This window comes from Micromys minutus (genome assembly GCF_963924665.1).
Source record: "Micromys minutus genome assembly, chromosome: X".
In the NCBI taxonomy this organism is placed as follows: domain Eukaryota; kingdom Metazoa; phylum Chordata; class Mammalia; order Rodentia; family Muridae; genus Micromys; species Micromys minutus.
The window spans coordinates 74,092,442-74,236,620 of NC_137970.1; the positions used below are offsets into that span (position 1 = coordinate 74,092,442).

General features: G+C 39.1%; 3 protein-coding genes and 2 pseudogenes across 5 annotated transcripts; 2 read left to right on the forward strand and 3 right to left on the reverse strand.

Moving 5' to 3' along the window:
• Window positions 1-14,930: 14,930 nt before the first annotated feature.
• Window positions 14,931-15,246, forward strand: LOC308416045 (cytochrome c, somatic-like; annotated as a pseudogene). Its single transcript has one exon. The product of its transcript is annotated as a cytochrome c, somatic-like (transcript).
• A 7,872-nt stretch (window positions 15,247-23,118) lies between these two features.
• On the reverse strand, window positions 23,119-43,163 carry LOC308415015 (nuclear RNA export factor 2-like; the record flags this gene model as incomplete). Its single annotated transcript, XM_080910142.1, has 23 exons — window positions 23,119-23,193; window positions 23,300-23,360; window positions 31,781-31,960; window positions 32,389-32,461; window positions 33,001-33,043; window positions 33,134-33,249; window positions 33,362-33,420; window positions 33,522-33,629; window positions 33,812-33,867; window positions 33,950-34,009; window positions 34,339-34,375; window positions 36,266-36,375; window positions 36,548-36,655; window positions 36,763-36,851; window positions 37,009-37,078; window positions 37,200-37,280; window positions 37,398-37,502; window positions 37,619-37,702; window positions 38,078-38,231; window positions 38,529-38,631; window positions 40,081-40,175; window positions 41,878-42,026; window positions 43,119-43,163. The coding sequence occupies 23 exons, from the start codon at window positions 43,161-43,163 to the stop codon at window positions 23,158-23,160; spliced, it is 2,022 nt and encodes a 673-aa protein (XP_080766268.1). The 3' UTR covers window positions 23,119-23,157.
• On the forward strand, window positions 43,162-54,946 carry LOC308415016 (non-histone chromosomal protein HMG-17-like; the record flags this gene model as incomplete). Its single annotated transcript, XM_080910143.1, has 2 exons — window positions 43,162-43,435; window positions 54,891-54,946. 2 exons carry the CDS (start codon window positions 43,162-43,164, stop codon window positions 54,944-54,946), a joined length of 330 nt encoding a protein of 109 aa, XP_080766269.1.
• Window positions 54,947-57,723: 2,777 nt separating this feature from the next.
• LOC308414534 (ras GTPase-activating protein-binding protein 2-like) lies at window positions 57,724-59,239 on the reverse strand (annotated as a pseudogene). The gene has a single exon. The product of its transcript is annotated as a ras GTPase-activating protein-binding protein 2-like (transcript).
• Window positions 59,240-66,125: 6,886 nt separating this feature from the next.
• Window positions 66,126-99,487, reverse strand: ZMAT1 (zinc finger matrin-type 1). Its single transcript, XM_080909709.1, has 7 exons — window positions 99,409-99,487; window positions 86,760-86,866; window positions 85,247-85,348; window positions 84,993-85,167; window positions 82,904-82,969; window positions 72,294-72,393; window positions 66,126-68,420 (listed from the first exon to the last, which is right to left on the reverse strand). The coding sequence occupies exons 1-7, from the start codon at window positions 99,470-99,472 to the stop codon at window positions 67,097-67,099; spliced, it is 1,938 nt and encodes a 645-aa protein (XP_080765835.1). The 5' UTR covers window positions 99,473-99,487; the 3' UTR covers window positions 66,126-67,096.
• Window positions 99,488-144,179: the final 44,692 nt, after the last annotated feature.

Here is a 144,179-nt window from a genome sequence, read left to right on the forward strand (position 1 = left end):
TTGTTTCAAAAATAATTTTCATGGAGAAAGAATTCACTAGAGAAAATCTGAGTTGTCTTTCTGTTAAATAGAAAGACATCCATTCTTGCCAATTCGGTTTATATTTTCCATTAATATTTCTGTGTATATACTGTTAAGTAAGAGATTCACACAAATTTTTAGGTTTTCCCAATTCTAAATCATTATATATGATAATGTACTTATGTGCATATTCTTTTATTTTTTTCTTTATTCTTGAGAATTTCATGCAGTCCACTCTATCTCTTTCCAGCTTTTAACTTCATGTCTTTTTATTTTTGAGAGCCCCTAAACTAAGTCTACTCAGTGCTGCCCAGATGTGCATGGATGTGGGAACACCCAGTAGACATCCTCTCTAGAGACTGGCTCTCCCTTGCCAACAATAGTCCACTGCTAGGGGGGCCTGGAGACACTCTGGCCTGTGTTTGCCAGAATTTTGGTTGGCTTGATTTTGTGTTGGTAACTACAGAGCATATGAAACTATGTGAGTATGTAATACATGTTTTAATTTATACACATGACAGTTTTTCTCGTTTTCAGCATATGGTTATGATGCAAGATTGTAGTTAAATAGTTTTGCTCTGAAGTTTCAATACATTTAAAAATATTCTGATTTATTTATATCTGCCTGTAAAACATTCTGGGAAAACATTTTTCACATACTTTACATTTCCTGATGGCAACTTTCTTTTTTTAATAAATAAAGTATATTTTTCAGTTTCCCTTATTGTTTCTAGTTAAGTCCATAATCCAATGTACTATAAAATTGGTACTGTTATGTAAATTTATCACTTTATGATCAATGTCCAAAAAGAAAACGTATGGCTTTGCTGATAACGTTCATGAGCGGAAGCTTTTGTCTGGCGTGTATTTTTTAGAATCAAGTAAGAAAAAGAAAGCATGTTTCTAAACGTGAAAAGAAGGAGAAAGAAGTTAACACAAAGAGAGGAATGCTTAAAATATTTTAAGAAAAAGACTTCACCTTTGAAACTTCCTGTCCCGCGTGCTGGTCTGTCTCCAAGATTTCACCACTTGAAATCTTTATGTATTTGTAGTATGTGCTGTGTATTCCTGTCCCCATGGAGGTGAGAGTTCCCTCCTTGCAGCACTGCAGGGACTCAAACTCAAGTCATTAGGCTTAGGTACCTCTACTTACTGAGCCCCATCAGTGATCCGGCTTCACCTTTCATTTTAGCATCATAAGAAATGATTTCTCATAATGACAATTATCTGTTTACTTGATAGGAGCTTGACCTTTAGTTAGCTAAGCTCCAGATACCAGACTGATCACAAATCACAAGACTTTTCCCACACAGTTTCCTGAAGCTGACTTCTGCTCTGGCATGTAATACATTCTCTGTGTAAACATAGGCTTTTCCTCAGGGTCAGCCCTGTCAGGCAGAATTTTATTGATTACATTCACTTAGACAGTTCCCATCACTCCTGGGCACCCCCTGCCCCTCATCCATGCTTTATATTTTCTATGATTAAGGTGACATAGTTTTCATTGTATCCATGTACAGTTTTCAGTGTTTCCCATGTACCATCAAATTTCTTTCTTTCTATGAACATTAAGATAAAGTATTATTGCTGTCATTGTGATTACGAGCTTTTAACTTTGAGATGAGGAATGGGAGGCAGCAAGACACTTCAGGTCACAGTGAAAGCATTGTATTTTATCATGTGTTGTTTTTAATATGTCTTCATTTTTAAATAACTTCATAATAATTATACACATTATGGGGCAAAGTGTGATATTTAAAGCATCAATTTTAAGACTAAAGCGATTCTTAGCATATTCATAACCTCAAACATTTACTTCTTTGTCATGGGAGCATTTCAAATCCTCTCTTTTAGTTATTGGGGAATATACACTGTATTATTAACTATAGTATCTTCAACTGTCCTCTACTATGGGATGCCAGAAATGATTCCTCCTATCTGCTGTCTTGCAACCATTGAGAAGTGATGTCCTCTAGCTCCTCTGCCTCTGCATTTAAGCATCTGATTACCACCACCCTACGCTGAACTTCCCCAGACCAGCTCCTTTGGAATCCTCAGACATGTAAGATACTGTTTGTCTTTCTGTGCTTTGATTATAATTTTTACACAGATAAACTCTGCTTTATTTAAAAAATAAATATTTGCCCTATAATTCTACCTCTGGTTATATACACAGAGTTGAAAACAGTTGTTTAAGCCAAAGGTTGTTCATGAATATTTATACAAAATTATTCATAAATTTTGCCAACAGGTGGAAACAACCAAATGTCAAGCAGTGGATAAACATACAAACAAAACGTGATTTACTTATGCAATAGAATGTAAATCAGCTATAAAATGATTAATGTATACTGTAACATGGATAAGTCCTGGAACTGTTACTGGGTGGTTCTATTGATATGAAATTTCCTAAATAATATCAAAACAGGTTTTGGAGAGATAGCTCAGACATTAATATCTCTTGCTGGTTTTCCAGAAGATATGGGTTCAATTCCCAGCACCCACATTGCCGTTCATAAACCATCTGTATTTATGCCTTTAGGAATATATACCAATTAAAAATAGAGTCCATGAATCTGAGAGAAAGTGAAGGGATGCACAGGAAGGCTTGGATAGAGGGAGGGGAGAAATGAAGTAATTATAGTTTAAAAACTGTAGTAGCTCCATGACCATGATACAGATAAACAGACGGCTTTCCTTTCAATAGTTCACGTTACTGTGAGATTAGTAAAAGCTAATAAACAAATAAGAAATAAAACACAGAGTATGAGAATGGTGTAATTGAAGGGGCAGAGCCCAGTGCCATTAGAAGCATGGAATTGGAGTCCAAAATAGTAGATTTTCATCAGAGTACTGTTCTCTTAAAAGCTGTGTGGGAAGGTGGTAATAGGAAGAAATTCGTTGACAGGTACAAAATTACTGTTAGATAAAAGGAATGAATTTTAGTATTCTATATCACAGCAGGGTGACTATAGTTAATAAAACAAGAAAAAAGGTTCTAACTGTTCTCACAACAAACAAAGGCGGTGATGTATGCTGATTATCCTGATCGATCACTGTACATTGTGGGCACATTTAGAAATGTCATACTATACCCAGTAAATGCGTACAATTATTATGTGCCCATTCAAAACAGGATGATGCTTAAAGGCCAAAATGAGCAAAAAGACCTTTTTTTTTTTCAAACTGCCATGTGTGAACAAGGACAGGCAAGAAATACAGTCAAGTGGAAACACCTATGATTTTGAGAGCAGCATTTAGCACTTAAGTTAATGTTTTTCTGTGGGCCACAAGTCAAAATTACAAACTGAGAAAGCATCAGGAGTTGCTTCTGTTACCTGCAATTTAAATCCATTAAATCCTTTCCCTGTGCTTTTAGGCACTTAGAGTTAGTTATGTTGAATATTTCTGATATAATTCTTATAAGGGCATAAACCAAACTGTTTTTGAAAACAGGCAAAAGGTTCCCAGACAGATCTCTTTCCCCCTCCCCCATCCCTCCCTCTCCATTTTCTTTCTCCCTCCCCCACCCCTTCCTCTCCCTTTTTCCTTCTCTCCCCGATCCCCCCCCCCCCCCGTATGTCTCTAATATGAGCCAGTTCAGTAGAAATATAGTTGATATCTTTCCCTGGATTTGAGGAAAATATCATGCACGTAATAACAAGTAATAAAAAGAGTCTATGAATTTAAAGGATAACAGGATGGGGTATAAAAGGGGTTTGGAGTAAGAAGAGGGAAAAACATTGTAATTAAATTGCAGTCTCCCAAGGAGTCATTTTATTGCTAGGTTTCTTTAGTAGAACAAATAGTATTTGGTTTCCCCAAGGTGCATAGCTGTTTTGGATTCTAGGCCACCCAAACAGTGTCAGGCATGGGTTACATCTCATAGATGGGCTTTAAATCCAATAAGATAGTGGTTGGTTACCCCCACAACTTTTGTGGCACAGCTGTACCAGTATATCTTGCATGTGGGTCACCATTTTGACTGCAGGGCTTATTTCTGGGTTAATAATTATCCTTCTCATCCGTTAGTGTGCTGAGTGTAATTCAGTACCATGAACATTAGTCTGTAGAGCTGAAACCTCTAGTTAGGCACCTGCTCAACTCCTCTGAATCCAATGGGGGTATATAAGTATTTTCTTCAGCAATAGAGGCTGTCTTGACTAGTTTTATGTCGTCTTGACATAACCTAGAGTCACTAGAGAGGAGGAAGCCTCAAGTGGGAAAATGTCTCCATAATATCTGGTTGTGGGTAAGCCTGTAGGGCATTTTCTTAATTAGTGATTGAAGTGGGAAAGCTCAGTCCATTGTGGGTGGGGCCATTCTATGGCAGGTCCTGGGTTCTATAAGAAAGAAGGCAGAGAAATCTATGTGAAGCAAGCCAGTAAGCAGCATCCTTGGCTTCTGAATCAACTCCTAACTCCAGGATCTTACCCTATTTGAGTTCCTGTCCTGATCTTCTCCAGTGATGAACAATGCCGAATAAACCCTTCCCTCCTCAACTTGTTTGTGGGTCTTGGTGTTTCCTCACAGCAATAGAAATCTTAATTGAGACACAACCTTACCATCAGCTTATGGAGAGCAATCTTGGCAATAGTTTGATGTTTGGAAGCTTTCTCTTAAGCTCCTTTGTTGAACAAATCAATTAGATGTCACCCACTCCTGGCACTAGATGCTTTATTTGGTGGTAAGAGATATCTAGCTGAGATTTTGTCTCCCCACTATATGGTGAGTTTGTTTAGATTTCTTACATATGTTTTAAGAAGGTTCTACTATAATGTCTGTTTGTATTTTTCTACAGCCCCTCAATTGTCCTTGGTTTTACTTGTTTCTTACCATCTTCCCTTCTCCTCACCATTTGATCCAACAATTCTAGTTCCCCCATCCCATCCATCCATAATTATCTATTCTATTTTTCCTTCTTTAGGGAGACCCTTTCCTACCCCTAGTCACTTAAACTACATCTAGCCTCTGTGATACGCAGATTGTAACTTGCTTACTAAGGCCTAACAGCTAACATCCATGTATAAGTGATTACATATCATGTGGTGATTTGAATTAAAAATATCCCTCATAGTCTCATGTACTTGAATGTTTATTCACCAGGGAGTGGCACCATTTGAAAAAACTATAAGGTATGGCCTTGTTGGAATATGTGTGGGAAAGTATGTCACTGTGAGTAGACTTTGGGGTTTCAAGAAGCCCAAGTCAATCCCAGTATCTCTCCTTTCCTGCTGCTTGCAGATCTGACTGTAGAACTCCAGCACCATGTCTGCCTGTGTGCCTGTGTGCCTGAGTGCCTGTGTGTCTGTGTGCCTAGGTGCCTGTGTGCCTGTGTGATTGTGTGCTACCACACATCCCATCATGCTGATAACGGACTAAACTCTGAAGCTGTAAGAAAGTCCCAATAAAGGCCCAGTGAAGGCTTCATCGTATACCAATCAGAATGGTCAAGATAAATTTACCAAAAAAAAAAAAAAAAAAAAAAAAAAAAAAAAAAAAAAGGTAGCTCATGTGGGTAAAGATGTGGTAAAGGAGAAACACTCATCAGCTGCCGATGGAAGTTCAAACTTGTACAGCCACTGTGGAAATCGGTGTGATGGTTCCTAAGGAACTTGGGAATACATCTACCTCAAGATCCAGCTGTCCCACTCTTGGGAATATGATCAAAGGTCTCTTTATCATACAACTTTACTTGCCCATCCATGTCTATTGCTGCTCTAGTCTATTCATAATAACCAGAAATCAGAAATAGTCTAGATGTCCACAAACTAATAAATAGATAAAGAAACTGTGGTACGTTTACACAAAGGAATATTCCTTAGCTGCTTAAAAAGTGATTAATGGAAAATGAATGAAGCTAGAACACATCGTTCCAAGTGGTGTAACCAATACCCCAAACTACAAATATGTCTAAGTCAGTGTTCTATTGCTGGGAAGAGACACAATTACCATGGTAACTCATTTTTTATTGGATATTCTCTTTATTTACACTTCAAATGTTACCCCCTTCCCCCATCCCATCCCTCCTCCTCCTCCCCTTGCCTTTCCATGAAGGTGCTCCCTCTCCCAACCACCCTTTCCCACCTCAGCACCTTGGCATTTCCCTACACTGGGAAAATGAGCCATTTATTACTGTTTTTTTTTTTTTTTTCTGTTTGCCTGTTGGCTTTTTAGACAGGATTTTACTATGGTCTAGACTTTATTATGTAGAGCAGGCAATTCTTGAATTTACAGAGATCCTCCTGCCTCTACCTCCCAAGAGCTAAGATTAAAGGCCTATGTGTCATTTCAGGCTTTGGCAAATCATATTCTCAGAAAGTGTGTGCTGCACATGGCAAACGATTTGATAATCGATACCGAGTTGTTGTGAAATGGATAGCAGTCTTGGTCTTTTTCCACACACTTAACAGTAGTTTTAATCGGAAAGATATTAATTGTATATATTTTGGGGTAGAAGGTGATATTTCAAGATATACTTATATATACACACAGTGTGGAATGATTAGATCAAACCGACGTGTATTATCTCATCTAGTCACATCTTTTATTTGGGGAATTTTTAAAAATACTTAATTTTTATAATTTCATTTATTATTTGTATGTGTGCAAGAGAGCATGCGTGTGCACACACATACACGGATGTGTGCTTCTATGTGCCGTAGCATGTAGATGTGCATACAATCACAAGCATCTAGGTCAGAAGACAATTTCTGGGAGTAGAGTCTCTCCCTCCACCATGTCGGTAAATCAAACAGACATCATCATGCTCAGTAGTAACTGCCTTTACTGACTGAGTCATCTTGCTAACCCTAAAAAATCCCTTTGACAAGAACTATTTCATCGTTTTCTTGACAACAGGAGAAGCAGTGGCAATAATAATAATGAAGATGTTTTCCCAAAACTCCCTTAACTGTCAAGAGAAAACATAATACTCGATAAGAAAAATGGAGACACGATGGTCAGCCGGCAAGAGTATTCTTAAGATGACAATTTTAACATGCTAAGTTATTTTGACATGCTAAGCTACTATCATCATCTTCTTGCATTGTACAGAGATCCTCAGTTTCTTGGTATTTGGTGGATTCTTCCTATTGGCAAAGAGTATAATCTATATTCCATAGATAAAAATACCAGGAGTCCCAAACATGGATTAGAAATAAGTGATCGTTTACCTGTGCAAATCTCAGCTTCAACTTAACATAGCGAAGAAAGAAATGTTAGGTGGATTATGAGATAGAAGTCCGGACTAGTCTTTGTTGAGCCTGGAATAAGTACTATCTTTACAGCCCTATTCATGTCAAAGACCAGGGCTGTGTCTACAAACTTTGGTTTTTAAATATACGGACAGCAAAAGAGATTTGTTTATCACTGGACTCTGAAAAAAAGAACCATCCATGTAAAGGCCCTTTTGTTAAAATGAAGCAGACAGCATGCAGAAAACATGAGTTCTCCTTGGTTTTCTTTTCTTCGAGCTCAATATTTAACTTTAATGCAATCACCAACTCAACTATTTTTGATAAAAAAAAACCAATATTTTTGCTTATGGATCATATATATTTAAACCATACAAATTGAGAACATTAGGCTGCCTGGTTTCCTGTTTGAGAAGTATTTGATAAAATTCCCAGTCCCAGTATAAATACTCTCTACTAAGTTCTCAAAATAAATAAGCCTGAAGACAAAGGAATCTTTGTTCCCCGTTGAGACAATCCATTTTCACAGACTGGGAAAAGAAGTGATTTGGCAGAAGGCTGAGTACAGGCTGTTATTTGGAAGTGAAGAGGTGTGTGTGCATGGAAATGCAATCGACTCTGTCGTTTGTAAAAGATGAGGTTATACTGAGAGAAAGTCCGAGAATTGGGATTTGATTACCCTTTAACACAATGGCGCATACGTTCTCTTGCTATGCACCCAGACATTCAAAATCCTGAAGGGTTCTATCTCTAACCTGTCTGATTTTTGCTCACAAGCTCCATCTTCATCTGAACTGTGGTCCTGATGTGAAGACGCAGTCTCGCAGACAGTATAATCCACTTTGGCCTCCGTCCAGTCATTTTACATCATGAGGTTCTGGGAATTTGTGTGATTGGGGGTGGGGAGACAAGAGGCAGGGGCTGCTTGTTTTTCCATTAGCAGCAGGGTTCTCTCTGCACTGGCGACTGCTTCGTACCCGGTCCTTTCTGAGCATAGCACTTTCATAGATTGTATATTGTATACTTTATGATCGTAAATGCACATATAACATTTATTATATGTACAAATACCAAATTAACACAGAAAGAGATTGTTGCTAAGCAGCAAACAATCCTGCCCAAACTATTTTAAAGGGGAATTATTAGATGAACTGCACTCTATGCTCAAAGCTTCCTAAACCTTCAAGGAATGTTCCTGTTGTGTCTTGTAATCCCAGAACACTGGGGGTGGAGGCCATCCTGGGCTTCTTGGGCCTCTGACTAAAAAAACTAAAGAAGCGGATGGCAGTAAATACCGTAACTACAAAAGAGCATTTGAAAATATACACGGAAGACATGCCATCCACAAACAGTTAACACAGTTTACAAGCTTTTGTGCTGATTTTTCTGCAGATGTTTCCTGTTGAGATTTGGAAGAAGAAAGACCATGTGCGCAGTTTCTTTTTATTATATGGTGCGTTATCTGGTCTGATTCTTTTCTCCTCGGTTTAGTGTTAGAGAAACGCCCACTTGTTTCATATACATGGGAAAAAATAGAATCAACATTTTCAAGTCACCATGTCTGTAGGCATCCGGAAATTTTGTGCTTCAGAGAGGAAAAGTAGAAGGGACCAACAGGCCTCCTGAACGAATATGGCCTGAAGGTGAGAGAATCAGTCTCGGGAATTATGATTTATTAACATATGAAACATCTTGTACACTTTAAAGTCTTTTCTGTCCATATAAAGAATTTCGAATGTTTTCAGGGTTCTTCATTTTATATATCCGTTTACAAGACCATGGTCTTCCGTCGCCCGGAAGGCAGCCTATTAAGACCATGGCCACCTGCTGGTCAAATCTAAAACAACACCCGTGATTGTCTGCTGTGGAAAGATTTGGGAAGAAGGGGTCTGGGCCTGACCCACCAGTTTTCTAGACGCCTGTAGAGTACAGCCAACCATTCCTTCAGGAAAGGTTGCTGCCTGGATCGCTAAGCTCCTGGAAGGAAATTACACCCCTCTTTGAGATGAATAGAATGGGCCAGTGTGAATGGCTCTAAAAGAGTAAAGTCAGCATTTGGGTGTGCATATAGTATTTGGTGGGCTAGCCTTTCTTCTTTTCCTTCCTTATTTTAGGCACTATAAATTCCAGGACAGTAGAGTCCTATAAAATTAGATAAAGGCTGGAGAGTTGGTTCCAGAGGTTCAGAGCTTTTTACCAGTTTTCCAGGTTCAAGTCTCAGCATTCATGTGGAGGCTCACAGCCAAGTAACTCCGGTTTCAGGGCATCTGTTGCCCTCTTCTGGCCAACATGGGTACTGTACCCACGTGTTGCACTTAACATACAGGCCACAAAAAACCAAACCAAACCAAAAACAAAACAAACAAACAAACAAACAAACAAACAACCCCCCCCCAAAAAATCTCAGTTCTCTAAATCACAAATCTAGTAACATTTTAAGACAATCTTTCAAACTAATGGTTTTAATTACGGCGTTTTCATGCCCACTTTGTTTATGTTTGTCCTTTTCTCATCCCCCCTACATTCACCTTGCTCTTCCCCTCCCCTGCAAACGTTTCTCCTCTGCTTTCCTGTTATACGGACTCCACGACCTATTTTCTTTTACTTCGCGCTTTAAGATCCCTTCTCCCTTCCACGATTCCATTTCTAATTTTATGACTGACAACTCCAATATATGTACATACATGTCCATTGAAATCTGGGATTTAAACAGGGGAGAGACAATGTGTGGTCTTTGTCTTTCTGACTCTTGCTTATTTTGCCTAACAAAATGTTTCCCAGTCCCATCTGATTTTTTCTGCAAAGGCCGTGCTGTCAGCTTCTTTTGTGGTGGAATCAAGTGGCAGTGTGTACGTGCGTTCACACCCTCTTCATCCCTTCACCTGTTTGAGAGATTCTAGGCTGCTTCTGCATCTTAGCTCTTGTGCCAGTGAAGCAAGAAACATGGACACCCAAGTGCCCCTGCGGTCAGACTTGGAACCCTTTGGCAATATATGTAGTAGTGGCAGAGATGTATCATATTGTAGTTCTACTTTTAGGCAAATGTCATAAATATCTGTGAGAGTGGCAGTAAATAAAGATGTCACATCAAAAGTGAAGCGCTGCAAAATGATTTCATCTTTAAAATATTTTTCTGTGAATATAAATGGGAATTCATATGCATAGTTTTGTAAAGGTGTGATCACATTAAATTTTACATGCAATGTATTGTTTTGGGAATAAAATTATTCACAATTTAATTCATGCCTATTGCTGGCCATCTAGTACCATGGGTATACTAGCATTCTTATCATTTTCTGAGACTTATTTTTTTCCCTTTCTCTTTATTTAACCATGAAGTGTTCTCTGAATTCTTAAACTTTATGAATATTTGATGTCACATTCCTCTACGTGGATATGAAGTATGTGGATAACGTCCCCTCTATTATATACATCTTTTAGGTTTTTGTCAATCATTTTTGTGGTGAAGAAATCAGTACAGTGGATGGTAAAAGTTTTGACAAATGGAAGAGGTAGAGATTGGTGCCTGATGGAAAGATGAAATAGATGAAAGCCAACACAGTGGGAAAAGAATGGATTTCAAAGTCTTTGGCTTGTTTTCACGGGTTTAACCTTGGGAGATGGGGTAGCTTTCTTACTTTCTGTAGTTTTAAACTTTCTCACTTCTAATTAAAGGATCCTTATTACTTGCCTTGTAAGTTCACTATCATGATTAGAGGAACTGCATTATAAAGTTCTCCAGATACCAGGCCGGCTTAGAGAAGTGACAATTTCCCTTTTTCCACATCATTTCCCCAGTGTCTGAAACCAGTGCTTGTACTTAGGTTGTCTACCATATCTGGAAGTGAGAATATCCATAAATATCCAGAAGGCCAGGATCAGACATGGCAGATAGCCTGGTGGCCTTTTGAACTACCTCTATAGCCCAGAACCCACTGGGATATTCCCCAGACCCTTATCACGAGCTTGTTAATCCACTGACTCTGTCTTTATAGAAAGTGTCACATGCAGTCAATCTAGAGAACTCATCTTTAGGGAAGATGTCATATGTACTTTACGAAGAGTTTTGATGTAGTCACATCTCAAACATTATTGTACATGTGGGAATGAGTTTATTATCACCAGGAACATTTTCACCAAATGGTGTTGTGCTTGAATATGCCTGAAATAAACTATTAGAGTTTAGACTCCTGAAGTTTGAACCAACACCACCTACTTAGTCGCGTTGAAATAAAGTTCCTTCTTGCCTCCTGAGGATTGTTTATTTTCCTGGCTGTGGTGGTCACAGAGACATCCGCAGAGCAGAAAGAACAGAATAAATAGAATGTGGATTTACTAAAGTTGCCTACATGATGTACTTTAGGTCCAATAAGGGTCCTCTCCAGACAGAAAGGTCAAGCATGGATCTACTAGTTGTTCGATCCATGAGTCTGAATGCCTCAGTGGTTCTGATCTGGTGCTGGAGTCCAGGAGAGCTGCTGGGCTGCATTCTATATTGGAATCCTGATGAAGTACGTCCTAACACAAGGGAAGGAATGCTTCAGCAACACGATAGATAAACTTGCCAGTGAGTGTGAGGACAAGCAAGCCAAAAGCTACTTCCTTCTATGTCATTTTTATGTGGACTGCTACCAGGAGGTATGGCCTAGATTTGAGCTAGATCTTTCCACTTCAAGTAATCAAATTAAAAAAGAAATCTCTCGCAGGCATGCCTGGCTCCTTAGGGTTTATTTGATTCCAGATGGAGTCAAGTCGACATCCAAGATTTGTCATCACACACAGAAATAAGAATTATCTTTTATGAGCTTAGGGTTGATTATAGCATGGGCGTGGAGCGCTTTCTTCACAGCGTTGTCTGGGAAATGGGAAACTTCGGCGGCACTGCCTCTGCTCCACTCTGCATTTCTTTGCTGCAAGGTAGGTGCAACGGAAAGTAATCACGAGAATGAGAACAGGTGAAGGTGAGCTGCAGCAACAGCGAAGTGAGGGCACGCAGACTTCCTGTTTGATTAGCCATCTGGTGCTCTACGCTCTTACGTGGGGAGCTTGGGAGGAGATAAAACCCACACACTATTTCCCACATTTTATATACTTTCTGGTCCTTCTTATTTTTGTCTTATAAGAGGGAAAGAGACACTGAAGAGGTAGAGACTATAGAGATAACATAGGGGAACCAATGTAATAACAGGTCTGGGATACATGGTACTGCAATTAGTATCCTGTCGACTACTAGCCATCTTATCACTGTCAGTGTAGAAGTCACTTCCTCAGGAATAGAAGTAATAATTCTATGTTTCTGTATTGGCATGTACCGTCATGTCAGGTTTGTGTCTTAATTCATGAGTACTAGGTTGGGGGATCAAGTGGGTAGAGTAGATGTTAGGTATCAGTTCATAACCGCATTGCCTTGAGCGGTTATCTCCACCAAGACTGTTCTCACAGCATAGCTCTCGAAGCGTCTTGGAAAAGGTAAGCACTGTGCTTTGCTTTTGCCGATAGTTCTCAAAGTATGGTTCCTAGACCAGCAGTGTCTAGGAACTTACAGAAAATGCTAATTCTTTGACTCCATTCCCCATGTTAAATCAGAAATTTTTGGGCTGGATTGTAGCAGTGTTAACAAACCTCTCAGATGATTTTGATAGCAGCTGAAATTGAAGACGTGGCTTCTTCAAAACTTAAAATTATGTAGCGAACTAAACAACTTAGTTTTCAGTTAGTGAAGTAATCGAGTAATTATCATTTCATACCTTTTAAAGAATCAGATTTGCCCTTTTAACAAAAAAAAAAAAAAAAAAAAAAAAAAAAAAAAGTAAGATTGGTTGGGTGTTAGTGCCCTCTGGTGACCATATTCAGAATTGCACCATGGCTGTCACTTCAGCAAGAGACATTAAAAAACAAGGAGTGTGAAGAGAACATCTATGTCCCTGGAATCCCACAGGAGACACTTTCAGCGTGTCATGCAGCAAATGAGGTGCTGATTCACATAGTATCTAAAGCATTAAATTACACAATACAATAGTTTATGTCTTCCTCTTAAACTTAAGAAATACATGTGATTATAAATATAATATTTTATGTAAGTCCTGTTTACATTTCAATATATTTAAGACAGCTTAATGTACAGAAATATATTGTGGCGCTAATTTTGTGACTGTGGTGAATGCAGCTGTGTTCTCCATCACTCTATGCCTCCTGAGACACGATCTCTCATTAAACCAGAAATTAGCCAGTCTGGCTAGGTGGTTGGGCCAGTGCTGTCTCAGAATTTACCTGTCTCTACTTTGAAGTACTGTGGTTCTGTCTGTCTCTGTGCCTCTCTCAATGCTGGTGTTACAGGCACACATAGACATACCTGGCTTTTTATGTGGGTGCTAAGGATCCAAACTTAAGTCTTTAAGGTTGAACAGCAAAACTCTTACCCACTGAGCTGTCTTCCCAGACCCCTTGTCATATCAGTTTTATAAGTAAACCATAATTAATTTGTCTTATCGTAGTTTTATTCTACTGGTCTTGGTTTTGCTAATTGAGAACATCAGCCCCTAAAACACTAGAAAAATTAATGTAGGCATTAACTTGTGTATTCTTTCTTACTATGTACTGCCTCAAAATAACCACTCAATAATGTGGAAATCTGCAACTATGTGTGGGCTTGTTAACATTTCAAAACAGAACATATGTATATCCGTATGCAAAGAAATACGTATTCTTTGAAATTCATGTTGAAATGATGTTCTATATCTTGCTTATATACTCAAATACCTCAATGCTTCTGATTACATTTCTTTAATGTTTGTTTGTGCAAGAAATTTTACATATGCCAATGACTGTTCCTTTTCCTTGTTTGAATTACCTGCTGGTATGGATGAGCATGACTCTTTTGTACAATTAGTATTGTTTTAGATATATTATATGTAAAAATAGTTCTTCAAGTACATCTGATCCAATGCAAGACCCTCCCTTTGAACCCTTAATATGAGCAAACACTTTATCCTGGAAAGGGTTGTTCTGGTACCCATGCTGGACTTATTATTATTGCTGAACTGTGACTGGCCCCAAATGCCTCTGGGAAGAGACACACACTGACACCCATTGCTAATTATCAGATTCTAGCTATGGCCGTAGGAACATTAGATTTGTTCACACTGTGACCTCTTTGCCTGACCACAGTCATTTTCATCATCAGTTTCACCATGATATAGCTGACAAGACTGTAGGCCCTTACATATAGTATTTGTATTTTGTGCACGTATGTGTGCGTAAACATGATTATTTAGATGTACATGGGAATGCAAACCAGAGGTTAACCTTGGGTGATACTCCTCAGGAGCCATCTACTTTGTTTTGTTTGAAACACAGTTTTTTAGGCTAGGGGCTTGCCAGTTAGGCTATACAAGGACATACAGCCATGCCCAGCTTATTTTATAAAACATATGTTGTGCATAGCAAACATTTTAACAACTGTGTTATTTCCCCAGTCCAAATAAAGTACTTTTTAATATGAATTATGTATCTGAAAAATTTTAAAAAGGACTATTAATTTCATTGTAGAGTGTTATTTTATTGAAAATCTTATTTCACAAATAACATTTGAAAATGAAATCAAGGAGGTTATTCTTTATCCAGATTCATACATTAAGATATTGTGGAGAGAGTGTCACATCTGGATAAGAGTCTGAGCGGCTGTGATATTGAACAGCCCAGATCGAATTTAAAATGGGTGATGTTGAAAAAGGCAAGAAGATTTTTGTTCAGAATGTGCCCAGTGCCACACTGTGGGAAAGGGAGGCAAGCATAAGACTGAACCACATCTCCACGGTCTGTTTGGGCGAAGACAGATCAGGCTGCTGGATTCTCTTACACAGATGCCAACAAGAAGAAAGGCATCACCTGGGGAGAGGGTACCCTCATGGAGTATTTGGAGAATCCCAAAAAGTACATCCCTGGGACAAAAATGATCTTCGCTGGAATTAAGAAGGAGGGAGAAAGGGCAGACCTAACAGCTTATCTTAAAAAGGCTACTAATGAGTAATTTCACTGCCTTATTTATTACAAAACAAATGTCTCATGACTTTTAATGTGTACCATAATTAAATTCATACACCAAATTCAGATCATGAATGGCTAACAATGTTTTTGTTGGACAGTCCTGATTTAGGTAAAACTGACTTGTGATGACATGGATCTGATCTCTTTTAAAGCAGCATTCCGGCTGTACACATGCTAACACTGCTCTCCCTTTCTCGAGATGAGATTGGACTTAATTAGTCATAATTCACTTTCCATAAATATGGGGTATAGCCCCAAACCTACTGGATGGTTTTATACTTAGATTTATATAACTGGGTATGTGGATGTGTTTAAACACTGGGAAGACTCTATCACTGTCTCAGAAACAAGAAGACTCACCTCTGTCTCAGTTTGTGCTCACTGGCCTCTCACAGGCCGTGCTAAACGCCAGGAAGCAACTATTGACACTGCTGTTTTGATTAGGATTCCCTACATCAGTGATGCTGCCTTTTACCACTGAAAGGCATTTACTGTGGTTTATGTATGATATCAAATAAAGAGTATTTAACACTTAAAAAGATATTAATTGCACTAACCTGCTCTCACATCATAACCAGAAGTTAACATTTTTTGGTGGGGAAGTGCCAGGTTTTTGTTTTATAAGTAAGGAACCTATATAACAATATTTATAAATCCATGAGCTATCTTGGGGGAATCTTAAGAAACTGGATTGGCTGGACAAGGCAGTGGAGGGCCAAAAGATCTACTTTCTACTCTATCCCTTTGCTCTGTTAATCCAGTAAGTGTTTCGCTTACTACATTAGCTGCACTATTTCCTGCTCTGAGTCTTGTATGAAACTAAGTAAATTTGGTGCCTGATGTCTGGTGAGTTAAATATGTGGAAGGGGAAATTCACTCTGATAGTATTCCTTTTGATGATAAATCAAATGGGATTCACCACAGTAAAAATAATCTAATCATAACGAGCTATTTATTTAGATCATTAGGGAACATAAGAATACAAATACGACCTCTCAAAATCTAGTGAGAATTTACCCTTTTCATGATACTGTTGTCCAGAGTTGAAGGCCTCTAGCCACTTGTCAATAATGGATTACTCACAGCAAATAAGTGGCTGCCAGGAAGCAAGTCATACAAGTACTTGAAAATATTTTAATGAGAAAACATGCTTTGAAAGCAGATTTAGCCGAGCCAGGCCTCTCAGTCCAAGCAAGCATCCATTTAGATTCATCAGTCCTTTGCTTTGTTTTCGCACTCTGTTTCATTCTAGAGCCCATGATCACTAAATGGCTAAAAACCCACTTCATTTGAAATGCTTGAAATAAAAATTACAAACCCAGCATACGCAGTGCATTCTGGTTCCATGAACAATGTCATGAAAAACACAAACAGGAGTGCTGGTTTTGACGTGGTTCATATACCATGCAAATGCTTGTCCAACGAGTGACACTGTAGACAAGGAAAAAGCACAAAGAGTGCGACTCGCTACTATCTTTCATCTCTTGCTGTAGGAAAAGGTTATTAGGAAACAAGTGAGATATGAACCTTCATTGCAATCTGTAGAATACGGCACTTACATGGACACTGCCTAACTGAGCTCTCCATGTTTCCACAGGGTTACAAGACACAGTGCCCTGAGTTCTCATCTTGGTGTACGTACGAAACTACTCCATGCCACTGAGCTAGGAAAGTTCCTGTGTTTTAGATTTATGCAGTCGTGGCCTCTGTTCTGTGCCCACCTGCAGTACTCTGGACATGATGCTGGGAAGGACAATACAACGGATATCGTATTTGAACCCAAAGCAGCTAGGCACAGAAGACCACCTCAGCAAAATTCATTCTGGATCACCTTACCAGTGTCAATATAGTTTCATCAGCTCTTTGAGAACCATGCCAGGGGCTTCCCCGTGCTTTTTATTTGCTATTAATACTTCATTTGCCATGTTCACTAGATATTGTATATAACAATGAAAGTGAAGATATATTTATTTAGATGTGAAGTTAAAATTCTTCTACAAACTGGTGATTGACCTCTGCATATGATCTTGTTTTTCATCTGTTCCATGTAGTATTAGAACTCATCCAGCATTTTATCACATATAATATGTATGTTTTCAAATATTTACTTGAAATTTACATTACTTTGTGATTCTTGGCCAATTTCTGTTAAGAGATCTAGAAATATTAACCCAATATCTGCAAAGCCAGTTGTGATTTTTTTCATATTTTATACTTTAAATTTTTGCTATATAGATAGTAAGATAAAATCTTGATAAACAGACAAGAAGTGAGGCTGATGACTGAGGAAAATTGAAAACAACACACCTAGGCTCCTTGACTCAGGACAAAAAGGATTGGTACTTTGTGATCACAGGTTTTTAGGTTCTAAGCTCCTCATCTGCAAAATTACTTAACTGTTTTTTCACTCTTTGGGTTCTGGAAATCGAACTCAGGGTTTTGTGTGTTCTAGACCAGCACTCTGCCACTGTTTAACTTCTCGTAACTCCTGTGTCCTAATCTAAATTATGTCAACAATGAACAGTATCCTGAACAGCTGTAAAGATGAAATTATATAAGCTGCCCACTCATGGTTACACTTGTTAAAGCTCCGTGTAGATGCCAATAAAGTATTTTTTTTTTTTTGTTTATTTGTTTGGTTTTGTTTTCTTGCAAGTTGCCTCCAGAGAGATAGCAAGATATCTGATTTTTTGTAAGTTTTGCTTATCAATTTGGGGATCACTTCAACTCTGCAGTACATATATCTACAGACCTTCTGGCTCAAAATGTCCTCCCTACAGTCAGTATTATGTTGAGAGTATCAATGTGGACATAATCCTAGGAGAGTTTAAAACACCAGTCCCTGTGTTTTGCAAACTGAACATCTAAAAAGGGAGGTTGAAGAGTGTTGCATCATTTTACAGAGAGTTTATGAGAACCTGTACTATTCTCTGTGCTGCAATTTCACCACTATGGCATTATACAAGTATCTGTGCATGTTTTTATGACTATACCCTTAGGTCTTCTTTCTGACTGATATGATATTCGGTTTATTTGAAACTCAGATGAGTTTAGCAACATTAATAGCAGTAATTTATGTGTTATGATATGAACTGAGGAATTTTGAAAAGAAAAAGAAGCAAGGTTAATTTTATTTTAAATGTTTTCCAGACCCCTTATATCCTTTCTAGTTTCTAAATAAGCATTTAAAACAGAACATAAGCGAAAACAAAATTGTGTCCATGTCCATACTGAACAACCACAGGACCTTGAGGGAGTCCCTTTTGCTGTAATGGAGACACAAAACATAAAAAGAGCACTTATTGCTTAGGTTTTAAGATGAGATTCTTGTGGATTTGGCCCAGACAGACACAGTCTAGTTGTGGGTTTCATGGTTTTAAATAATTTATTTCCCTTTTTGGAGTCTCATTAAATTCTGTAAAATAACTATGTATTGTATTTATGATAAAGAAAGCCCACAAAAACTCCATTTTTTTTTCTGAAGAGGAATTGGAATAATATCTGCTCTCTGAGCTTTTGGGAGAAATTGAAAGCATTCGGAGCATTGCCAGGCAACTTCTAGCAAGTGTTATACATTTTCATCAGTCGCCATGATTATTACACCCCGAAGCCATTCAAAAGGTGAGTCATATGGGTTAGGTTTGCACTGCCAGGCAATGTAATTATTTTGTCTGCACTGTTGCAATCACTTCCAAACAGACTGAATGGAATACAGATTGAAGGAAGAGCATAGAAAGCTGTTTAGCAGACTCCAGTAACATCATTTAATCTGAAATAGACGTGGCGTTTTCCTACCAGTGCATTCAAATGTTTACTTCAAAAAATGGGACAGATACAGCTATAAAGGTTTTGACAAAACCAGACATCAAAGTTTGCCTATACCAAATGCTTTAACATTAACTTATAAAGAGGACAAGGTAGCATGAAACTTCATAGACACCAATGTTTTACAAATGCCCACATAATATGCACATAATATATTAGCACAGATTTAAGCAACTAAAAAACAAGAGAGTTAAATGGCAAAATGTTCTTATTTATAACCCTCAGTTATGAGGAGTGAGGTTGCTGGCTGTTGATACTTCCATTTTTGCATTCAGCCGCATTTAATTATTTGGTATAAAATGAAGTTTCTAGTGCTTAGTGCATAGAATAATAAAGGCGACAAATACGTTGAATCCACGCCCTGACTTACCCTGTCTTCCCTTTACCTACAGAGGTGACTCAAAAGTAGAATGAAGTGTTCATATTTGCTTTATATTTACACTATGAATAAAAGCATCCACAAATATTCAATATCTATATACAGATATCTATTATACTTCAGGTGCCCTCATCTACCACTTAATGATTTGGTTTAATGTTGTACTCTCATATATATGTATATGTGCATGTGATGTATATATGTATATGTATACATAATGTATATGTAATGTATATGATGCATATATGATATAAACCTTGCATAGCTTAGGTTTGAAGCTTCTGACCTTGGATGTTGTCACTGAGGGAACATTGGCTTTTGACAGCCCAAGGTTTACAGAGGACAGTGGCACCAGAAGGGTCAGGACATGGAGGTAAAATCTGATCATTCTGGGGATGATCTAGTAAAGCCTTATATACAATCAAGTAGGACAAATGAGATCCACATTTGCAAAAGTGGCAGACGTGTCGTGTGGAGTGTATACATAAGCAGCTATCTCAGGAGTAAGAGTTATCAGGTAAAAGAACAAAATTTGAGGAGAACCTGTGGGGACTGGAGATTAGTACACAACAACTTGAGGTATTTTCAGGGAAACTCACACATTAGCTGGAGATTTCATCTAGAAAAGGACACCACAAATGCCACTTCCCCAGTCCCCATATTTGCTTCTGGGGCCCCTCCCATATAGATTCCTATGCCACAATGACACAGGGATTAGTCCACATTTCCCCTCATAGCGAAGCCATGTAGGACATGTACCTCTTTAAGGTGTCTATTACCTTGATGTCTTTGCATGTGGTGAGCAGGAAGGTACTGGGGTGACACAGGGGACACATTTTCTTGAAACTATACCCAAATAAATTTCATAGCCCGTAGCCCCACTAACTCTCACATTTTCCTCAACTGGTGTACATTCGAGCTCAGGAAAAGGAACAGTTATGGTTAGGGCTGTCATTTGCTGCTTTCAGATGATTCCACACACATGCAATCATTATATAAAGTATCATTATATAAACTAATACTGTCTGCTGGCTAGTTTGATGTCAATTTGAAACAAGCTAGAGGTATTTTGGAAGAGGGAACCTTAATAGGAGAAATGTGTCCACCAAACTGGTCCTTGAGAATACTTTCTCTGATGATGTAAGAGTACCCAGTTCACCATAGGTGGTGCCATCCCTGGGCGGGGGTGCTATAAGAAAGCAGGCTGCGCAAGCCCATCTGCAACATCCTTCCTTTATCTCAGCTTCAATTCCTACCTCAAGTTTCTTGCCATCACTTCCTTCAATGATGGGATAGGATGTGGAAGTGCAAGCCAAATAAACCCTCTACTTCCCAAGTTGCTTTTCATCACAGTGTTTTATCCCAGCAACAAACCTTAACTGAGACAAAATAGTCTAGAATTAAAGAAAAAGACCACTGAAGATCCGACAAAAATATACAATTTCTTTCCTCCTCTTCTGCAGGGAAATATTGTAGGAGCCAAAGGGGATACCACAAGAACACAAACCATGGGTCAACTAAGCAGGGTTCATAGGGGCTCAGAGTCAAGTGACAGCCACCCTCAGTGGCTCTGAGCTAGGTCTTCTGAATACACACCATGGTTGTATAGCTGGGTGTTTTGTTGTGGCTCCTAACAGTGGGAGTGAGGTTGTCTCTGACTCTTTTCTCTGTGCTTGAGATGCTTTTCTCTTACTAGGTTGCCTCATCCAGCCTCAACAGGTAGGTTTGTGCCCAGTTTTCTTGTGACTTGTTAGACCATATTCTGTAGATATTCCTGTGAGGCCTGCTCGTCTTTTTCTTTCTTTTTTTTTTTTTCTTTTTGAAGGGAAACAGAATAGAGGTGGATGTGAGGAAGAGGGGAGGTAGAGAGAGAGAGTGTGTGTGAAAAGAGCTGGAGGGAGGGGAAATTGCAGTTGAGAAGTGATGTATGAGAAGAATAAGAACACATGTATGGCATATGTAGTGGTTATATACAGACTTATTTCAATAACTGGCACAATGGAAATGCCATGGGCATTAAAGGTGCCGCTTGAACTATGAGTCAATTCATATGAAACGTATACACACATGAACACATGCATATGATAAAATATTTTATATGACATCAAGAAATATGTATGATTGTTGATGTGCTTAAAAATAATGCACAGGGCTGGAGATCTGGCCCAGCAGTTAAGAAGACTGGCTGATCTTCCAGAGGACTCGAGTTAAATTCCCAGCACCCACATAGTGGATCACAACCATGTATAACTCTAGTTCCACAGGAACTTATGCTCTTTTTTTTTGGCTTTGCTGAACACTTTATATATGTTATATGTAGGCATACGTGTAGCCAAAACATCCATACTCATAAAATTTTTTAAAAATTTAAAAAGTGTATATAAATATTTCTCTGAGAAAGAAGATGGGGAAGGCCAAATGGAACTGTGGTAGCTGGATAGGTTAATTATGATATAAACAGATGAACTGATAAGGTCATGCCATGAATTCCATGTTCACTGTTCAGAAGGGACATCTAGCATCTCAGACTCTGAATGAAGCTCAATGATGTGGACGCTCAATCTCATCTGCATTTCTTACAAGGAAACTAACGAATGTACATTAGGGCTCTGTTTCCTACATGGTATGACTGAGAACTGACTTACAGAAACTTGTGTCTGAGTTCTTAAATGTAAGAACAAAGTTAGCATTATTTTTTATGCAATGAAAACTATCCCCTCATGCTCCATTAAAATCCATGCTCCATCACATAACGCTCAAATGCACATAAAATCCTGTAAGTAGTAGGCAACTATACCAAGCACAATGAGGTATAAGTGTAACTTGTCAACTTGTAGGCCTGCACGGCACAATTTAAGGGCCTATAGCTGGAAAACTCTGTATCACTATTAATTGAATTTTAAAATGTGTCTCTATTTGTTGTCTAGTACAAGCATTACAGACATGGAGGAAACCCATGAGGCAGGAAACAAATTTTGTAGATGTCTCATTTTTAAAACTTGCTTAGAATTGGGAATTTCTAACTGCTTCTCTTTGTGTAACATCCCACAGAACTGTCCAAAAAGTAAGACTGTGTGCTCTGTTATTTGGTAGTGACAGCCAATGTCTGAAGGCCCTCCTTCAAAACCTTAGTGATGGCATCTTCCCTGTGAGCAATGCTTCCACCTACAGGCTGACTCTCCCAGTCTTCAGCAAGGTCCAATTTTCTATAACACTTTTTGTACAGTTCCTTCCAGAATGTGAGGCAGAAAGGCAGAAGGAAGCACGGGGAGAGCTATTCACTGCAAGCAGCATGTGATTTTGCATGGGATTTATTCACATTTCCACTGAAGCAATCCTTATTTATCTGTTTAGGGTCAGCCAGCGGTTAAAGTGGTAAAAGTTTAGAAACAAAGGTCCTGTTGGTTCTGGCACCTCTGACTCTTGGCTGAGGCAGGAGCAAAGCACTTCAGGACATAAATGAGCAAATTAAAGCAAATTATTTTTTATTATGAAATAACAAACAACTTAAGAGGGTAACAGGAAAAAAAACGCCCCTGCACAGAGGGGGGTTCTGTTACTTGGATTACATGTTAACTTTTACTTTTTTGTCAGTCAGGCCTCTATTCCCAGGAATGGGAAAGGTCATATAAACAGAAATAATGTGGACGAGGAGGAATACTATATCCACATGATGTCCTTAGTATTCTTTTATTTGAAGAATTCCTTTGGGATTTTGCCCTCATTCTGCAGGAAAAGAGTTAAAATGTTAGAAGAGCCCTGAATCTCATCTGTAATCTTGCTGAAAGTATAGAAACAACCAAATTTTACCCACTAGATTCTCAGACCTCACCTGCAGGGAAGTGAAGGCCTCACCAGCTTTGGTGTAGTTCCACTCGTTATCTTCAAGGCACCTGGGGTGAGAGAAATAACATGACCGGCTGAATAGATACAGAAAGAACCATTCACAAAACCCCACACTGCTTCCTGATAAACACCCTAAATAGAGTAGAAACCAAGGGGCCATATATGAGCATAGAAAAAGCTTTAAACATTAACCTTATAGACACCGTTATGCTAAACAGTGAAAATCGCAAGGCACTGAGATCAGTGGGATAAGACAAGGGTGTCTACTCTTTCCACCTCTTTTTAACACAGCTCTTGAAGTCTTACCTAGAGCTGTAAGAGAAAGAGGTAAGGGGATGCAATTAGGGAAGGAGAAGGGAAAAGTGTCTCCTTATTTGTAGATTGTATGATTCTATACCTAAGGGAACACATGAATGACTCAGCCATGAAAAATTCTTAGAATTAACAAATACTTTCAGTGAGGAGGCAAGATACCAAACCAGCATTTTTATAAAATTCTTAGCCTTCTAACATACCAATGACAAACAGATTGAGAAAGAAATTATGGGAATAATTCCATTAGCAACAGACTTGAAAATAACTTGGAATGTACCTAACCAAGGAAATGAAATACATGTAAAATGCAAACTTAAGAACATCATAGAAAAAATAATGAAAGAAACTAGAAAGTAGACAGACCTATACATAGGAATCAGAGAAAAAGAGTATTGTGAAATATGTATTCTACAAAATGATCTATCAATTCAATACAATACCAATAAAACTTGCAACTCAATTCTTCACAGAAACAAAAAAAAAGTAATCCAAAATTTATATGAAAATACAAAAGCCCCTATACAGCCAAAGTAATTTTGAGCAATGAGAATACTTCTGGAATCATTACCACACTTGACTTCAAGTTATAGTAAACAAAACCAAAAATAGTAATAAAAACAAGATAGACATGAAGATCAATAGAATAGAATAGGCCCAGATCTAACTCCATGCAAGTACAGGCACCTGATATTTGCCACAGGTAAGCAATACAGATGGAAAAAAGAAAGTTTTCTTCAACAAATGACTAAAATCCAGAAAGACTGGATATCGACTTATAGAAGAATGAAACCATATTCCTCTCCTCTCACTCTGTACAAAATCCCAACTCCAAATGGATGAAGGACCTCAACAGATAACCTGAAATCCTTAAACTTCCAGAGGAAAAAGCCTGAGTACACTCCAGAATACAGGCATGGGTAAGAACTTTCTGAATAGGACTCTAAGTAGTTAAACCAACAATTAACAAATGGAACTTTGTAAGATTAAAAATTTTTGTGGATGGTGGTTTAGTCCCTGAGATCTCTGGGTGGGCATCCATGGGAGGAGAAGCCCTTGGTCCTGCCAAGGCTGGAAGTTCCAGTGTAGAAAATGTCAGGGAGGGGAGGTGGGAGGGTGGGGGTGGGTGAGGAAGAACCCTCATAGAAGCAGAGGGAGGTGGGATAGGATAGGAGGTTTCTGGAGGGGAAACTTGGAAAGGGGATAACATTTAAAAGATAAAAATAATCCATTAAAAATTAAAAATTTCTGTAGAGAAAAGGCAACTGAACTGAGTGAAGAGGCAGCTTTAGAAAAAGGAGAAAGCATGTATCAAAAATATACTAAGACAAAACAGAAACAAAACCCCTGAACATCAGGAAAACAACCCAATCCCAGTAAATATTTGCTTTGTGACTGAATGGAAAGTTCTCAAAATAAGAAATAACTCAATCCTACATAGAACAGGGAGCAAAGTAATCACAGGAGGGACAAAGGAGTGAACAGGGAAGGAGAGAGGAGGGGGGAAGAAAGGGGGCAAAAACAGATAATGGAAGGGACAGAGAGAAGTACAGAGGGTCAGGAAGTTGAATAAAAATATGTAGTAGAGAGAAAGTGAAACTGGGGGGTAACCACTGGAAAGTCCTAGACTCCGTGGAAGAGAGGCTCCCAGGAGCCAATGGCGGATGACTCAAGCCACTAGAGACCGCCTGTAGTCTGTAGAGACCACCTCCAGTGGATGGGTATGACCCCCAGTTGAGGAATGGGGCCTCCCACGCATCTCAAAAATTTAAACCCAGAAATAATCCAAAGAAAAGACAGGAACAAAACTAGAACAGAAACAAAAGTAAAGCCCACCCAGAGACCGCCCCACCTTGGAATCCATCCCATCTGCAGACACCAACTGCCCACGCTATTGTTGATGCCAAGAAGTGCTTGCTGATAGGAGCCTGATGTGGCTGTTCCCTGAGAGGTTCTACCAGCACCTGACCAAAACAGATGCAGATACTTACAGCCAACCATCTGACTGAACCCAGGACCCTAATGGAAGAGCTAGGGGAAGGAGCTGAAGGGTATTACAAGCCCATAAGAAAAACAATATCAACTAAAGGGACTAACCAGAGCTCCCAGGGACTAAACCACCAACCAAAGAATACACATGGAGGGAGCCAGAACTCCAGATACATATGTAGCAGGATGGCCTTATCTTACATCAATGGGAGGGGAGAAAATCTTGATGTCCCATTGTAGGGGATGCTAGAGAGGTGAGATGGTAGTGGGTGAATGGGTAGAGGAACACCCTCATAAAGAAAGGGGAGGGGAGAGTGGAGTTCAGATGGGGGATTGGTGGAGGGGTAACTGGGAAGGGGGATATAATTTGAAATGTAAATGAATAAAATGATTAAGAAAAAAGAAAAAAAGAAATAGTAATGGCTAATGAACACTTTTAAAAGTGTACCAATACCATTAGCCATCCTAAAATGCAAATTACAATTAATTTGAGGTTTTATTTCACCCCACAAAAATTAATCATTATGAAAAAATGTCAAGTAACAACTGGTGAAGTTGTAGGGAAAAGGTACTTCTATTTGCTTTTTGTGGGATTGTAGATTGGTATAAGGACAATGGAATCAGTGTGGACATTTCTCACAAAATTAAAAATGTAAATTTCGTATGTTCCGGCTATATTGCCCCTAAGCATATTATCAAAGAACTTTATGCCCTACAACAGAGATGCCTGTACATCCATGTTTTTTGAAGCTCTATTCAAAATAGCTGGGAAATGGAATCAACCTGGATGTGTCCATCTGAAAATGAAAACGTGGTACATATACACAATGAAAATTAGATATATTAAACTGATGTGACCCAGGCCCAGAAAGCCAAACTCCATATTTTCTTTGCTACATTTGAATTTGGATTTCTGTATTTAATTTTGAATGCCTATAGAGACTGAGAAGACAAAGGGGAGTCATGTACAGACATAAAGTGGGAGAGATAGTATGGGGATTCAAAAGTAGAAGGAAACACTGGCTATGAAAAGGCCTAAATGGGGTTGGGATAGAAGTCTGGGAGAAATAGAGGTGGGAAATTAATTAAAACTAAGGCTGCAAAGGAAAACATATACAACTCAATTGCTTTCTAAACCACAAGTATAATTTTTAAAACATTGTTTTAAAATGTTTATGTTGATTATTTTATGTGTATGTGTGTTTTGCCTGCCTGCATGCATGTACATTGTGTGCATTTCTGGTACATGAGATGGACAGAAGAGGGCATATGATTCCCTAGATTATAGATACAGATGGTTGTGAAGTACCATGTCGGTGCTGGGAACCAAAACTATGTCCTCTGAATGAAGACTTCAAAATACAACAAGTTCTCTTAAGTGCTGAGCCAATCTCCAGCCCCTATTTTAAACTTGAAAGTTAAAACATACATTTAAAAAACACCAAACACACAAAGAAATACTAAAAGCAGTAAGGGAAAAAGGACAAGTAACATATAAAGGCAGGTCAATAAGAATTACACCAGACTTCTCAACAGAGACTATGAAAGCTAGAAGATCCTGGATAGATGTCATACAGATCCTAAGGGAACACAGATGCCGGCCCAGGTTAATATATCCACAAAACTCCAGAGCAACTAGACAACAAAAAGTGGTCAAAGGTATACAAATTGGAAAGGAAGAAAACAAAATATCACTATTGGCAGAGGATATGATAGTATACTTAAGTGACCCCCAAAATTCCACCAGAGAACTCCTACAGCTTATATACAACTTCAGCAATGTGGCTGGATATAAAATTAACTAAAACAAATCAGTAGCCTTCCTCTACTCAAAGGATAAACAGGCTGAGAAAGAAATTAGGGAAACAAAACCCTTAACAATAGTCACAAAGAATATAAAATAGTTTGAGGTGACCCTAACCAAGCAAGTAAAAGATCTGTATGACAAGAACTTCAAGTGTCTGAAGAAGGAAATTGAGGAAGATCTCAGAAGATGGAAAGATCTCCCATGCTCATGGATTGGAAGGATCCACATTGTAAATATGGCCATCTTGTCAAGGGCAATCTACAGATCCAATGCAATTCCCATCAAAATTCCAACCCAATTCTTCATAGAGTTAGAAAGAGCAATTTGAAAAGACCCAGGATACTGAAAACTATTCTCAACAATAAAAGAACTTCAGGGAAAATCACCATCCCTAACCTCAAGCTATATTACAGATCAATCATGATAAAAACCACATGGTACTAGTACAGAAATAGGCAGATAATGTACTTTACGCTTATTGTAACTATTGGGTTTTCAATGCGTACTGTCGGGCCCTTGAAAAAAATCAAGTACTGAGTAAAAAAAATATATTCACATGGTTTTATGTGAAAAATTATTTTAATGTCTGAAAAAACAGTACTGACAAAAAAGTATAATTTTAAGCAAAAAATTTTTAAAATCTGTACATTTATCTTTGTTTTGTAAAATAAAGTCATTTAAAAAAAAGAAATAGGCAGGTAGATCAATGGAATAGAATTGATGACTTAGAAATGAACCCACACACCCATGTTCACTTGATCTTTGACAAATGAGTTAAAACCATCCAGTAGAAAAAAAAAGGCAGCATTTTCAACAAATGGTTCTGGTTCAACTGGAGGTCAGCATGTAGAAGAATACAAATTGATTCATACTTATCTTCTTGTACAAAGCTCAAGCCCAAGTGGACCAAGGATCTCCACATAAAACCAGATACAACCAAACTAATGAAGAGAAAGTGGGAAAGAGCCTGGAACACATCTGTGCTGGAGAAAATTTCCTGATCAGAACACCAATGGCTTATGTTCTAAGATCAAGAATCGACAAATGGGACCTCATAAAATTGCTAAGCTTCTATGAGGCAAAGCACACTGTCGTTAGAACAAAATGGCAACCAACAGATAGGGAAAGGATCTTTACCAATCCTACATCTGATAGAGGATTAAGATCCAATATATACAAAGAACTCAAGAAATTATACTCCAGAGAATCAAATAACCAAAGAAATGCTCAACATCCCTAGTCATCAGGGAAATGCAAATCAAAACAACCATAAGATTCCAACTCACACCAGTCATAATGGTTAAGATAAAGAATTCAGGTAACAGCAGATGCTGGTGAGGATTTAGAGAAAGAAGAACACTTCTCCACTGTTGGTGGGGTTGCAAGCTAGTACAACCACTCCGGAAATCAGTCTGGAAGCTCCTCAGAAAATTGGATATAGTACTTTACCTGAGGACCCAGCTATACCACTCCTGGGCATATACCCAAAAGATGCTCCAACATATAACAAGGACATATACATGCTCCACCATGTTCATAGCAGCCTTATTTGTAATACTCAGAAGCTGGAAAGAACTCAGACATCTCTCAAAAGAGGAATGGATATGCGGTATATTTACATAATGGAGTATTACTCAGCTATTAAAAACAATGACTTTATGAAATTCTTAGGCAAATGGATAGAACTAGAAAATATCTTGCCAATTAGAAAAGAATATGGTATGCACTAACTGATAAGTGGATATTAGCCCCAAAGCCCAGAATACCCAAGATACAATCCACAGACCATATAAAGCTCAAGAAGTTGGAAGACCAAAGAGTGATGCTTCAGTCCTTCTTAAAAGGAGGAAATACAGAGACAAAGTATGGAGCAGAGACTGCAGGAAAAGCCATCCAGAGACTTAACCACCTGGGAATCCATCCTATATTCAGTCACCAAACCCAGACAATATTGTGGATGACAAGAAGTGCAAGAAGTGCATGCTGACAGTTGCCAGACATTGCTGTTTCCTGAGAGGATCTGACAGAGTCAGATGCTCTCAACCAACCATTGGACTGAGAATGGGGTCCCCAATGGAGGAGCAAGAAAAAGGACAGAAGGAGATAAAGGGGTTTGCAACCCCACAGGAAGAACAACAAGATCAGTCAACTAGACTCCCCTCCAGAGCTCCCAGGGACTAAACCACCAACCAAAAAGTACACATGGAGGGACCCATGGCTCCAGCTGCACATGTAGCAGAGGATGGTTTTATCAGGCATCAAGGAGAGGAAAAGCCCTTGGCCCTGTGAAGGCTCAATACTCCAGTGTATGGGAATACCAGGGTGGGGAAATGAGATGGAGTAGGTGGGTAGGGTACACTCTCACAGAGGCAGAGAGAAGGGCGATGGAATAGGAAGATTCCAGAGTGGAAACTGGGAAAGGTAATAATATTTGAAACGTAAGTAAAGAAATATCCAATTAAAAAATACCTAAAATGTCAAAAAATATAGATGGGAAAACCAAGACATTCCATGACAAAATAAAATTTACCCAATGTCTTTCCACAAATCCAGCCATACAAAGAATAATAGATGGAAAACTCCAACACCAGAGGGAAACTACACCCTAAGAAAAGCAAGAAAGTAATCCTCTTTCAACTAACCTAAGATAGCCACACAAACATAATTCTTCCTCTAACAACAAAAATAACAGGAAGCAACAATAATTGTTTCCTAATATCTCTCAACATAAATGAACTCAATTCTCCAATAAAAAGACATAGACTAACAGACTGGATACATAAATAGGACCCAATATTTTGCCACACACAGAAAATACAACTCAGTGACAAAGACATATACTTCCTCAGAGTAAAAGGCTGGAAAAAATTTCCAAGCAAATGGTCCCAAGAAAGAAGCTGGAGTAGCCATTCTATTATCAAATGAAATCGACTTTCAACCAAAAGTTATCAAAAAAGATAAGGAAGGGCACCTCATATTCATCAAAGGAAAAGTCCACCAAGATGAACTTTCAATTTTGAACACCTATGCTCCAAACGCAAGGGCATTTACATTTATAAAAGAAACCTTACTAATGCTCAAAGTACACATTGCACCTCACATAACAATAATGGGAGACTTCAACACCCCACTCTCATCAATGGACAGATCATGGAAGCAGAAACTGAACAGAGACACAGAGAAACTAACAGAAGGCATGAACCAAATGTATGTAACAGACAACTATAGAACATTTCAACCTAAAACAATAAAATATAACTCCTTCTCAGCACCTCATAGTACCTTCTTCAAAATTGACCAAATGTCACAAAATTGAGGCCACAAAACAGGCCGCAACAGATACAACAAGATTGAAATAATCCCATGCATCCTATTAGATCACCATGGACTAAAACTGGTCTTCAATAACAACATAAACAACAGAAATCTCACATACACATGGAAGCTGAACAATCATCTACACAATGATAACATGGTCAAGGAATAGAATGAAATTAAGGGTTTTGTTTTAGAATTTAACGAAAATGAAAGCACAACATACCCAAACTTATGGGATGCATGAAAGCAGTACTGAGAGGAAAACTCATAGCTCTGAGCACTTCCAAAAAGAAACTGGAGAGAGCATACACTAGCAACTTGACAGCACAGCTGAAACCTCTAGAACAAAAGGAAGCAGATACACCCAAGAGGAGTAGACAGCAGGAAATAATCAAACTCAGGGTTGAAAGTTATACTAGTTTCTTTGGCCATGATATCTTTATAGCAATATGAAAACACATGGCTTTCTATTTCCTGTCTTATATGATGCCTCTTTTCAAACACTTTGTTATAGAAAGGCAGACATGATGGTTTTCCACCTGATATTCCAAGTTCTTATCCTACTCGTTTGGTTCAGGAATACTGTTCAGCATGTTTATGTGAGTAGATGTTGGTAGAAAGACTTTGTTCATCTGTTATACTCCCCTGATACCCCTTACAGTTTCTTAGTACTCATTCCTCTTTATGCTTCTTTAAATGGAACTGTTTTCTTAATGTAGTTTTGTTATATTTAATATTAATACATAGAATTGCAAATTATTGCATTATTAATCTTATATCCTCAAACATTTGAATTTGTTTTTCACATCTAGTAGTTTCTTAACACACTCCTTATGTTTTTCTATACACAAGATATGCAACACAGATGTTGTGGTATTTCAAAATCCTTTTAAAATATCAGTATAGATTAGGGCATGCGTTCCTAAACTCACTTTGGGTAGGGGAAGTATAATATCACAATTATTTTTCAAATTGCCTGCAAAATACCATTATTTGCTTGATCTCTCACCCCACCCATGTCTGTGCAAACCCCATACTCACTTCTGAGACCAGTCAAGTTTCATTCCAGATTGCATAGAGAAAGAATTCACCATTTGCTGCTGCTCTTCAGAGAGTAAAGGTTTGAATGAGGTGTCAGGAGCAGACAATGAGGCAAAGGCCTTTTGTATCTCTTTGGGACTGGCATTTCTTACAATCAACTCATCGTTCATGATGCAAATTCTGAAGGAAAAATGGACACTAAGACAAGTAAACAAATGGATAAGCCTGCATTATCTTATACTAACTGCCTATCACTAGCCATATTGTTTCCAGTTTCCATCTGTACCTGGCTCCCAACATCCTTGTTTAGTGATCTCTACCAATCCCATATAAACTCCAACCTTTTAAAGACCAACTTGGCTAGAATTTTGAATTTTACCCTAATGCATTTACCCTGTACAACAAGGGAAGTCTCTGAATTAGAGACAAGCCCCATGTCTTGGCCAATGACACAACATATAAATATCCTATCAGGAAAGAACCTAGTATCCTGATCCCAAAGACCACACTCTCAAACACAAAGCTTAATTGTTGGATCTATCTGTTCACCTTCTAGAATTTTAAAAATACCCCGAGAACTGCATTATCAGAAGTAACACAACACAGACCTTGAATTGCCGCAAGGCATAGCAATGAAGATCCTCGTGAAGGCTCTGATGCAGCCTTGACATTTTCCTTCCACTTCAAGGACAAGAAACAATGATTTCTTAGAATAGCACCTTATTTACATACTCAAACAGCATTCTCAATTCATGGTCTTATGCTGAACCAGGCAGTTGTTGGCCTGGAGTCAGGAGGATAGGGAATGAATGGGGAGGGCAAAAAGAGTAATACTTCATTCCCATTTTATGTGTCCCTTACAACATTTTGAAGCCTGGGATAAACCATTTCCAGTGTTCAATTGGTCCTTTTCACATTTGTCATATAGATGAGTTTAATTAGTCGCATTTTATATATAGAAATATAAAACTGGCATAAAGCTACAAAGTATGGAGCTGGAATGAGAAGCAACAAGCCCCATGGCCTGGGTCCCTTACTGGTTAGCAATTCAGTAGAAAGGCATGAACAAAGTCAGATTAGCATGGTTTGCGGGCAGTAGAACATGGAGGAGGAGAGGAAGGAAAAGTACAGAATGAGAGAAACTGAACAACTGCTTAGACGTGCCCATCTAGTGGAGGAAGCACAAGGGGATCTAGAATGGGAATTCTATAGATACTCACCTTCCTTGAACAGTCCATTGACAGAAAAACAGAGCATCATTTCCTGAAAGGGAATATGGTATGAACTATAAGCTCAGTATCTTCCCTCCCTCCAGATTTCTGGGTATGACCCACAGAAGAACCAGACACTCACCGTGTGGAAACACAAGTCCACCAAGAAAGAGCAAAGATCATGCTGAGTTTTGGGTAACAAGATAAGAGAGTTCACGATGTCATATTTTGTGTGCTTCAGCAAGTGCATTCGCATGTCTATAGAGGAGTGAAGAAGCAAAGATCACAAGCATGATACAACCTGGCCACTGACCCCCAAAACTGTCCCCTTTACTCCCTTACCCTCCCCAGTCCTCTCCATCACACTTACATGAGTCTTGCTGCTTCTTTATATCTCTGTTATATTTGAAATACTCTTCCAGGCTGTTACTGGGAGAAAAGAGGAAGAGAACACCATGTTCTACCCAATATAGGCACTTTCTAAGGGGAGGTACACTGCTCCAGAAGAGAGATTCAACTGTGATACTCACAGGTCTGGGTCACTGGCATTGAACGGAACAGACAGGGAGAAGCAGGCCTGGTCATGGTAAGCATCAAGAAGACGAAGTCGATCTCCATTGTCATAAAGTAAGTAGTATCTATGAGGAGTAAGGAGCAGAAAAATTAGAAGATGTTAACTCTGTGGTTTGAACGGAGCAGAAAAATTAGAAGATGTTAACTCTGTGGTTTGAACGCTAAGAGACTTGAAATCAGCTATGGGTGAAATGCAATAAGGTAGTCCAGCTTCCCCCGCATTTCTTATGGTTCAGGGGGTACTTACTCTTTCAGAAATTGTAGAACTAGATTTTTTATGAGTTCAGATTCATTACCAGTTTCCTGAAACAGAAAGTCATTTCAGACTATGTATCTAACAAAGTGTCTTTTGGAACACCACACATCTTTCTTGTTCCTTTGTCACCTTGCATGGCTGGGGGGCCTCAATGTCCATTCCTGTTGGTACTATTAGCTCCTTGCCATCCTGAGGAAAGGAAGAGAAGGTGAGCAATGCATGGGTAAATAATGGCTGCCAAACGAGATCCAGAGGCCCAAAGAAAAAATGAAGGGTCAGAAACAGGGTTTTAATTGACCTGGATATTCCAGGGGTGATATAGTGAGGCTCTGTTTGATGGGCTTGTAGGATTTGTGTGTATGTGTGTGTGTGTGTGTGTGTGTGTGTGTGTGTCCACATCATCTAAAATGGATAATGTTCTAATGTTCTGATGCAAATATGTAATGTACATGAAAATTAGTTTTAGGGCAGCTGTGCAGGTTATTTGTGAGTGAAACGAAGACACTACTGAAACTTACCAGACGCAACAACTTGGGAAATAGGTTCCGTATAGCACTGTCAAAAAAAAAAAAAAAAAAAAAAAAAAAAAAAAAGAAAGAAAGCAAAAAGATGTGATTTGAAGTCTAAGTTTGGCTAGCTTAGCTTTTATTCCTTTGGGGGCTCTTGCTTGTTCTCCTCCCTCTTCCTCCCACCACGGTACATCCCACCCACACTGCACTGGGCACTTCTCCAGGGACAGAAGCCACATTGGGAGCCTATGGTCCATGGCTTTTTCCTCTCCTTGCCTGTATTCTTCTTCTCAGAGTACCCACAGAAGGATCTGTAGGGAGCAAGGCACTGGTCAGCAACCCAGCGCTCTGCCACCTTGTTAGGTATCCAGTGTCTTACAGGATCCTGGGGCAGGGACTGAGGGAAGGCAGGCTGAGGACTCAAAAAAATATAGGAAGGTGGAATGGTGGCAACAGAGATGGAATTAAAGTAAGAAGAGGGAGGTATGAGGGAGACTTAAGGCAAAATAGAAGAGGAAAACACACCAAGAGAATGGGAGATGATCTGTCTGGCCTGGTGGAGAGGTCAGGGGTTACAGTTAGTAGAGGAGTAAAGGGCTCCTCTGCAGCAATCATTTTTCCACCAGCTTCAAGCTGCTCCTGGGACCCAAAGCAAGGTCTTTCAGTAATGGACCCACTGAATACAGACTCATGTTTTTCCTATGCTGAGCTCAGTCTGGAATAGTGAGACTTCTTAGGGGTAGAAATTATTTGAAGGTCGAGCCCCCCAAGCTCAAAACAGGATGAAGAGCTTGTGGGCATTTCTTATAGGCACTTCATTCTCTCCTGAAGATCCAATGTGTACCTGTGCCTGCCAGAATCGGAGTCTTATCTTAGGAGTCAACTAGCTTGTTGTATGTAGGCTTTATGCTATGTAGGTGTGATGAAAAAGGTAGGTAGGTAGGTTACATGATAGGTAAGTAGGGAAGGAAGAAGAAAGAGAGAGAGGTGTAGGCCTCCGAGGGTCTGTCTTTCCATCTCTCCCACCTCTTCTGCTCTTTGCTCCCTGGTGAAAGCCCACTTCTGGATCCTTGCTACAGGGAGTTCACATTTCTATTCAAGGAAGGGTAGAGCTCCCAACAACAGACCAGAGGAAGTAATGGTCATGTCTGCATCATCCAGGGTCTCAGCCCTCAACTTAGAGCAGCAGGTCAGCCTTCAGGGAGGCCTGGGACAGAAGGCTCCTCTCAGGACAGGAGAAGAAAGATGGTACCATTAGTATGAGGCACCAAAGGATTCTGGAGGAATCCAGATGTTCTGACAAGTGAAAAACAGCCCAGACTGGGTAAAAGGGAGAGGGGCAGGGAAAGAAAGGATATTTGAGAGAATAGCTAAGCATATAAAGAAAAGGCAGGGCCCGTTTTCCTCCCAGAGGATCAGGGGTACCTACTCTTGCAAAAGTACTTGACAAGGGTAGCCCAAGCTGTCAGTGGCTAATGGTACCTGTGATGTTTAGTTTTGATTTTGGACTTAAGCTAAAGTAGAATCACCTGAGTGGGGAGTCTCAGTGAAAAACTGCCTAAACTAGGTTGGCCTATGGTGTGCCTTTGAAAGCATTTCTTAATTAGGTTGATGTGGGAAGACCCACCAAGAAGCTAGGTGGCACCATTTCATTTGCTAGGCTGGGGACTGGGTGAACAAAATTGTGAGCAGAACACTAGTATGCATTCATTCATTCATTGCTCTCTGCTCTCGACTGTGGATGTGATATGGCCAGATGCTTGAAGTTCCTACCACCCTAATGTCAACACAACGATGAACTGTAACCTGAACCTCTGGGCCAAATAAGCTGTTGCTCTCTTATGTAGCTTTTGACAGTTTATTTTATCCCAGCAGTGAGAAGCAAAACTAAGACACTGACAATGAAGGGGGAAAGGACTTAGCAGCTCTCGTGTACCTTATATACTCAGAATGATCTGAGAAGCCATTGCAGAAGGGGTTCCCTTCTAGCCACAGCTCTTCCAGCTTCAGTTCTTTCACCTTCTCCAACTCCAAGATTGACTTCAGCTGATAAAGACAAAAAAGAACTGGTAAAGCTATTGCAAGGAAAAAACCTTGGGGCCCAGTATCTGCAGCCTCCACTCTCCCTCAGTGTCTGTGCCTGCATCTTACCATCACCCTGCTGTGTACCACTACCCACGATCAGCCCAAACCACAGTGCTCCCCTCTCATTTCTCACTTTATTTCTGGAGAGGTTCAGAATCTTAACGCAAGGGGCCTTCTCAGTCATGTCAGACAGCCCATCCAGCTGGTACAATTTGTTGTTTTTCAAGTTCAAGGACAACAGCTGTCAGAGAGTAAGAGTTTAAGATATGGTTACTATTCCGGAGCCTTGGTGACATTTTCCCCTCCATCCCATCTACTTAAAGCAATGCACTGGATCTATGGCCTCACTTCAGGGATATCTCTTTCAATGGTCTGTAGTGTGGCAACCATGCAGCTTCTTCGATTCAGCATCATGTCAATATTCTTGTCCATCAAGTCTTCAGAAAGTGGAACAAAAATAAGTAGGAGGCTCTCAGAGGTCCATTTGGACCAACACTGGTACATACACCCTTCCCAAGTTATTATCCCTATGTTTTCCTCTTAAGAAGATCCATCTACCCTCACATGACCAAGAATTACTTTAGTCACTCATACCTTGGTCAAATCGGAACTTCTCAAGGTCCAGAGCTTTCTTGGAGGCGTCATATCGTTTCATCATAGATTTCTGCAGACAGAGGTGGACACAATGGCTCAAAGAGTTCACAGTGTCCTGAACATCAGGGAGTAAGAGGAAAAGGAGATGGGTCTGGGAAGTAGACCCACAACATGTCTTGAGTCTACATTACCTTTAGATGCTGCATTTGTTCTGATGTAAACTTGTTTTGCACAGAATAGGGTACAACAGAAGGACTGACAAAGATATATATCTGTGAGAAGGAAAAGAGGATAAGTACTATGATCTCAAATTCCAAAGGGGATGCTCGACCCTTGGCCAGTCACCACCCGTTCCAGGACTAGGTACAGAGAAAGCTGTTAGTACACACTTTTCTGCTTGCTTCATCACAAATCTTGCAGCTGACATCCTTTAGTGCAAAGGCAGTCTTAGAATTCTGAACAAAGAAGCGGACCTGGTTTCTGTCATAGTGGAACTACAAGCAATGGAAGGAGAAAACCAAACATGTTAGAAGCCAGTAGCTAGCACCTGCTGAGTCAGAGTTCCCTCCTCTCTTCCCTTGTATCTTGCTGGCTCCACCAGCCTTCTTACATCAACAGGAATGAAGGGCACACTACAGTGATTCTGGATTAAATTTATTAGCCATGTCTTCTCATACTTTCTTCCACTGGGAATCTACATTTACAAATAAAGAATAGGAGAGAAGAGAGATGTCATGAAATCAGGATGGAGAACAGACTTAACTATCGAGTAATCTTTCTTGAACACTTTACCTAGTGTTCTACTCAGCTTTAAAGAACTTCTAAAGGGACCACTGACATGGTTCTTTGTTTCTGTGCTGGACACAGATAGTCTAGACCAGGGGTTCTCAACCTGGGGATCGAACAACACATTCAAAGGGGTGGCATATCAGATATCCTGTCCTAGATTCATCCTTTCTCCATGCAATAGCGTTTCTTCAGGTAATTAATTTGTTGTGATCAATATTATCTTCCTTCTTTTAGGATCCATTAATAGTCTAGCTAATGCAAACCTTAATAGGATACTCACTGTGACCTTGTACCACTTCTCCTCGGTTTCATTTTCAGCATACCGATCCATTTTGTCCTCCTCAGAGTTTCTATCGTCCCACACAGTAAGAAAATATTGGTCCTCATACCTGTATCTTTCTCTCTTCCTTCTCAGTCCCCTGGCATATGGAGCACTGGGAAAGAGAGAGGAGCAAAGTGGCTATAAATGCTAAGAAATTATTTTATGAATTGTCTCCGAGGTATCACCATTACTACAATTAGAGTGACTTAACGAGTATCCAATCCCTATTACTCTTCAGTTTCCTAGTGAATGAGGACCACAGAGAGTGAAAGAGTTGCACAACCTCAGGGCTGCTACCTGCCAACTGAGCTACTTGGACACTTATTATGTTACTTCAGAGTACTCATGGACTCCCTTATTACCACATTTTTATTATTTCTCTTGAGATTTTGAAGGTGGAAGCACATACCCAGGGTGATTAGAATGATTGTTCCTCCTGTCAAATTTATGCCATATATAATTCACACCTCTCTTTCTTCCTTGAAAACCATGGTGATGATTCATTTTGTATTCTGAAATTAGGAACAGTACAAGTTTCAAGATACATCACTGTGTTTAGTATAATAGGGACAATTTATTTATTAACAACAATATGAGCATGTTTTCCCTTCGATGAAAAAGCTATACTACCTTCTACAATTCACCCACCTTCCTCCAATGCCAGGTTCTTCGTTAAGTAAAAATTCAGAAACCAGGGCTAATTTATCTTTTTTTTTTTTCTTTTAGGAGTCATTTTGATCTGTATAGGGCCCCTATAATCTCAATACCTGGAATGCTAGAGCAGCAGGATGCTGAGTTGAGACCATCAAAGAAAGAGTGCAATTTGGTCTACTCTTAGGGAAAACAGATATTTTGGTAGCAGAGGAACATGACAACTGAGAATTATCTTACAGTGATAATTCACAACACATTAAACAACCATTAAGGCACAAAACTACCAGAACAGATATTCAAGATAATCATGGGAGACACCATAGTGCCTGCTTTAATTTAACAACACAAAAAGATGCATTAAAGAATAAAAGAGTTATCTGCACCTGCTCTCCCCCAATCCCAAGAACCCCAATACAGAAAAAGAGAGGCCTCTTTTTTTTCTGATCAGATAAGGTCCAGGTCTTAGAAATGAAATGAAATATCAAGCTGTCTAACTTAGAATCTAATGTTGGTCAATGACCATAACATTTATCATGACTGTGGAGAATCTACCCCTAGCTGATGCATCTGAAAGCACAATTCATACATTTTAGGCTCAGAGAACACTGCAGAAGATGGAGCAAATAGATTGTGAAATCCAGGGACTCACTAAGTCTGCTTCACAATTATGATTTCTAGATATGACAGGGAGGCCACACCTATGATTAAAATAGACCTGAGGCGTGACATTATCAGCTGACAGGACAACAAGAATGGTGAAAATTTTATGGGACTATACTCCTAGATGAAGAGCTACAATAAATTAAAGACTATCCATAAAGGAAGAATTAGACTTCCCTAGGAATGAGCCCCCTAAGTGGCCATCCAGTACCAAATGTTCAGCTTCAATAAGCATATACATACATGCAAGAGTAAAGAGACTCAGCAAGCTGTTATATACTTATTTGCATATGCACAACATTAATTTTAGAAGACTATGGATATGAGAGGACATGGGCAGGGTGGGATAGTGAAGAGGGAGGGAGAAATTATGTAATTATATTTTAACTTAATAAAACAAATTTATACAATAAGACATTGCTAATAGTTACATACTTTGATCATATGATAAAAATTTTATTAAAAAATTAACTGTTTCCTGTTGAGTTTTTAATTAATGGACTTTTGGCTGAAAGAAAAAAGATCAAGTAAAATGAAAACTAATGCTTTTGAAGAACACTATACTGTATGAAACATACTAAATACAAATACATTTGAGAAAATATTCCTTTATCATATAACTTTTTATAATAGAAAAATCCTTTCACCTGAATGATAGTGATTCTCAGACCTCTTGTATGGTACATCATAGCGTTGTTTTTGTGTCTCAGTTTTAGTGTTCCTCAGAACAATCATGGAAGACCTGAGAAAAGAGCACATGAAACTGGTTTATTTAAGTTGCATGGGCCACCAACCACATGCAACATTTAACTATCTTGAAACCCCATATAATTAGCACCATGATCTACTTTACTCATTTACTACTATTCTAAGTTACATCAGTTATAATTTTATTTAGCATGGTTAAAAATTATACATAAAGATATGAGGATGTATTAAAGAGGGAATGAAATAAATGGTGGCTAGAAAATTGGGGGAAGAACAAAGAAAGTGCTTGGTTGGAGTATAAAATAGTTGGATTTCCCCAATTCAATGAGATTGCTCCACAGACATTCTGAAAAAACAGCTGACTTTTAAGTATATATTCAGAAATAAATGCTACATGTTTATACCATGGCTAAATTTACATTTCTAATGCTTTTCAAAGTCTTCCTTCCTCTCCTCTTTTAAATGACTTTTTTAAAAAGGCAGAAATTAAGATTGTTTGGAATGGTCCATAGGAACTGTCATTTAGTATGTTGAGCACTTGGGAGACATGAGGCAGGCCGATAGATCCTGGGACTTTGAGGCCAGCCTGGTTTACAGAGCTAGATCCAGGGTAGTCAGGCTACACAAAGAAACCTTGTGTCAATAAACCAAAATAAACCCAAACAAAGTTGAGCAAAATAAGCCAAATTCAGAAAGACAAATACAACACACGCATACGTATATGCATGCACACAAACGAAAGGAACGTAGAGAAACCGAGGGAAGAAAACTAAAAGTATGAGAAAAATAAAAGATAATGGTGGTGTCATTGTTTTCTCTCAAAAGTTACTAAAGAAGGGACCAGAAGAAGGGACTGAGGTGGGAACACGATCAGGAGTGAATCTGAACATTAATAATAAAACTGTCCTAAGAGGAAACCCTTAAGTTTTCAGGCTAATTTTTGAAAGTCAAAAGCTACACAGACAAGAAACCAAAGGGCAATAAAAATAAAAAAAAAAAAAAAAAAGATGAGGTTTCAACTAGGAAGGCATTGTCCTGATGTCGCAAGCCCCCGGAGAAGACTGTTAAAGTTTGAATTTCGGCTTGCCTTCCAGGCTATCTTGGCCATGGCTTTGTGACAAGACCTGCGCCCAGCCCCGCTCCGCTGTGCCTAGTCCGGTCCCAGGCTAACTATGACGCTTCACCTCCTTGGCCAGGGCTTTCTGGAGGCCACTCTCCTCTCCACGCGGGGGAAAAAAAAAAAAAAAAAAAAAAAAAAAAAAAAAAAAAAAGAAGATCTCTCCTGCGCATGCGTTAGTCCTCTACCCCTCCCCTCCACCAGAGTCCGTTCCCCCTCCCTCCCCTGCCCCACCGCGAGGCCCGGCTCGGGGCAGCCTCGCTTTGCTTTCCCTTCAAAGCATTCTCCTGGCCAACACTACCCTACCAAGATTAATCACCCCTCTCCGCGTGCGCCTCCCCCCGCCCCGCGACAGCTCAACTCCCCAATTGAGGCTTCCCTGTGGTCACTTTGCCTCCTCACTCTAGTGCCCACCCTGGTACCCCTCTCCCTGGGTCGCTTCTCCTCCCACTGTGGCTTTCCTGTGGCCGATTACCCGCCAAGGCTACCCCCACGCCCCTGCCCATGTCCCCGCCTCGGGCCATTTTGCCCCCTCCACCCGCCGCTTCACCTTCCCACTGTGGTTCTCACCAGACCCCTCTGCTACTTCGTTTCCCCACTGTGGCTCCCCACACCTTGCCTTCCCGAGGCGACCAGCTTCACCTTTCGAAGGTCTTTTGCCTTCCTGCTTAGAAGTTTGACCACTTCCGACATGGCTTTGTCACCATCGGAAGTGTACTTTGCTGCTTTGCCTCCCGATGGGTTTTTCCCACTAGTAACTTTCAAAACCTGGGGCAGTGGGTCTCAGGTGTTTGGCCAAACGTCACTGTCACTTTCCTCCCCTCTGCTTCTTCTCTGTGGTGGACACTCTCTCGCCACTCTCCGCCCATCCCCCTCCTCCCGCCATTTCCCGCCTCTTGCCTCTAGTGTCCTTCCTAGGCCTCATCCTCAGTCTCACCATCAGAACTAGACAGGCAATGCCCTCTCCGCTCTCTGCACAGAGGGTTTCCCTATCCTCAAACGTGGAAAAGTTCAGCCACATTCATTAATAAAATGTCCCTTCGCCTCCTTCAGCACCTCAGCAGGCCACACTCCAGCAAAGCTGTAGAACCATCTAGATCTTCTAACATGAAATCCCCCTACCCTACCACCAGAGAGCTAGAAAAGTTCGGAGAACTTTAGTCAGAACCGAGCCTGAAGGAATCACACCCCTAACGATAGTTCTTCCTCAGATCTGCCGAAGCCGCCGTCACTATAACTAATGGCTAGAACTTGGTACTTATTCTTCAGAGATGCGTGAAAGATTAGTAAAAGCTACGTTGGCACCCTACCTGTCTTCCCAATTCTCATCTGGAGAGGACATCACTCCAGCAACTGGACTGAACGGCTGCTCGCTCGCTCTGTCTAGTATCTAGGAAACTGAGGCGTGCCTCGTGCTGTGGGCGTGCTCTCTTCAAATGCCGTAGAAGACAGCGTCACGTGTCACGTCACGGAACAGATAACCGAGGCTCACGTGATCCCAACGTGCTACGTAAACTTGAAATACAGACTCAGCCATAGAGTAGATTTGGTTCAGACCACTTTTACATAGTTGTCACCCCTGTTACGGGTAAGAGCGCCCTGGCTGCAAGGCATGAATCATCACTATCCTTTACTTAGGATGAAACCTAGGTAGTGGGACGTTAATCTCCGCGCTCAGGATGCAGAGAGGGGTGGTTTTCTGTGAGTTTGAGGCAAACCTGGGTGACAAAGTAAAACCCTGTCTCAGTAATGATAATAATGACAATGATAATAATAATAATAATAATAACAACAACAACAACAACAGAGCAGTGTGAAGAAGCAGCGAGGACGACCCCGGGACGGACCGAGCCCGCGTGCCGCTGTATACTCGTGTTCAGCGCCGACGTCCGCTGCCGCCGCCATGCCCAAAAGACAGGCTGAAGGGGATGCTAAAGGAGACAAAGCCGAGGTGAAGGACGAGCCACAGAGAAGATCTGCAAGGTTGTCTGCTAAACCTGCTCCTCCAAAGCCTGAGCCCAAACCTAAAAAGGCCCCAGCAAAGAAGGAAGAGAAGGTACCCAAGGGGAAGAAGGGGAAAGCCGATGCTGGTAAGGATGCGAATAATCCTGCAGAAAATGGAGATGCCAAAACAGACCAGGCACAGAAAGCTGAAGGTGCTGGAGATGCCAAGTGCAGTGTGTGCATTTTTGATAACTGTGTACTTCTGGTGACTGTACAGTTTGAAATACTATTTTTTATCAAGTTTTATAAAAATGCAGAATTTTGTTTTACTTTTTTTTAACTATATTGTTAGCACACAGAATACTTCATTGTGGGAGGGGGGAGGATCATGTGTCACTAACATTTTAAAATATCACTGAAGCTGGATTGAGGACAGAAAACCTCTTTCCTTGATAATTTTGAGAGGCTCCTGATCCTGCATAGGTGGCTACCAAGGTACAAAATGCCTTGTGGCCTGGGAAAACTCTAAATTCATTTTTATAACCTTTCCCCTGTGTACCATGAACATAGACATAATTCCCTTAAAACCAGAGACCTATTGAAACCTGACCCCCAACATTTGTTTTCTAGTCTATTGGACAATGTGGACTTTGCAGTGACTTCATCAAGTGTTCTCAGAAGAGCAATGGTTTCTTTTATAAAAGATTGTGGATCTTCAGATTGATAATTCTGCCATGTTCATTTCCCGAAAGTCAGGGTCGGCTTGTGAAAAGTTGTTAAAACAACATCCTTAATGTGAAATGTCAGCCCTCACTCTAAGCTACTTTCCCCTTTTCAAAGCAGTGAATGAAGATTTCATTGGGTTTTACAGTGGCTTTCTGATTTTGGTAGTCTATACAAGAAGGGAATTTGGAAGTTCTTGTATATTGTTGAGTGTCTGCTCATGTCCTGCCTGAATACCATGATTGTTTATGAAAAGTATCTTTAATAAAGCTGGTTACAGTTAAAAAAAAAACAAAAAATAATAGCAACAACAAAAACAATAATAATAACAATAGTAAAAATTAATCTGACACCATGTTTGCAGGAATGTGTGTATGAAGAAAGCATCCACAGAACTTGAAACTGGGACTGTAGAGTGCTTGACATATGGAAGATGGATATTCTTTCTGTACCCACCACTAAGATAGATGGAGAGGGAGAGAGAGAGAGATTTTAAAATTGCTTCCCTGGCACCCACCTGCCTGTCTCTGTACCAATACCATGCAGTTTGTATCACAATCGATCTGTGATACAGCTTAAGGTCAGGATGGCAACTTTCCCCCGGTAGCTTTTTTATGGTTAAAAATGGTTTTGGCTATCCTGGGTTTTTTATTATTCCAAATGGATTTGCAAATTGCTCTTTATAACTCTATGAAGAATTAAGTGGAAATTTTGATGGGGATTGCATTGAATCTGTAGATTGCCTTAGGCAAGATGACCATTTGTACTATGTTGATCCTTCTAATCCATGAACATGGGAGTTCTTTCCTTCTTCTGAGGTCTTCTTCAATTTCCTTCTTCAGAGACTTAAAATTTTTGTCACACAGATCCTTCATTTACTTGGTTAAGGTCACCCCAAAATATTTTATAGTCTTTGTGACTATTTTGAAGGGTGTTGATTCTCTAATTTCCTTCTCAGCCTGTTTATCCTTTGAGTAGAGGAAGGCTACTGATTTGTTTGAGTTAATTTTATATCCAGCCACTTTGCTGAAGTTGTTTATCATCTGTAAAAGTTCTCTGGCGGATTTTTTGGGGTCACTTAAGTATACTATCATGTCATCTGCAAATAGTGATTTTTTTACTTCTTCCTTTCTGATTTGTATCCTTTTGATTTCCTTTTGCTGTCTAATTTCTCTGGCCAGGACTTCCAGTACTATGTTGAATAGGTAGGGGGAGACTGGGTAGCCTTGTCTAATCTCCGTTTTTAGTGGAATTGCTTCAAGTTTTTCTCCATTTAGTTTGATGTTGGCTACTGCTTTGCTGTATATTGCTTTTACTATGTTTAAGTATGAGGCTTTAATTCCTGACATTTCCAAGACTTTAATAGGAAGGGGTGTTGAATTTTGTCAAATGCTTTCTCAGCATTTAGAGAGATGATCATTTGCTTTTTTTTCTTTGAGGTTGTTTATATAGTGAATGACATTGATGGATTTTTGAATGTTGAACCATTCTTGTATTCCTGGGATAAAGCCTACTTGATCATGGTGAATGATTATTTTGATGTGTTCTGGTGGTCTCTCCCAGGTTAAACAGTGGGGAGGGAATGTAGACTGGCCCCTGTGCTCAGGAGTGAGAGCCTTTCTGAGGCTATTCCAGGTGCCAAGCAAACTGTGGGCAGGCCGCCAGTCCTGATGAAACTGGGTCGAATCTGGCCTCAGGCTGGAAGTGTATGCTCCCAGGCGGCACCTTCACCTGCCCCCTGTGAGTTCGCCCAGCCTTTCCCTGGATAAACAGTGGGAAGGGAATGTGGACTCACCCCTTTGCTCAGGAGTAAGAGCCCTCCTATGACTCTTCAGAGTGCCCAGCAACCTGCAGGTAGGCCACCAGTCCTGATTGGTATTCAGAACCCTACGGGGCAGTCTGTGAGTTCTGATGGCAATGGGCCAGTTCTAGCTCTGGATACAGATGGAGGCCCATGGGCTCCATAGGGAGAGGGCTCCATAGGGAGAGTGCTCCCATGTCTTCCCTAGCCACTCAGTTCTCTGTGAGCAGGCTGCAAGTCCCGATGACATTGTGCTTGATCTTCCTGTGGTTCTGGGCTGAGATAGAGGCTGGACGAGTCCGATCCCAGACTGCACCATGATTCCTATTCTCTGAGAGTTCCTAGAGGTCCTCTCCAGACAATCAGAGGAGAGAGAGAGCTTTGGCTCACCCGTGGGCTCAGTGGGGAGAGCACTCCTGTGTCTCCCCTGGGTGCTCAGTTCTCAGCAGGCAGGCTGTGAGTCCTGATGGCAGTGAGTCTGATCTTCCTGTGGCTCTGGGCCGAGATGGAGGCTGGACCAGTCCGATCCCAGACTGCCTGAAAATTTGATTTTACAGAGATCAACAGGGGGGGTATGGCTGTAAGTATTTGGTGGTATTTGTGGACATTTTCTCTGGATAGACAGGGACGTTCCCAACAAGGCTGAGACAGCTAAAGTAGTGGCCAAGAAATTACTAAAGGATATCTAACTTGGATATGGAGTTCCTCATATGATAGGGTCAGACAATGGACCAACATTGTGTCTAAGGTAAGTCAGGATGTAGCAAAATTCATTGGGGGAAGATTGGAAACTGCATTGTGCACACTGACTCCAAAGTTCAGGGCAAGTAGAAATAATAAATAAGTCATTAAAAGAGACCTTAACTACATTAGCCTTAGAGACTGGTGGAAACTGGATGATGCTTTATCCCTTTGCCCTATAAAAGGTAAAAAATTCTCCTTGCCAGATGAGACTAATCTCCTTTGAAATTAGAAATGGTATCCCAGCCTCCATTGTACCCAGCCTAGAGTTGACAGCCATTATAGAACTGAAAGATGATGATATGATATTTAGGGTCAGAACTACCCAATGGGTTCATAAATATGTTTGGCCTAAATTAAGTGCCCTCTATGAAGCAGGCTCAGTTCCAGAACCATACAAGTGAAGGAGACTGGGTCTATCTGAGGAGATTTCACCAAGGTGTGCTTAGAACCAACTGAAAAGGACATTAAATCATTTTGTTGACCAAGGCACCTGCCATCAAAGTGGATGAAATCACTGCCTTGGTGTACTACACTTATTATAGACCTGCTTCTCCATTGGAGAAGACTACCTGGCTCCAGCTGTACCAAAATGGAGGGTTCAAAAGAACAACAATGCCCACAAGTTAAACTTGACTCAGTCTCAGTCCTGAGTCTGTTTTCCCTGCTAATTTATATGTACTGTGTGTATTGCAGCTCCTTTTTCATGAAGACATTAATAGTTGAATATAATATTTCAACATATAGATGGTCACAGGAAGGTCCAGTTTTAACCTTTCAGACTATATTGGAACAAGGTATCTGTCTAGAGAAAGTCTCCTTGTCACATCAACACCTCTGCAATTGAACTGTTCCCATAGTTCATTCCAAATAGATTATTCCCTCAGAATAGACATGGTGGGCTTGTTTGACAAGACATAAATGGTGTGGTTCTCAATTCTTCTACCCCAGATGGGTTCTGTATTTTGGTTCAATTAGTGTCCCACATAACCTATTCAGAGAAAATAGTATTAAGAACCTTAGTAAGACAAGTTGAGGGAGGCCTTATGAGACAAAGGAGAAAACCTATCTCTTTGACTTTAATATTACTTCTAGGGGCAGGACTAGCCCTGGTCAGCACTGGAATAACTGTGCTAACATTACAAAAAAAAAAAAGAATTATAACAGTTTAAAAATAGACATAGATAAAAATATTCAGTGCCTAGAAAAATTCATTTTCCACCTGGAGCATAATAAACATTCTCTGATTGAAGTGGTGTTACAAAACTGGCAGGGATTAGAATTAGTCTTCCTACAACAAGTAGGACTATGTGCCACCTTACCTGAGAAATGCTGCTTCTTTCTTTCTTTCTTTTTTTTTTTTTTGGCAAAATGGCAGGTTCTTTCTTTTTTATTAAATTATTTTAGTTACTTACAGATGCTGCTTCTTTCTATGTGAACCATTCTGGAATAATTATGAAATCATTAGCTAAAGTTAAAAAATATATATAAACACCAGAGAGACAAAGAAAATTCCAAAAGTTGGTACCACTCACTGTTTGATTCCTCCCCCTGGTTAACAACTTTTATTTCTACCCTCATGGGACCATTAGTTATTCTTTTACTTCTCCTTACCCTTAGACCGTGTATTATAAGCAGGCTTTTACAATATATACAACAAAGACTGGAGATTATTCAACTAATGGTGATGAGATCTTACTGTCAATAAATTGACACAAACAATCTAGACCTCAAGGAGCCCAAGATTGGCCTCCAAAGCAACTAGTAGAGGGGGAAGGAAGGGGCTGAGGTAGCAGAATAAACTCCATTTTTTTCTTAAGACTCAATTGGAAGTTAACTTGCATGGCCCCATGTCTTGAGGTCTGAGAAAAATCATGAAATGTCTCTGGCAGTTGCAAAATAGACACAACAACTGAAGTTGGCTGCTGATGACAACAGAGTGGGCTAAGAAAACATAATTCTCTCCCAGGTTAAAGTGATCCTTTTTGATGTATACTCCCTCTTTGTGGTTTAACCAGGTGCTGTAACCAATTAGCTTAAAGGCCAACATTCCTTTACCCTCTCATGTAACGCCAAGGCTTCGAAACCCTCACTTGCAGTTTTGTCTTTTATAAAGCCCCTTCACTTAGACCTGGGTGTTCACTCTCCTTTCTGTTCCATCAGGAAGGTTGGTGGCCCAAGCTCCTGCTTGAATAAAGATCCTCACGTTCTTACATGGCAATTGTGAGTCCTGGTGGTCTCTTTGGGGTTTTACAATCTGGGATATATATACATATATATATATATGCATCTTTGTGCCCCTAAACAGTATCATGTATCCTAAAAAAACACATGAAACTTTTGACTATTTTAGGTTCCAAAGAAAATGAAATTAATGAATTAATGTTACTAATTGGGCATTTAAACAGTGCAATTATCCTTAATTACCTGGTTAGACCATCCTTATAAGAATTCTTAAATGGAAGAGGATTCTCTCTCTCTCTCTCTCTCTCTCTCTCTCTCTCTCTCTCTCTCTCTCTGTCTGTCTCTCTCTCTCTCTCTCACACACACACACACACACACACACACACACAGTATGGTACTGATGGTTCATACCTTTCTTCCAAGGGGATCTTAACTATAATAGGGAGGACAAACATAGTGACTTCACATAGTTTAACTGTCTAACTACTATTGATAATAAATCTCAATGCTCCACTGGGGGACATTCTCTTGGAAAGTATCACCTGTTCCAGCATCTGGAAGTTGCTGATACATTATTTTTTGGCTGTGACCTTTCGCTTTTGAAGTTTCTCTCACAGGTATATACCACATCACCTCTATCTGCAACCCTCTTTTACTAAGAATTTTTGTAGTCTACCCAGGAAATCACACCAGGACTCCTGGGTGTATGAACATGTGGGTCTCTGGTTACTGGATTCTTGATTCTTGTTTGTCCAATTCTGTTATTTTACTTTCCCTTTAATTTTATATTCTTATATAATAATAAGATATATTTTATTATTATCCATTTGAGGCCTGCTTGTTTTCTAATAAGGGACAGATTGGGTGAATCTGGATGAGAGGGGGCAGGGGGAGGAACTAGGAGTAGAGGAAGGGGAAATATAGAACATATTATGTGAAAAAAAACTAATTTCAATAAAAGGAAAATGTTGAGGTTCCAGCTGACACAAAAATATCAATTCATAGCATAGCAGTTGGAAGACTGACAGCTGCAAAGGTAAGACTCCCTCAGAAGGGTCTTCAGACCCATCTGCATGGTCGCACTTATCTTCAGATGGGGAAGAGAAACAACTTGCCATTTTCCACTTAGCACTGATTCAATTCCTGGAATTTAGACATGGCACAAAACATCCTCCTTCAATCCTCTAATTCTCATGCAGTACTCTGGCAGAAATTTCTTAAGGGCATTTTCATAAGAATGAATAATGACTTAGTACTTGGTTATAAAATTACACTTGGGGTACTTAATGGTATGTGCCCTCAGGTAATTATATTTATGACTGAACTCCAGTTGTTGCACCTATAAAATGGGGATAAGCGTGGCATCATTCTGTAATGTGACTGAATACAGGAATACAAGGAAAACCCTTTAGTATGTACACCATAATGTTAAGCCTTTAACAAATAAGGTATTAATATTTACATACCAATGTCCCTCAACAGGGATGGAACATCTTACAAAAGCTAGGAGGTTTTAACCACTTACATATTCTGTCTCCTGACAAACAAGCTGCCACTCTTGTTTGTTTAAAGCTCATGAGAGTTCCTAAATTCTTGCCAGTATAATTTCAGACAATTTGGCCAGATGGCTTTCATTTACAAAGCTGAACAAGAAATGCAATCTTGACTATCTGGGGACCAAAGCTCAAGGGTTTAAGCTTCCAACTTGATAGGCCTAAATCTGTTCCTTTTGATACTGAAGATTTTGTCTATGGAGGCAAAAAAACCCAAACCAAACCAAAACAAAACAAAAACAAACAAACAAACAAAACAAAAAAACAAAGTCTGCCGTGTGACAGGATTTCCAGCCACTGCATGGCCATTATAGTTCTGCTGTAGGCTCTCCTGCAGAGGGCCACAGCTGGAAGGCCATGTTGGTCCACTCAGTTGTACTGACAGTATAGCTGGGTGTGCTTAAAGCCACCTACAAGTTTCAATTTCTGTTTCTTATTTTCCTAGTCAGCAATATTCCACTAGCCAAACTGGGTTCCCATCTACTTCTTGAGTTCAATGAGGACTCCGTCTTGCCCAAGTTTCAGTCAATTTATTTTTTAAGTTTTTTCACCTCATCTGGTCTATGCCTGCCTCATTTCTGCTGCCTTCTTTTTTTTTTTTTTTTCATTTTTTAAATCAGATACTCTGTATTTACATTTGAGTTGTTATCCTTTACCCCTCCCAGCTCCCACACCCCTCCCCCTCCATTTGCCTTCACAAAGGTGCACTCCCTCCTAATCACCCTCTCTACCCCATTGCCTTGTCATTCCCCTACATTGGGACAACATGCCCTCTCTGGAACAAAAGCCTCTTCTCACATTGATGCCAGACACTGCTATCTTCAGCTACATATGCAATTGGATCAATAGGTCTCTCAATGTGTGCTAAAAGTTTGGTTTTTTAGTCCATGGGAAATGTGGAAGGTTTGGTTGGTTGGTAATGTCGTTCTTCCCATGAGGTTGCAATTCCTTTCAGATCCTTCAGTCCTTTCTTTAGCACCTTCATTGGGGTCCCCGTGTTTAGTCCCATGATTAGCTGCAAGAATGCTCAGCTCTATCTATATGACTCTAACAGAGCCCCTGGGGAGGCATCTCATCTCTATCTGTTCCCTGCCAGTAAGTTTTGAGCATCACTTTTAAGTCAGTATTCAACCCATCCTCTTCCCAGGGATTTCTACTACCCTGCTCTTGTTCCATGTTTTGCTTTCTTTCTTTTCTAGCTAGCTTGTCTACATTTTTTCATGGACTGTTTTCTTTAGGCTGTTTCCTATTAGAATATGTTCCAGAACATTCACAGGAGGCACCCTGAGATGCTGAGAAGAAGGTATATTCTTTTGTTTTAGGATGAAATATTCTATAGATGTCTGTTAAATCCATTTGGTTCATAGCTTCTGTTGGTTTCACTGTGTCTCTGTTCAGTTTCTGCTTCCAACGTCTGTCTATTGATGAGAGTGGGGTGTTGAAGTCTCCCACTATTATTGTGTGTGGTGCAATATATGCTTTGAGCTTTAGTAGGGTTTCTTTTATGAATATGGGTGCTTTTGTATTTGGTGCATATATGTTAAAGTTTGAGGGTTCATCCCGATAAATTTTCCCTGTAATGAGTAAAAAGTGTCCTTCCTTATCTTTTTTTGATGGCTTTTGGTTGAAAATTTATTTTATTTAATATTAAGATGGCTATCCCAGCTTGTTTCTTGGGACCATTTGCTTAGAAATTTTTTCCCAACCTTTTCCTCTGAGGTAGTGTCTGTCTTTATCTCCGAGATGAGTTTCCTGTATGCAACAAAATGCTGGGTCCTGATTATAAATCCAGTCTGATAGTCTATGTCTTTTTATTGGGCAATTGAGTCCATTGATATTAAGGAATAGTGATTGTTTTCTGTTATTTTTGTTGTTAGAGGTAGAATTAAGTTTGTGTGCTTTTCTTCTTTTGGTTTTCTTGCATGATTATTTTCTTTCTTTTCCTAGGGTGTAGTTTCCCTCCTTGTGTTGAATTTTCCACCTATTATCCTTTGTAGGGCCAGCCTACAAAATTTGTGGAAAGATATTGTGTAAATTTGTTTGTGTCATGGAATATCTTGGTCTGTCCATCTATTGTATTTGAAAGTTTTGCTGGATATAGTAATCTGGGCTGACATTTGTGTTCTCTTAGAGTCTGTATGATGTCTGTCCAGTATCTTCTAGTTTTCATAGTCTCTGTTGAGAAGACAGGTGTAATTTTGATTGGTCTGCCTTTATATGTTACTTGCTCTTTTGCCCTTACAGCTTTTATTATTTTTTCTTTGTCTTGAACATTTGGTGTTTTGACTATTATGTGTCAGGAGTTTTTGTTTTGGTTCAATCTATTTGGAGTGCTGCAGGCTTCTTGTATGTTCATGGTCATATCTTTCTTTAGGTTAGGGAAATTTTCTTCTATAATTTTGTTGAAGATATTTACTGGGCCTTTTATTGGGGACTCTTTGCTCTCTTCTACACCTATTATCCTTAGGTTTGGTCTACTCATTGTGTTCTGGATTTCCTGGATGTTTCAGGTTAGGAACTTTTTGATTTTTGCATTTTCTCTGACTGTTGTGTCAATGTTTTCAATGGTATCTTCTGTCCCTGGGATTCTATCTCTTGTATTCTGTTGTTTATGCTTGCTTGAATATATGACTCCTGATCTCTTTCCTGGGTTTTCTATCTCCAGGGTTGTCTCCATTTGTGATTTCTTTATTGTTTCTATTTCCATTTTTAGATCCTGGATGGTTTGTTCAGTTCCTTTTCCTGTTTTCTTGTGTTTCCCTGTAATTCTCTAAAGAATTATTTGTGTTTGTTTGTGTTTGTTTGTGTGTGTGTGTGTATGTGTGTGTGTGTGTGTTTCCTTTTTAAGGGCTTCTACTTGTTTACTTGTATTTATCTCTGTTGTTCTGTATTTCCTTAAGGGAGTTATTCATGTGCTTCTTGAGGCCCTTCATCATCATCATGAAGTATGATTTTAAGTCCATATCTTATTTTTCTATTGTGTTGGGAAATCCACTACTTGCTGTCATGGGAAAACTGGGTTCTGATGTTGCCAGGTTGTCTTGGTTTCTGTTGCTTATGCTCTTGTGCTTGCCTTTTGTTACCTTGTTATCTGTGATGCTAGTTGATCTTGTATCTGTCTGGTGCTTGTCTTTCCTGTGGGCTCATGAAGAGATTGCTCCTGGGTGCTCAGCTCTCTGAGGGCAGGCCGTGAGTACTGATGGTGGTGGACCGACTCTGGAGTGATTCATTTATAAAACAATATTCTCTCAAGATTACAGATGACCTTACTTTATTGTCCTTGAAAGGAATGTCTGTTGGAATAGCCTGGGCAAACTTCTGGGAGGAGAGGATTTTTACTGGCCCTGAAGACTGTAGACTCCTGGAAGGTACCACATTTGGGGATGATCCACCTACCTTCCAAGAGCCACTGTTGGTATAAATTTCACACTTTCCATTTTAATAGCTAAACTAATGTAGATTACTTCATAAGATGGAAAGGAGAGTGGTATGGAGCCGCTTCACCTCACGTCACTTCCAGAACACCTTAAACCTTCCCATTCCTGCTATATTTAACTCCTGCTTACAATCATATCCAGAGCCCAATCTTATGTTAACTCCTATCCCCCTTCACCTAAAGGGCTCCTGTGGAAAGAGCCATGAAGTCAAGATGAAGACCAATCTACAATATCCTACTGCAGGGGGAGTGTGGTGGCTGCAGGGGCTCTGTAGCTATAATGTTTACAGAGACAGGGCAGCCTCTTCTACTTCTTGCCCTGTGGAAACCCTAACCATTCCAGCAGTCTTGCTAGTCAATGAGTTCATAACGCCACCTCAGAGAGGCTGTGGAATGCAAGGTAAACTTCTCTATATGAAAAAACCATTTTTCTAAGGTGGGGTGGGAGGAGGAGGTTGGCATTGAGGGGAATTCCTGCCATTTCAGCTGGGTCCCCAAGTCTGCTTCCCTACTATGACAGTCTTTCTGTGTATGGTCTGCCTTTGTATCTGCCGTATGAAACTTGCATATTCTTGCTTGTAGGTTTACACTCTTGTTTCTGCCTCACCAAGCCTGGATATATCAGTTGCATTTTATAGTTTTCTAGTGGCCTCTATGTTACAGATACTAGAAAAACAAAACTAGGTAAACTTTGGAGGTTGCTTACCTCTATCTTCAGTCACACAAGAACTGGTTGCAGATTTGTCACTGGGTTCAGTCTTACAGAGATTCAAATGTCTTTTGTGTTTGGATAGTATTGGAACGTTGCCACATGCTGTTTTACTTCTCTGAAAAGCTGACTCTGGTGATAGGATTTGGCTTATCCACTTTTGACCTAAGCATGTTTATTTAAAAGTTTTCTCCAAATCCTCTGTCCTGGGTCAAGGTGACTACGCAATTCTGAAAAAAAGAAGTAGAACAATAGGACAGGTAACCGATACTGTGTGCTTGAGAACAGTAAGAGCTAAGAGGTAAACTATCCCAATAACCGCTATTTTTCATCTCATGGTATTTCATTGTTTTCAAGAGAAATATCTACATATATACAAAATACAGATGGTAATCCACTTTCTTCTATACCTATCTATCTATCTATCTATCTATCTATCTATCTATCTATCTATCTATCTATATCTATATATTAACGTGGCTAAATAGAATTGCAGCTTTCTCTAAATGCTTACCCCTCTTTTTGGCCTTTCTATTTTTAGTTTTTGTTTATAAAAATATTCCTCCATTTAAGGTCATGAACATTGAATGTAAATGAAGCCTTTTCTGGAATGTAAACTTTCTTTCTCTCAGGATCAGTGAGACTTTTGAGGGATGGTTTTCAAAAGCCATATAATTTCAAGCAAAAAAGAAAGTTAACTTAATACTACTAATACTTATTATATATATATTATTAATAGTACTTATAACAAAAAGGGTTAGTTAATAAATGTCTATGTATTGGTAAATTTAATTTGCTACAAAATACATATATGTAATTTTTTTTTTGCTCCAGACATCAGTAGTTTATTGTTTTAGTCCAAACACATTCAAAATGGAAACTCAAAAAGAATACTTTCCACCTGAAACAATTAAACTAGATTCTACCAGCATATAATGCTTAACACATTACAAAATACAGATGGTAATCCACTTTCTTCTATACCTACTAAAGCCAAGATGGTAAAGCCGATTTGGTTGCAATAGTTTCATAAGGATAGACTATTACCATCAAAATAAAACAGAATCGGCAAATAACAGTAATGGTAGATGAGTGCACTTCTTGGTTTTTCACTGAAAGGGGGACACAATGTTAAAAGTCCACAGTACTGCAGGTGAACAGTCACCATGTAAACTTCTCCATGTGATGTTTTAATGTTTCATTTGTGGTATGGAAAGGCTGAAGCTGAATGGCTCTTAGCTCCAATTATGTTACACTTAACAGCTTTCTTTTGTTGCCAGAACAGTATATATGGGTTACAGGGCAATATCTTGGATTGGAAATATATAAGCTTGTGCAGATGTTGCTGTGTGTAAATATTTACACATATACACACATAACACAATAGGGAGGAGGAATAAGAACAAAAAGAAAATTACACCTAGGGGCAAACCACTGACAAGAAAGCCACTTATTTCAAAGTAGTTTGGGTAAAAGTTTCAAAACTACAAAGTAATTCTCTAGTAGGAACTTCAAGTACTGTACATTAGAAAGTATAAAACTGTTTCAAATAAACAAAAAGCTTTAGCCTTCCAAAATGGAAACTACAAAAAATCTGTGTCCACAAAATATATGCAATAGTGCAAGACATTTCCTCAAACATGGAAGACCTCATTCTTAGGGGAAAAAGTAAATTTTACCCATACTGCCCAGTTGACAAAAAAACAATGGTTTAATAACTAGCAAACAGTCACAAAGTTGAGAACCACTCTGCTCCCATGCCAAGTGTACTGGTCCTCACTAAGGTAGAATGGAGAAGTCTTCCATGTCAACAAGCAGCTTTAAGTGGTCACAATTGTTTACCCCGCTTCTTGCTTGAAACACCAGAAATCTGAAATATACTGATTGTTCCAACCATGAAACCAGATAACCTTTGCCATCCTTGTGGTTCATTGGAACCTGTTATAAAGACAGACAATAATCCAGCAGCTAGAAACTTTGCTCGGAGGATTGTTTAAAGATTCATGTAAAAATAAAAAGATGTCCTCCCAGACTAAAATTCAGGAGCCATTTGGGTGCTGACATCAGTTCAAGAATTGTGCAAAATGAGTTGACAGTTCCCGTCCCCCATTCTTCCCTCTGAAAATTGCAGTACCCTCACTTGGATGTTGGGGAATCTGACTGCTTCTACAATGCAACAAAATGTCTGCCAAGTTGTTTGACGTTTCCAAGAACTAGGTGACATTATAGACTCAACTGACTTCTCCCTTCAAACACACGACTCCCTCCCACATAGAACACGATGGTAACTGAAGAACAGATAAATAATAAGCATCCATTTTACTGCTTTAAAGATGCTGCAATTTTTATACATCAGTGATTTTTGTGAGCGTTTGCAGCTGTGCGGCTGTGCAGCACAGCAGTTCATAAACCACACTGCACAGAATCACCAGCAGGACTGGAATGATGTTAGAGAAGGCACCATCATGCTTATTACATTACCAGAGAACAAAACACAGGAAAGACAGTTTTCACTGTACACAGCTTAAAGGAAAAGGGAGGAGTGTGTTGAGCAGCCATCCATCCCTGTACTCAAGAGGGCAGGTAGAAAACTGACAAAACGGAGCTCCTAAACCTGGTCTAGTATTCAAGACCATAGCTTTTCAAGTTCTCGTTTTTGTTATTTCATTCATAACTAAATGCCTTCCTTCTGGAATATTTGCAGTCTTGTTAAGGTCTGTGTGCACTCGCTGGTCACAGCAGCAGATAGAATGCCCTCCTCATTTCACAGACTATTCTCTACTGGAAAAGAAGATCAAACTTTCTTTCCCCTGTTGCCTCCTGGTGCAGACTTCAGTGTTAATGACTTCAGAGTACCCAATAGTGCATCTGATGAATACATAACAAGTTTCTGTTTGTGTTGGGGGGGGGGTTGAGAACCAAGAAAAAAAGGCAAGAGTCTCCAATTGCACAAATTGCACTATTTGTGTTTCTAACATTAATAGCAGAAACAGTTAACACTTAAACAAAATGTGCAGCAGAGGGATTTTTTGTTGTTGTTTTTTTTTTTGTTTTTTTGTTTTGTTTTTTGTTTTTAAACTCAAATGACCTGAACTTAGTGGGTATGTCTTTTTTTTAAGTTCATTTTGTTGTAGACAGTTTAAGATATGGTCGTTTCTCAGTCCTTAATTCTCCAAGTCTAGCTTTATAAATTAACAATATGAATCCTGTTGTGAAATTGGGGAAATAATGTCTGCCTCAATTTAACTGATAACCAAAAGATGCTTTTCACATCAAAGAAATGATCAAAAAGGCTGTGTCACATTCCAAAGCCAACCCTAACAAGAGCGCAAACACGATGAGTTAGGTGCCAAAACTTGGCCAGCAGGGGAGCTTCAACGACGCTGTCCTGTGAAGCGGCCTTCCATTTGCCCGGTTCCTCTTCCAGATCCAAGATTCTGTGTCATACCACCCCGTGGAGGTGGCCCTCTTCCTTCACGGTCACGCATCATTCCACCACCCACAATTCCACGTGGACCACCAGGACCCCGATCATTGTGTCTGACATCCCTGCGGTCATCGCCACCACCTCTGGTTTCTCGCTCTTTGGCAGCTCTTGTTTTTTTCTCTTCCACATTTAAACGTACTTCTCGAAACATAATTGGTTTTGCAATTAAGATTCTCTGAACTGGTTCAGAGTCATCAAAAACCACAAAACCAAAATTTGGAAGTTTTCTCCCCAACACCCTTGGTATTGATGCGAAGTTCCACAACGTTTCCAAAACTCATAAAGAATTCTTTCAGTTCATTTTCATCAATATCATGAGGCAAGTTACCAACAAAAAGCTGATGACTGTCTGGATAACGAATTATCCTCCGGTTGTCGGAGTCATTCTGTTCCATATCTCCTCCTGGCCTTGGTCCTCGAGGAGGGAAACCAAGTCGCTCTCGAGGTCGATGTTCACGCACACGTGGTGGCTGAGACTGAACTTCTGGTTTAGCGTCAATTGGCTGTGAGACTGGTGCTTTAACATGGGGTGGAATTCCAGAGGAAGAAACAGTACCACTAGGAGGCAGGTTTTTACTGGTCACTGAAGCCCAGGAGAAAGCCTTTGGCGGTTCTTGAGGCAGAGAAGCAGGCTCGGCAGGAGGAGGAGTGGCCGTCTTCTCCGCTAGCTCTTCCAAGTGTTTCTCCTCCACTGGTGGTTTCAGTTCTTCAGCCTTAGTTGCAGATTCTGGCTCAGGTTCAGGTTCATGAGAGGATTCTTCTAAAGGCTAGTCACAGGGTGTGCGTCATAATAAGCGCTGTTAGCATTCTCTTGCACAGGTTCAGGAGACGGCTACCTGTCTTCTTGTTCCTCTTCCACTTCATCTTCTGACTCTTCATCAAGTTTTGGTTCAGAATCACCAAATACTTCATCTTTACAGCGAAACATATCATTGTGAACATAAAATTCATTTGGAACAGATCCTTCTGGAGCTAGAACAAAGGTTTGCATAAACTTCCTCTCAGGCTGTCCACTGTTCGACAGCAAGCCCATGACCTGCACCACTACCCCATCACTCAAGGTTGCATGAGCATCCACATGACGGATTTTCGTATGACATTCACTGAAGTTCAGAGATAACACTTTGTGGTGTATATCATTTTGGCCATAAACTGCTTCCTGGGGCTTTCCACTGGCGTCCACTCCACCATGAACATAGGAGGAATTCCTGCCATAAAACCTGTGCAAATATTCGGGAGCTTTATTCAGCAAAGTATAATATTGCCTCACAAACTCCCGCCCCACAAGCAGCAGACTGGGCTTCTCCATAACCATTTCTTTGCTGCTCAATGTCAAATGCTCCAACCAACAGCGGCGGCGGACACGTCGCGCGGAGGGGTCAGGAGTGTCGCGGGATCGGCCGCAGCAGATTCTCCTCCCTCGAATAAACCCAAGGCTTCGGAATCCAGAGAGCCGCGATTTTCGGGCCCCTCTTCCCAAGAGCCTAGAGCTGCAACGAGCTCCAAGAACACGGACGTCCATATATGTAACTTTGATTCAACTCTTATTTAGGGAAATAGAAAAAAACAACAGTGCATAGGTATGAGGAAAAATATTTAATCAGATGTCAAATCCACGATTTAAGACCTACATTGCAGGTCTGAGTAATTTATACAAGGTTTATAGAGAGTTAAATATGTTGTATCAGGATAGATTTTGTATAATAAAATTAAAAAAATTGTTTTAATAAACAACAGGTGAAGACAAAGCCACAGTAGCTTACAAACAGGTCACAGAAGATCTGAGTAAATTATACAAGGTTTGTGGAGGACAGAACCTAAGAAGGATACATTTGATAATGATGAAGATTTAGAAGTTCTTAGGATTATAAGGATCTATTCATACTAAAAAATGACTTAAAGATGTATGTCTAATCACTTATGGTTTGGGTAATTTTGTTAAGCTTTTAGGTATTTGGAGACAAAAAAAGTTAATGATCAAATTAAATGATCAAATTCTTTAATGTGCTCAGAACAATGCTTGTAGCCATACTAAGTACAAATGTAATTCACTTACAGAGACAAGCATGGAGGGAAAGACTAATTTACATCTCACATTTTATTGACTTCCATATTTGTTGTCAAGGCTAAACCTAAAGCAAGCAGTTGAAAACAACTTCACAGTAACAAAATTTGATTACTATAAAATAATATTCAAAATAAGTCACATTGAAAAGTTCATTGCAAAAAATATGGAATGCTTATGTAAAAATGGGTTAAATTTACAATATGCTTATGTAGTAGCACATTCCTACGCTCAAGTAGAACCTTTTCCCATAAGAGAAAATCGCATCTTAACTGCTTTACAGATAAGCATGCACGGGGAAATAAGAACTGCTCTCAGTCTGCTGATTCTGCCTCTGGCTGTGCAGGCCAGAAACCCTCCTCCTCATCTAAGGAAAGATGAATGATTCTTCATGTTTCACATGCCAGGAGGATGGACTCTTTTGTCCAGTGGAGGATCTTAGAGACTGTACCAACATCCCAAACATATCGAAACAAGAGCAATTGTTCTGCCCTTCTGTGTCCTAAACTAACACATGAGATTCTGTGAGCAGGGGAACTTTAGACGTAAGCATACCACCCTACTGATATGAGAGTGGAATGTTTGTTCAACTGGGCATGTCTTTTACCCTGGATTTCATTTTTTCCTCTTAGCAAAAGCAAATTCCAGGGTACATTCCCTAACCACCTACGTTCCTTGATTAAATGAGGCTGCTGGGGACTCTGTCCTCAAACTCACAGCTTTGCAAAGTTACTCACAATATCCGAGCCATGCCTTTGAAAGCATTGGTAGATGCTCCTATAAAAACGACTCTTTTAAACTGTCAGTCAGATGCAGAATTTCACTGACTTCCTTTACAAAACTTCCCAGTGCTTGTAATTGCCTTATCCTTCTACAGAATTCATGGTACACGGTCAAGGCAGTTTTACAATTAGACTTCGCCTTACTAAACAAACTTTATTTTACTATTGTTGTACACTTGTCCTTATTACCTCTGGCTTTTAATATTCCCTGCAGGACTGTACAATTAGTACCTCCTGGCTTGTGTTCTGGACTTTTGCCATTTTCTAATAAGCTTCTCGGTTTGGCCCTTGTCTGAGGCACTCTTAACTGCTGCCTTCTTTTATATTGCTCATTTTGTTATCTGGAAGCAGTTAGGAGAGATGGATGCCCATAAACCCTTGAAAGCAGTTAGGGGAACCTCCAGAAGGGAGACTAACTGGTTTGAGATGGAGCTCAAAGACACAAGGACCAGACTAAAGTTCAATTACAGGCCTTCTCCTATGTATGGGTTTATGGATCCCCCCCCACATCCCACCCCCGCCTCAGGTTCCTCCCCTTGATTACTTCCTTACTCCTTATTACCCTCAGTTTTAATGTATTTACCCCATTGTTTAAGCGTTTTCCTTACTGAACTTGCCCCATCCCCAAACAGAATACTCTGTGTAACTTCCTCAGAGCTTCTCGCCCCACAGCAGCTCTGTTTGCTTCATTTGTCCCTGGTCCGTCTGCAAAACAGAAGACCCTTTAGATGTGGTGGAGAAACTCTGGCAAAACCAGAGGCCTATTTCTCTTTCACCATGATGGCAAGATAGAAATTTTTACATTAGTTCTTTCTATTGGTCCCTTGCTTCAATCCTCTGTAGCTCCCTGCCGCTTCTGCTAACTCATTTTGGTTCTGCACTCCCTGTAATGAGACTAATCACGCCACCTTGAAATAACTTTATCCCCACTTCCTCTCCGCCTGCTCATTCTGTCTCTCCTATCTCCACTCATCCCCCTCTTCCCACCTTCCGGCCAATCTCTCAGTTTTACTCTGTAACCAAACTGGCTTACAACCCTCTGAGGATTATTCTCCAAGAATCTCATAAACATAAGGAATGTAGGATGACAATTGTCCGACCCACTACAACAGACCAAGTTAAAACTCCTCTTCTACTGATTGTGTTTTACTGTGTCAAAATAACCCGAAGGACAGGAGAAAATGGAAAATTAGAGGAGTGAACCCCCTAAATGATTATCCAATACCAAATGGTCTGCCCTAAACTGATATACACACAGATACACTAAATGCATTTAGCAAGTTGCATTTATATTTTGATTCACACACACACACACACACACAATGCAACAATAACAATTAAGGTAAAATAAGTCATTTAAATCATGGTAAGATCTGACCAATAATACTATATTATTATTACTATTATTATTAATTTTCGTTATCTTTCAAGTCTAATCTCACCCTCAACTTTTATATTTATTGTCATAAATGCATCACATGAGAAGCCTCTCTTTGGATGTATGTATACTCTCTATTTTTGATTATTCTTTCTTTGTGCAGCTCACCTTAGACACTTCTAGACTTTTTATCACCTCACAGATTATCTAACATTGGATTTGAGGTACCACCAAATCTCTTTCTAGCCTTGTACTTCCCTGAGAGCAGTGGTTCTGAACCTTCCTAATCCTGAGATCCTTTAATACAGTTCCTCATGTTATGTGATCCCATAAGCATAAAATTATTTTGTTGCTACTTCCTAGCTGCAATTTCATTACAGTTATGAATCAGAATGTAAATATTTTTGGAAATCAAAGTTTTCCAAAGGTGTTGTGCCCTACACAGGTTTAGAATCACTGCCTCAGAATGTATATAGTCCTTCTTCTTCTGCATCATCATAGTAGCAATTCACAGACTGAGCTAGATTGTGATTTGATCATAGTTATTGGTCTGTTTACCAGCATAAGTAATTAGAATAAATTCTAGGGGCAATAGCTAGCTATCAATCAAGATAGTGATATATTTATTTAGAAGAAAGTATGTTACATTATAGTTGAGTATAAAATATCTCCTATTTATATTAAATCCTGTAAAATCCTGTATTTGAGGAGGTTCTAGAGATTTTGGGAAGTGGAGATTGGCTGAAGGAAGTAGACCACTGGAAGTGGGTGTTTGGTGGAATAGTTTGTCTCTAGTCCCTTCCCATTGTATGTATGTATGTATGTATGTATGTATGTATGTATGTATGTATTTATTTATTTATTTATCTACAGAGAAGTTAACGGCCTCCACCTTTTGAGACTCCTGCCATGATATTATATCTCACCACATGATCAGAATTAAAATAACTTCAAATTATTGACCAAAATTTCAGAAATTACTAGGTGAAAATGAACTGTTAACTTGTTTCTGTGAGATGAAAAGTTCAAAAAACTTAATGCAAATTTGCAATAAATAAATAATATAAAATATAAGACATAGTTAAATTTGGAATTTGATAAACAATGAATTGTTTTTTAGTGTTAGTTTTGTCTCATATATTACATGGAAACATTGTCATAGAATAAAAGACTATATTAAGTTCAAATTTAACAGGGAAATTCTTAAGATCATTGCACTGTGTTCAGAGGAAGTAGGATTAAGAATAAATATGAAAGCTCCTTATATATGCTATTAAGAAAGTCTTCAGACTTCCATATTTTGTCTTAATTGGTAATTATTTCAGCCTTTCAGTTTTTCTCAATGCATCAGTGAAGTTCATAAAATCAGCAGATACCATGTGACGTTTCCTCACCTCTCTCAACTGCTCGAGGCATCACATGTTGTAAAAGTTTAATGTATTGTACTGCTAGGGATTCACACTAGACACTACCTACTATGTTTCCTTTAATGTATTTTTCATTGTTTCAAGATTTATTTATTCTATTAAATTTATCTTAATATATTTAGCACTCAGCTGAAGAAGTAGAAATATTTTTGGATATGTGTTTAAATGTGTTACTTTGAATTTAATCCCGTGGTCAGAAGCAAGTAATAGGAACAAAGCAAATGTGCCTTTTCTAAAACCAGCAACTGGTCATTTTCTTGAAATGAATCAACACTGCCACCTTTTTCTTGTCTCCACTCACAATAATATAAGACTTAAATAAATTTAACTTGTAAAATTTGCTGTTTTAGCCATATAGATAAAATGGTGATGAATTTGAATGCAAAATGAAGCTATATATTTTGAAAAGATCACAGTTCTGCACCTTAGTAAATGTTTTGATAGTTCTTTTTTTTTAAAAAAAAAATTGTAGCTGGTTTTATCCTTTTATTTTTTCCAGTCCTCCCCTGACTACTTCCCTCTTCCCTAGATCTGCTCTTCCCATTTCAGTTCACAAAGGAGCAGGCCTCCTAGAAATATGCACTAAACATGGCATACGTTACAATAAGCCTAGGCACAAACCCCCATATCAAGGCTGGATGAGGCAACCCAGTAGGAGGAAAAGGGTCCCGAAAGCAGGAAAAGGGTCCCGAGACAGTCCCCACTCCCACTGTCCCCCAGGAACACCCAGCTCCATATCCATAAATATGTATGCAGAGGACCTAGCTCAGACCCATTACAGGCTCAAGATTTCTGCTCCAGTCTCTGCGATCCCCTATGAGCCCTGCTTAGTTGATTTTGTGGGCCATGTTCTCCTAGTGTTATTGAACTCTTTGCTCATCCTTCCCTCCCCTCTCCTATAGCATTCCCTTGGCTCCATCCAGCATTTGCTTCACTGTAGGTCTCTGCATCTACTCCCATAAGGTGCTGGATCATGACTCTGGTGACAACTGGGTTAGACACTAATCTATGAGTATACCATTAGGAATCATCCCATTGACTTTTTGCCAGTCATGTTTGGTTTTAGCCCGGGTCTCCGGGCCCTGCCTCTGGTTCCTGGCCATCCAGGCAGTGTCAGGCATGGGCTTCCTCTTGTGACTGGGCCTCAAGTTGGACCAGTCCTTAGTTGACCACATTTTGGAGGCAGGACAGATTGTAGGCTGAAGATTTTGTGGTTGGATTGGTGTTCACTGAAGTCTTGCCTGCTTACAGGAGAAGGCTGGATCAGGCTACATAGTCATTCGTCCCCCACTATGAGACGTCTTTGCTAGGGTCACCCTGGTAGATTCCTGGGAATTTTGATCACACTGTTTCCACTTTACCCCAAATTAACCCCCCTAGTTCCAGTCATTCCTTCTAGTACTCTCTCCCTCAATCCCCCCACACAATCCCTCCTGTTCCCATCTGCACCTGTGCCTTGTCCTCTCACAAAATATGGTATAGTTTTAAATGTGTCTAATTCAAGCACAAAATGGACATCCAAAAACTAATGCACAAATTCTAAAAATCCTACCAATTTGATTTCTAACATTTTTGTGTATACTTTGTGTGTGTGTGTTCAAAAGATAATTTGAATTATCACTGGGATGGAAATATTTTTTACTTTACTTGCCATTTTTCATCAGTATATCTTAAGAGAGAGTATAAATACCTGACATAAATTTTTCTTATAATAAAAGTCTCATGGAAAAGGAATTGATTTTATGACAACCTGATATGATTTGGAACAGTTCAGTTATCTAGGTAAAAAGTCAACCATTATTATGTTTTAGATCTCTTTGTCATTAATTCAAGCTTCAGGAAAAAAAATGGCTTGCCCAAATGAAGATACATCACCATCATATTTGGCATGCTTCTGGATAGGATTGGAATATTCAGGGACTGTAATAGTTTATATTTTCTGTCCCTGGACTATATATTTCATTCTGGAGGTATCTAGGCAAAATCTTAGAGCAACTTGATGGTACAACTAAAACTTTAATCCTGGGATTTGGAATCTTAGGCCTTTATACTTCCTAGTGTAGCAGAGTAATACTCAAATGCTTACAGAAAGTACTGAACATAAAACAGCTGACTAGCATAAAAATTTAAAATCAAACAATTTTAAGTTAGCACACCTCCACAATCCTTTACCACTGACAACATTTTTCTCTTTCAGTTTCACACTGATGGTCTTTTTCTAACCTAAAGTTAAGCTAAAACTGAGTGTTAATCTACTAAGCAATCTGTGGAGTAAGTGAAATTATATGTATTGTCTTCCTAGAGAATTAGTGGCCAACACCATTTCTTGTTCTCACATGGGCAGAACAATCATCTTTTGATGGAAATGATCACAAAACAGTATTTAGAAATTAAAACACTTTAATATAAACATTTTTCAGAATATAGACCGATTTCTATCAGCCCTTTTGGAGAACATTTTAAAAGTATATATCATCTAATTTATTATACACCAATTTTCCACTTTCAGAACTAGAAAATACAAAAATACACTGCAAATTAGATTTAACTAAAAAGTCTAAGCTGTTTCATACATTTTCATTGGAGAAAACAGAAACGTTAACACATAACAGTAGTAAAATACCAGCAATACTAACACAAATTCTAAAAAGCAATGGATTCTGGAAAGTCTGGTCTCTTACAGGCCTGACCATTCTTCCAAAATCAAACAAGATTGGGGAAACTCAGGGCGGTATGGCTGTAGACTGCTTTATAATTCACCATTTTAAGTACTTTATTTCCATGAGCAAACAACGTATTTTCATTACAACTTGATGGACAGAGTAGAAACACCTCTACTTTAAGAAAAACATATTATATATAAGCAATAGAGCAAATTTTCTTTCTTAGAAAGTCAAATAAAGTGACTTTAAAAAGCATAATGAATAATTTTACTTCATCTTGCTTTTGTTAGAGATTAAATGTACACATGTACAAATACACAAAGAACACAAATTTCAGGAAACCAAAGTTTTCAACCTTTTTTTACTCTTAAGGTAACAAAGCTGCCAAGTAGAAAACACTGACTCTTCGGCTTTCTCTTCAGCAGGTTTCTTCTCCGCTCAGCTTCTTAGTATCTTGTTCATGCTTTTTGAAGGCTAGTTTTAGACTTTGTAATTTTTCTTTCAATTATCACAGAAAAAGAGAGGTGGGGGGATTAGATGAGAAGGGAGAGCAGAGCAGAGGACACACACATGTACACATATACACATATATACAAGCACACATGTATACATACACACAAAGAGACTGTTTTATTGAACAGACAGTGACTTTAAGCCCTCTCTTCATCTGAAGTACTCAATTTTATGTAAAATTCCTCCACGGATCTCATCAGTTTTCCCCCCACTGGTCTTCTTATTCACTTTTCTGTAAACAAAACTAAATTCTCGAGTTCTTTGAGTAGGTTTACCTCAAAACAGTTCCTCAATTGCTGGATTTAGATGTCTTGTATATTCTTATGTTTAATTTCAATGTTTACAACCAAATAAACTCAAAGGTTTTCTGTACTCCCACCATCATCTAAATCAGTATCATTTGCTTTTAGCCCTTCTTCATATACTATAGGTTCAGAATCCAAGAATTGACTCATCCCAAAGGATTTCCTCTTCTGTTCTTTCTTCAACAGATTTCTTCTTCTCTTTTTTGTGCTTACGTTCTTCTTTCTCTGAAGATGTTTCATGTTTTCTTTTCTTTTTTCGATGCTTGACTTTTTCAGCACTGACTCTAGCTTTATCTTCCTCTCCTTTACTTTGCTCGATGTTCTTGTCTTTGTCTAAATCTTTATCCTGATAGCTTCGCTTTCTTTTACGTTTGGACTGTTCCTTTTCTGGCCTTTCTTTTCCTTCCTCCAGGTGTCGTCTTCTCTTCTGATGTCGCCTTTTATGACTTGTTTCATGGGCACTGGCATCATTATTTGAGGGCAAATGTTTGTAAATGTCATAGTCTACACTGTATGAGTCAGGGTTATTTTCTTCTTGACTAAGGCTCACGGAAACAGGCATTTCTGAGATATCATCTCTGGTAAGCTGATAGTAGCTATCAGAGTCTAGGCTTGGTTGGTTCTCATAAGCTGGTAAGCAATGAGGTAACGTGTTTTCTACTGCTTGTTCAGTGTTGTATGGATCTGTGTACGTCTGGAAAGTCTCACATGGGTGTGTTTCCTCAAACATGCTATGTCTGGATCTTTTGTCAACCATTTCTCTATAATTATGGGTTTCAAAAGGACTATCAATTCTTCTAAAAGAAGTCTTTGGCTTGAATTCTCTAGATTCCTGAACCTTGTTGTAATCATCAAATTCGTTTTGGAAATCATCATTTCTCCTCTTTGAATGAGGTGGTACCCATTGAGGAGATTGGCCCTCCACTGGGGAGCCATTGTATTCATGCTGGTAGGTCTGTGAAGCCTCAAATGAAAATCTTTCCTCACATGGCCTCTGTCTAGGTCCAGAATCAACCCTTTCTCTGAACCTGTGATCCCTGTACCTATAGCTTTCTGACATCCGTCTAAAACTAGTATTGGGATCGAGTCCTCTGGCCTTCTGCCCTTTGATATAATCTTCAAGTTCATCTTGGAAAGAGTCATATGTCTTTGACTCTGTTGGTAAAGAATGAGGTAACTGCTCTTCTACTGCTCTAGAATCACTGTATGGTCCTGGGTGTGCCCAGAAATTTTCAAGTGGAGGATTTTGTTCAAGCATTTTATGTCTGGGTCTAGAATCAACCATTTCTCTGTATCCACGGGCTTCCATGTAATTATCCTCCATTTTCCTGAACTGAGCCTTAGGCTCTAGCTCTCTAGATTTCTTCATTTTGTTGTAATCTCCACATTCACCCTGGTAAGACTCTTGCATTTTCTTTGAATTCTTCACTTGATTAATAACACGAGATTCTCTACAAAGAAAATAATACAAAGTTTTGAGTACTATGAGTATTTTCTTTGCTCTAAAACAGTATTTTAAACAAATCTACAGAAGTTGAGATAAAAGTTTATAAACTATAAATTAAAGAATCTGATGCTCAAAATGCATAGTACAGATAGTCAGATATCTCTGTAGAATTTCATAAGTTTTACACAAAAACATTTCTTAGAAAATAGCAGACTGGAGACACCAATTTCTCCATGAAATTGAATAAAATCACAGGTGCAGAGCTGCAGGGAGAGTGGATGCTGTGGACAGATACCAGGGTGCAATAGGAGACAAGAATAGAGTGAAATAAGGAAACACTGACTGTTAGGAGTATAAGAGATTTAAAATAGATAACCATAATACTGAATGCATAGCATTAAACTCGGGATGAAAAGATGCCCCTCAATGGGTCTCTTAGCAGAAGAAGGAAAAATGCTTTGTGAAACCAGCAGAAACCAGTGCCTTGCAAAAGTACAGTCCAATATAGAGACCTATGATCTATACTATTAAGCTGACTCCAAAGAATTCTCCTGTATTCCTCAGATTAATCCGCTGCTACTGAAATGAGAAAACATTTTAAAAGTTTTTCTGTTGTCCAGTCTTTTTTTCTGGATGAATAAATCCACGAATTTTTATATCTCAAAATCCCAACTGTCCCACTGATTCATAGAATATATGCATTGTCCAGAGTATAAAGATCAACAAAGGGACTTTAGAGGTAAATGATGCCATAAATAAAATGGTCTAAGCATACAGTATTTGATTCAACAGCTGCAGAATACATATTGTTTTCAATAGATTTTATGAAATTGCATAGTCAGAAAAACATTAGAAAGAAAAGTTGTTCCTTAAATGGATTTGGGCTTGCTTTGTAAGAAGGAATCCATGCACACTATTGTAAACCTGCTCTAAAACACATGACAGAGGAGACCTTGAATGCTGGGAAGGTATTGTAAGACGGTTGAACTAAATTGAAATAGCATTAAACTATCATCTAAATATCTATAGTTATACACACAAAGACTATTCTCTGCTTAAAACAGAAAAGCCTCTCCCTTGCTGATAAATACAGACTCATGGCTGCACAATATGCCAAGAATAAAGGCTCAGCTCTAGTCCAGACATGTACACTACCTACTTAGAAATACATGACTAGTAGAAGATGGGTCAGAAAGAAGTACTAAATGCTGGTGAATAAGGAAAGTGGCTGAAAATGATTTCATCTTTTAAACACAACACAGATATGACAACTATGAACTTACAGGAGGTGTGCATACTGTAACTGGGTCCACAGATGTTGGGCCCTCCTACCAGTGAAATATGAAGATGAGGTTTCATAAAGTCCTAGTACATATTGTTGATTCATTGCTAACCAATAGAATCCTAGACAGGGTAAGTGTAATATCCAGATGTGTACCCAATGGTGATTTCACAAGGTTTTTCTGTTGGTTAGCTCTGAACTCGAGATCATATAGACACCACCAATTAAACACCATGGAACACTAAACAGAACCAAAACTAGTAAATAGAAGGAAGATTTATAGGAAAGGGGGCTTAGAAAGTTGGAGGGAAACAGGAGAATTAGGGAGAGTAAAAATAAAATACATAGTATACATACACAAAACTGTTAAAGAACAAATTTCAATAATTTACAAAAAAATAGAAGACAGAAAAAATTTTTTTGAGAATGCAGAGAAAACTAAACATACATTTTTGTGGGAATTTAGATTAGTGTAGACACTATGGAATTCTATATGGAGTTTCCCCCAAATCTAAATGTATAACTACCATATGCTCCAACTGTATTACTCCTAAACATATACCCAAAAGAATCCTAGGTGACTTACAAGAAGAGATGCCTACACAGCAATACTTGATACAATACCACTTACAATGACCATGTTATACAACAGTGTAGGTGACCATTAGCTGATTAAGAATGTGTTGTGATGTACAAAGAAACACTGTTATGAATAAAATTAAAAATCATATTGTTTGCTGAAAATAATCCTGGAGATTATAATGTAAGTTAAATACTCCAGACCCAGAAAGATTAATATTGACTGTTTTCTTTCGTATGTTACATCTAGACATGTGGAGAGCATTTTGGTACCACTGGACAGTTGGTGGCAGGAATTTTTTACATCACCAAAGACAATTAGAAGCTGGTTAAGGCAGGAATTTGACTCTGGCCCTTTACTCAGAAAACTGGTCCGGATTAAGAATATTTACTATTGAAGTGCAAGGCTTACTTTAAAGCTCAGGGCAGAATATTTACACTTGTAGCTCAGGGCAAGCTCAGTGGATGTAGGTGTGGCCGTATCTTTGTCTCTTGGAACCCCCTTGCCCCTGATCATCCTGCTTAGCCTACAGAAAGATGTTTACAGGATTTTTGATCATTAACTTGCTTGTTCCCTGACTCAGAACTGATGTTATCTTTCTGCATGTAATTAAAGTGGTTTAAAAGAGGACTGAATAAAGAAGGCTCAGAACTGGCTGAAGTCATGTTACAATTTTGACCATCTGTCTCTCTTTTCTTTCAATCCTTGCTCCTGCCCTGGGGAACCTGTTGCTTGACTGAGCTGGTCTCAGACATAGACATGTTTTTAAATTTACATAACAGTAAAAGGGGGACAATTAAGGATATTGGATATTGGAGATATTAGGATAATGGGAGAATTAATATGATCACATGTGTTTTATAAATACATGAAAGTGTTGGCATGGAACTAATTATTTTATCTTAGAAATACATGCTAATAAAAATCAAGCCTAGGATAAAATGGAGGATGGGCATAAAAGGAGAAATGTCTCATGCTACTGTAATACGACAAATGTTAATGCATGTTGGTATATTGTGGCTAATCAACATCAATGACCATTGCTCTAATTAAGTATCCAAATGGTGTGTTTTTAAAAATCTGTTATTTTTGTAGATACACAGTTGTGATAGTTTATTTATTTAAAATCTCAATTTTTTTCTAATGTATAAAGTATATTTTCATTTGCTGAATCTGAGAGTTTAACTCCTGTGGTAGACTGAATAAAAAATGGCTTCAATAGGTTCATGTTTGAATATTTGGTACCCAGTTGGTAGAATTATTTGAAAAGATATAGGAAGTGTGGCCTCTTGGAGGAGTTGTATCCTTGCAGTAAGAATTTAAGGTTCCAAAAGACTCTGGCCATTCCCAGTGTTATCTCTTTCTCTGCCTCCTACTTGTAGATCATGAACTCTCAGCTGTTCCTACCACCAGATTTTTGTTTCATCATCACCGATTCTTATCTCTCTGAAACTGGTAAGCCCAATTAAATGCTTTATTTTGTAAGTTATCTTGATAATGGGATTTTGTCATAGCAATAGAAAAGTAATTAAGACATCTCCTAAATAATCACACCCAAACACTATAAATAAATTTTATATGATAAAATAATGAATTTATATTTTGATTTTAAAATCAACAAACTAATTTATATAAAACATAAATGTCCCTTCCCCCTACTTTGCAACTGTCCACTAATTTCTCACCTTCTTAAAACCTTATATTAATCTTGACTAAAACTGGCTCATGACCTCTGTTCTTAACTATCATACTCCACTGTAAAGATCATGACTAGATCATGGAATCCTTGGAACTAAGTGAACCATTTTGAGATGCTTTGAATTTGCATGGCTAGCCTGAAGAAATGATCTTTCAGCACATCTACAAAGAAAAATTACTGTCTATTCAGAAGGAGTACTCTTTACCAGACAGATCTGCCAGTTGAATACTGTAGTAAAATATTCTTGGCATTACCATGTTGTATGTACAAATACCACTTACCACTTCTGGGTTCAGATCAAGAGAAAAGCACTTACTTAAGTTGATGTTCACTTCCTTGCATGTGGGAGCGGAACATATGTAAAGAGGTAAAGGTGATACTGCAGATATGGCATACGTAGGTTCTCATTCGATATGCTAGAAAATGAGAGAATTTAAAAATATAAGTATAAAAATGCTTAGAATCAGATAACGTCAGTGATAGATAAGAATTTATTAGAAACCCTCTACTTGAAATTTCCCAGGAAAACTTGGTCCCAAAAGATAATATACGTTGCTGGCAGTCATGGAAGCAAATAGTAGGATTAGCATCTTGGAGCCCAAGTCTTTAAATTTCATGCCCAGGACTCTTCATAATATACAGTACACATACTTAACCATCTGCTATCTGCTTGCTCACTGTTGCTATATATACTATATGGCAAGGACCTCAAACTTAACATGGCTAACAAACTTATTATTCCTAGTTCTTCAATACACTTTTTGTTTGCTGTTAGTTATTTTTCTACCAAATCAAACCCTGAAATGTCCCATGACATTAACTTCAGAGTTGAATATTTTATTTTCTTAACCTGTAATCACTATAGTTCAGTAGTTATAAAAATAATTCCCACAAATTTAGAAAAGAGAACCAGTGAGGCCCACACATATGTTAAAAGGTTAAAGTAAAATTCCAAAACAATAGTTGCTATTTAAAATGAGTAAAATTAATAACTATAAAAAAGCAGCTGTATAAGAGTTACCTAACTATTCTGCTTCTACAGTGAAATTAGAAGCAGGAAGTAAACTTATCTCTAAAGCTTAGCATCCTTCCAGTTTTTTCTTGGTAAGAAAGAGGAGGAGGAAGAGGAGGAAGAAGAAGAGGAAGAGGAGGAGGAAGAGGAGGAAGAAGAAGAGGAAGAGGAGGAGGAAGAGGAAAGAACAACTTGTACAAAACAAGTACATAATCAGCATTCTTTCAGACACAAGCCAATAAGTTGGTATCTTATAGATTTTAAGAACAACCAGAATCAGTCTTGTAGATCAAACAGCAGATGAATCACTTATAGGAAAATTAGTTAATTGTGGTTAAGTGTATTAAAATTTGCTGAAAAAGAATCATTTCTAGAACAGAAAATTAGAACTTCTGTTTCCACCCGGAGGCGACTTCCGGACGCAGAGCGGAGCCTGGCCTACCTCCCAGGCGGAGCGGCGGCTCATAGAGGCTGAGCAACTGCGATTGGGAACAGAAAATCAGAACTTCTGTTTCCACCCGGAGGCGACTTCCGGACCCAGAGCAGAGCCTGGCCTACCTGCCAGGCGGAACAGCGGCTCATAGAGGCTGAGCAACTGTGCCTGAACCAGCAAACAGAAACAGAACGTTGGAACTTCTGCTCACACCCGATGACTCTGAGGCATAAAACAGGGCTTGACCCATCTGACACCTCAACCAGTGGAGAACCAGGGATACAGACCAGATACAAGGGAAAGGTAAGAACATATCACTGACAACAAAATGGCAAGAGGAAAGAGAAAGAGTATATCCCAAGGGAACCAAGACAATCTAGCAACACCAGAGCCCAGCTCTCCCATAACAGCAAACATCAGAACTCCAAACACTCCAGAAAAAGAAGACACAGACCTGAAATCATGCCTCAAGACGCTGATAGAGTTAATTAAACAAGAAAGGGAGGAAAAGCAAAAAGATTAAGAAGCTTTTAAAGAAGAAACAAGAAAAACACTCAAAGAACTCAAAGAACTAGAGGAAAACAGAACCAAAGAAATAAAGGAATGGAAGAGGGAAATTAAAACAGAGATTGACACAATAAAGAAAACACTAAAAGAGATAACCCTAGAGTCAGAACACCAAAAAAAAAAAAAAAAAAAGAAATCAGGAGTCACAGAAGCAAGCATTTCCAATAGATTACAAGAGATCGAAGAGAGAATCTCGGGGTCAGAAGACAACATTGCAAACATAGACAAAACAGCCAGAGAAGATGCAAAAAACAAAAAGCTCCTAACCTAAAATGTCCAGGAAATCCAAGACACAATGAGAAGACCGAACCTAAGGATAATAGGAATAGAAGAGGGAGAAGAGTATCAACTAAGGGGCACAGTAAATATCTTCAACAAAATCATAGAAGAAAACTTCCCTACCCTCAAGAATGAGATGACCACGAGCATAAAAGAAGCCTTCAGAACTCCAAATAGGTTGGACCAGAAAAGAAATACCTCCCGACACATAATAGTAAAAACATCAAGCGCCCAAAGTAAAGAAAGAATACTAAAAGCAGTAAGGGAAAAAGGTCAGGTAACATATAAAGGCAAACCAATCAGACTCACACCCGATTTGTCAACAGAGACTATGAAAGCTAGAAGAGTCTGGACAGACATCATGCACTCCTTAAGAGAGCACAAGTGCCAGCCCAAGCTGCTATACCCAGCAAAACTATCAATCACCATCGATGGAGAGACGAAGATATTTCAAGACAAATCAAAATTCACACAATATCTGACCACAAACCCAGCACTACAACGAATTATAGGTGGAAAACCCAATACAATGAGGGAAAATACAGCCTAGTAAAAATAAGAAAACTCCTAAACAAGAAAACTAAAAGGAGAAAAAAAACACAGACACAACTCAACCCAAAAAAGCAATAATAGCAGGAAACAGAAACAACTATTCCTTGATATCTATTAACATAAATGGTCTCAACTCCCCAATAAAGAGACATAGACTATCAGACTGGATACATAAACAAAATCCAGCCTTTTGCTGCATACAGGAAACTCATCTCAGAGACAAAGACAGACACTATCTCAGAGTAAAAGGGTGGGAAAAAAACTTCCAAGCAAACAGCTCCAAGAAGCAAGCTGGAGTGGCTATTCTAATATTGAATAAAGTAAATTTCCAACCAAAAGTTATCAAAAAAGATAAGGAAGGACACTTTTTACTCATTACCGAAGAAATCTGTCAGGAGGAACTCTCAATCCTTAACATATATGCTCCAAATAAAAAATCACCCACATTCATAAAAGAAACCCTACTAAAACTCAAAAAATACATTTCACCCCACACAATAATAGGGGGAGACTTTAATACCCCACTCTCACCAATGGACAGATCAGGGAAACAGAAACTGAAAAGGACACTGCAAAACTAGCAGAGACTTTGAACCAACTAGAATTAATAGATATATACAGAACATACTATCCCAAAGTAAAAGAATACACCTTCTTCTCACCACCCCATGGCACCTTCTAGAAAATTGACCACATAATTGGACACAAAACGAGCCTCCATCGATATAAGAAGATTGAAATACTCCCATGCATCCTCTCAGATCACCATGGTCTACGGCTGGTCTTTAACAACAACAAAGACAACAAAAAGCCCACATACACATGGAAACTAAACAATGCTATGTTAAAGGATAGCAGGGTCAAGAAGAAATAAAGAAAGAAATTAAGGATTTTCTAGAATTCAACGAAAACGAAAACACAACATACCCAAACCTATGGGATGCAATGAAAGCAGTATTGAGAGGAAAACTCATAGCCCTAAGTGCTTCCAAAAAGAAACTGGAGAGAGCTCACATCAGCAACCTGACAGCACAGCTAAAAGCCCTAGAACAAAAGGAAGCAGATATACCCAAAAAGAGTAGACGGCAAGAAATAATCCAAATTAGGGCAGAAATAGACCAAATAGAAACAAAAAGAACCATTGAAAAAATCAACAAAACCAAGAGTTGGTTCTTTGAGAAAATCAACAAGATTGATAAACCCCTAGCCAGACTAACTAGAGGGCAAAGAGAGAGTATCCAAATTAACAAAATCAGAAAGGAAAGTGGCGACATAACAACTGAAACTGAGGAAATTCAAGAAATCATCAGATCCTACTACAAAAACTTATACTCCACAAAATTGGAAAATCTGGAGGAAATGGATGAATTCCTAGACAAATACAAGGTCCCAAAGTTAAACCACGACCAAGTAAACCATCTAAATAACCCGATAGCACCTAAAGAAATAGAAGAAGTCATCAAAAGCCTCCCAACCAAAAAAAGCCCAGGTCCAGACGGGTTCAGTGCAGAATTTTATCAGACTTTTATTGAGGATATAACACCAATACTCGCCAAACTATTCCAAAAGATAGAATCAGATGGAATATTACCCAACTCATTTTTTGAGGCTACAATAACCCTCGTACCTAAACCACACAAAGACCCTACATGGAAAGAGAACTTCAGACCAATCTCACTTATGAACATCGATGCAAAAGTACTCAACAAAATCCTTGCAAACCGAATCCAAGAACACATCAAAACGATCATTCATCATGACCAAGTAGGCTTCATCCCTGGGATTCAGGGATGGTTTAACATAAGGAAATCCATCAACATAATCCACCATATAAACAAACTCAAAGACCAAAATCACATGGTCATCTCAATATACGCTGAGAAAGCATTCGACAAAATCCAACACCCCTTCATGTTAAAAGTCCTGGAAAGAACAGGAATCCATGGCCCATACTTAAACATAATAAAAGCTATATACAGCAATCCAACAGCCAACATCAAACTTAATGGCGAGAAACTTGAAGCAATCCCACTAAAATCAGGGACTCGACAAGGCTGCCCACTCTCCCCCTACGTATTCAACATAGTACTGGAAATCCTGGCTGGAGCAATTAGACAGCAAAAGTAGATCAAGGGGATACAAATCGGAAAGGAAAAGATAAAAACATCACTCTTTGCCGATGACATGATAGTGTACTTGAGTGACCCCAAAAATTCCACCAGAGAACTCCTACAGCTGATAAACAAGTTCAGCAAAGTGGCCGGATACAAAATTAACTCAAACAAATCAGTAGCCTTCCTATACTCAAAGGACAAACATGTGGAGAAAGAAATTAGGGAAAACGTACCCTTCACAATCGTTACAAAAACTCTGAAATACCTTGGTGTGACTCTAACTAAGCAAGTGAAGGACCTGTATGACAAGAACTTCAAACCTCTAAAGAAAGAAATTGAGGAGGATCTCAGAAAATGGAAGGATCTCCCATGCTCATGGATTGGAAAAATCAACATCTTAAAAATGGCCATCCTACCAAAAGCAATCTACAGATTCAATGCAATCCCCATCAAAATTCCAACCCAGTTCTTCATGGAATTGGAAAGATCAATGTGCAATTTCATATGAAATAACAAAAGACCTAAAATAGTGAAATCTATCCTCAACAACAAGAAAACATCTGCGGGAATCACTATCCCTGACCTCAAGCTATATTACAAGGCATTTGTGCTGAAAACTGCATGGTACTGGTACAGAAATAGGCATGTGAATCAATGGAATAGAATAGAAGATCCAGAAATGAGCCCTCATGTATATGGTCACCTGATTTTTGACAAAGGAGCAGTAAACATTCAATGGAAAAAGGACAGCCTATTCAACAAATGGTGCTGGTCCAACTGGCACTCAGCATGCAAAAGAATGAAAATAGACCCTTTCTTATCTCCTTGTACAAAACTCAAGTGTAAGAGGATCAAAGATCTCCACATTAAACCAGATACACTGAAACTATTAGATGAGAAAGTAGGGAAAACCTTAGAACACATAGGTACAGGAGAAAATTTCCTGAACAAAACACCAATGGCTCAAGCTCTAAGGTCAAAGATTAACAAATGGGACTTAATGAGATTGCAAAGTTTCTGTAAGGCTAAAGACATCGTCAAGAAAACAAAACGGCAACCAACAGAATGGGAAAAGATCTTTACCAACACCACATCAGATAGAGGCCTAATATCCAAGGTGTACAAGGAACTCAAAAAGCTAGACACCAGAGAATCAAATAACCCTATTAAAAAATGGGGTACAGAGCTAAACAAAACTTTTTCAGTTGAGGAACACCAAATGGCCGAGAAACACCTGAGGAAGTGCTCGATATCTTTAGCCATCAGGGAAATGCAAATCAAAACAACCCTGAGATTCCACCTCACACCAGTCAGATTGGCCAAGATCCAAAACTCAGATGACAGCAGATGCTGGCGAAGCTGCAGAGAAAGAGGAACACTTCTCCACTGTTGGTCGGGTTGCAAGCTAATACAACCACTCTGGAAATCTGTCTGGCGATACCTCAGAAAATTGGATATAGTACTACCTGAAGACCCAGCTATTCCACTTCTGGGCATATACCCCAGAGACACTTTAATACACAACAAAGATATATGCACCACAATGTTCATAGCGGCTCTATTTATAATAGCCAGGAGCTGGAAGGAACCCAGATGTCCTTCAGAAGATGAATGGATACAAAAATTGTGGTACATATACACAATGGAATACTACTCAGCCACCAGAAACAATGACTTAACCAAATTCTTAAGAAAATGGCTGCATCTAGAGAATATCATCCTGAGTGAGATAACCCAGTCACAAAAGAACAGACATAATATGCAGTCACTGATAGCGGGATGCTAACCCCAGAGGCTTGCACTCCCCCAGAAACAACTCACAGACTGTATGAAGTCCAAGAAATAAAGAAAACAAACAAATATACATATATTTACAAAACAAGAAGACTTTGACTATTTCCATGTTGTGTTTTGTTTTGCATGTACTCTACGCTTATTGTAAATATTAGGTTTTCAATGCATACTGTCAAGCCCTTGAAAAAAATCAAGTACTGACTAAAAAAGTATATTCACATGGTTTTATGTAAAAATTATTTCAATGTCTGAAAAAACAGTACTGACAATAATGTATAATTTTAATCAAAAATTTTTTTAAATTTGTACATTTATCTTTGTTTTGTAAAATAAAGTCATTAAAAAAAATCATTTCCAGAAACAAGAGACTACTTACAAGGTAAAATGAAAATAATGACATTAATAACATATTTACTTTTAATACCAGTGATCAACAGTTACATTAAATTTTTAATTAATATTTTAATAATGTACTCAGAACATTCTTTAGAGAGAGAACAGTCTTTGGATATATGGTATTAGGGAAATTGATTATTTATATAAAATGTAGGTAGACTTCTGCTTTACCTGATATATTGATCAACTGAAAATAGAGTAAAGCCTTAAATTTTATCATTGGCATAAAGGGAAATACATGGTCATAGACTGCAATGTAGATGCTGGAAACTGAACTCAGATCCTCTGTATGAGCAGCCATGGCTCTTAACTGCTGAGCTATCTCTACAGCTACATAATTGCCTTAAAAACAAAATCAAAACAACAACAACCCACTGGCTTACTCGTGACATGGAATTCTGTAGTTAATGTTCTCTGAAACTCACATTAGCTAATTTAATTTCCCTAGATATGCCTTTTATTTTGATGGATTTTTTTGGCTGTTCTTGTTTGAGAAAAGGTTTTGCTATATACCCCTGGCTGGCATGGAACTTATTATGTAGACAAGACTAGCCTCAAACATATAGAATACAGTAATTTTCCTTCCTCTCACTCCTGAGTACTGACATTACAGAGATGAATCACTATCTCCAGCTGAACTTGCTGTTTTCATAATGCCTAAATGTTTACTGCTTGAGCTGCAGGAGTTATGATAGGCCACACCTATTCTTTGAGCATTAGCTTCATAGATTTGTGAGAAATGCTTTCTTCCAATAAGTAGACTAAATTATACTGATGATCTCATGATCTGATAAGAATTTCAACAAAATTCTTTTTGCTGGTAAGATCTTTGTTAACTTGGCACAATCTAGGTTCATTTGGGATAAGGGAACCTCAACTGAGCAAACTAATCAGATTTGACTGTGGGCAAGCCTATGGGGACACATCCTTGATTTATGACACATGTGGAAGGATCCAGCCCATGTGGAAAGTTTCACCCTTGGACAAGTGGTTCTATTTGCTATAAGATAGCAGACAAGTCAGTACTGTTACTTTATGGTACCACCTCCAGTTATTGCCTCTGGGTTCCTACCTTGAATCCCCTTCATGGTTGACTGTAAATGGTAAGCTTTTCTTCCAATGTTGTTTTTGGACATGGTGTTTATCACCAAATGCAAACTAAAACATTCTTCTTCCCTCATTCTAATAACCTTGACATTGCAGAGTGCTAACATGCTATCTCCTACAGCAGCAACAACAGTCCAAACAGGTATCATTTAGACTCAGTTCAAATTTACTTAGACAACACATATTTTATATACTCTTAGCTTGCCAGTAGAAAAAAAATATCCAACAAGTGGCAATTCAATATTTCTTCTGATGTTTACTTTTAAAATCAACTGCCACTTCTACTTAATGCCATGATTACTTAACATTATTTTTTAAAATCCTACCTAAAACCATTATGTCCCTACAAAACATTTTAGTACTTTGAACCACACTATTGGAAGAAACTGAAAGAGTACAAACAAAGGAAAAGCACTTGAGATAAAGATTTATTGGTAGTTCACTGATACAGACATTAAAGTAATCTCTACTTTGGTATGAGCAATTCTGTGCTGGTTTTTATGTCTAGCACTAAAAACAGAGATGGCATTTCCACTGTTAAGGACCTTAAATTGAAATTGGAGAAAAACACATAAAGAGGTAAGTAGACACACAGTTTACAGACACACAGACAAGTAAGTAGGGAGTCTTGAGGGAAGCAAAGAGGCTTCCAGGCAGCAGTGATATGTTTTAAGAATGAGTATGAGTTTAGTCAGAAGCAGAAAAAACGGTGACAAATTTTCAAGTAAGACAGTGTCATAGAAATATCTATATTTTGAATGAAACACACCAATAATGAAACCAAGAGTGTATTTGTGGAGACAAATTCAGTAGGAGGCAAAATATTTAGAAGGCCATGACTCTGTGTCTTCAAATTTCTTAAGTATGAAGCATTTACAGGTCTTACTAAAGAAGTGAATTTTGAATTAGTAGATTTTTAAGCAGGGCTGAATTCTTTTTCCAATATACTCTCAAAAGATACTGACACTCCCAGCCTGTACCTCACAGTTTAACAAAACTCTGGGAATATGTAAAGACCTGTACCAGTATAAGAAGAGTAGGGATGGAGTAGGGCAGACAGTGACAATTCAGGAAGAAAGATAATCACAACTTGGCATTTCATTAGTTTTAGAAACTAAGAATGATGTGGTATTGGGGAGTTGACAGTTAACTATAGCTTTTTATGTTGGAAGAGTACTGATGTCAAATTGCTCTGAGCTGTCTAAGTGAAATAAGATCTGCCATTTTGCATGCAATCTTAAATTTGATGGAAAGGTTATGGGGACACAGATGAGATGTAAAACCAGGGCAATACACAGAATTGGGTTTGTAGAGTCAGGTCAATAATGGAACCTGGGAACACCTACATCTAGGCAACGAACAGACAGCTGTTATAAAACAAATGAACAGAAATGAAGAACAAGACTATGAGGAATTATGCATGAAAAGAACAGAATTTTAGTAAGTCAAGAGTCATGAAAATTTTCACAAAGCAGAAGGTCTATCTAGAAAGAGTAGATGAAACATAATGGCATGAGGAAAAGAAGGTAGAAGAGAGAATATGAAGGAGCAGTAAGACACACCTTAGTGAAGAGCTGCTCGTATATGGTGGGGATGAAAAGCATGACAGAAGAGCAGATATACTGTTGAGTCAAGGCCAGTCTCTATGTTGTACCTGCAGTTTTGCTTCCCTTTCCTATCTCTAAGCCAATCTGGTAATTTTTTAAACCTTTCCACTTTTATCAATCAAGATCATAGAAATCTATGAACTGATGTTTTATTCCCTTTGTTAGCAAAATATGTGCATAAAACATACCAGTACTCATTTGTAATGAGGTATTATTATTATTATTATTATTATTATTATTATTATTATTACTATTATATTACTGCCCTACTCCATCCCTATTCTTCCTACACTAGTACAGGTCTTCACATATTCCTAGAGATTTGTTAGACTGTGAGGGATGAACTGGCAATGTTGGTAATTACTATTAATAATAATAATAATAATCATTATTATTATTATAATTATTATCATTATCATTATTATTATTATATAATTATTATTATTATATAATTATCATTATTATTATATAATTATTATTATTATATAATTATCATTATTATTATTATTATTATTACTCTTTTGCAAAGAGGTATATATTTTCTTTTATAGGGAAGAAGAAATAAGTATATTCCTATTTATACTACTAATAATGACTAGCTTAATGTTCCAAATGAGTATCAATATAGTGATCTGAAGTACTTCCTTATAATAACATAGAACCACACCACATATACATACTCATATATGGTTTTTGAAATTAATAGACATAAAAGACTTTCTGATTATCATTTCCTATAAAAACAAAGTAAACAGACTTGATTATTTGAACACTATCAGTTTTTTTAAATAAAAGAAATTGGTTTATAATTAAACTAGTATGTTTTATGAAATACAAACTTTCCATGAAAGAGACTAGAATACTTTTCCTGTTTGCATTTATATTTCATTTTGCTCTTCAGTTATAAAAGTCTTTCTAGTACCATTTCTTTTTGTCTCTCCTATAATGTTATGGAACATTAGCAGACTATTTAAAGAAGGAAGAACAATCTTGCAATATCTGCTTGGATTATTTAGATCCAAAAGGATGATAGAGGAAAAGGGGGTAGTCTATCTTTATTCATACCTGGAGGAGGCTTCACAATAACAGACTTCAGGAAGGTTGGCGGTGCTGGAGTAGTATTGGGTTTATCTGTAGAAATAATTGTAATGCAAAATTACCAACATGTGTTCACACATTAGAACTGCATCTACTGTAGAGTACTAAAGAAATTCTAGGCATCTTTGTCTGGATTTGGTGATTAGTTGGAGCCTGATATAGCTGTCTCCTAAGAGGCTCTGCCAGAGCATGACAAATACAGAGGCAGATGCTCACAGCCAACCTTTGGACTGAGAATGGGGTCCTTAATGGAGGAGTTAGAGAAAGAATTGAAAGAGTTGAAGGGGTTTGCAACCCTATAGGAAGAACAACAATATCAACTAAACAGACACCCCCACAGCTCCCAGGGACTAAGCCACTAACCAAAGAGTACACATGGAGTGAGTCATGCCTCCAGCCACATTAGTAGCAGAGGATGGCATTGGCTGGCATCAACTAGAGGAGATGCCCTTAGTCCTGTGAAGGCTAATTTCTCCAGTGTACTGGAATGCCAGGGCAGGGAGGGAGTAAGTGGGTAGGGGAGCATCCTCATAAAGGCAGGAGGAAGGGGAATGGGACAGGGGGATTCTGGAGGGGAAACTGGGAAAGGGGATAACAATTGAAATATAAATAAAGAAAGTATCCAATAAAAACATGAAAAAAATTCTCTAAAAATTACTATCTTATCTTTCCACCTTTTTTTTTTTTCAGAGCAGGGCTTCTGGATAAAAGAACTTATCATAAAGGCTCCTTTGAGAGATAAGTGTGACCTGGTTTGTACACCAAAGACTTAGGACTGGAGGAATATTTTACACCTAGCATTGTTTGAACACATTCACTCAAGGGAACAATAGAAGCATGGGAGCCATTTCAAGATAATTCTTTGCAACTCACAGGGTAAATCAGATGCCATGAACTTCTAAGTTGATATTTTTCTTGAATAACATATCTATTCTGTCTGGATTTGTGATGTTTACCCCAGAATGAACTCCCAGCAATTATTAAATTGAAACCATATGTTTGTTTTCTGTTGTTTCCAATTATTCTCTTCCTTGAAGGCAATAAAATTATTTTGGGGACTGTAGTTAATCATTTACAAAAGGGTTTCTCTCATTAGGCACAATGACTCTGTCCCTTTTCAAACCAATAGATACATGGAAATTTGAGAGACTAGAATAAATAAAAACTTAATTATAGCTTAGCTTATTAACAAAAAATTAAATTCTAATAGTTTATGGAGGTAATGACTGCTTGGGATAATATTTATATGCTATATGATGTATGTCCTATCTATAGGATATATAATATGAATGCTGTTTTTTTTTTCAGGAATAAATGCCTAATGACATAGTGTTAAGGCTCTTATGAATGTGCTAAATTATTCCAGCTGATCAATCACCATTTTGTGGTAGCATGGAAGTTTTTCAAAATATAAGGTATGTTTTCCAAAATGTACTCTGCCAGTCCAGGTAATTCAGTGGGAGCTCCTTCATTTGTTCATCTGAACATTACCAGAAGGAACAAGGAGGCAAAGTTCTGTAATTCTCTGCAATTTGGGATTTAGAATACTCTATTTGCCGGAACTTCATATTTATGGAAATAAGCAATGTATTGTCAGGATTGGAAGAGATTCAGCAATTTAGTTTGCTACTTAAAGCTGTGGTGATAAACACTATCCACTATGTGGAGTATATTATATAACATGCTATAGTGAAGACACTGGTCTGAAGAAACAAGTGAAGCGAAGTTTTAGATCGTAGTACACAGAAATGACAATAGGGAAAACATTGTCATAAAAAATCTAAGATTTAAATTTCTCTAACTACTTCTAATTATTCATAACATATAGCAATAGCATACTTATATTTGGATTTAGTAAACCAAATACTGGTCATAATATTTCTTAAAATTCAGTTATCCATTACTTCTGTAGACAAGGACACAGAAAAACACTTACTAAGCAGAAGAACAATCAAGTTGTCTAAATTGCAGTAAAAGTTTGCTCTCCAAAAAGGATGGTGCAGTGTGGGAAAAAGATACATTATACATCGAGATAAAGAGGTGAATAGAATCTTACCCATCTTTGGTGGGCATGCAGATGGAGATACTTGACCACGTTCTTCCAGTAATTGCTTCTGAGTTTGAGAATGGCTCTTTCCCACATAGTGAGACGGAGCAGCAGCTGCAGAGTCAAAACTCATGTTGCAGAGACCAGTAAATTTGTTTCTGTTGACTTCTCCACTTGAATACACCTGTAAAAAGTACATTTTATACTTTTGAATGACTCAAAAATTTAGTTCACAATTATGACAGGAAGCATAGACAACTCACCTGAGAATTTCCAACATGCATATTCACTTTCCTACCAGGCACTTCATTTTGTTCTCCATGCATTTGAAATAAGAACTTAACATTTTGAGCATGCATTTCACTCTAAAAAAAAAGATATAACTTTGTTTATTTAACAGCAGCAACAGCTCTCTGAATGTGAGGGCAGGAGACATGAGTTTTAGCACTTTGCGTTATCTTTTCTTTTTTGGCATAAAACTATGTGAATACATTTTTGTCAGTACTGATTTTTTTTAAAGGTTTGATAGTATGCATTGAAAACTTACTAGTTACCATAAGCATAAGGTACATTTAAAACAAAACATAATATGGAAATAGTCAAAGTTTTCTTGGTGTGTATAGATTAAACAATGATTTTTAAATACAAAAAACTACCACAAGGCTATCTTCTTAGCTCTTAAGTTATTAATGATTTAAGGTCTAGGTGTACCCCACTCTGAGTGGGTATTATTCACTTATTATTATTTTTTTCTAAGAAGAACTAAGGCTTCCACTTCTTGGCCTTTCTTTTTGAGCTTCATATGGTCTGTGCGTTCTTTCTTGGGTATTCAGAGCTTTCTGGGGCTAGTACCCAATTTCTTTTGAGACTTGGGCCTCCCTGAACAGGCTAGGAAATAACATAATTTTGAGCTACGGCCTCTACCCCTGACTGTAAGAACTATGAAAGAGTTTTACTTCTTTTAAATTAAAATTAAAATAGAAATGGTTCTACAAATTAAGTCAGTATTTTTTGTGTTTTTATTATCTATCATGTTAGCTATATATTTAATGAGTTTCATGACATTTTCATACATGTATATCTTAATTATATTACTATTATTGTATCCTTTCTTCTCCAATGCTTGCTAATTTTCTCTTTCCAACTCACTATCTCTTCTACTTTCATGTCCTTTTATGTGTGACACAAGAAGTATTATTAGAATTTCTTACATAAGATGGACAAGAAATATTTATGGGACTATGAGCACCTTATCAGGGACTACTTCACTGCAGAAAAAGTCTCTCTCTTCCCCAGAAACCATTAATTGCTAATAGATTCACAGGGAATGATAAGGCCTCATGATTTTCTGCACCCTAGCAATTGTTTGTCAGTAGATCTAGGGAGTGGGGCTCATAAGCCTCTCTCACCCCATGACAGGATGCTGGCAGCCAAATTTATAGTCTGCACTTATTATAAAGGAAGATTCTAGGAGTTCTATAGTATCTATCAAAATTGCTAATACATTACATTTACTATGATAACACAAATACAAAGGGAGGCAGAATGGTGTGAAGTAAAGAATCTTTGCAGTCAATATCACTGAGTTTAATTTAGATTCCTCGAACTTTTATTTGTATGTGACTATCCTTCTCTGAGACAATATTCTCATCTGTCAAACAGAAATAATACTATGTTTCAGGTTTTTATACTAATAAAGTAGGATGACTTATAAGTTCACTGCTAGACTTAAAAAAATGTGATTTCTCATTATTATTCCCACTGTATTCAACCAACCTCAAAATGTGAAATCCTTTCTGATTCATGCTGTAGAACCACTCCACAAGGCTTACAAAAATTATCTGTAAAATACGCAGATCGCTCTTGTCCATCACCAGTGGGATCTATCAGTAAAGAAAAATCTATCATATCATCTATCATATCAATGAAACTTGAATTAATCAAATTTTTATGTTTGGGGGTATGCTGTAACAGCTTTTTCCTCAAATACACCATTCAATGTGTACATAACACATACACACATACTCACACACACAATGCATGACAATAATCACCGATTTAGAATCGTTAAATATAGGCAATAACATTCTATAGGATAGTTAAGTGGACACAAGTAATTTGATGAACTTCAAAAAATGATTTGAGGAATAAGTAATGAAAGACTGAATATAAACAATACCTTTGATGTTTTGTTTAATAGAAGACAGTCCTAAGAAATATAAGAAAATCCTAAGGTGTCTATGTAAGACTCTCTTATACTTTGCAATACAGCCCCAGTATTATCTAAAAAATCATTGTGATGGTAAAATCTCTCCTATAGTTCTAAAAATACTAGGTCACTTATTTGTACACACAGATCTCACATAAGTTTACCTAAAATATATATAATAATGTTTGTCTACTACAGTTAAAAATTTATGCTGTAGTGCCTCTGTCTGTAATAAACAGCACATACTAAATAGTTTTATATATACACTTTAGGTCCAAAATTATATCTAATGTCCTTAATAGCTTCACTGTATTCTGTTAACAATGTTTATTAGTTTATCTATACATTATTAATCAAAATCATCAAACTTTTGCTTCTTATTTGGCTAAATGAGTAAGTTTGTATAACACGTACTTTTATGGGTGGTATACTAAATAAGTAAATGTTTTATTAAAATACAATATATCCAATTTCTAACAATATTAACATGATATACATACATATACACACAGAAAGTTACAGAATGATATAAATTTATATCATATAATAGTTACAGAATGATATAGATACAGAAATTTACAGAATGATATAAATTTATAAGATTTATATTATAAAAATATATAAATATAATAATGGTATAAAATAATGATTAAATTTAAACATATCTAGCTCTTGAAAGCAGAGGCAGACAAGAGATGAATACTTAACATTTTACTCACTATAACTTTTGTTTTGTAAAAAGCATGTAGAACTTTCTATATATGCTAAGAATGAGTATCAGCACAATGGTAGGACCTCAATTCAAATAGTTATCCACTCATAAAATACCTTTGTAGGAACTGAGGAAATCAGCCTGTAGATTAGAGTACCTGGGAGAATTTCAGAAATAAAGTATATAGAATAGCATAATATGGGAACTTTTGTTTAACCTGTATCATTCCTTCTCAAATCCTAGATGGTACAGAATGAAAAAAAATATTTTTATGGGTAAATGAAGAAGCAGGTAATGAAAATCATGTTTTATTTTGAACCCTAATAGTGGGCACACTTTGTTAAAAGCTATCACCTAGCAGGTTCCCCAAAGCTCCAGACTTCAGGTGGCTATCTCCAGATTGGGTCCGTAAGCCAGCTCTGGAAACTGGATCTTGGCATCTCAGGCTCTAGAGATGTGCAATAGTTTTCATTTCCAGGCTATTCTAATATGTAGCCAGCTTCCCCTTAGCACCAGATTGACACCAACAGCCTTGGGTTTCAGGCTACCGTGACAATCATGCTGATTCCTCTATGTCTTGGTCCATCAAGTCACCTTACATAGATCACAACCTATAAGCCAGCTCCTCTTGTGGAAACAAGCTACAATATATTTGTGGACAGAAAGTTTAGTTTGCTACAGTCACAACTAGAGACTACCTCTAGGCTAATACCTGCAGGGTCACCCTTCATACTATAACACACACAGTCATGCCTTAGAAGATGAGTGTTCAGATATGTCCTACTACTTCTTAGTGCTGGGCATCTTCTCACACACCTATGAGCACCCCAGTTGTATAAACAGTACCCAGACTATCCCCTGGAGCTCCAAGACCTAGACTAAGCCCTTATTTACTTATTCAGTCCCCGGGAACTAAAATCCCCAGACTTTAGGTTGGTCAGTGCAAGTCGGAGATCAGGCTGTAGATCCATCCCCGAATGGATTCAGACTTCAGGACAATCCTGAGAACTTGGGCATGCCCATTAGCTCACCTATGCAGAAATGCCTGTGCAGGGACACTAGAAGTGAGCCTTTTTGAGGATCACATCATGTGGCTTGTCACAAATTTTTGGGCAGGCAATTCTTTAGTGGCAAAGTAACATTACTAAAGGAAAATTTCTTGAAAAAGAAACAGTCATTCCCCATTTGGGAGCTTCTCCCACTCTTGAGAGTTGTCACATTTCCTTAACAAGTCTACATTTATTTCACTATATGTTTTCCTTTAAAATACTACTGCTAAGTCTTGCTGTCTTCAACTTATTTCCTCAAAGGAGCTTTATTTATTTTTGTTTATCAAATGGAATAACATACCCAGATTCAAAATCTTAGCTATTCTTTCCACTGATTACTAAAATTCTGACATGATATTTTTCCACGTACATCTTCCTTTGAATTCCACATAACAATAATTTACTTTATTCCCTCTGTATATTTCAACATGATTTACCTTTACTAATTATGCTTAGATTCATGTTATATATTCTAAAAGGAAGTAGAAAAAAGATTAATATGTTTTAGGATCTTTTGTGTTAAATCCTTAGATCGCAACACAAATGTATACAGATGTCAGTGCTTTGTACATTCTGAGTCTGGAAACTGGAAGCAAGTAAAAATTGAAATAAACCGCCATGTTTCCTTTGGTGAAGCTGGTATACAAACCTGTGTTTTTACCTTGACTCTTCCCATTGTACATACATAACTGTTAAACATGTTGGAAATGACTAATTCCTAACTCTAAGGAAAGTAAAATTTAACAAGTAAGATGAGGTGTGTATGGACAAACTATAATACCCAGACCAAAACATTTCAGGTGATAAAAGATGTAAGAAGGTAGAGTAATTTTGCTGAGGGAACTGGGATTAAACTTATCTATGGACAAAAAGCTTTAAAATACATGTAAACAATGGAACTCAATAAGCTATAAATGCCAATAAGATCATGACATTTGCAGGAAAATGGGTGGACTGAAAATCATACTAGGTGAAATAATCAAGATTCTAAATGAAAATATTACGTTTTCTGGCATATGTGGAAACTAGATTTAAAACTGAATGTATGTTTTACCTGCCACCCTCTGCCTCCCAAGTGCTGGATTCAAAGTTAAGGACCCATGGAAAATCATTAGTTTTCCTCTAATTAATATAAAATTAAATTCAACTGCCCTAATGAATCCTATTATTTGTTTCAGCACAACCTTTCCATTATTATTTATATACTTGCCTTACTTTAAATACTTTTATTCTATTATTCTTAGTTAGTATAACATATTTAATTATTTATATACAGATATGACATGAAAGCCAAAGGTAGACCATGTGGAGGAAAGAAGGGATCTAAGAGAGGATAACAAGCAGAGAATAAGAGAGATTAATGGGGGAAAGAACTATAAACATTAATTATATATTTGGCAGCAAGAAAGATCAAAAGAAAAAAGCTAAGAGCCAAGGGAGGAGAAGATGAGGGACATATGAATATATCACAATATGTTTTTTTATTAAGATGTTATAAAGAGATCCATTATTTTGTATTCCAAATAAAAAATACCAATATCAATAAAAAGTCAAACAAAAATATACTTAGGGTTTACTTTACTAAATAGCAAGTTGTCTTAATCAATTCAAATGTAATTGAATCTCAAATTTTCAGGAACACATTCTCATGCATCATTATTCTTACTCAGGGTTTCACGGTTAAGGATGGGGCTCATCTGGCAGTGCATAATATCTTGGCTCAATCCCAAGCACTGCATAAACCAGGAATGGAGGTAGATACCTAGAATCCTAGCACTTAGAAGTGGAAAGATATTAAGAAATAGCATCAAACCCATACCTAGAATTTCTGATTTAGTAGTTCTTGGGTGGGGCTCAAGCTACAAATTGCTCACAAATTCTTTAATACCACTGATGGTACAGGGCTGGCACAAGAACAATATTGGAATACTTCTTAGACCTTCCAGTGGATCTACTTTGATTTCCCACAACACAGTAAGTATAAATCCCCCTTTGTCCAGTATAAAATTCCTTCAATATTTACAATTATGTTTTTCTTTCCCCTTCTCTCTACTTCTTTTGTGAATTAATTGCAGTTCTTTCATATGGTATGTAGCTCAACCACTAATCTCCTTAACGATATCATAGTGACCAGTAAAAGGGACCATCTTTTGCTGCTGTTTTTATGTTTTGAGACCCGTTATTTTGTTATATCTCTTATGCTATGCTGTTATGTTATGTTTGGGTGTCTCCTTATGTTACTCAGGCTGGCCTTGGCCTTATATTCTCAGCTTCTAAGTGCTGCTATTACATGAGAGAACACTGCACTCTGATCCATCTTCTTTTTTAATTCTGAAAAACATAAAATTTAGCATTGCAACCATTTTACATATATGGTTCAACCATGTAGTGTTATGCATACTTAATCCCTTATTTTGAATACATCTCTCCTTCTGTTAACGTAGCCCAAGAAAATGTCACACCATACTGCTGACTCACACTTCAGCTGATTTCTGACAAACACATGGTTTTATTCCACCTGGAGCTAACTAAACTGTACTTCTCAAAAACACAATTATATGGATAAAAATGTTTCTAGACTCCAAAACAGATCCAATACAGATTTATATTCCATTTACATTTACCTTGCTATATTCAACCAATCACTTGAGCTTTTTAAGATCTTTTTGGGCAGGTGAGATGGTGCACTGGTAATGGTGCTTGCGTCCAGGTCTGAAGATTCCCAGAGAACCCATATGGTAGAAGGACAGAACTTATTTCTATTGGTTGTTCTCTGACTACCATGTTCATGTTGTGGCATATGTCAACATGAACCATCTCCCACAAATTAAAAGCAATGTTATTAAGTCTTAAATTTACTATCAGGAGGATTGTGGAAGTCGGAGTTCTACTGAGAACAAATTTATTGTTTCTCAGGAACCATTCTATGTGACACAGTTTCCTCTCAAGCTGCATGTCCCCTACATTTATCATGAATGTGAATATACCTATTCAAAAGTGAAGCTTGGAGAGGCAAGTTAGTGGCCTTCTCAAAGTCACATATCCATTATGGTTTAGAGCCAGGATTCAAATTTAATTCTTTCCAAGAGTCCCCTGAGAGCTAGTTCTTAAAAAGGTTGCAGGGAGATTGCAACCCCACAGGAATAACAGTATCAACTAACCAGACACTTCAGACCTCCCAGGGACTAAACCACCAATCAAAGAGTACACATGAATAGGTCCATGGCTCCAGGTACATATGTAGAGAGGATGGCCTTATCTGACATCAATGGGAGGAAAGGCCCTTGGTCCTGTGGAGGCTTGATGCCCCAGTGTAGGGGGATGCCAGGGTGGGGAGGCAGGAGGGAATAGCTGGGTGGAGAAGCAGGAGGGGGATGAGATAGGGGGGTTCCAGAAGAGAGACTGGAAAGGGGAACATTTGAAATGTGAATAAATAAAATAATCAACTAAAAAAGGTTGAAGTGTTGAATGACAGACTTCTTTAGGCTGGGCATTTGTAAGAAACAAGTCTGTCTTGGAAGAGAAGCCATTTTGGTTGAGACTATTGGCATCTGATAGCTTCTGGGAAAGGGAGAGTCAATTTGCTTGATGTAACCCAAGTGACTAGAATTGCCTAGTAGAAAAGACTTCCTTTCAAAGAAATAGCTCCCAGAGAACTCTTGAGCCTGTAAACTAGAGTTTGTCAAAGAACTAGGATTTAGGAACTGAGGCATAGCTGAAGAAATCTGAGGGGTGCACGTCTTCCTTTCTTTCCCTTTTTTATACTCTTCTCATTTTCTTCTTCCTTATTAATATAAAAAAATAAACATTGTATTGGTTGGTGCGTAAATATGAGTTTAAAAAGCTACCTAATTTCAAAAGAAATGAGTTGTAAAAGGCATCAGATCAGGGCTGGAGATGGTTAAATATGAGCTTAAAAAGCTACCTAATTTCAAAAGAAATGAGTTGTAAAAGGCATCAGATCAGGGCTGGAGATGGTTAAGAGCACTGCCTGCTCTTCCAGAGGTCCTGAGTTCAAGTCCTAGTATCCAGATGGTGATTGATGACCATCTATAAAGGGATCTGATGCCTTCTAGCATGTAGCAGAGCACTCATACTTAAAAAAACAAAAATTTAAAAAGCAATACAAACAAAAAAAAGAGCATCAGACTAAGAGAAATACTGAAAGTTTCATTCTGCTACTAGTTACAAAGGCTAACCTTTCAGATTTCCATTTCTAAAGTTTATTTTGTACTTTACTTGACAAACTTTTGTTTTGATGGCTTGATGTCAGTGATCCTCTCTTGCACAGTTAGGATGATTATTTGAAATGAAACAGTAGTTTTGTGACAAATTATGAAAGGTATCCAATAAGAGAGTTCATTAAATGTAATGTATTTATGCTTAAGTATGGCTTCAGTCTTTGGTGGGAGAACGGATCAATACTATTTTTCTATTAATGAAAATGTCTTAGTGGGGTCTGGTGGCTCATGCGTTTAATCCCAGCCCTGAGGAAGCAGGCAAATCTCTTTGAGTTTGAGGTTAACCTGATCTACAGAGGGGGTTCTAGGGCACCTAGAGAAGCATAGTGAGACCCCACCTTGAAAAGATGTTTTAAAATTTTATTTTCTTCTTACATGGAAGATTTATGTAATTTGAGAAAATATAACTTTCATAATAATTTGCAATGAGGTTGGGGACTTTGATCTGTAGTCCTAGGTAACAGGAAAAAATAAAAATGCGGTGTTAGTAAAAAGACATAACCTTAAAGAAATCATTTAACTATTCTAAACTATTTTCCATCAAACAATATAGAAATATAATGTACAATTTGTAAGTCCCAGGATCTGACAAATACAAAAGACGTTTATTTTAAAATCTTCGACACATGTTATATGCTCAATAAAAGTATGATTATGTTCTCATCTAGAAGCTTTGAAATTTTTATTTACTAGTAGATATAATTACCCTAGTTCAGTTCAGTGTTATTTAAGAGATCATCTATTCCATAGTTTTCAACCTTGAGACTATAGTCACTTTGGGTCACAGAACATTGTAGAAAGGTTATCCTACGAACTGAAAGTATTTGGCAGTATCTCTGGCTTCTGACCAGTAATCTAAGAGTAGCATTTTCTAGTATAAAAACCAAGTATGTCTGGAAACATTGCCAAATGTGCTTTGCAGGGTAAAAGTACCTATAGTTTAGAACCAATCCAATTTATGACTTTATTTCATAAAAGAAACAGATAGAGATTATAGAAGAAATAAAGGATTGTAGGGACCTAAAATTTTAAACTTAATATTGTAAGTTTATGTGGATGTAATTAAAAAATAATTACAGCACCCTAGGAAAAGACAATAGTAATAAAGAAATGATCTTAGGTGATTTATAATTATGAATATTAGTACTGAAAATATTCTATCCTCAGGATTAAATGAAATTCCCCATACTGACTCAAATATTCACTCAGTTTACATCATGTTTTAATGAAATAAAAATTCACTCTACAAAATTTTATTTTTTTCTGTTGGATTATGCCTTTTGAAAACATCTGAGCTGCCATGTTAGAGTAAAATAACTACCTTCTGGATCAAAAACACAATGCAACTGTATGTTAAATCTAAATGGTTATATTTGAAACTTTCTCCACATATTAAATACCAGAAAATGTAAGATGAAATATATTTTGTAACAAAAAGTTAACACTTACAGCAGAAGTCAGAAAAGAATAATGGTTTTGCTCCAATTTCACTTATGGAATAATAAACCATAGAGTATTTCTGAAGAAAGGAAATGGAAGGTTATCATATTTCTTCAGTTCTGGGAATAAGAATGTTCTTTGGTTAGTCTGATAAATTTAAACTTAGGCAAAGTAAGTGATTCTAGATATAATTGGCTATATATAATAAAATAAACCTTGTATTTCTCAAACAATAATTTGATTTTGCTGTACAAAATATCAATATTTTATCCTTAGGATAACCCAGATGTTTATAAAATTACTTAATAATAGCTATTTTAATGCTTTGCTGATTTGTGAGTTTCAGTCTAAATAATCTCAATGTAAAGAAATACAGCATTATAAAGAGTGTATGTATTCTACTTTGATAGTGACAAAGTAGAGGAAAATCCCCAAAGAGTGAACTGTAGTACTATACACACAAATCTCATTGCTATTCACAGAAAATCTGTGAAATATTAATTTTGCCTTTACAGAGAACATACATGCTATATCTTCTGTGAATAAACTTTTAATCTTCCTCAAACATTCATTAAATAGGATTTTTGGCAAGAGTTGACTTTTGTATTCCTTTAATAGCATTGTAATCATAGGAACAAAATCAGCAGAGGATAGTTCTGGTGTAGAAGAAAATCTCACTCAGGACAGGTCCAATTTGTCAAATGTAGAAGCCAGCATTTTAATTCTGTTTACTAATTATTTTGACAGATACCAATATTAGACTCACAATATAATGTGCTTTGGTGTGTCTACAGTACTAAGATTCCACAGAAGTAGATACATCAAAAGCAGGGAATGGTACTGATAGTTCAGGAGTCTGACCAGTTATATTTAAAACTACTTTTCTCACTTTTAAATTTGTGTTGCAATTTTACTATAAATACTACCGAGCTTTTGACCCCTTTTTATCAGGCATCTGTGTGTACACTGGACACTGGTGTGTAAGGCCCTGCATATGGAGGCCACGTGAGCACCTTTGGTGTCTTCCTTTGAGACGTGGACTTTCACTGACCTGGAGCTCACCAATTAAGATAGACTGACTGGCTAGTGAGCCTGGGTTGTCCTCCTGCACCATCCTCTCCAATGCTGGGATCACAAGTGTGCACCACCATAGATGGTTTTATGTGAGTTCTGACAGATAAAACTCAGATCCTTATGCGTTTGAAGCAAACACCAAATTATCTATGTCCACAGACCATTATTGAGTTATCTGCATAGCTGTTTGAGACTTATTTTCATTATTTTATTTGTATTTGTATGTATGTACATAAATGTATGCCATGTGAATGCATTAGTAGGTACCAGATCCTCTGGAATTAGAGCTACAGACAATAATAAGCCTCCTTTCTGAGTGTTAGGAACTGAACTTAAGTCCTCTGAAAAATAGTAAGTGCCCTTAACCATTGTGTCATCTGCCTAAGCCCATTACATGTATTTCTAATTCATCTATAGGTTCTCAGCACTAGCCAGTATGGTTCACATACACACACACACACACTGGCATGCAGTGATTACTTAGTAAATGAAGGAAAGACCATTAACTAGGTTTTCTGTTGGAGGATTTAGTGACATATGACCCAAAGTTTTACTGAACAATAGGGAGACAAAGGAAGGTATTTTGTAATTGCTACGAGAAAGGTAATTGTCATGGGAATCATTTAACAACCAAATTGAAATCTACAATGTTTTCCAATCTAAAATACAAACTCAGAACTTTTTAAAGGGAAAAACAAATATGCAAGGAAAGTTAACTACAAATACATGTAGCATCACTACTGGATCAGAATTCATTTTGTCGTAAATAGTTTTGAAAAACTTTCCTTAATGAAATATAGTGTCCTAAAAAGTCACTTAACCCCCCTTATCCATGAATCTTTGTGTGTTTGTCTTTTTGAATATCACTTGGCATTTCTTGCTTAAGTTTGTTAAATCCCAGTAGAATTTCTTGAAAATTTTTAACATTCTCATATGACATTTTTTATGTCTACTGCCATTTGCTTGTCTTTGTGAATGTTGGCTACAAATTGTAAATGGGCCAGCAAATGCTTTTACAAACCACTTTTAATGATTTTATCAGGAGTGACCCTGACAATACTCTGACATATTTCAGAGCCATATCTTAATTATAATTTAGAAAATTAAAAATATAACAGTACACAACTAAGCAAGGCTTTTTCCTTGTCTTTTGTACATTATAGCTAGAAAAATAGTGTTTTATAGATATCTAAACAAAATTCTGAGGCCTAATAGTGTTTTGAATATTACAATGTGTTAAACATCTACTATTTTTAAATGAAAATGTAAGGGTTTTTTTGTTTGGACTTTAGAGCTAATGAAGAATACTTAACTAAAATGAAAGAACACGAAACCTGAAATTAGTTACATCTCTTTTTTCATATCCTAGTAAAATTTCTCAACAGTATTTCAACACAGATTTCACTACTCAATGAGTGTCAAGTGGTAACTACCATCAAGGTTTCTTGTGATTTATGAATTATTAATTTTGTATACAGCCAAATCCCACCAAAAGAAATAACAATGGAAACTCCAAAATCACCAATCATATTTTCATATTTCAGAAATTAATCTCAGAGTTTGTCTTCTCCAAGTCCCTTACTTCAGACATGGAAGCCCAAATCAAGCAAATTTGGGACCGATTTAGGATCACAAAGTCAAGCAGTTTTATGAACATCATAATTTACTGTGCCAGACTCCAGATATTGTTTTGACTTTATTAAATTATGTTTTCTTTCTTCATTTTTGTGGGAGTACACATGGGCCACTGTGTGTGTGTGTGTGTGTAGGTCAGAGGACAACTTGCAGGACTTCGTTCTCTCCTTTCACCATGTGGGTTTCTGGAAATAAACTTAGGCTCTGAAGCTTGGCACAGGCTCCTTTTCCTGCTGTGCAGTCATGTAGGCCCCTGGAATTCCCTCTTATAATGCTTTTATTATTTATATATAGTCAAAGACACTGTAACCAAAGCAGTTACACAGTGAGGCTAAAAGGCATTTTTTTTTTAAATGAAACAGTTTCTAAACCTTACTATGAACTGTGTCATCGGAGCCAAAACTGTTCGATGCCTACAAAACCACTCTAAACTATTTGCTGGCTATGGACAAAGTTTGTCATACAAGTTAATGCTCAGAGTGGTGGCACAAACCCGTAGTCCCAGCATTCAGGAAGTGGAGACTGGAGGATTAATTCACTGCTAGATCTAGGCAAGTAGGACAATGTTTCAAAATGAAACAGAAAAGGGGGGGAAACAGCCACAAAGACCCCTTGAAAATATAAAAGCCCAGGAGTTTTCAATCAATGGTATAATTCATGGCTGATTGAAGACAGTACTCTTTCAAAAATTGTCTTCAGTTAGACTGTTAATAAAGCATGATCACATCACAGTGGATTCCCAATTTTCATATTTAGTAGATGGCATTAATGTGCCCATTGAAAATATTATGGGGGATTTAAAAAATGTTTTGCCATTCCACCAAAGTGAAAGATGTGAAATACTATGGAGTTGTACACAAGGGTATATAATTTATAAATCGGAAATTATTTTATGAGGTTAATTTTAATGAGTGTCTTTATCCAAGAAAAAGGAACCTAAACTATTTCCTCTGTTCTTATATTCACAATCTTTCACTTCGGATGAACATGAGCAAGATAAGGTAATCCAGAAAATATTTTACAGCAATTATTAAATCTGAGCACTTTTGCAGCAGAATCAGTCTTAACCACTAAAGAACATCTCCAAAACTGCTTTAAAACACATTGTAATGGCAAATGTCACAGTCTAATAGTAGGCTGCTTACAGATCCATAATAGCTGTGCAAAAGGTCGCTTATATTCAAACAGTCAAGAGATAGCTCTCCATGTTTGGCAGAGTAAGTGTTGGCAGGTACAACAGCACTTACTTGAACCCAAAGAAATGTTAAAGATGGGCCCTTAAAGCCCTGTTTTACTAGGCCATAACCTCAAATACCAAAGAAAATTTTCCAAATGATTTCTGAAATCTGTGCTTCTGCCAAACACTCTTTCTCTCCAGTACAGGCCTCATTGCTCAAGAGGAACCTATGACCCTAGTATCCAACAAATTCTGCTTGAAAGCTCAAGTACACATTACTAACCTGCCCAAATTGCTAACTCGCTCTGTAAATATCACACTGCTTCACTGAGTTTCTACACTGCAATCCCTTGAATCTCAGCAGGGTAGGTGGGGTGGGGGTTCCTGTTAAATTTCTAATAGTCCATTTCTGAAAGTCCCTCTTTGCTCTCGCTTTCCTTTCCCTGGCCTTAGAGATCCACAGAACTTCTGCTCTGCCTCCTCTTCCCAAATCGCACCTCAGCATCCTACTTCACACTCAAGCATCTAGCTAAGACAAAAATGTTTATTTTTTTTTCCCTTCAAACTCCTGCCTGTAAGAGTATCTGCCATTCCTTTGCTTGGGGGCCTTTGGGGGGGGAGGGGGAAGTTAGGGATGCCCTTCTCAGCTTCAGTCCTGACACTCTAGCGCCTAATAAGGGAGGGGGTGGGGTGGGGTAGGGTGGGGTGGGACGGGACCGAGCCCAGCGGAGCGGGGCGGGACGGGGCGGGGCGAGCTTGGCCTTTACTGCGCCACAGCAGGTGGGGGGTGGGGCGGTGTCCAACCGCGCCCAGCCCGGATTTCAGGCCGGCTGCAGACTGGCGGCGATGGCGAACAGGCCGCCTTCGCGTCCCGGGACGGGAACTCACCTTCTCTGAGGCAAGGGCAGGTGTCTACTTTAAAACTACTGTCCCCCCTCCCCGCCGCCGCCATAGTGGAGCCGCCAAAGCTGCCGCCGCCTTCTCCACAGCACCGGCAAGTGAGCAGGCAGGGGTGGAGGTGGCAGAGGAGGGAGGCACCAGCAAGGCCGCCGCCGCTGCCGCCGCGTAGGCGGCGGCGGAGGCGACAGATTAGGGAGCTTCCCGAGGGGAAGACCTCGCCAGCTGAGCTACAGCTTTCGGCGACGCCACCGCCGCCGCCGCCGTCGCAGCCTGGCGCGCACAATTGCACTGGCGTCTGGATTCCGTTAGGCTTTTTTTAAGCACCGCCTCCCCGCAGACTCCGCCTCCCGTCCCTCGCTTCCTCTTTTGCAACTAGAGCCTCGCTCTGGTTACGGCGTCGGCCAATAGGAGAGCGGGACAGCCGCTGGCCGCCTCTCCCTTCCCCCGTGGCTCTGCAGCACGGACCTCCCTCCAGAGAGGAAGAAAAGATGGCCAAGGGCGAAGGGCAAAAAGCGCGGGATGTAAAAGCAAATCTCCTTATACGGCGGAGACTGACGCACTAATCTAACAGCATTTTTTTTTTCTTTTTTTCATGGCAGGCTATCTCTTGATCCCACCTCTAAAATCTGTCTTTTTAAAAGACATTTTTTTTTGCATCTTTCGAAATAAGCAGGATCTGGTCCTTCAGTCTTCATGGCCCCCTAAACAAGAGCTTCGCCATCTAAATTACCGTAAATCTGGTGCTCACTGGAAAAACTGAACCATTACTCAGCATTTAATTCTCATTACTTTTACCCAGCCCCCTTAGAACTCCAATATTTTATGTTAATTTCCCTGCCTTTAAAGCATACTAATTGTCACATAGATTTATGCTTAAATACTGTTATTTTTGTTATAATTCAAAGGATTGACATTTAAAACCAGATATTTCAAAACAATATTTTTGCTTTGAAATTTTATATAATTATGTACTTATTGGAAATAATCTAATTGGCTTGTCTGTTGTGAAGCATTATTTGTATTTTTGAATTGTCCAATATTTCAGTTTGTTGATCTCAAGCATTAAATTTTAAGAATTTTGCAAAATGATCTCATATGCCAATGCACATTATTTAAAAGTAAATGTGATTATAATTAATTTTATAAAGAAAAAAGTTTAAATATAGATCAAGTAACTAAACTTTTTTTAAACACACAATTTGTTTCAGGTTCAAATAATGCTTATTATGATACCTAAATTAAATTTGAAAGAGGCCAAGCTGTTATCCTGTAAGAAGATTTGTTTTTTAATTTAAAAGTATTTATTTTTCCGTGCAAGTGTGTGTGCTGTAGTGTATGTAAGTATACTGTAGTTCATGCAGGAGCTCAAGGAGATCAGAAGAGGTGTCAGAATCCCTAGAACTGAAGCAGACTGTTGCGAACTGCCATATGGGTGCTAGGGATGAAACCCAAGTCCTTTGCAAGAGCAGTTAAGTGCTCTTAACAGCTGAGCCATCTCTTCAGACCTCAAAAATGAAACCCAAAGGAAACAATTATATTCTTGGTAATGACTCTTTCTGTAAGCATGTTTTTGTATGTTATGTAAAGTTTACCCTGGTGTTCTTCAAATGCTGATTTCTGCGGCCCGATATCTTGTTTCAATCTCTTTTAAAGCCAAGGTAATGGTGGTGCATACCCTTAATGCCAGCACTCAGAAGGCAGAGGCAGGTGGATCTCTGTGAGTTCAAGGCCAGCTTGGCCTACAGAGTGAGCTCCAGGACAGCCAGGGCTGTTCTGCAGAGGAAACCCTGTCTCAGAAAACAAACACACAAAAATCTGTTTTAAAAGGAAACACATACCCAGTATTGTAAATCTTCCTAAGGACCCATAGCTGGGGAGTTCACAGGCCCCAGGGGGTGAACCTGCTACTATTTTGCTAAATAGATGGAATAGCAAACTGCCCTCTAAATTCCTGTCACTAACCCCACAGTTTAGTGCAGCTCTCTGACATGAAAGACATTTCTTTGTGCAGTAAATAACTGGATATTAATGAAGACACTCTCAAGTAGCCAAAAAGTGCAGAAGTGTCTGTGGAATGCTCAGCCATATATGAGACATCTGTATCACATTTTCTCCTGGCCAGGCTTAGGAACCATGGAGTAAGAGGGGCTAGAAGGATTGCATACAACAGGGCCATTGCATACATGAACTCAACAGCCCTCACAGGATCTGTACAAAATCAAGAAAATGATATTCCGGCACTGACTAGTGGCTTTAAAGAGCCCCAATCCCAGCTGAGTAATTATTTATAAGTTGAAAGCTTCAGGAGAAAGGAGGGTCAATTTTCTTTAAGGCTGTGGTAGGTTCATTATACTGCAGCAGATGGTCCCACAACCGTGAATGCATGAGGAGCACAAATTAGAATCATTGGGTTGTTTTAAAATAAACAAAAGGAGGACATGAGGTAGGAAGAGAGTAGGAAGAAGGTAACACATCTGGAAGAACTTAGGGGAGAAATAAGAGGCAAATATGATGAATATGAAATTCTCTAGAATTAAAAAATTCTGTATTTTAAAACTCATAAGGCCTTTTGATAATACTAAAGTTGGCCTGCAATTTTAAAATGTCTTGGCCAAAGTAACTAAGAATATAATGTAATCATCTTCACATTGTGAATGAATAATATTCTTTAGTTTGCTTACAAAATTCACCAAAATTTGGAACTCTCTTTAGATAGAATTCTGGGACTTTGTTCATTTAGTTTACATTTTGCTTGTAAATTCCATCCATGTTGCTACTTGAGGCTGTAGCTATTCACTGAGAATAGTGAACAAACTCCTTCTGTTTCCTTGTTGAAAGGCAAACCAAACGCAGCAGGCATCTTTTGTGTTTGCTCTCCTTTTCAGTCACGTCTTCATTGCTTATTTCAGAGCTCTGGCATCTGCCCCCTATCATGTTTCCTCTTATGTCTACCACTCCAACCTATTTCCGTAGGGCTGTCACTCATCACTAGCTTTCCTTTGCTTGCTTAGACACAGTTAGAGACACAGTTTTATAATAATTACTAATGTTCTCACCCCCCTTCGTTGTCCTTACCTCTTCTCTCTTTTACTAAAGGAGTGAACAATACTAAATCTTACAGATTCCTGTGAAAACCATGCTGTTTCACAGTTTGGCATTTATTCCAATGTTTTGTCATTTATCAAAATAACCCAGGTCCTCCTGTATTAGGAAGTGCCTAGTAAAGTCTACATACCCCTTGAAACTTAGATAATAGTGCATTCCTTACAGGTAACCTATCCTGTTTCTCTTCAGTTAATGCTGCCCTCTTCTACACAACACCTGGTGCTTTTGCAGCAAACTTGGGTTCAGGTTGCAAGACCCACATGGCAGCTTACAACAGTCAATAACTCTAATGCCAGGGGAATAACTCTCTCTGACTTCTGATGGAGCCAGGCACACATTTGGTGCACAGACATGCATGTGAGCAAAACATTCATACACATAAATAAACAAATGCAACTCTGGAGAGATGTCTCAGCCATTAAAGACCACAGTTCACAACTAAAAAGACAAATTAATGTGACTGGATAGAACAGAAATGCTTAATTATATCAACACATGATTCAAGTGTAATAAGTGATAGAAACATGTAAAGTTGTTCAATAACAATTGGAGTAAATCAAATATACATATCAAGATAATACAAATGAAAATGCATAAAATGGCGTGTGTATTTATGCTGTTAAATAATTTACAAAACAATGTATAACCTGAGTGTGATGACTACAAACATTGTGACACTCTGCCTCAAAAGAAAGGAACCAAGAAGAAAGGAAATATTTTTTCTTTTTTTTTTTAAAGGCTGGGATTTCTACATCAAGAAACTGGTATTTGGTGTCTAGCCAGGCAGATATGATGAAAGAGGATTAAAGAATGGCTACTATGTCCTCACAGTTGAAGAACAGAAGATTCTGAGTTCCTTCAGGGCCTTTCATATATTCACATAAAGTATATAAATTTATATAAATTATGTAAACATATAAATAAATATAAGTATATTTATGTATGAATAAATATAAATAATATAATATATATTAAAGTGAGTGTCTGTGTGTGTATGTACGGTATATATGTGTACAGGTGCACATGCATTCTTTTTGTATGCATGTACCTTCAAGCCCTGCTAAGTGTATCGTTCTAATTAATTACCCTTTAAAAGTACCACTTCTTTTTTAAAACCAAAAAAATATTTTATGTGTATATGTGTTTTGCCTGCATACATATCTGTACATCATGTCTGTGGCACCTATGGAAGCCAAAGGAGGACATTGATTGGATACCTGGGAATTGAAATTAAAGATCGTATGTGGGTTCTGAGAATTGAACTCAGGTCCTCTGGAAGAACAGTTTTTCAGTTTTCTGCTGAGCCATCTCTCCAGCCCACAGTGTTACTTGCCAATACCATCACACTGTCAATTAAGTTTCAACACATGACTTTGGGTGGAGGGCAGTTAGACCTAGCACTGACTATAACATGATTCAGAATTGAACAAAAATAAAAAGAACTACAGCTCTACCATTTGAATTACATGCACAAAAATTTATCTAAAAGCAAAAAAAAAAATGTACGGTAAGTTACAGTTAAGAAGAAACTAGAGGAAAATCAATTCTCACCTTTATTCATTTTGAAAAATAATTTTATTACTAATAGATAAAAATGTTGTATTATAGGATGTACCTGGTTAAAAATTGATGTTATAGAAATGAAATTAAGTGTATGTTTATTGACATTGGCAGTCTTGAATATGAATTTAATGAAAATATAGCGGTACATAGAGGTTAAAGAGATAGCTTAACAATTAAGAGCACTGCTCTTCTAGAGATTTAAGTCCCAGAACTTTCATTGTGACTCACAAACGTCTGTAATTCCAGTTCTAGAGGATCTCTTCTTGCCTCTGTACACACACATAATTCAAAGCCATACGTGCAGGCAAAACACTGATTCATATAAAATAGTAAATAATATTCTTACAAAACAAAATAAAGTTAGTGAGCTAGAGTGGTGACTCAGCAGTTAAGAGCACTACCTGCTCTTCCAGAGGACCTGGGTTTTATGCCTAGCACACACATGGCAGCTCACAACCACATGTATCCAGTTCCCAGGGATCTGCCTCCCTCCTCTTGCCTGCACAAGTACAAGGGGCAATGTGATATGCATATGTTCATAGGCAAAATAGTTTTAAAAATTTAGTACTAATGTGCTTTTTATGTATATGGGAGCATATGTGTCACACATGTACAGAGGCCAAAGAACAACTTCAGGTATCCTTCCTCAGGCATATTCACTAATTTTTTAAATTAAAGATATAGTGCCTCACTAGCCAGGAGCCCACTGAGAAGGATACGCTGGTTAAGCAGCAGGCATCCACTAGTCTCTACCTCTTTCCTGCTGAAATTATTGCTGGCTTTTTTTTCTATGTGGATTCTGGGATCAAACTCAGGTTCTCGTGATAATATGGCACTTTGCCAACTTAACTATTTCACCAAAGAGTATCTACTATAGCTGCAACCTAATAATTTGAGAACGTTTTATAAAAATATATCTTCATAAGCGAAATTGGTCTTAAGTTCTCTTTCTCTTTTGGGCTCATTTACACAATGGGATACTGTTCAGCTATTAAAAATGAGGACACCATGAATTTTGCAGGCAGAAGTAGAAAATACTATCCTGAGTGAGCTGACCCAGACCCAAAATGACATACATGGTATGTACTTAGTGATAAATCGATATCAGCCAAAAAGTACAGAATACCCAGGATACAACTCACAGACTGTATGAAGTTTAACAAGGAAGGCCCAAGTGAGGATGTCTCAATCCCACTTAGAAGGGGGAACAAAATAATCATAGGAGGCAGAGGGATAAAAGGGCCATGGGTGGGAGAGGGGAAGAGGGGGGAAGGATCAGGTATGGGGGCAGACAGGGGAGAAGCCAGGAGAATGAGTGGAAATATGCAGCTACAGGGTTGGGGGCAGAGCAGGAGGAACATCTAACAAGTCCCAGAGATCTGGGGTGAGAGGTTCCCAGGACTCAATGGTGATGACATTAGCTGAAATGCCAACAATGGGGAGATGGAACCAAAGAGACCACCTTCAGTAGATAGACAGTGAAGGGATGGGGCCACACGTCCATCTAAAACAACTTTTGACCCAGAATTGTTCCTGGCTAAAGGAAATTCAGACAAAAATGGATCAGAGATAGAAGGAAAGGCCATCCAGTGACCAGCTCAACTTGGGATCCATCCCATGCACAGGCACCAAACGCCAGCACTATTACTGATATTATATTGTGCTTTCATACAGGAACCTAGCATAGCTGTCCTCTTGAGAGGCTCTACCAGCCGCTGTCAGAGACAGATGCAGATACAGCCAACCACTGGACTGAGGTTGAAGACTCCTATGGAACAGTTAGGGGAAGGACTGAAGTAGCTGAAGGGATGGCAACCCCATAGGAATAACAACAGTATCAACTGAGAGACTAAGCCACCAACCAAAGCACTTTCATGGGCTGGTCTGTGGCCCCAGGCACATATGTAGCAGAGGGCTACCTTGTCTGGCCTCAGTCCAAGAGGATGTACCTAATTCTGTAGAGACTTGATGCCCCAGTGAAGGGGCATACTAGGGTGGGGCAGGGGCTGAGGTGGGGATGGGTGTGTGTGTGTGTTAGAGGGGGTGGGTAGATAGAGGAGCACCCTCTCAGAGGCAAAGGGTAGGGGGTGGGTGAAGAATTCTGGGAGGGGGTAACAGGAAGGGTGGCAACATTTGGAATGTAAATAAAATAATAAAACCCCCAAAATATATCTTTATACACCTGATTAGTCTCTTAGTATACATTTTCATATAGTCTCAGTTTTATTTTCTGATTCTCACCCCTAACACACACACACACACACCCACCACATGTCAGATTAGAGAAGAGTATAAAAGATATCTTAACATGTTTAGTATACAAATCTATTCCAATTTTTTAATGTTTATTAACATCAGAAAATTCTACTGGGTAACTAAGTATATGGAATCCTTTCCTTTAACTTACGTGTTCGTGTGCTGAGAATCTGACTGTAGATCAGTGTTCTTTACATTATGTTGCTGTGACAAATGAATACCCTGACAAAAAGCAACTTAGGGAAGGAAGGGCATGTTTGTCTTACAATTCTAGGTTATAGTCCATTAGGGTGTGGAAGACAAGGAAGAAAATTAAAGGAGCACGTCTACTGTCAAGAGAAGGGAAAGAAAAAACATGGGCCCTTGCTTGCCTGCTTTTTAAACTTATTCAGTTCAGTTCCCAACTTAGGAAATGGTGCTGCCCATAGTGAACTGGGTCTACACATATCAAGTAAAAATCAAGATGGTTCCCCAGAAACATGCCCACAGGTAAACCTGATCTACATAATTATTTATTAAGACTCTTCCCAAGTGATCCTAGGTTGTATCAAGTTGACAGTTAAGCATATCCTTAATCTGCAAAGAAAAGAATTGTTTCAATTCTGGGAATATCGGAAAGTGGAAATTATCAAGATGCTACTGTAGCCAAGACAACAAAACATACAGCATTAACGAATACCTATACAGAATTCTGTGCAGAACAAAAGAAATCTGTGCCATCCTTAAAGAGTTGATAATGCATAGGGAATTATGCCAATTATGTTCCTATTTAGTTAGTCAGTCTAGACCATAAAAAATCTCATGTTTTAATAAGAACAGAGGGAAGTACCAAAAACTCAAAACAACTACCCTGTCTGTACCATGTGTGGTATCTGTGCTAAAGGAAAGTAACATGATTTCAGATACGTAGTATGTAGCCACCAATCTAATGAAATTATTTCGATGAAAAACAAACAAGAGTAAATTACATTCACATTACTTAGACAACATAAATAACTGATGGCTCTGCCCAAGGGATAGATTAACATACGTACTTTGTTAGAAAGATGTAGATCATATGGATATTTTGAAGCACAGTTTGATCCTCTAATTGATCCACTATGCAGATAGTACCAACAATTGGACCAAGTGAGAAAGAATAGTTACACTCAAGTACTGGCACATGTGAGGAAGACAACTATAGAGACCCATGTCAGTGACCTACAACTATAAAATTATTTCACTGTTACTTCAAAACTGTAATTTTGCTACTATTATGAATCGTTATGTAAATATCTGATATGTAGGATATCTGATAATGTGACCCCTGTGAAAGAGTCATTCAACCTCTGAAGGGGTTTTGACCCACAAGTGGAAAACCACTGATCTAAAGGCTCTTATAGTATTAGAATATATTTGGAGGGAACAAATTCTACATGTAATTTGTGATAAGTATCATAGAAAATTTACAGCATAACCTTTGATGGTCTGGAACAAGGGCATGCATGCTATCTGCAGTAAGGAATCAGACATGAGTTAGGAGTCTGTGGCATATTACTGGGCCTTGGTAGAGACAGCATTTAATCCTTTAGCAAAAATTCATATAGGGCAGAAAACTACCACTGTAAATTGAATCCCTTTTTAGCCCACAATATTCTGTTTTAATGGGCCCAATGACAACTGACTGTAAGATGTGTTTTTTTTCCCCTAAGATTGGCATATTAAAACATGCAAGGAAGCCTAGGGGGCAGAGTGTTTCAGATTTCCACATTATCAGTACATACACTGGATCCTGAGGTCTCAGTGAACAGAGAAGGAAAATGACCAAAGATGATTTATGAGTGGTTTTGCTCAGCATGAGGTTGCAAGAGGAAGGCCAGAGCATCTGGCCATTTCCTTTCTTTAAAAACAAACATAAAATGCTTGTAAATTTACAGGTAGTGGAAAATGACTTATCAAAATGATCTGAGTACTGCAAAGGGAATGACTGGAGTATCAGGTACAGGTGATGTGGGAGAGAAGGCATGGAGCTAGATGGCAAAAGGTCAGTAAACACTGGTACTATTTATATTGTGTACTAATGCTCACTAGAGTGCATCTACTAAAGAGATAATAAGCAAAGAATAGGAAGAATGATGCAATCAGTTGACACCACCCAGTTATTATTAGCCGTCTATGAAAGTGCAAAAATTAACCCAACTACACAAAGCAAATGGTAAGTAACAGTCACTATGGAGGTCATGGCTGAGTAAAAACAGCATGAGTTTCCCGAATGTGTTTGTCTGTCTAGGAAGTCTAGCACTGTGCTATAGTCTTTTGTACCATTGTCTTTTGTACCATCGCTTTTGGAACACAACAGGGAAATTTCTGCTACATAACAGTAAGCCCTGAGGTTTGAAAAATAAGAAAAAAAAGGTTAAAATATATCCTTTTCTTCCTTACCAACTCTAGTAATTAATCCTGAAACGACTGAATTTTCAAAGTGTGACATGCTACTGGCTCTCCTGAACCTAGAAATTTTTAGTGAAATGTGAAATAGGACTCAGCAAAGAACAAATATTTTGACTGCTACAGAGGCCACTAACATGAACTCAGGACACCTTTCTAATAGGCCCAAGCCATAAACTTTAACAACCTTTTAGAAGCCTGACTGATTATCTATCTCCTTTCCCTTACATATCAGCGAGGTTTCATCTAATTTGTTTATCAAATACCTATAATTGCACAGAATGAAATTTGGGGATTAGATAAATTATCTTGACTAAACACCCTCTGGTTTGTGATACTGAAGCATATTGGCACCAAGAAGCACCCAGTGTTAATTATTAGCAAGAGTTGGGAGGCCTCATTTGGTTATGTTACTGGTTTCACCTTTATAAGATACATGTTAAATAGTTAGTGCACTTAGAATTAAAGTTGTTACTACAATACAAAATGGAATACAGATTAATGTAACACTCAATGAGAGTTAAACCAAGTCTCCATCAAACCACCATGTATCCATTGCTTAAGGGCACAAACCATTCTCCATTATAGACATATGCATGTGTATGTATCCATATATTTACAACTGGGGCCCCTTTTCTATACTCAAATAACAATGAAGTAAAGAGTTGTATTTCTGTCTTTTCTCACAATACTAAAAAGTAAAATATAAACCAGCTGAACTTCCAAGTAGACGTCCACATTCAAGAGTCCTGTTAAGTAAGGCTGGAATGGATAGATATTTATCACAGGATAACCAGTGTGCCACTTTCACAAGACTACCAGGGTTACAAGAGCTCAGCTGATAGACTCAGCCTTTCTATCCAGCAGTTTCTTTAACACAAAATTACGCCACACATCCATCCATCCATCCATCCATCCATCCATCCATCCATCCATCCATCCATCCATCTTTTTTCATTTATTTGTTTGTTTTTGAGAGGATGTCCCTCTGTGTAGTCCTGACGTAGTCCTGCTGTCTTGGAAATATCTATGTAGAACAGGCTGAACTTAAATTCATATACCTCTGCCTCCAGAATGCTGGCATTAAAGGTGCATGCTACTAAGTCAAGCTCAAATATAGCTCAGTCTGGCCTCAAACATATGAACTTCCGGCCTCTCCCTCCTTCAGCAAACGCTACTGGAGTATACCACCCTCCTTATATATTAATAATCCTCCACATTAAACACTCAAATGCACAGTATAGATGACTTATGTAGTCAGTTGCAATATCTATACTAGAGGTTGATGAGCAATCCTAAAGGCAGTAAGATTGGCTATAATATCACAAGGACATGAATTGCAATGTAAATCTTTCAGTATAGTTACTGTATTACCCAAGACTGCCATCTAGCGAATAGAGATGATAATAACACTGTACAACAAAGTTGTAGAAGATCATTGAAATCATTTTTCAAGGAACAAGCATAGAACCTGGCACAGAGTCAGCCAGCAACCCCTAGGTTCCCACAGCACAATCATTCTTTTATGAAAACCGTACTTCATTCAATTATGAGAAATATCAATGGAAACTTAATAATGGCAACAGAACAATTTTAAGGTAAGCTTGCTTGTTTGTGTATTTCTTAAGAGATGTTAGGATAAAAGGGTGAACGTTACCAAGAAAAAAAAAAAAAAAAGCATGTTGCCAAAAATTATGTCCACAAATTCCTCATCATTTGCTTTAATCTGAATGATTGTGCTCCTCCAAATCTGAAATTTGTGTCCCTTCACTAAAACTGAATTCTCATTGGTATTAAAAGGTCCGATTTTTGCAAGCAACCAGATGACATCAGTGTCCTTATAAAAGAGGCTTAATATAGCTTTTTAGCTCTGTTACCCTTCTGCCATGTGAAGACACAGCTAGAAGGTAGATTCCATGCCTGATGAGCCTTCATTAAATACCAAAGCTACTGGCACATTCACCCTAGACTTCCCAGGACTGTGGGTCATTACATTTAATTGTTTATTAATTATTCAGACTGTGGTATTAGTAGTTCAAACAAACCAAGATGAAAATTTATACACAGAATAAATACTTCAAAATGTAGAAGAGGCTTGGTAACTGGCTCACAGCTATAAGGTGGAATTATTTGAAGCAATATGATGGGGTTAAAACAAAACAAAACTACTTTGTAGCTCAGTGTGGTGGCAGATGCCTTTAATCTCAGCACTCAGAAGGCAGAGGCAGGCAGGTCTCTGTGTTCAAGACCAGTCCTGTTAATAAAGTGTGTTGCAGGGCACCCAGAGCAAATAGCAAAATTGAATCAAAAGAAAAAAAGCCCAGACAAATAAAAACAAAAAACTGCTTTGCTGTGAACGTGACATTAAGAACAGTTCTGGTAATGGCTCAGAAGAAGGAATATGTAGAAAAAAATGCCTTAGTGTCTTTAGAGATAACCAAATGGTCTTACAAAATGCCAATATGTTAATCATTTATCACCCTTTAAGACCAATTATACTTCCTAGGCTACTCATTTTAAGCAGAAGCAGAGAATCTATATAGTCTTTATACATATTATGTACAAGAGATAGGGCATTGAATTTAACAAAATACAATAAATTTCCCCAACCTCTACTAATCTTCATTCTCCTGAGTTGCTTGGGAGAAATAAATATATGCAAAAGAATGTGTGCTGAGAATTTGAGAACCTAAGAGCCAGAAACAATACCTCCAAAATATATGTATGTTTTAACATTTCTTTTAATATTTTACCTGTGTACATTTTAATTTCTGTTTTATAGACAAAGAAAAATAGGATCTCATTACATAGTTTTATATATTAGATTCTTTTGAACCTGCCTTTCTCTTCTTTAATCTTTTACCATCATTTTCCTTTCTATAAGAGAGGCGCTTTCCATTTATGAGTGTAGGCGTACAATACCCAAATGTAGCACTACCTGCCCATTAATTACATCTTCCCATTCTACCATTCATTATCCATCATCTGACCTTTCATGAACTATGCCAGGTTAGACATGAATTGAGAACAGATACTAAAATGAATGAGGCTTGCTGAAAATCCAGAACCCCTTGTGCCCTAAGGTGCTATTCTATGAAGCACATGCAAAAAAAAAAAAAAAAAAAAAAAAAAAAAGTTCCAGTTTAGGTATACTGTCATTCTTCAGAATGGTGGTTTTAAAGTTCAGCTAACTTTAAGTTCCTGTGTTTTCAGAAAGCAGATCCCATATGTTCAAGTATATGCATTTTCTAGAGAAAAAAATGTTTGAAAAAACTTTGTACATATATATATATATATATATATATATGTATAATGCATATATTGTATGTATACATGTGTATTGTGTATATGTATATATGTATGTGTATGTGTGTGTATATATGTATATGTTTGTGTATGTATATGTGTATATGTATGTGTGTGTGTATATGTATGTGTATGTGTATATGTATATATATGTTGGATTAATCTCATGAAACTGAAAGATATAGTTGATACTAACATACACAAGGTTTTCTTTTGTCAGGTGAGCAGAGAGTTTTAACTGTTCTGCCTACATAAGGAGTAAATGACAGAGCCAAAATTCAAGCTCAGGTAGTCTGATTTCTAGTCTGTGTTCTTGGTGGCATCTCAATTCTGTGTGCATATTAGACTCACTTGGAATATTTGTAAAATATTTTTGTGTCCATACCTACCACGTTTAAGTAAAAAAAAATCTTTATAGCGCTTAAAGTACCTGGATAGTTCTAATACAGTGTATTCTTTATTTTATGTATATGAGTACTCTGTAGCTGTCTTCAGACACACCAGAGGAGGGAATCAGATCTCATTACAGCCACCATGTGGTTGTTGGGATTTGAACTCAGGACCTCTGGAAGAGCAGTCAGTGCTCTTAACCACTGAGTCATCTCTCCAGCCCCATAGTGAGCTTTGAGAATCCCTTGCTTACACCCTGAGAGAAATGGGTAGCATGAATTAGCTCTTTTTTTTTGGTGTTATTGTTTGCTATTTAAAGGACAACAAAGTAGAATTTCAAGAACATGCAGGGGTGAATGATATAATAGCTAGATATTTGGTAAATTTTCTGCATCTATAGAAAGAAGAAATTGAAAATATTGAACAATTGGTATAAGACAGTGAATCATCAAACAGACACGTAGATCATATACAAATAAGATGTGGGTTTACGTATATATTCTAGTTAAATTTTAAAAAATTATATACCTACCATAGGTATTTTAAGTGTAAAATTTGAATTTATCCTTTAAAAACAGCTATGTCATTTTTTACTGTATATAGTTAGCATATTTTAACCATATTTCTGCTTATATCAGTTGTTAGAGTAGAACTAAGTAAGCTAGAATTGTCCTCAGATTGTGGCAGATGTTGCTTGGTGAAATTACTCATCCTAAAATTAGCAAAAAGTAAAAGAGTAGTTGGAGTTAGGTTTAGTAGAATAGAAATACTGCTGCTTTGTTGGTAGAAGTTACCACATTCCCTCATGTTCTTTCCAGTGCTCTTAGCCAGCCCTATGGTTAGTTAGAGAATATCCATGAATCCTCTGGCCAGGACAATTTTGTACATATTGTTCCCTCAATACAGAGTAATTCTCTGGTTTTATGTGTATGTGTTTGTTTTGCTTTGTTTTTGTTTGTTTGTTTTGTTTTTGCTTTGCTATTCTCACTTTGACCGTGGAAGAAATGCTGACTATATTTGAATACCTGACTACCTTCTTTTCCTTGTCTTTCAGTGTTTATTCTCCTCTAAATGTCCTTGACATGTCTCTCTCTGCCTCTTGCCAGGTTTGCTCCATTCCACATGCCTTACAATGCTGTCTTTTCCTTCATGGTTTCTAATTTCATGTTTTACCTGGGATTTGGTTTACATGCAAATTCATGTTTCTCACTGCTTCCAAGTCTAGACAAGCAGATATTATATACATTATCTTGACTTTTGACTTCTAACATTCTTTATTCTGTTTCATATCTATAGGTATCCATCATATTCAAGAGATAAAAATTCTGCTGACGCAGGATAGTCTCTTAAAGCATAGAATATTATGACGTTTGATTATTTAATAAACACACTTAAGTTCTGTGCACATAGGCAATCTGAACAAGACTGTGGTCAAATGGCAGAACACAGCAAATTTATTTTAAATGTCTTTAAGTAGCTTTGTGATTCTTAAATTGGGCAATGTTTTGTTTCCTGACACAAATAAATGCTTCAGTGGAGTGAACAGAAGATTGATAAGCAAAGAGAAACTGAAGAAAACATACAGAAATAACAAACTGCCTTAGCTGTTCCAAGGTCCTTTGGCAGAAGATATACATAGAGAGAACAAGAGAAAATGCACTGATTGGTCAGCTTTAGGTTACTTCAGGTTACTTTTGGGGCTAAAGATTGGAAACAAGGAGGACTTCATTATGTTGCCTCCTGTAATTAGCCCGTTTGAGAAACTGCACTATTATCTATCATTTTGGAAGGTCAGATAACTTACTTCAGTACAAGTAGCAATATTTTGATATTCATTATTTTCTGTCAGGGCTTCACGAAGGAACTTAGAATCCCAAACAATGGCCTCCTTTAATTTTTATCTAATATAAAGTAGGACATTTGGTACACATTATTATACAGCAGTTTTGAACCAGTACATAACATGTCTTTCAGATTTTATTGTATTTTGTTTCTCTTGTAAGAGAACAGCACTCCTTTTTATTCATTTCAGCTCATCCTAAATTCATTTGCAAATTAAGTTTTTTGTTTTAGTTCACCTCATCAACAGAAAGGAATAATAGAACTTCTCTTTAAGCAAATGATTACAACTTGAGATGATACCTTGGTTAAGCTCTCAAGGTGCCAGGGATACTTTCCTGGAAATTTACATTTTACATAGATAAAGTACACAACCTTATAGAGTTGTTTACTTTCTAAATGTTAGCTTAAAGGATCTTGGTTAGTTGGGATTCACAAAGTCTCTTTGAATTGAAAAATGGTTCATTTGCCTTTTATAAATAGAAATATCACAGTAACTCTGTTATCACCAACCATGGGGCGTTAGAGTCAAAGAACGGTCATGGAAGCTGTCTGAAATGTATCCGCGAAGGCATCCACAGGAATGAAAAGTCTCGGAAGACCTTATCTGCCTGTCCGGTCTTAGCTAAAGCGCACCAGCAGAATGTGGGATTGTTCCTAAGCTACCTACCTATGTAATGTAGACTAAATATTTTTGAAAGTTTTCTACTTTCTGCCAGTGCTAAAGAACCAGTCCATGTTTATAAATCATAAATGCCAGTGGCCAAATTTTAGAAATTGGTTAGCATCCATATTACTTTTCTCCCCACTGTGAGTGAATACCCAACAGAAACAACTAAAGGGAGGAAAGGTTTAGTTTGGCTTACAGTTTGAGGAGATACGGTTGATCTTGGGAGGGAAGGTTTGGCAGCGGGGACTCCATCCATGGTTGCGGGGGCTCCATCCATGGTTGCGGGGTCTCCATCCATGGTTGCGGGGGCTCCATCCATGGTTGCGGGGGCTCCATCCATGGTTGCGGGGGCTCCATCCAGGGTAGCGAGGGCTCCATCCACGGTAGCGGGGACGCCATCCTTGGCAGCGGGGGTGTGTTGCAGCTTGTTGATGCATAGCTTAGACCAGGAAGCAGAGATGAAACTGGAAGCAGGTCTAGGCTATAACTAACCCTCAAGACCTGCCTCCAGTGACGAACTTCCTCAGCTCAGCTCCACCTTCTCAGTTTTGAAACCTCCCCAAACAGCCCCGCCAGCTGGGGACCAAGTGTTCGAACACATGAGCCTCATATTCAAACTGTAGTTTTCCTTCAAAGGCTCATGACTATCTCAGAATACAAATATATTTTGTACAACTTTAAAAATGCCCACAGTCTAATATTCTCAATACCAGTATAAGGGGACCAAGATGTTTAAAGTCCAAAGTCTCAGGCAAACCCTTAATTAGAAATCCTAATTAAAAAAAAAAATCTAGGCACCGGAGAGATGGCTCAGTGTTTAACAGTATGAGGTGCTTTTGCAGAGGACCTAAGTACAGGTCCTGGTACCTAAATGGCTGCTCACAACCATCTGTAAACTCCAGTTCTAGCTTATATAGCATCCTCTTCTGGCCTTTATGGGCAGTGCATGCACCTGATGCATTTACCTGCGAGCAAATGCTGATACACACAGAATAAAAGAAATTTAAAGAAAATAAAAGACCCAAGTTCCATACTTCCAATATTCAATGGCACAGAATCAACATTCTCATTTCAAAAGTAAGGAGTGGAAGAAAAGGGAGGTAAGAGCAGAGAAAAAACAAGACCAAAGCCCCTCAGGACTATCATTAATCCCTGTAGCTCCATGTCTAGTATGAAATCTCACAAGGAAATCGTGGAGCCTTACTTCCTGTAGTCTCTATGTTCTCTCTCCTGCAGTGGCTCTATCCAATGTTTGCAACTTCCCTCAGCAGATGCTTGGTATTTCTGACATCTCCTGCATTGAAGTGTCTCCATTACAACTTTGGGGCTCACTTTAACAGTTTCATAATGAGCCTATTGGGGCCTCTCTTCAGAAAAGTTGTCTCTGTTATGCATTGCTTAGCCTCACAGGATTTTCCTCTGAATTTTTGAGTCAAGACTTTATAGTCACAAAAGTACTGATGATACTAAGAAGCCCTGCTGCCAGCTTTAATGTAGCCTGGCTCTGGTGCACACTGTCTCTAATGGCCTTCAAGTGCTTGAATTGCCAAACTAGGGAAACCTTTCTCCATTTTATCAGGGTACCCTGGGGTTCTTCCCTTTTCAAACATTCTGCTTTAATTTATTTTTAATTTGTGCATAGGGGGTGAGGCATGTGCATGTGGATGATCATGGAGATCAGAAGAGGGCACTGATCTGGAACTGGAATAATAGGCAGTTGTGAACCACACAGGTCCTTTGCAAGAGTATTATGTGAGAAGAGCTACCGAGACATCTCACCAGTTCTAGCATTCAAGGTTTCAAGGTGAGTTTGTATTGTTATACCTTGGAACTTTGGGTGGTTGGGGGTTTACCCTGAAAGCACCATTCTACTGTTTCAGTCAAAGCTTTGTGGTTGCTTTTTAATGATAGCAATTTCTTTAACAATTGTACTCACTGTATATATAGCATGTCTAGTATTTTAAATATGTTAATACTCCTGGACTTAGTAAACAATACATTTTTATATCTTTCTGCTGTGCTCTTTTTGCTCCATTCTCATTGTAAATCTGGCTAAAAGTACAGATAAGGGTCCATACCATAAGCTTAATGTTAAACAATCTTAGACTTTCCTCCATGAAAGAAATTGGCATAGTATTTGAATTTAGCCTCACTCAAAACTTCAGGACACGAGGATTACATAGCCAAACTCTTTGCCAGACTGTAACAGGAGAGGTTCAAAGGCCAGTTACCAATAGAGTCTTTAATCCTTTCTGAAACCTCAGCGGCCAGGCCTTCACTTCCACCATTCCATCTGTATTTTGGTCTTCTGAACTCCCACCAGAATGGCTTTTTAAGCTCCAAACTCTTCAATATTCTTTCCACCAACCAGTTCTAAGGCTTGTGAATCCCACAGGCAGGTTTATCATAGCGGTGACACCACTCATGATGTCAGTTTTCTATACAGTTTACTTTTCTCCTCATTATAACAGAAGACTTGACAGAATTAACTTAAGAAGGAAGAATTTAATTGGGCTCAGAGGTTTGGGTATGCACATAGCCCATCATATCAGGGAAGGCACAGTGCCTTGAATTATATCTAAGATAGCACAAGTATATACTATCTGCTTGTTATATAGTTCTGAGAAGCAAGGGCGGGAGGGTTAAAACACTCAAAACTTGTGCCCAGTGATGAACCTACTCTAGCTAACCCCAAACTCCTAAAGATTCCACAACCTCCCCATAAAATGCTACCAGCTGAGGCTCAAGTGTTTAAATGCATGGCACTCTACGGGGCATTTAAATCCAAACCAAAACAGAGTTTAAAGAAGAAAATATAGCTTTACCTATTACAGTTCTATTTAACCTTCTGCTAATTTATAGTCAAGCTATTTTGGTGGGTATATCTGCATTCCTCACTGTATATGTATTGAAACCACTTGACACAAGAAGTTCCTGTAATTATAAGTGGATCATGCAGAACATTGTGGTCATTACTCTGGATATATTCTACATATCTGCTCATGTTTATTTTTAGTACACTATTTCTTTGTTACTCAATCTCCAATGATTTTGAAATCTCAAAATTATTTTATTATTAACAAAAACACTGTATTGTAATGAACTCACAAATAAAAAAAAATTACACAGCAAGCCACTCAAACATTTGTTTAGTCTAAATTCTGTACAACTCAATGAAATTTTGTACAGTTAGAATAGGCATTCTAAAGCCATGAAACTTCCCTTAGGGTTTTGACCTTTAACTATGCACTACATTTTTGTATGCCTATCCTCCACAAAAAGTGGGGAAAAAACTATGGCAGGTTGAAACTAGAAAAAAAAATACCATTGTATCCTCATTCATTATTCATGTGTTCTTTTGCCCGAATTCCATCTTTCTGCATCATTGAACATCATCCTTCCTTGGTTTCCTTTCTAAAAGTTATGCTATGCATACAGTTACAGAACACACACACACACACACACAGAGAGAGAGAGAGAGAGAGAGAGAGAGAGAGAGAGAGAGAGAGAGAGAGAGAGAGAGAGAGAGATTTTGACTGAGTGATTAATTATAAGCTAGGATCTACATATGAAGGAGTGAAGGAGAACATGTAGCTTTTCTTTCTGAATTTGGGTATCATACTTAATGTATTTTCCAAGTCATCCATACTCCTGAAATTTTCATATTTTCATTTTTCTTTACAGATGAATAATAGCCATTTCATGAATGTACCACATTTTCATTGCCCATTCATTTGTTAATGGACATCTAAGCTGATTCCACTTCTCTGCTATGTTATTTAGAATAGCAATGAAGGTGGAGTGAAAATGGTTCTATGGTAGGATATTTACTACCTCATCCCAGTAAGAAAGGCCATCATCAAAAAAAAGTAACAATACAATCGAGGAATGGGACTTAATGAGATTGCAAAGTTTCTGTAAGGCTAAGGATATTGTCAAGAAAACAAAACAGCAGCTAACAGAGTAGGAAAAGATCTTTACCAACCCCACATTTAATAGAGGCCTAATATCTAAGGTATATAAATAACTCAAGAAGTTAGACACCAGAGAATCAAAAACCCTATTTAAAAATGGGGTACAGCACAATGTTCACAGCAGCTCTATTTATAATAGCCAGAAGCTGGAAAGAACCCAGATGTCCTTCAGTAGATGAATGGATACAAAAATTGTGGTACATTTACATAATGGAATACTACTCAGCTATCAGAAACAATGACTGAACCAAATTCTTAAGAAAATGGCTGCATCTATAGAATATCATCCTGAGTGAGATAACCCAGTCACAAATAACAGACATAATATGCAGTCACTGATAGTGGGATGCTAACCCCAGAGGCTCGCACTGCCCCAGAAACAACTCACAGACTGTGTGAAGTCCAAGAAAAAAGAAAACAAAACAAAACAAAAAAAAGTTGAATTAGTAAACCTATAATAATTTTGGTCATATGTAAAAAAAATGGGGTACAGAGCTAAACAAAACGTTCTCAATTGAGGAATATCGAATGGCTGAGAAACATCTAAGGAAGTGCTAGACATCATTAGCCATCAGGGAAATGCAAATAAAAACAAACCTGAGATTCCACCTCACACCAACCAGAATGGCTAAGATCAAAAACTCAGATGACAGCAGATGCTGGCGAGGATGCAGAGAAAGTGGAACACTTCACTGTTGGTGGGGTTGTAACCTGGTACAACCACTCTGGAAATCAGTCTGGCAGTTCCTCAGAAAATTGGACATACCTGAAGACCCAGTTATTCCACTTCTGGGCATATACCCCAGAGAAGCTCCAACATACACCAAAGATGCATGCACCACAATGTTCATTGCAACTCTATTTATAATAGCCAGAAGCTGGAAAGAACCCAGATGTCCTTCAGTAGATGAATGGATATAAAAATTGTGGTACATTTAAACAATGGAGTACTACTACTCAGCTATCAGAAACAATGACTTTGTGAAATTCTTAAGAAAATGGATGCATCTAGAGAATATCATCCTGAGTGAGATAACCCAGTCACAAAAGAACAGACATAATATGCAGTCACTGATAACTGGATGCTAACCCCAGAAAGATCTGAACACCCCAGAAACAACTCACAGACTATATGAAGTTCAAGAAAAAACAAAGGCCCCAAAAAAGAAAAAAGAAAATGAAAAACCATTATGCTTAACCTTATACAGCAAGAAAACTTTGACTATTTCCAGGTTACATACTGTTTTACATGTACTTTATGCTCATTGTAACTAGTAAGATTTTAATACATACTATCAAACCTTTAAAAAAATCAAGTACTGAAAAAATTTTATTCGTATACTTTTATGCAAAAATGCTTAAAATCTGTACATTTATCTTTGTTTTTAAAAATAAAATTGTTCGATTAAAAAAAAGAAAAGTAACAATAAATACAGATGATATAGAGAAATAGGAACTCCTTTTCTCACTGGTGGGAATGCAAATTAATAAGACCATTATTGAAATAAGTTTGGAGGCCCCTCAAACTATTAAAACTAGAGGCATGAGGGATGGTTCAGCAGTTCAGAGAACTAACTGGCTGCTCTTCTAGAGGACCTGGGTTCGACTCCCAGCACCCACCCATATGTTGGCTCACAACCATCCTTAACTCTAGTTTTAAGGCAATGTGACATCCTCTTCTGGCCTCTGCGGGAGGGGGGGGGACAAGAAACTGCTTCTCTGGCTACTTTGAAAAGTGTACCTGCAATGTATATAGAAATGCATATGCTAGTGTGTTAAGACCTTATTTTTAACTAACTTTAACACTGTTATGGCAAAATCTGACAAAATAACTTTAGCCTCAATACATACCCGGTGGCCAGCACAGGCAATTCTAATACTTGACATTTCACTCCCACAATGCTATATCCTGCCTCCTGGCCAAGCCAGGTCCTGCACATCTTGTGCTTGAGCTGCCCCCAACCTCTGAGCTATGGTCAGTATGCACAATCCTGTGTGTTAGCAAATCTCCTGTGTCCACCTGACTTCATACCACACAAACCAAATTAACACTTTAGGCGCAAACAGGCCCACCCGTCCTGTCCAGCGTCCTCTCCTACAGTGCTCAGACTCAGCACTAACCAAAAATGTCCACATGCCCAGGTTTTATCACAGAAATACAAACAATATCATTTTAACTTATAATGGGCCAAGATGAGGAATGCTTGTTGTTTCTGTATCACATATCAATAACTTTACATATATTATCTTTTTCAATTCTCATAATAATCACTTTTAGTAAATATTTAATTCCAAGCTAACATGTTAATGTTAAGTAACTTTAAACTCAAATATATAGCACACAGAAAATCCAGGAATACAGATTAGGTCTTTTCAGAGCCAAATCCTATGCTCTGCCCAATATTACACCGTACTATCCGAAGAAGTAAGAGACACTTATTTTAGAAATGAACCACTATTAGCTGCAAAGTAAATGCTCTTCTCAGTCCTGGAAAAGATGGTTACAAAAACCTAGGCAGAAAAAAAAAATACACATACCTTATATTGTGTTTTACCTCAAGAAGAGTTTGTCCTTTGCTATCTCTCCTGGTAGTTCATATGTGTGATCATATAAGTACCGTTTTACTAGATGCTTTCCCTCCAGTCTTTATCGACTTTGAAGAAGCTGATTTTCTTTTCCTCTTTGGTCTTGTCTAAGGCCCAGAGCTCAATTCTGCAGAAAGGGAGAGAGAGAAAGAGAGAGAGGGAGGGACGGAGGGAGGGAGGGACGGAGGGGGGGAGGAACGGAGGGGGCGGAGGGAGGGAGGGCCAAAGGGAGGATGGAGCGAGGGAGGGAGGAAAGGAGGGAGAGAAGGAAGGGGAGGGAGAGGGAGGGGCGGAGGGAGGGAGGAAAGGAAGGAGGGGGAGGGAGGGGTGGAGGGAGGGAGGGCCAAAGGGAGGATGGAGCAAGGGAGGGAGGAAAGGAGGGAGAGAAGGAAGGGGAGGGAGAGGGAGGGGCGGAGGGAGGGAGGGAGGGCGGGAAGGAGGGAGGGAGGAACAGAGGGAGGAAGGAAAGGAAGGAGGGGGAGGGAGGGGTAGAGGGAGGGAGGGGCAAAGGGAGGGGCAGACGAAGGGAGGAAAGATGGGAGGGAAGAAAGGGGAGGGGTAGGGAGGGCGGAGAGAGGGAGGGGCGGAGGGGGCGGAGGGAGGGAGGGCCAAAGGGAGGACGGAGGGAGGGAGAAAAGGAGGGAGAGAAGGAAGGGGAGGGGGAGGGGCGGAGGGAGGGAGGGCGGAAAGGAGGGAGGGAGGAGCAGAGGGAGGGAGGAAAGGAAGGAGGGAATGAAGGGGAGAGGGAGGGAGGGGTAGAGGGAGGGAGGGGCAAAGGGAGGGATGAAGGGAGAGAGGGAGGGAAGGAGGGAGGGAAGGAAGGGTAGGGAGAAGGAGGGGTAGAGGGAAGGAGGGGCGGAGGGAGGCAGGGGAGAAGGGAGAGGGAGGGGAGAAAGAGAGAGATTTTTAAGATGAAACGAGAAATAACAGGTGAACAATTCCAAATGGCACATGATAAAAATAATATCTAGTGGCTGGAAATATAGCTCAAGGGTTAAGAGCACTGACTGCTCTTCCAAAGGTACTGAGTTCAAATCCCAGCAACCATATGGTGGCTCACAACCATCTGTAATGAGATTTGATGCCCTCTTCTGGTGTGTCTGAAGACAGCTATAGTGTACTCATATACATTAAATGAATAAATCTTCAAAAAAAAATTCTGATTCATATTGAGGTAAGTCTTTCAGAAACTATATTTAATTACCAAAAAATTTAGCCAGTTACATATAACTTTTAATTTGAGAAATCCTAGCTTTAAGTCCAAGTGAGCCACATCTATTTTTAGTGCAGATATGTATGCTTAATAGAGATAAATGAATAAATGAAATCAAAGACTGGCTGAATTAACACATTAGATTACACATTAATATTTGTTGGGAGACACTTTCAGTTCAGTGTAGCTTCTAAGAACAAATAGATTTTGGTTGCTTATAAGCTGTCCTAACTCTAGCTACCCATCATCTAACTGTGTATTGAATTTTAAAAGGACACCTGATAAGGCTCATTGCAGTAGGTATGTAACCCCCATTACTTATGAAGCTAAGGCAAGGATATCAGGAAATCAAGGTCTACCTGAGCTCAGTGAGAGTTGAAAGTCGGTCTGAGCACCTTAATGAGTGAAACAAGGGCTGGGAATAACTAAGTGCCAGAATACGTGAGGAGAAACTGTGAGCACTTAGGTTCAACCCACAGTCCTATCAGAAGAAAAGAAAAACAAAAAATACTGAAGATCATCCAAAGTCATTTCAGAAGTAATATCAAGCTAATCCAAACAAGATGGAAGTAAGTCTGTGGTTCTTCCACCTTTGCAACCTCTTAGAAGTCTAAAAGTACAGTCAAGTGAGATCAGTGGTAGCCACTGGCTCTTGACTCTTTAGATCCTGTGTATATTTAAGATACTGAGGCCTCACTGACAAGGGGCGGATAATCATACAGTGATAACCTCCTAAGGGCTGGTAAAGTAACTGCACAGATATAGACATTTAAAAACCAAACAGACAGGATACTTAGATACAGTGTGAAACACAAAGCAAGATTATCTTAGTCAAAAGGCATCACCTTAGAAGGGCACTGAGCAAAAAAACCAAGCACCTTTACCTGCTGAGCCATCTTGCCTGCCTAAGTGTGAGAAGCTTTGATAGCTCTTCAAGATTCTCTCCTCTAGTGTTGTAGTGTGTGCGTGTATACGTGTGTATGTTGTGTATCTGTGTGCATGTGTGTATATGTATGTGTGCATGTGTGTGTATATGTGTATATGTGTGTGTATGTGTATATGTGTGTGTGCATGTGTGTATATGTGTGGGTATGTGCGTATGTATGTATGTGTGTATGTGTGAGTATGTGCATGTGTATGTGTGTGTATATATATGTGTGTGTATATGTGTGCATGTGTGTATGTGTGTGTATATGTGTATGTGTGTGTATGTTGTGTATGTATGTGTGCATGTGTGTGTATATGTGTATGTGTTTATGTGTGTGTGCATGTGTGTATGTGTGTATATGTGTGTATATGTGTATGTATGAGTGTGTATGTTTGTGTGTGTATGTGTGTATATGTTTGTGTGTATGTTTGTGTGTGTGTGCATGCACATGTGTGTGTTGTCTGCCACAAAACTAGAAAGAGGACCATAAGAGCAGAAAAATGGGAGGTTATATGGAGTGGAGTCTTAGGGTTTTACTGCTGTGAACAGACATCATGACCAAGGCAACTCATTTTTTTTTTTTAATCATATTTAGCAGAGACTTTTTTTCTTTTTTAAATTGGATATTCTCTCTCTTTTAAAAATTAGATTCTCTGTATTTACATTTAAGATGTTATCCCTTTACCCCACCCTGCTCCCACCCCCCTTCCCTCTCCATTTGCTTTCACAAAGGTGCTTTTGATCTGCCTTTTCACCCCATTGCCTTGTCATTCTCCTGCATTAGGACAACGTGGACCAAGGCAACTCTTATTAAAGAAGAACAATTAATTGAGGCTGACTTACATGTTCAGAGGTTCAGTCCATTATCACCAAGGCAGGAAGCATATCAGCATCCAGGCAGGCATGGAGCTGGAGGAGCTGAAAATTCTGTCTTGATTCAAAGGCAGACAGGAGAAGACTGGCAAAGCCCACCCCCACAATGACACACTTCCTCCAACAAGGCCACACCTACTCCAACAAGGATGAACCTCCTAAAATTGCCACTCCCTATGGGCCAAACACTCAAACACATGAGTTTATGGGGGTCAACTCTATTCAAACCACTATAAGTTGATTGAAGAAATTAAAAAGGATAAGAAAATACATATAACAAGAAAGCAAAAGAGACTAATGGGGGAGGGGGACAGAAGACGGGGCAAGGAATTTGGGGAGAGCAGTGGGAGAAAGATCACCAAAACCTAAGTTTGTATGAAAACCCCACAATAAAACCTATTACTTTGTATACTAATTAAATACAACTAATAAAAGGGGATCGGTACATACCAATACACAGACACACCCACACCCTTCTGAAACAGGGATCTAGGCCAGTGGTCAGGGACCAACAAGCCAAATTACTGATGGAGAAGGGAGGAATGGGACACAACAGCTTCATAAAGGTAGCAATATCTCAGTTTTAGGCATGGGGATTAAAATCTGGGAATGCGTAAACACACTCCTGAAGGTCTTAGACTGATGTAGGCTATCAAGGTCTCCAAACATTGGATTAGGCCAGTGGTTGAGCTGCCCAGAGTCACAAGCAGGAAACCCAGCTTCAAAGGGCTCCTGACTCAGTTAAATTGTTAGGTTTTCTTCATATTGGAGAATTGTTTGTCCCCTGGACCTTAGGGTCTAGGCAAATGGGATTACAGGAGCTCCTTTCATGGGCCAGCCCCTCAGACCAATGGCTTCAAGCAGCCTAGCTAGATCCTAAAAGCTGCAGACCTTACTTAGTGGCAGAGCCAGAAGAGGCGGTTCCGAAATTTAGCAGCAAAAACGGTTTGTGGGCAAGTACATTTCTTGTATGTAATTAGGCGGCAAAGAGCTCTTCGGATTCTGCCTGTAGCTGTTTCTGAACGCATCCGAAAACTGGAGGTCGAAAGTAGTGCTCCGCGCAACGCGAGCAGCTATTCCAACCTCCCGCCCAGCAGGATCTAGGGTACAAAGCATTCAACACCAGACGACAAGGCTAACCTTGCTTGGGCGGGCAGAGCAAATGAGCTCCAAGACCACTGGCAGGCCCCGGTGGCCTGCTCCCCTGCCGGTGCGCAGCTACTCACCGTGCGCGCCATCAGCTCCAGCACCTCCGAGTGGTCCAGCTTGGCCTGCGTGTGTGCAGATGGAGAACGGCAATGATCCAGGATGAGCGCTCCTGGAACCACCTACTAATAGCCCCACGTGGCGTCCAACCAGTCGCTCGCCGCATCTCTGCGGCCGCTAGCAACAGTCCCAACTCCTTCAGGCTCTCGATCAGTGCGCGCAGTTTCTTCACAGGGGCCTTCCGGGCATTTGGGAAGCGTATCATTGAGCCCTGAACTATCACAGTATCCCTTCCTACAGGCAAGCACCTTTAGGTATCCCTGCGCCACCCAGCGGTCCTCAGTTTTCTTATCGGCAAGGTACAGTCCATATATGCCATGGGTGGGTTCCATGCTATACCGCCCACTTAAGTAATGTCCACCAGAAAATTAAAAAAATCCTAATTGGCTTAAAGGGTATAGTGAGCTTCCGAAATTATTAATGTGAAACTAAATCTATTCTAGAGAAGTCATAATTAAAATGTAAAAGTCCAGAGGACAGCGAGATGGTTTAGCAGGTAAAAGATGTTTTTCACATATACCTAATGGCATGAGTTCGATTCCCGGAAATCATATGAAGGTTGTGGCAATAAGAACCGACTCCAAAAAGATCACACACATACATGCACATACATTTTAAATAACATTTTGAGATAGGATCTTGCTAAGTTGCCCAGGTTGGACTTGGGCTAACTTTGTGACCCAGAAAGCCCTTGAATTTGCAATTTTCTTGTCCCAGATTCTCCAGTTGAGCTGCGTTTGAAAAGACTGGAAGCAACATTCAAAATAAGACAGACACTTTGAGGGAGGTGGGAAAAGCTGAAACATTAAAAAGTGTTAGTGAAATTGGATGTTAGGTTTAAAGGTGTTTTAAAATTATTTCTCATAATTATATAATCACAAAATATTTATCAGAACTATATTGCTTGCTCTATTGTATAGAAAAAATTAAATAAATTCTCTTAAGTAGCTGCTATAACATTTAAATCTTTTGGGTATACATTTTTATTTGTCCTGAATAAATATATGGGAGTCTAAATATATGGAAGAATAAATATAGGGGCCTTAAGGTATAGTAATACATATGCATAAATACATATACACACATAATCATAACATATAATTATTTGTGGTACTGAGGACTGAGACTATGGTCTCAAGCATGCCAAGCAAGTTACACATATTTTTATACCCTATTTTTAGATATAATTTACACTAAATAGTACCTCTTAAAATGTACCACTGTTTTGGCAAAGGTATGCATTTCTATAACCTACCTGCTAATCCAAACAAAAGGATACCTTCGTTCCCAGCCATCCTGTTATTCTCAGCCACAGAGGACATCATGTTATAAAGCTAGTTTTAAGAGCTCTAAAATACCACAGAAAATTGAACCATACAGTGTGTGTGTGTGTGTGTGTGTGTGTGTGTGTGTGTGTGTGTGTGTGTGTGTGGTCTACTTTACCTCAGGATAATACATTTGAGATAGGTACAACATGGCTGGAATAGTGTTGCATTATCAACAATTAGCTCTTTTAAAAATTCTGAGTAGGATTCCCTTATGTAAATAGACCATAATGGGTTTATTTACTTAGGCCATTTTCAGTTTGTGGCTATTACAGGTGAAATTTGTTATGGATATTTTGTGCATACATACTTTGGGGCACACATTTTCATTTGTCTTTGGTAAATACTTGGGAGTAAATTACTGGACTATAAGGTACATTGATTCTTCATTTTTACCCTAGGATGCTGGAGATTAAAATTAGGGCCTCATATCTCCCACTAAAGTGTTCTACCACTATGCTAGAACCCTGCTGACTTTGGATTTTCTAACAGGGTCTCACTATCTTGCTCAAACTATGAAGCAGCTTTTTAACTCATTCTGAGGCACAGGTGGGCCTTAAACTCCTGATCCACCTGGCTCTGACTCTGAGGAAGCTGGGATTGGATCAGATTGCTTTTAGGTGACATTTCCAGTACCATTTATTGAACAGCCTAATGCCCCAGTGACCTGAGTCACTTGGTGTCTCCCTTTATCATTTATGTAATTCCTATGTATGAGGCCTGTTTCTTGGGTTAAGCTTTCTGTTTCTGTGTCCTGCCCCCTCTGTAACATGCCAATACTAGTATTATGCCTCCTTATTTATTTATCTTATTTTATTTTTAAAATAGAATTAATTTTAATTAGTCCAGAAGGAAATCATGCTGGATGTATATGTTGATTTATGAAGAACTTGTACCTTATTCACATGGAATTATTGCATATTAGAACATGTGCTCTTTCAGTTGTTTGAAGTACCCATGATTGTCTTTCAGAAATTTGCAAACACTTCCCTCCAGTTAGACAGTACTGATCAGAGGCCAATGCTCTGAGCTGAACCCTGTCAGTAGGCTCTAGCAGGCAAGATTAGTGAATCCAAACAGAATATTGAGAATAGCATCATTTTTCTAAAACAAGAAGTTCTGGTCACCCAGAGTCAAAGTAACAAGGAAATCCCTCTGCTTTGACCTTTACAAAGAAAGTGACCTCGAAGCTTGTCTCTCTGAAGTTTTCTCCAGCCCCTCTGTCTGTAAAGCCAGTCCTTAGCTCAGCCCATTAGACCACACATTTAACTTGAGAGAAGTAGATCTAAATTACATAACAGCAAGCAAAAGGTCTTGAAAATGAATGTGTTGGGATTTTGCCTTTAATATCTCCTGGTAACTATGTTTTTGAACACAAAGATCTGCCTGACTCCAGAGCACCGGGATTAAAGGTCTATGGCACCACACCCAACCAGACATTGATTTATTATTGATTGATTGATTACTATTTGCCACTTTCATACATTTATGTAAAGAGTTTGAGTTTTTTTCACTCTGTATACCTCTGTTACACCTTGCCTTTCCCTTTGAAATATTTCTTCCCAACAAGTACTTCCCCCCCAACACTGTCATGCTTTTTCTGAGGATTACTGTGTTCATTTCTTTTTCACAGAATCCTCTCTTTTTTTTCTCCCAGAGACTCATGTGACATTCTGGGGTCTCAGCAAATTAACTAGGTGAATTGCCACCAGCTTCCTACAGGAAGCTAGCACAGCATACACAATAGACCTTGAGGCCAGGTGTCCTGCTCAAACCTGTTCTGGGACCCACTTATCAACACTAGAAATCTCAGGCACTGCGGCAGCCTGAGAGCATTTGTTGTGAGAGGTTGCTGAGGACTCTGCTCAGAAACAAAACTGGCTACACGGATGTCTGCCATTTTCCACAAGCCATGGTCTGGAATTCAGGGGCTGAAGAGTACATGCAGGGAGCGGCAGAGTGAGGAGTGTGGTGGGGGAGGGGTGTACATGGGTGAATATATGGGCACATGTGTGTTAGCAGTTGTTTTAGACATTATTGGACCCTAGGTATGTTGCAGTTTCTCTTCCCATGGGCAGATCATGGGAGGTTAAAAAGACAGGTCAAATATGAAGGCTGGTAAGACTGAGGGAGGACAAAGGCCATTCCAGGCCCAAGAGATCATCTATATCAGTGACAAGATAAGATGGTTAAGAACCAAGATTGGTGGTACAACTTCTCTTATGCATTCAGTCACTTTGCATTCAGCTTGGGTCAGTAGCCCCAAGAGGCCCTCCCTGATGTGACATCTCATTTTTTTCTTTTAGCCCAGGGGTTGATCTGCAGTAGGATGCTCACTAACACTGTGCAACATGTTGTTTTTTTCCAGAGTGTGTAATAAGCTATATGGGGAGTCTAGCTCCTTTAAGGTGTCCTAAGAAGCCTGGTTTGATAGGGACCCAGAGAAGAGCCAGGTGGAGCAAGGGTACACGCTATACCTCAGCCAAATTGGCTGGTTTCAGCCTTGATAATTGAACCCATGGCCTTATGCACGTCACACAAGCACTTTAGCAATATAAGCTATAAGCCCCCCCCCCCTTTTTGAGAGAGAGAGAGAGAGAGAGAGAGAGAGAGAGAGAGAGAGAGAGAGAGAGAGAGAGAGAGAGAAGGTCTTACTAAGTTTTGAGGCCAGACTTGAACTTACTCTGTAGCCCAAGATTGAATTTGTAATCTTCCTGAATACCCAGAATTCCAGGCCTACAGCTAATATTATGAGTGGCTGACTTATTAATTTCTCTGCATAATGCTGGAGATGGAACTCAGGGTTATGAACGTGGCAGGCAAGTGCTGCACCACTGATGTATATCCCCCAGTTTAAAGGAATTATAACTATAATTTATAGTATGGAGAACTTACTAAGCTGGGTAAACCATATTCCTTTAAATACACATGAATCAGTCCAGCTCCCTCTCCAGACTGCTCTCATAGTGATTTGCAAATGCTTTCTTGTGGGTGGCTATGTTACTTGAGCCAGGAGGTGAAAGAATATACACCCAGCTCCCCACCAGGTTTGCACTCATGTATGTCCCAGCCTCCAACAAATTTTGGCACTCTTACTGATTCTGAAGGAGCCTGAGGGAAGAGGCTGTGGCATTGTGTTCTTGGGTTCCCTCACTTTCATATGTCACATAGTCCAAGAGTCCTGTCTCAAGGAATAGAGAGGTCTTGAGGGAGCAATTGTAGCATCTGGTGAAGGTTCATTCCTAGGGGTTGTCAGCAAGTAAGGAATCTAGTTATGGGTAAGGAAGCCAGCTGTGGGTAAGGAAGCCAGCTGTGGGTAAGGAAGCCAGCTGTGGGTAAGGAAACCAGCTGTGGGTAACAAACCCAGCTGTGGGTAAGGAAGCCAGCAGTGGGTAAGGAAACCAGCAGTGGGTAAGGAAACCAGTTATGGGTAACAAACCCAGCTGTGGGTAAGGAAGCCAGCAGTGGGTAAGGAAACCAGCAGTGGGTAAGGAGGCCAACTGTGGGTAAGGAAGCCAGCAGTGGGTAACAAACCCAGCTGTGGGTAAGGAAGCCAGCTGTGGGTAAGGAAGTCAGCTGTGGGTAACAAACCCAGCTGTGGGTAAGGAAGACAGCAGGAGGTGAGGGTACACCTGGACCAGGGTCATAACTTATTGTGGCCCCGAAGTGAAAGAATATTCCAGAATCTAGTGGGTATTGTCTTTAGAGCCAATGACGAACCCAGGCTGACTTTCTTGCGTGAAATGGTGGCCAGGAGCCCTAGAATGTCTGCCATCCTTCTTGTTGGCACACCCATAGAAACAGTAGTGAAGAATTCAGGAACACAAGACTCGGGGCACGGTCCAGTTGAGGGCAAAATTTGTCCTTTTAGTCACCCTTACCTGCTGCTATAGTTGTACCTAAGATAAACTTGTTCTTGTCTGTAAACATCCTTTACTTTTTAGACATTCCAGTTCCAACTTTATTTGTAAGAAGTCTTAGACACAGCCATGTCAGCACTGAGACAGCACGTCTGGTCATTTCCAAATCAAGACCCAGGGGTCTCCAGGAAAGGCCCAGAACTCCTGGAACCACCAGCCCAGATATTCCAAGGCCAAGAAAACAAATATCAGTGAATTTTACAGGCAATGGGTACAGATGTCCAGGTCCCCTGGAGGACATGGACTGCCAAAGCTGGACTGCAGCAGAAACTCCATGTTCTCAGCTCAGTGGCTGTACTGAGTAACCAGCCGGAAGTTCACACCTGGGGAACCCTGAAGTTGGCTTTTCTGCATGGGAGGGGGTGAAATAAAGAAAACAAAAGGACTGCACTTCGGGCTGAACCCCAACTTTCTTTGTCCTCTTTTTGTGACGGTCCTTCCCCAAGTGCCATTTGTAGTAGACCTTGATCCTCTGAGAGTGCTTCACAAGTAAGGGCCGTGATTGCAGTTGTTCAGTGCCACCAGCAGACTCAAGCCTTACTCACAACCTCACCTTAAGCGTTTGCTTCTTTTGGCATTTCTTAAGACACAGAGAAATGAGGCATGGGGTGTTTTCTGTGACCGAGAATCAGAAACTGAACTGTGGAATGTGTAGAAAGAGCCAGGGGTCTTCTAGATAGTAAGGGTGAGAAGCAGTGGTTCCTAGAGGATCAAGTCAGTGTTTCAGGGAGCAGGCGAAGGTGAGACAGATCTAGAACATCTATGGCTATAGCAGGCTGACATTCCTCCTGGATATATCTAGCTTATGGGTGAATAGCTCTATGGCCAACCTGGCTGAAGGTGCCCATATATCCACATTGAAGCATTTGTCTCTGGGCCTCCTATTTTCCATGACCCTTGGTGGCTACATTGGCCTCATCTCAGAGGAAGTTAGACAGGGCAGGTGTCTGGGCTCTGGTCTCTCCAGTCATGCAAGTCTTAGAACTTTGTTGGAAGGACAACCCAGGACTTCCTGAATCAGTTTTAGTGTGTGAACCCTGGAGACCTCACAAGTTGTGATCCTGAGAGGACAGAGGTATCTAATGGTCATGGCTTTTAGTCAGCTTTCTAGATGGCCCCCTCTCACAGACACTGCAAGCCTATTTTGCTAGAAAAACATGTACTTCCTGACTCTGGAGTCTGTGGGTGAGGTTCCCTCAGACTTCAGCTTCTGCCACACCTGGCGTCTAGAATCTTCCAGTGAGGTAAACTTGGCTCTATCTCACTTGGTCATCTTCAGCTTCCTATTGCAGTGCGACAGGGACATGTGGCCATTTTCTACTCACCTATTACCTTGGCTGTGAGGTATATTCTTCAGTAGCCATGCCAAACTCAGCCTTATACCCTGCTCTGCTTGTCTTCTGGCCTTTGGGACTGAGTGTCAGCAGAGCCTCAGTGCTATATGGGACAGGTGGGCCTGATGATTTTGTGCCACTACTGTGCATGGCTCTGTGAGGTCATAATAGGTGGCTTCCTCCATTTGCAGCCAAGGCTATAGGTCAGCTATGTGGGAGGTAGGATGATCTGTAGCATCCTCGGGATACCTGGAGCAGGAATGGAATCAGTGGCCTTAAGAAGAAAGGATTTGGTCATCACACTCAAGAGCAGAGTACCCTGTGAGTCCTGCCCATGAGAAAGTCTTCCTCCACACTTAGCCACCCTCCCAACTGTCTCTGATTTTTTTCCTTCTGAGGACAACACTGATTCATTCCACTGTCCCTTTCTAGGCTCAGGGAATAGGCTATAATGAGTGAGTAATACAGAGAGAGGAGACAGCAGAGTGAGGAAATGAATACATGAATGGGTGAGTGAATAAAAATTCAGTGAGAGACATGCTGAAATTGGTGATAGTGAGTGGGCCTTACAGGAGAGTAAGTTCATACATAAGTGAGTTAATACACAACTGGGTACATTGCAGCTCCTTGCTTAGTTAGGTCCTGGCTGGTCACTGGGCACTACCCAGTGCTTTGCCGTCACCACAGCACCAGCACCCAGAAAAGTCACTGCTTATAGGAAATGAAGCCATGATTCATGGCTGGTAGGGGAAATAAGTCTAGAACCAGCCTTCCTGTTCTTTCTTTGACCTATTGTATAGCTCTAAGCAGGTTATTCTGTGTGGGGGGGGGGCAGCGTCCAGCATCTAAGCATATGTAAAGAGAGGAACCCTAACCTTAACCCTAACCCTAACCCTAACCCTAACCCTAACCCTAACCCTAACCCTAACCCTAACCCTAACCCTAACCCTGTTATCATTCAGGTCCAGACACTATGGGCAGCTTCTTGAAACATCTGCTGAGTTACTTCATTCATCCAGAAAGGTGACCGGCAGATTGTCATTTCCTGAGCATGAGGATGCAGTCCCTCCCCTCTCCTCCCTGCATCCAGCTACACTGTTTCTCTGGCTCTTTTGAGACCTTTTTGAAAAGTTCTACTGAGGGGTCCTTTGCACTTGTCACCTAGGACACCCCCCTTGTCACCTAGGACATCCCCCCATCCATACTCTTTAGCCCAACTTGAGTCTCTAGCCACACCTCATTTTCTGAATAAGGCCTCCTTTGGCACCACTACTTAACTGTCACAGTTGCCCTTGGCAACTCTCCCCAGCAACTGAAGTACCAAACAATCTTCTTCCTGCTTCATGTCTCCATCCTTCTCCATGCCCATGTCTGTACCCAGCTTTCCCTTTCCCTATTTTATATGTCTGTCACTCTTACAGGACATGCTGCCTTTGAATCCTTGCACTCCATGTTCTCTTAATTCTTTTGGACATATATGTTGACCACTTAAAATGTGTGTATGCAAAGGAAGAACAGACAAATATAAGCTATTCTGTATAAAGATGAACTGAAGTGTGATAGCCAACAATTGGGGGACATTTGGGGGAAACAAAACACTTCTGTGGGCCTGAGAGCCTGGCTTGGAGAGGAAGGAGGGATGGAGAGGGTAGAACCAGTGCAGAATCTTTGGGCTCTGGGCATGGCTTCAAGAACCATGAGAAGCCATAGATGGCTGTAGACAGAACAGATGGGGTTATACACTTACCAGCAAGTATGGTGTCTGAAGAAGACACGGTGAGATGGGAGGAACAGCAAGGAGCTGGTGCTAGCCTGACCAAGAAATCAGAGATGATTAATTAGGCATATGTAAATGGTGAGACATGCTCTGAGTGGGGCAAGACTATAAGAAATGTCACCTCACCTTGCTGGATGTAGAGGAAGGAGGTAGACTTCCTTCATCTATGCAGACACTGGAGCCACCAATCCAAAACTTGTTGCTGGAGGGTAAGGCCCCCGATGTCTCCATTTTAAGGAGGAGGGCTGTTACTGTCCTCTGAGGGAAGCTCTGCCCATATCCCCCATCCCCATGACAAAGGTGAAAGAAATGAGGGGAGAAATAAACCTAAGTCAGGGCTGCTTCATCAAGGTAAGGTACCCTGAAGGGCTAGGATTTTCACAACAAAGTCAGATGCAGCCGAAAATTGAACCCACTTAGTGTGGACTGTGTAGATGCAGAATTCAGCCCTGGTAGGGCTGTTGCTTGGCAACAGGCACCTGTGGGATCATGTCTCTTCTCAGGGTATAGAAGGCAGAATGCCATGAAGCAACAGATGTTTGTACTAGGGTACATCTGCGGTGACCTTTATGAAAGTGAGATGTGTCACAACATCCACCAGAACATGTGGAGCACAGGCTAAAAAGATTGGATTTACAGACTGGGTGAACAAACAGCATGACCCACCATAGTGGGATGTTCTGTTCCCTACTGACACAACTTCAGTGAGAGACATGAAGGCAATCGTACTCCTGTCTGTAATGGTGCAGCAGAGGGGGCTTTCTGGAGGGTAGGAGGAGGGAAAAGATCGGCAGAGCTTCTATGCTTAGGGGCCAGTATAAACTGGACTATTGCTGATCTCAGAAAGCCCCTGATTCCTTTCCAGCAGAGCCCTGCTCTGCCTCAGTGAACTCACCTAGAATCCTGCATTTCAGCAGAGCAGATGCACATAGAAAGGATTCTCCAGTCTGACTCATGACTGCACAGTCATTTGGACCTCCAGGCTACCTGAATCAACTTTTAGGTCAAGGAAATGAGGTGGAATGGGGTAATAGGAGTTTTAACAACTGAAGACTCAATTTTAGGCTGAGGCATCCTGGGGCCAGGGAGTACTTACTCTGGCAAGTTGCATAGCACACATGTCTGACCAGCACTACCTTCAAGGCTGACAAAGTGGAAAGCAGCCAAGGTGATTTTGCACTACAGAAATGGCGAAATATAAAAACGTGCCTCCAGGGCCATTTGTTAAGTCTTTCACAAAGGCAGAGAGAAAACAAGGAAGAAAAAAGTCCCAGTCACAAGGTGTAGGAAACACATAGAGAGACACACAGATATATTCAGACAAACAATGCACAGGCCTACATGACCTGGGCACAGATATGCTCCCCAAACACAGACACACCGACATATACACGACCACACTGACACTCACAAATAGACTCAGAGTCAGAGACACGTAAACTCACACTCAACTGCTCCTTGCCCTCTCCCCAACACATACATGAACAAAACCAAGTGAGTTTCAGCCAGCCTATCAGTTTCTCTTTTCCCTTACCTCTCTCTAACAGGAGATGCTTCTCATAGTTGGTTGGCCATACATGCCCAGGCTATGAGATCCTGTCCTTGCTCTTAGATGGCCAAATGGAATTTAACCCTATTTTGAACATTAAAATATCCATTGGCAAGTGTTTCTTTACTCAACCAACACTTGTTATTTATGCTTTAGCCATCCAGCACCACCACCAGACTCCTACCCTTCCACACATCAACCCATCCCCAATCCATCCATCCATCCACACATTCCACCCACTACTTCATCATATTGCCTGTCTGTGGGAGTCTGTGTAAGAGAGCTGTGACCTTACTGTGAACTATGGATGGGACACAGTGCTGAAAGTTTTTCCTACAAGATGGCCTTTTAGAAAGAATCGCATAAATTATGATAAGTGAATGCACTTGAAAGCGAGAACATGAAGGGAATGCTCTGGCATGTCCATGTATCTCTGTGGGAAAGGGAAAGTTCTAGAAGGACTATTCTTGGCTCTTTCACAGAACCAAAGATGGTAAGACATAACAGCAGGTATATTCCCTCTGTACTTGTTGTTGCTTAAGCTAACTATAATCATCACTTCGAACTTTCCTTGCCTTAATAATAAAATTAAGAAGCGCTTTGTTTGCACTATTCTTGATCTCAAATACCTGGAGTCCTATGTCTTTGTCATATCCTTCAATGAGTGAAAACAGCTTCAATGGCCATGGATCCAACTGACAACTATTTGTCTAGTGTGCATCTATTGGACCATATATCTCACCCATTAAGCTACTTACAGGTCTATGAATACATCTTTCTACATATCAAATCACACATCTACTCAGTTATATGGAAGCCATCCATCTACCTGCCCATTCACCCACCAGCTACCTTTTGAACTAGCCTGCACCTATCCATTTATAAATCTACCCATCAGCCCTTTTTCTCTCTATCCATCCATCTCATCTGCCAAGTCATCCACCCATTCATCTAAATGGGCATTTATTACTCCATTTACTTACCCTGTAATTCCATCCATCTTTCTTCTAGGAATTCTCTCACCAGGGACAAGACAGCTTTGGGGCTGGCTAGAGTATACACTCACTTATTCTAATTTGAGTCAGGAGGAAACAGTTGTAGATTAAAAAAAAAATAAAAGCTTGATCTGAAGCAGAGTAGCCAATATCATTGGTCCCCAGAGAACCAAAGGCCCTACTTTCCTCTGTGTTTTGTGAGGTTTGTGTTGTGTGTCTAAAACATGCATATGTTTTATGTGTCCTATGTTTGTTCTATGTGTGTTGTATATGTGTATATTATAGATTAAGAATTGTGTGTGTTCTGTTTGATGAGTGGTGGTATGACAAACATATGTATTATGTGCTAAATGCTATGTATGTGATGTGATGTATGTGTGTGTGTGTGTGTGTGTGTGTGTGTGTTGATGAGTTGGTGTTGTGTGTGCTGGTTTATGGTATGTGTAGATGGTTTGTATCCATGCTGTGTTACTGGACAGAGGTCTCCAGAGGTGTCACCATGACAAGAGGGGCATTTATGACCCATTCCTCTGTCCTATGCTTTCTTCTTCCTGCTATTCTGCTTGCATCTCTGAAGGAGGCCTCTCCTGGGGAACATTCCTGAAACTACGCATTTCTGCTTACTCATCCGTCAGTCAGCACAGTAACTGACTACAGTGTCTGGATCCTATACTCGTGCTCTTTGCCCTGCATTTCAGTCCCCAATCAGAAAGCTTCCTCGAGACAGTAAGAAGTGGTCAGCTTGCTTTCCTCTGTTTTTTCTAACTTGATGCCTACAGCATTGTTTAGCTAGGCGAGACAGGGAGGGCTCTGGCTCCCTGAAGGCAGAGCACAGCTTTGGGGTACCTGGTATATCCCTTACTCCTGTGCACCCTACTACACCTGGGGATGGGCTTGGTTTGGTATAGGGGTATGCCCTAAAGCTGGAAGCCCTGGCAGTTGTGGGGACAAACTAAAAATGTGTAAGTCTTCCTTTTGTTTGGGGTGGTTTCTCAAAGAAGACAGGCAGACACCATACCAAGGAGCTGGAGCAGAAAACCAGTTTACAGATGAGGATAACTGAAGCTGGGTCAGAGGGAGGGCATCTTGAGGAGTACTATCAGATCATGGTGTCTTTTCTAAGAACCTTACAAGCCTGTGGAAGAAGATTCTAAGAGATCTAAAGAGACGTGCAAATAATAGGGTGGAATAGAGTGTTCTGAGGGACATCGGGGCCCTCATTTCCCCTCTTTTCATGTGGCAAACCCCAGATCTCCATACCTCTAGAGACTGGGGGTCACTTTGACAGAAATAGCTTTGTTACTTTTATTTTTAATACAAGGGATATAGTGGCTGTTGGACGGTCATTATAAGGCACAGAGGGCAGGACCCAGGGTTTGTTCGTGCTGTGTGAGGACAGGTGACCCTGTGTGATAGACACAGGGTACAGAGAACAATGCTACTGTCTTTGGCCACAGAGGGAGGAGGACCCTCTTTCCTCTGTGATGAATTAGCTGCAGATCCCCTGCTGGCCTGACAGGGAAGCAGCAGATACACGTGAGCAGCCATGGAAATGTGATCTGTAAGTTCCTAAGTGAGCCCATCTTAAAACTAGACTTGGGACTGACTACCATTTTGGTTGCTACAGAAACCCATTACTAGTTTTCCTCATGGTGCCCTAAGGAATGGGTAGGGCTCTGGGGTCCTGCTGTAGTCAGGCATACATCCTCTACTCTACATACTCATAACTCATCATAAGGCACAATCTCTTAGAGACCCAGCTTATCGATCCAGTGATGGAAGTGGACTTAAATTTTCCCTGACTTTGGGCCATCTGCTCATTTCTCCAATGCTAGATCTCTACATGTGCTCTGAGCTGACCTCTAGCCAATGTTCAGTACAGAGGTTCTCAGGACCTCCCACTGTTCCTCTTCAACTCTTCTCTGGCATCCAGGCCTGTCTTGTTTCCCTTCTGGATGCTAACTTTATCAGTTTTCAGGGGACTGTGGGCCTCCAGTCTTCTCTTCTGCACTTTTAATCTATAGTCCCTTACTCCTCTGGGATGAGTCCTATCCTTTTTTTTCTGTTGTGAGGTAACATAATTATCAGCACTTTTCTCTTCCACACATCCCAGCCTTCTGCCTGGGTACTGTTCATGACCCCAGATGAGAATTACCTGTGCAGGGGTTTGACTCAGCCACATGGAACAAGTGAGGAGGAGCAAATGAGCAAATCATGGTCTTGTCTGTGATCCAAAGTTATAGGCTTCTTGGAAAGGAGGTCGTGGGGAGTGGGTTGTCTTGGATCAGTCAGCTCTGGATGCATTTTACAGAGTAACAGCCTTTGTGCTGCCGTCCCACGACTGAGCTCCAGTGGACGCTGGCTATCTCCAGCATGTGGGGATGAGCAGTTTCTCTTTCTGTGTGCAGGGCAGTGTTCATGGGACAAGCTTTCACCCCCCATAAAAGAAGCGGCGTTGTTGGCAGGGAAGGGCAGAAAAAAGCCCAGACAACTTTGTCAGATCTGGAAGGGGTGAGCTGTTTACTTTGAAGACTGTAAAAACATCATTTCCTGCTTTCTTGACTTTAAGGGTTGCAGATGAGAGATCTGATATTATTTTGATACATTTTATTTTGCCTAGGAGTTATTTTTCCCCTAATGCATTTCATATCTATTTTCCTAGTGTTTTTTATGTTATGATATTGCACCATGTTATGATACTGCACAACAGTATGGCATTCTGTGGAGAATTTCTCTGGACATATCTATTTAAAATTCCAAATTTCCCTTGTGTTTAATATCCATTTCTATTGCTAGGCTAGAGAAATGTTCTGTTGCAATTTTACTAAATAAATATTGCCTTTAGCTAAAAATCTCAGCGACATTTGATATCTGCATTCTGTGAGTGGCGCCACTCCAAAGGTAGGTGGTCCTGAATCCTATAAGAAAACAGGCTGATTATTTATAATAGCCAGACGCTGGAAAGAACCCAGATGTCCTTCAACAGAGGAATGGATATATAAATTGTGGTGCATTTATACAATGGAGTACTACTCAGTTATTAAAAAACAATGACTTCATGAAATTCACAGGCAAATGGATGGAACTAGAAAATATCATCTTGAGTGAGGTAACCCAATAACAAAAGAACACACATGATATGCACTCACTGATAAGTGGATACTAGCCCCAAAGCTCAGAATACCCAAGATACAATTCACAGACCACATGAATGTCAAAAAGAAGGAAGATCGAGGCATGGATGCTTCAGTTCCTCTTAGAAGGGGGAACAAAATATTCAAAGGAGAAAATACAGAGACAACATAGAGAGCAGAGACTGAAGGAAAGGCCATCCAGAGACTGCCCAACCTGGGGATCCATCTCATATATAGACACTAAACCCAGACAATATTATGGTTGCCAAGAAGTACTTGCTGACAGGAGCCTGATATGAATGTCTCCTGAGAGGCTCTGCCAAAGCCATATTGATACAAATGAGGATGCTTGCAGCTAACTATTGGACTGGGCATGGGGACCCCAATGGAGGAGCTAGAGAAAAGACGGAAGGAGCAGAAGTGGGTTTGCAACCTCATAGGAAGAACAATATCAACCAACTAGAACCTCCAGAGCTCCCAGAGACTAAACCACCAACCAAAGATAACACATGGAGGGACCATGGCTCCAGCCACATGTGTAGCAGAGGATGGTCTTATCCTGCATCAACAGGAGGAGAGGTCCTTCATGCTTGATGCCCCAGTGTAGAGGAATACCAAGGTGTTGAGGTGGGAGTATGTGGGTAGGAAGGGGAGCAACCTCATTGAAGCTGGGGGAAGGGGGCTGGGAGAGGGGGGAACCAGGAAATGGAAATACATAAAATATCCAATAAAAATTTAAAAAATTAAAAGGACCAGATAGGAGGAAGAGAAAGAGAAGAAGAGGAAGAAGAAGAAGAAGAAGAAGAAGAAGAAGAAGAAGAAGAAGAAGAAGAAGAAGAAGAAGAAGAAGAAGAAGAAGAAGAAGAAAGCAAGCAAGCAGGCTGAGCAATCCAGAAGCAAGGAAGCTGGAAAAACCAGCATTCTGTCACAGTCTTTGTTTCTGTGCCTCTTTCCAAGTCTCTGCCTTGGCTTCCCTTCATGATGGGTTATACCCTGTAACCCTCTTTGTCCTCAGTAAGTTTTGTTAAGGCATCAGAAAGCAAACTAGAGCAATGCCTAAATGGATTATTGCCTGAATTTTATCCTTTGTTCCTGAAATTTGTCCTCTTAGATCTTGTCTGTTAATGTTTCCCATTGTGATTCTTCATTGTGCACGCAGACTGTGCTTCATTTCATTTCATAGATTTCTGCTTCATTCTTTCTGATTCTTAATTTATTTGTTACCCTCCTCCGTATTTTTGAATTTCTTCTGCAAATGAATGTCTGTTTGCTTCACTTCTCTGCCTTTTATTTTCGCCCAGGGCCTGAATTGGTCTCGTTAAGTCAATCATTTGTTTATTAGCGTTTTCAATATGGCTCTTCTGTTAGATTTTTTACGTTTTATGTCAATGAATGTGTGAATGTATACTGTGTACATACTTGGTGCACTTGGAGGGCAGAAGAGGGCATCATATCTCCTAGAACTGGTGTTTCAGATGGTTTTGAGCCACCATGTGAGTGCTAGGAACCAAACCAGGTCCTCTGTAAGAAAGTGCTCCATACCACTGAACAAACTTCCTACTTTTGACTCCTGCCCTCCCATGCTCTGTCATTGATCTTTTTATTTAATCAAAACTAACAGTCTTAAATATTGTTCTAACATTTCAACTACCTCATTAACTATTCCTTTTTAGAATTGTGGAGTCATGAGCTTCTGGAGGTCATTCCCTTGTTTCTTTTCTTAATTCTTTTATGTGTCTGTTTCTTGTTACGTGAGTCCTTCTGGTGAGTGGTCTTCACTTGGATTGTGTCCCCCGCTGTTATTTAGAGGTGAAGCCGACTGTAGTCTTGATACAATGCTGCGACAGCAGGCCAGTGTCCTTGCAGAAGACACTTGTGTACCTCGCCTGTGTGTCTGACAAGGCTAAGAAGAAAGTGTCACTATGTGGAAAGGCCACTGTCTACTGACCTTGGGCCTTTTGCCTTTGTATCACAAAGGCATCTCTGGTGTTTTGGGAATCATTCTTTCCACAAGTGAGGGTTTCTTTGTAGCTATCAGTGGTATGTTAGACCCATCTACTTGTGTTTACGCTCCTCATCCAGACATGTCACAGACTACCCTAATTTCAGCTTACACCCTCCAAATTCCTGTGTGGCTTGCTCATGCGGGTATGATGCCTCTCCATCAGTCCATTTTAAAGAGCCAAAGGAGAATCTTAGGTTCAGGCTCCCATGCTTCACTTCGGCTTCCATCTCCAGGGCCTGATTCACCCTAGACATCTCTCCATGCACACTGTATCCAGACACTCATTACATGTCCAAAACCCAGACGATCTTCATCCAGCTCTGTCAGAAGCCATCCAGGAGAGACTAAGAATAGTAAGTGAATTTTTTTGGACATGGCCCGCCATTTTGTATGGCTACAATGAAAAAACTCTGACATGCAGGGTCCTCAAGAAACTTCATCCCAGGATTACTTCTTGCTGCTGATCTGCCTTTTCTGTCACTATTATATAGCCTAATGATTCTGGGCATCAGCCCATCCTATTTGGCAAATTTCCTGCAGATCAGTATGAAGATGTACTTCCATGTAGTAAAGCTATGTAGACAAATTAAGAATTTCATAATTTCTAATAATGATTTTATAGAATTCCTCAATTTATACAAGTAATTTTGAGCCCTCTATTATATGAAAGCTGCAAATAGAGTTCTGTGAACCTTCACATGTCACGTGCTAATTACATTGAGAAGAGAAACAAGCTTGAGAAAATTTTATGATTAAGAAAAAACATTCAATCTAGATCAAGTCCAAGGATGAAGCCACAGACGTGCACAATGATTAAGCAAGGCCATGTGAAACTTGCTTTGAACTTATAACAAGTTTATAGAATGAAGCATGGCTTTGAACTTACTGTGGACATCCTACTTAACTTCCTTCTTAGGTAACACTTTATCCACGAGGTAATTCTTTTTTTACATAGAGGACTCTTTGTTTAAAAGCTATAAAAAGCTGAAAGCAATAATAAAATTTGAATGTAGTCATCTCTGCTACATCCAGTGTGTGTGTGTGTGTGTGTGTGTGTGTGTGTGTGTGTGTGTTCTGCCTGTATCTCCCTCCTTTCCCTCTTTCTTTCTTCCTCTTCTTTTCTCCCTGGCTCATGAATCCTCAAAAACTCCAAGCCTCTTGCCTGGCTAGCAAGAGGCCTCTAAACTAGAGAGAAAAGAGCCCTAGCAATTAAGCCTTTTCCCCCTTAATCCCCTGCTGCTGAACAGCAGGAGTTAATTGCCAGAAGTCAGCTGCATTAAGTCTTAACATTTACCCTCAATAAAATATTTTTTGCCCCAGCAACTGTGATCACAATCACAACTTTCATCCCCACAGTCACCACCAGACATCTATTGCTACCTGCCTAGGTTCACCTGAATGCCAGAAAGCTCCTGAGCACAGCTCCCTGTTCTAATAACGGGGCCGTGTTCTAGAACTTCTCCACCTCTAGCCTCTCCATCTCTAACCCCCACCACCTCTAGCTCCTCCATTTCTAGCTGGAACCTTATTTCCAAGAAGGGACTCTTCTACTTTCATGTTTTCTTTCTGTATTTGAAACATTGGATTTTAAATTTCTTGTCTGAGCATAGATGGAAAGTTATTTTCTGCAGCAAGAATACATCATCAGTAGCTACATCACTGGGAAAAAAAGACACTCCCTCCACCAACAGACATTAACTGCCAATAGTCTCTCAGGGAAGCGTACAGCCTCTTAGGCTCCTGTCTCTGTCCATCATGGGATGTCGATGAACCGAATCTTATGCAGATAACCACAGCTGCCATGAATATGTAAGTGCAAGATCATGTCCAGAAGACATCGTTTTGCTGCATACCTGCTCATAATCTGGCTCTTACATTTTTACATGCCCATCTTCCATGGTTTTCTGTAAGTCTCAAAGTGTCTACTACGTTTTTATTTAATATTACTTTGGAAAAGTGCAGTAGTTTCTGGTGCCATGGGTGAATGATTATCCCATTGTCTAGGTTTTGCAATGGACTCTTTTTATGTTGATTTTATTACTAATAGTACATTTTTAGTACTTTCTTCAAAAACTTTTACATTTCTAAGAGCCTAGCTCATTTTTTTGCATAACATTTTATTATTTGTGATTTTATTGTCCTATACAACAGATTATATAAAATTTCTTTTAAAAATATTTATTAAGATTTATTTGCACTTCCATAATATAAATATTCTACAGCACTTGTGATATCTCCTTGGCACAAGTGCCATTTTTATTCATCTTGTCACTCTATTTTTAAAATTTTTTTATTTTATTAAAAATAGATATTTTTTTGACATA

Coding starts and splice junctions, on each gene's coding strand:
- ZMAT1 (XM_080909709.1), bottom strand. CDS start 99,472: ATGGCGGCGGCGGGGAGGGGGGACAGTAGTTTTAAAGTAGACACCTGC. Junction 82,970..84,992: donor TGCATGCCCACCAAAGATGG/GTAAGATTCTAT, acceptor TTATTTCTACAG/ATAAACCCAATACTACTCCA. Junction 72,394..82,903: donor TATTGTGAAGCCTCCTCCAG/GTATGAATAAAG, acceptor CTCATTTTCTAG/CATATCGAATGAGAACCTAC.